This window comes from Gastrolobium bilobum, unplaced genomic scaffold (assembly GCF_033153095.1).
Source record: "Gastrolobium bilobum isolate Gb01-03AN ecotype WA unplaced genomic scaffold, APGP_CSIRO_Gbil_v1 utg2226, whole genome shotgun sequence".
Lineage (NCBI taxonomy): Eukaryota > Viridiplantae > Streptophyta > Magnoliopsida > Fabales > Fabaceae > Gastrolobium > Gastrolobium bilobum.
In genome coordinates this window covers 195,815-321,894 of record NW_026897396.1, presented here as the reverse complement: position 1 = coordinate 321,894, position 126,080 = coordinate 195,815, and the positions used below count along the sequence as shown (strand labels likewise).

At 37.7% G+C, this 126,080-nt stretch overlaps 4 protein-coding genes and 5 non-coding genes across 9 annotated transcripts; 3 read left to right on the top strand and 6 right to left on the bottom strand.

Annotated features, from left to right (window-relative positions):
• The first annotated feature begins 6,077 nt into the window (after positions 1-6,077).
• Positions 6,078-10,655, top strand: LOC133306564 (SUN domain-containing protein 1-like). Its single transcript, XM_061506893.1, has 2 exons — positions 6,078-7,390; positions 10,132-10,655. Exons 1-2 carry the CDS (start codon positions 6,302-6,304, stop codon positions 10,435-10,437), a joined length of 1,395 nt encoding a protein of 464 aa, XP_061362877.1. The 5' UTR covers positions 6,078-6,301; the 3' UTR covers positions 10,438-10,655.
• Positions 10,656-16,070: 5,415 nt separating this feature from the next.
• LOC133306558 (small ribosomal subunit protein uS7) lies at positions 16,071-18,942 on the bottom strand. Its single transcript, XM_061506888.1, has 5 exons — positions 18,819-18,942; positions 18,638-18,732; positions 17,900-18,171; positions 16,576-16,779; positions 16,071-16,452 (listed from the first exon to the last, which is right to left on the bottom strand). Exons 2-5 carry the CDS (start codon positions 18,728-18,730, stop codon positions 16,398-16,400), a joined length of 624 nt encoding a protein of 207 aa, XP_061362872.1. The 5' UTR covers positions 18,731-18,732; positions 18,819-18,942; the 3' UTR covers positions 16,071-16,397.
• On the bottom strand, positions 17,254-17,336 carry LOC133306567 (small nucleolar RNA Z102/R77). The gene has a single exon (XR_009750915.1). It is a non-coding gene; the product is annotated as a small nucleolar RNA Z102/R77 (small nucleolar RNA).
• On the bottom strand, positions 17,602-17,681 carry LOC133306568 (small nucleolar RNA Z102/R77). The gene has a single exon (XR_009750916.1). It is a non-coding gene; the product is annotated as a small nucleolar RNA Z102/R77 (small nucleolar RNA).
• Positions 18,943-28,064: 9,122 nt separating the features above from the next.
• Positions 28,065-28,171, bottom strand: LOC133306566 (small nucleolar RNA R71). Its single transcript, XR_009750914.1, has one exon. It is a non-coding gene; the product is annotated as a small nucleolar RNA R71 (small nucleolar RNA).
• A 13,326-nt stretch (positions 28,172-41,497) lies between these two features.
• On the bottom strand, positions 41,498-41,603 carry LOC133306571 (small nucleolar RNA R71). Its single transcript, XR_009750919.1, has one exon. It is a non-coding gene; the product is annotated as a small nucleolar RNA R71 (small nucleolar RNA).
• An 8,181-nt stretch (positions 41,604-49,784) lies between these two features.
• LOC133306563 (protein ALP1-like) lies at positions 49,785-50,983 on the top strand. Its single transcript, XM_061506892.1, has 3 exons — positions 49,785-50,111; positions 50,209-50,434; positions 50,532-50,983. The coding sequence occupies exons 1-3, from the start codon at positions 49,785-49,787 to the stop codon at positions 50,981-50,983; spliced, it is 1,005 nt and encodes a 334-aa protein (XP_061362876.1).
• Positions 50,984-62,571: 11,588 nt separating this feature from the next.
• Positions 62,572-105,714, bottom strand: LOC133306562 (uncharacterized). Its single transcript, XM_061506891.1, has 22 exons — positions 105,207-105,714; positions 104,851-104,912; positions 104,548-104,685; positions 104,143-104,415; positions 102,715-102,801; positions 94,126-94,227; positions 93,963-94,028; positions 89,884-89,991; positions 89,739-89,800; positions 87,643-87,687; positions 83,537-83,610; positions 82,282-82,349; positions 80,757-80,825; positions 80,556-80,647; positions 80,112-80,193; positions 79,941-80,019; positions 79,764-79,851; positions 79,514-79,667; positions 64,370-64,570; positions 64,082-64,147; positions 63,822-64,000; positions 62,572-62,725 (listed from the first exon to the last, which is right to left on the bottom strand). The coding sequence occupies exons 1-22, from the start codon at positions 105,712-105,714 to the stop codon at positions 62,572-62,574; spliced, it is 2,757 nt and encodes a 918-aa protein (XP_061362875.1).
• Positions 64,386-64,491, top strand: LOC133306572 (small nucleolar RNA R71). The gene has a single exon (XR_009750920.1). It is a non-coding gene; the product is annotated as a small nucleolar RNA R71 (small nucleolar RNA).
• Positions 105,715-126,080: the final 20,366 nt, after the last annotated feature.

Below are 126,080 nucleotides of genomic sequence, written 5' to 3'. Positions count from 1 at the left end.
GAGAGCCCTTTTGAATTCTTGAAAGGCGTTCTCACATTCTTCTGACCACCGAAAGGTAAAGGGGGAGAGATTTGTGTGCTGAGTTTGCCAGAAAACGGGTGAGAGCTACTAACCTTCCGGTCAGTTGTTGGACTTCTTTGATTGTTTGCGGGCTTCGCATTTCGATGACTGCCTTGCACTTGTCTGGGTTTACTTCTATGCCTCGCTCCGTAAGCATAAAGCCTAGGAACTTTCCCGCGGGAACCCCAAAAGTGCACTTGCTGGGGTTGAGGCGCATGTTAAACTTTCTCAGTCTCTCGAAGACACCTTGGAGGTCTGCTAAGTGCTGGTCTGGCGTTTTGGATTTGGCGATCATGTCATCAATGTAAACTTCTATGCAGTTGCCGATCAGATCTTTGAACACTTCATTCATCATCCTTTGATACGTGGCTCCCGCATTCTTTAATCCAAAGGGCATCATCGTATAACAATAGTTGGCGTTCTGGGTGATGAACGCCGTTTTGTCTTGATCTTCCTCCAGTAACGGGATTTGGTTATATCCTGAATATGCGTCCATGAAAGACAACATTTGGAAACCTGAGGCGTTGTCGACCAGCTGGTCAATGCTCGGGAAAGGGTATGCGTCCTTGGGGCAGACCTTGTTGAGATCAGTGTAGTCAACGCACATTCTCCACGCGCCATTGGGTTTCTTTACTAACACCGGATTGGATAACCAAGTTGTGTACTTGATTTCCCTGATGAACCCGGCGTCGTGGAGTCTCTTCATCTCTTCATCGATGACCTTCTGGCGATCAAGACCAAACTTTCTCTTTTTTTGTGAAACTGGTTTTGCTTTAGGATCCATCGACAAATGGTGGCAGCATATGTTCGGGTCAATACCTGGCATATCAGATGGTTTCCAGGCGAATAAATCTTTATTTTCTTTTAACAGCTGGATCAGCTTGACTTTGACCTCTGGGTCGATGGTCGCCCCGATTGTTGTCGTCTGATGATCTGTCTCACCCAAAACCACATGTTCCAATGCTCCATCTGGCGTGGGCCTGGCGTGCTCCACTCTAGGGTCGTCCCTAGCGTCAAAATCTACTAGGAAGCATTGGATGTGTTCTTTCCCCCTCACGCTAGGACTTCCTTCAGCTAGGGAGGCCGCCTTCTGCTGGGGTGCCACTTCTCCCTTGAAGGTAACCTTTGTCGTTGGCCTTAAAGAAATGTTGTAACAACTTCGGGCGACAATTTGATCTCCTCGCACAGTGGCAATGTTATTGTCTCTGGCTATGAACTTCATTCCCAGGTGGGGGTGCGAGACGCTCGCCTCAAAGGCGGCAAACATTCTTCTACCTAGGATGGCGTTGTAAGCGGATCGTGTGTCCAGCACTAGGAATTGGATGTCTGCAGACCGTGATGTTGGCAGCGTTCCAAGGGAGAAACGCAAGTTTATCACTCCCAAAGGCTTGGTGGTGGTAGCATTAAAACCTGAAAGTTCACCTGCGACAGGAGTTAAATCATTAATCGTGAATCCCAGCGCTTTGAAACAGGGCAAGAATAAAATATCGGCAGAGCTGCCGTGATCAACAAATACACGGTTAACGCCATAATTGGCGATTATTTCTTGGATGACAAGCGGGTCGTCATGTCCTGGGAGTACGTCGCCCAACTCGCTGCTATCCCTAACTATGTTGGGCCTGGCTGGACCAGAGTCGCCTTTTCCTTTGCTGATCACCTTTCCTGCAACCGCCGGGCATTGTTTTAAATGTTTCTTTCTGGCGTTGGATGTTTCGCCCCCGCCGCTCAAACCACCAGAGATCATGTTAATTACTCCATGTTTGATGGCAGCAGAGTCTTCTTCTTCTTCCACGCGCCTTCCTCCGCGGCTCGGGCTCGTCTGTGTTCTGGTTCTTTGAGGTGAGTCTTCTCTGTTGTCTCATCCCTGGCGGGACCGGGTGCTGGATTAATTGGTTCTCCTCCTTTCTGGCGACTTGCTTCGGTCGCGGTACCGCCCACCCGATCTGGAAGAGCGGGCGCTATCTGCTCCGCGCTTCTGCATACCGCCTTTGATGAGTTCCTCAATATCGTCCTTGAGGCGCCTGCATTCCTCCGTGTTGTGGCCATTACTGCGATGAAATTTGCAGTATGCTATGGCCTCTTTGCTTGGCTGCTGGGACCGTTGGCTACTTTGGGGATTCTCTTTGTAGTCGGTTTGTAAGACACTGTGTGACCGTCGCTCTGATGTGTCTCGCCCCGAAGGACGGGTGAAGCGGGTGGATGCTTGGTATCCTTTTCTACTTTCATCAGTGTGGTTTTTTCCCTTGTTGACCGCCTTTTCTTGATCGTGGGAGTCACCAGCTCGACTCCCTTTGTATTCTTCAATTCTCATAAATTCTTGCGCTTTTTTCTTGACTTCTTCTAAGTCAGTAATCTCGTGCCATGCGAGCTCGTAAGCAAATTCTCCTTATCGCAAGCCTGACAAGAGTATGTGTACCTGAACCTTCGGATCTAGGCCTTGCACTTGTAAGGCCTCTTTATCAAAACGGTCTAGGAAGGACCTGAGGGACTCACCAGAAAGCTATCGGACCTTCTCAAGGGCGTGCACGAATTTTGGCACGGGGCGATTAGTTGCAAAATGGGATTGGAACTTGCTTGCTAAATCGTCCCAGGACGCGATGCTGCCTGTTGGTAGGGTGATGTACCAAGTTAGAGCTCTCCCTCCCAACAATGTTGGGAAAGTTCTGCACATGAGTAGATCCGTTTCGCCATGGAGTGTCATTGCTGCTTCGAATTTTTGGATCCACTCAAAAGGATCCGTATCGCCAACATACGTGGCGATGTTAGAGGGACCCTTGAAACCGAGTGGTATGGGAGTTAGTCTCAAGCTGTCGGTCAAAGGCTTGTTACGCCCTGACGTGTGAGCAGGCGTTATTCTGATATGTTGATCTTGTTGTGGTCGAGGTATTTGCGGGGCTTCCACGGAGTATGAGAGGGCTGGGGCTTGGTGGAAAGCTTGTTGAGCGCCATATGGTTCTTGATTGGGATCCGGACAAGATGCCAGAGGTTGTGGAACGACTATGTTATGGGGCTGCGTGGCGTAACCATGGAAAGGGAAACCAGCTTGGTGAGGTAGTTGAAAAGGGATAGCCATGTTATGTGTGTATGGCCTAGGTGGGTATGGGGCGATCATGGGTACACGACGGTCGTTGTATACTGGCAGTGGTTGACTTTGGGTTGGTAGTGGGGGATGGGTGAGATGGGTAGTTCGTGGAACAGTTGCTGGAAATGGCATTCCAAAATGAACTCCGGGGGGCGGTGGTTGGTTTGAAACTACATTTTCCCCCTGCATCTCGTGCATGGGTACTTGATGATGCTGCAGGGGGACCCTAGCACCAGTCGTTTGCAACTGTGGACCAATGGATTGTAGTACAGGAGGTATGGCCTCTCCAGCGGCCTGCTCAGCTGGGGCTGAATGCATGGATGGCGGGGAGCTCGGTTGTACTGTCTGTACGTGTCCTTCTGGCGTCGTGGCCCTGGCATTTTCCATTCTTCTGGTCATGACCACCATGTTCAGTTGCAAAATGCGTTTGACATTTGTTTGGTAGCTAGAGGAAATGACCTGTCAGATGGGCCTTTGGGTAAGAGAATGGGAATAGAAGTTTATAATTTCTCACAGACGGCGCCAATGTACCGTTGGGATCTATAAGCCCACTATGTTCCCTTTAGGGATGAGTCACTGTATGGGAGATACCCTTAGCTTAGGTACAGACCAGGCTAAGAGGTATTATGCCAAGCAATAGCAAGACAATAAGTAAGTGCAGTAAGCAATAGGACTCAAAGTAAATAGGCAATATCACGATACATAAGATGCCTTTAAGTTGTGCCCATGGGGGCTATTTATAGGGAATATGGTGTGGTTGGTAAGGAGAGGTCAACCCTCCTTGGGATGTACTCCCATGATAGCAATGTTTGGCGTGTTTAGCGCTGCCTTTTGGGCAGCGCTGCGCCTTCTGCGTCTGGCGATGTCAGCACTGGGCAGAGGGTAGTTTTTCCCTTTATGGTGCCTGTGGCTGGCGCCTTTGGTGGTTAGCGTTCCGAGGTTGGGCATTTCAGTGTATCCCTTGGACATGCTGCAAGGTTGGAGGGCGCGAGACTCTACGTCAGCCCTTAGGGCTGACGTGGGTTGGGGGTGAGGATTGGGCCTGGCCAGCTGGGCTGTACCAGTGTTTGGGCCATCCGGAATACTAATCAACAACGTAATCAATTGACATGTGTTAAATCAACTATTAATAGTTTTCTACGGTATGTATGTAGCTTTTTAATTTAAGAAAAATATGAAAAACATATTAAAAGATAAAAATATTTAAATTAAAAAATAATCAATTACTTCGAATAATATTTAATATTATAAAATAAAAAATATTCAATTTATCAAATTTAAATTTAAAAGAATTAAAAATGGCATGTATTACATTAAAAAAAAAATTATGAAATATATATTTTAATTTAATGTTAATGATTTACCAAAAAAAAAATAAAAAAAATTTAATGTTAATGACATATCTAAACAGACAGCAGCACATCCGGACCTGAATAAGCCCGAGCCCAGTCCCCAAACAGTAGTGGATTCCAATTTCTCAACCACGCGCTGACTAGTCGCGTCGCTCAGCCCTTCCTGCCCACTTCAAATTTCTCCTCACTTCCTCTGCTCTTTTTGTTGATTTGATTTTTTTTTTTATCGTCGCAAAATAATTGGGATGAACAGACTTCGTGAATCTAATGCATTAAAAGAAGGGAAACAATTTTTTTAATGATTATTTCATATTAAATAAATAAAATTAAAAGTAGGATTCACAGAAGAGAAAAAAAATGAATTTTTTTTTTTTTTATGTGTGTAGAAAATTTATTTATCTTATAAAAAATGAGATAAATATAATGTTTAAAAGAAGGGAGATATTATATTTACAACCCAAATAATTCTTAAACATTGATTTCTGCCAATCAACAGTTGTCATTTATTGTGAATTAATAATTAATTAATAAATTTGATTTGTAAAAATTTTAACCATTGATTGACGAAAATCAACGGTTAAGATATGATTGTAAGAAGTTGTAAACGAAAATAGATTGGAAGTATAATCTTCCCCTAAAAGAATATCATATTATTTAAGAAACACAGATAATGTAATTTTTTTATTCATGTGTCATAAAATAGATGCACTAAATCTTCACTACAATTCATTAAAGATTTATTGTTGAAAAATAAATATTAAATCTTAATGCATCACATGTATAGGCAGTATTGCACATTCTGTGTATTTGCCCAATTATTTTGTAAAATGTAGATAAAAATATCATGTCATTTGCTTTAGATGATGTTTTTTTTTTGTTTGTTTAGGTATCACAAAATAATTGTGAGATGCTCTGAGTGCAAGTACTCAAGATTTAGAGGTTGTTTCTTTCAACTTTAAAAAAAAATAACTTTTATCACTTTTTTATTTTAAAAGTATTTTTTACAAAAGTTAAAGATATTTATGTTTTTATAAAAATATTTAGTTTTTGAAAAAAATATTTGGCTTTTCACTTCTGCTTTTCTTAGAAGTTAAAATTTTTAGCTTCTGAAAAAAGTAAGTTTTTGACTTTTTTTTATGACATTTTCTTTTTTTTAAAAGCAGACATCCAAACGAATAAAAAAACAAAAAGTGTTTTTTTTCTTAAAAAAACAATTTTTGAAGAAAAAAACTCATCTAAACGGACCCTTGTTCCATTTCCGAATCAAAATAAGAAACACAAATAAATAGGGGGAATAATATCTATCCTTTTAAAGGATATAAACTTATATCCTTTTAGATCATAATCCTTGATTTCCTTCCATCAACGATTATAATTTATTGGATTAAAATTATTAATTAATTAATAATAAATTTGGCCCATTAAGTTTGGCCCAATAAATTATAACCGTTGATGGACGGAAATCAACGGTTAGGATCTAAAATGATATAAACTTTAGATGCTAGGAATGATAGATGTTTTTCTCTATAAATAGCATATAGAAAGAAAAAGAAAAAGAAAAACTTAACAGTGTGTCCCTTCGGTTCAAATTCGTAGTCTTCATTCGTTTCTCTTCGGATCTCATAAAAAACACAAAACGTACAGAGTCTCTAAAATTTCTTCCCCTTCTTCTCACTCTCGTTTTCTTCATTCACAACCAACCACACATTAGGGTTTCCAACATTCCCATCACTTTCTTTTTCTTTTTTATTATTTTTTTATTTTTATTGTTTCGGTCTTTGAATTGAAGTGATTTTTGGCGATTCCGATGTCGGCTTCCACGGTGTCCATCACGGCGGCGAACCCGGGGGCGCGTCGGAGACCCGTGATCGCCACCGAGAAGAAGACCACCACCAACATCGAACTCCTCGCCAACGACGTCGCCGTTTCTCCAACCACTTCTGGCGCCGGCGACGGCAAGGTCCCCTCGTCCGTCAACGGCCGAGACTTGAGCCACCACTCGATCCACGGAGAAGCAGTTTCTAGGGATCTGGTGCCGGCGAAGAAGACTGCCGGCGGGAATTCGGCCGCATTGCCGCTGCGGCGAACACGGAAGACTCTCGCGAAGGCCGATAAGCCACGGTGGCTCACGGTTCTGAGCATATTCGCGAAGAATTTCGTGCTCCTGGTAGTACTGGTGGGTTTGATTCAGTTGGTTCGGCGGTTGGCGTTGAAATCCGGCGATGGCGCGGTTGGGAGTTATGTCGGGTATTCGGAATTCGAGGGGCGGATTGCTGATGTGGAGGGGTTGCTGAAGAAGACGGCGAAGATGATTCAGGTGCAAGTTGATGTGGTGGATAAGAAGATTGAGGGTGAGATTGGGGGTTTGAGGAAGGAAATGAATGAGAGAATTGATGAGAAAGGTGCATTTTTGGAGAGTGAGTTGAAGAAATTGGAGTCAAAGAGTGAGGGATTGGAGAGGTATTTGGGTGAGTTGAAGACAGAGGATTGGTTATCAAAGGAAGAGTTTGACAAGTTTGTTGAGGATTTGAGGAAGGCAAAGAAGGGAAGTGGTTATGAGGGTGGGGGTTTGGATGAGATAAGGGAATTTGCGAGGGAGGTGATTGAGAAGGAGATTGAGAAACATGCTGCTGATGGGCTTGGGATGGTGGACTATGCTCTTGCAAGTGGTGGAGCCGCGGTTGTGAGGCATTCACAGGCGTATGATGCTGGTAGGGGGAACTGGTTCTTGTTGTCTGCCAAAAATGGTGTCCACCACAATGCGGATAAGATGTTGAAACCAAGCTTTGGTGAGCCGGGGCAGTGTTTCCCCTTGAAGGATAGTAGAGGGTTTGTTCAGATTAGGTTGCGCACTGCCATCATTCCTGAGGCTGTCACCTTGGAACATGTAGCAAAGGTAATGTGTTGTACGCATGCCATGTAGTTAGTATATTCTTTAATGTGTTCTGGTATTTTTCCTGATTTCTGAAAATTTGGATTAGGGCAGTGTTCTGGTATTTTTCCTGATTTCTGAAAATTTGGATTAGGGCAGTTTGATTACACATATGCATGACGCATTTCCCATGTTGATACCCACTCTCTGATTGTGGCAAACTCAGTTCATGAATTTGCATAGTGTGCCATGAATTAAGTTTATGTTAAGATCCTATTATATCATCTAGGTGCGTCTAGTTTTTTGATAAGTTTTAGCCTTTGAATGACTTGTACAATTTTTTTCTTCTTGTACTTAGGTTACTAAATGTGATTAATTTTGATTAATGTAACTATTAGCAGTTGAGGATGTCCGTATGCTGGATTTTTAAACTATGCATGTGATATGAGAAACAATTAAAGGGCCATTTTGTTTCATAAGAGTATGAAGTTTTTTGCTTTTATCTTTCATTTGAAAGAGTTATGCATGTCAAAGGGGAGATTGTGGTATTTTTCTGCTTGTGTAATTTTTCCGTTAAAAGTGTGATGTAATGCTTGTTTGGTCTTCTTCTTGATATAGATTGTTGTATGTTAATGATATTGGGTATGTTATGTGGTAATCAGTGTGATGTAATGCTTGTTTGGTCTTCTTCTTGATATAGTTTGTTGTATGTTAGTGATATTGGGTATGTTATGTTGTTATCAGCCTCTGAGATCTTTCTTGATGCTGCAGTCTTATATATCTTTGCCTAAATGATTTTCATTTCTATATATCATTACTTTGTATGCATCCTGTTAATTTGTTGATTTAGTTGTTGTAGTCGAGTAGATTCAGATGTCCCAATTTAACCACATGGTTCCTATTTCATACATTGTGCTCTAAGTGTACACTGTAGGTGATATGCTATCTTGCATGTTTCTTTGATTGGATCTATCAAATAGCCACATCTTTTATACAATAAAAGTAAAGTGTTAGGGAACGACCTGTTCAGACATTTGAAAAGTAAGAAAATAGTGGAACTTCATAGTTTGAGCTGTGTTTATGATTGAAGAGAGCTAGGTGATCGACAAAAGGACCAATAAATTTTTTCATAAGATAAAAGATATAAATAATTTTTTTTTATTTTTATTTGTATACTGTAATTTTATGTTTTAGTTATTGCATTTGACATTATTTGAAAGCTTTTTTTTTTCACAGTTTAACAGATAAGCTTTCCTACATTAATTATATAAGGGGGCGTTTGGTAGAGGAGGAAATTTTTTGTTTTTGAGAATATGTTGGAAAAATGAATTTCGCAGGAATGTTACAAAAAAACTGTTTGGTAGGCCAAAATATTCACAGGAATATTGGCTCAAGTTTCCTGCTTCTATGTTTGGTTAATTGCCAATGATTCCTAGAAATGTGGGCTGATTTTACAAAACTAACCTTTTATAAATTTTTAAATTTTTTTTCTGATATGCCACAAAAGGGTCAAAACAGGAGAGGGTATTTTAGTCATAGAAATATTAAAGCAGGGTTATTTATGTTCTATAGATTACGTAAAATTTTCCTACTAAAGGAATTCAAGAATACCACTCACCTCGTGGTATTATTTTATGGGATTCTTATTCACAATTTTAATTCTCAGGAATCTAATTTTCCCAGGAAAATTTTAAGAATCCTTGTACCAAATATGGGTAACTAGGATTCGCAATGTGAGTTTCCTGGGAATCTAAAATTTATCTCTTTACCAAACTGCCCCCAAAGGTCTTACCAAATATTATCAACCTATAATGGTATAGTCATGATCTGACAACCTAATTAATTGTTACATGTCTGTTTTCTTGGTTATTTGAGTACTAAATCATGTTCTTCAGTAAATGAGACTCTTTTTCATTAACAATACAGACAAGAGATTAAAGCCCATTGCATCTATTCACAGACACTAGAAATAAAAATAATTTGAAGGACTGACTATAACATTTTCTAGGTATCTAAAAAGCACCAACTATAACACCCGTGTTGAAGCTCTTTGCTTCATTATTAGTTTTCTCTACTTTTTTTCAAGATATATGTATTGTTGATTTAACCATTTCATGATTTCCTTTATGCTTTGTAAATGGTTTTCTACTTTTCTTTATGCTTTTTGTAGATATATGATTGAACACCTTTTTTGTCTTGTCAGTTTGAGTTGTTGATATTTGAGAAAATGACAGTTATTTTTGTGTATGATGATTCTGATTTCTGATTTCCTGCACTTATTTGGCACAGTATCTTTAAGTTTGATTAATAGATGTTATTGTAGCATACCTTCTCATTGCTCAAGTGTTCTGATTGGATAAAAAGGAAATAGAATAGCACTGAAAACTTTAGAAACTTAACTGTTGTGTAAGTTATTAAATTTGGTTTGAAAATGCCCTTATGGATTTTGCAGTTTGCATTTTGCTGGTGTTCTGCTCCAATTTTCCTTATTTTTGCATTTTGCTACTGTGACCATTATATTCTTTGTTTGCTAAGAGGAGAGTATAGCATCTGTATTATTTACAATAAGTCATATGCATTGAATGACTTGTCTCTATTGGGAGAACCTCTGAGTTCCATTTGATATTTGTTTATGATGGAATATTCTATATGCCTTTTTTTTTTGTTATCTTGATGCCTCTGTTACGTAAGTGTTTTGCTGCATATTTTTTAATTCATTCTGTTGCAATTTCTTTTAATACTGATAATATTATTCTTTTTAACAGAGTGTTGCATATGATAGATCAAGCGCTCCCAAAGACTGCAGGGTCTCTGGTTGGCTGCAGGGCCGTAATACTGAATCTGTGATTGATACTGAAAGGATGTTTCTTCTAGCAGAATTTACATATGACCTTGAGAAAAGCAATGCTCAAACTTTCAATGTGTTGAATTCAGCAGGTTCTGGTGTTGTTGACACAGTAAGGCTAGATTTTACGTCAAACCATGGAAACCCTTCACACACTTGTATATATCGCTTGAGAGTTCATGGTCACGAGCCTGACTCTGTTTCTATGATGGCAATGGAGTCATAAATCATCTTTTGTTTGCTTGGAATTTTATCAAGGTCCGTGTAATTGTTCAGTATTGTTTGTTTAGATGTAGGATAGGAAGACATGGACTCCATTGTTACCAGTTGCAGTCACTAATGGTCCTTGTTAGAGTATTTAACTTCTTATTGCTGCTTCAAATGGATTTTGTATGTAGTGTATGATTTCTCAATTAGGCAGATGGTAGATTTTGGGTATGCTCAAGTGTTATTGTTACCTTTTCATTTTAATTCAATGATACGAGTAAAATCAACCATCGAAAACCTTCAACCCACCAGTTAGGTTCATCTTGATTGGATTTTGGCAGGCAGATATTAATTGAAAGTATTTTGCTTTAATTTTTTGTTAAAATTCTAACATAAACTTTTTCTTGTTACATTGTACACCGTAATTTATTCTTAGTTACCTACATATATGAAGTGTCGTTACTAGTAAGTAACTTATAAATAAAACCGTGTGCGGTGATGCCTTTTTGATTTGGCAAATATTTTAATCTTGAAAGATTGGTGGGCAAAAGCATCATTTAAGTGCATTGGATAAATTTTTTTAAACTAATATAATCAAACACACAGTAAATTGGTGTAAGATCAGTCCCGCATTGTTATCAAAAAAAAAAAAAAAAAGATCAGTCCCGCATTTGATTGATATTGTATTCAGTGCCACGTCACTACTTCCGCTGTTGATTGGTATGACACTAATGAACTTTTCAAGAATGTTATAAAAAAAGTGTTTAGTAGGTAAAAAAATTTCTGAAAATATTGAGTTAATTTTTTTGATGCTATGTTTGGTTGTATTAAATTTTTTCTTACAATGGAAATCCAAGAATATGGTGATATTTTCAAAAATATTTATATACAAAATAAAATTTCGAGAAAGTCAGATTCTCGAATTTTTTTTTTTTTTTTTTAAATCTTGTATCAGACGTGGATAAATAAAATTATCACCTTTAAATTTTTCGAGAATTCTAGAAAAATCCTTTTACCAACTGCCCCTACAGTTTTTCGGGTAAAACTCATCTTTTTGAGACAACAAAAGGGATGTGACAGTTTATCCATAAATAAATCTTATTGATACTTCACTAACTTTTTATCTGGTATTTCTATGTGTAAACATTAAATGACGTTATGCCATGACTTTGGTCAAACTTCACTAGGAGTTTTTCCAACTTAGTTGTACATTGGTCTTTGAATTTATAAGTCCCACATCTGATAGGCGATCAAACAACTCAGTCTTTATAAATTCTGACAACTCTGTCAGATTGCCGAGCAAGGTAGCGCTTGCTTGTGACCCAAGTGGGGGCATTAAGGTGTTGGAACAGTACTTGGTTTGGTGCATTTATATATGTAGCCTGTGTCTCTCCATCAAGTGAAGTATGGGGGGGTTGGGTCATACGTTGATCATGGCCCACAGCAACGTTGAGAGGGTATGCTGGACCAGCTGCCTTAGAAAAAGGGGCTTGGATCTCAACGGCGACGAAAATGTTGGGGCCTGAACAAGAATGTTCTAGTCCATGCTGACTTAACAGAGCAGCAGCATATGTGCCTACTTCAAGTGGGCGGTTGAGTCACCAATGATGGGTGACCAACAGTGGAGGATCCTGAAAACAGGAAGCCAGACGCCAACCAGCAAGCTCATAGTGTGGCGATTACTGCCAGCAGCAGGCTATTGCACTTCAAAGCACCAGTACTTGGACCATCACCTTTTTGTTTTTATTGACATTCACTTCAAAGCAACATGTTGCCTCTTGTATCCTCAGTAATTAACTCCTCACATCCCAAAGGAATTCTCTTATACCACTGAGTAGACCAACCCGAAGGATTTTCATTCGCAGAGCCACTTGATTTCCTTCCCTGTAAATAGAGTTACCAAAACGGGTCAACCCGACCCATTTAGCCCTAGCCCAAGTGGGTTAGGGCCAAAAAGCCCACAATGATCTAGATCCACATGGGTCAAAGCCCTATGGGTTAAGGCCAGCCTGCGGGCCTTCTAAATTTTTTATGTATTTTTTACACAACTAAAAAAGATCATATTTTTTTACAAAAAAATTACGTTGCAAACGACAAAAAATTTCGTCAAAAAAATATTTTTTCGTTGGAATACTTTTCATTGAAAGGTGACGGAATTTTCATCCGATGAAATTTTTTACACAAATAAATTTTTTGTCAAAATTTTCGACCAAATTTAGTTTCCGTCAAAAGTTTTGACGAAAATGATTTTTAAATATTTTCGATAAAAAAATTCCACCAAAAGTTTTGACGGAAAAAAGAATTCCGTCAAAAATTTTGACGAAATATTTTTCGTCCAAAATTTTTGATGAAAATGTGTCCCAATGAAAAATTCGACGGGAATATTATTTTCAAAAATTTTTAGGGAAATGTTTTTGTGAAACTTTCGACGAAATTTAGATTCCGTAAAGAATTTTGACGAAATATTTTTTTCGTCAAATTTTTTTATAGAAAAAATTTCCGTCGATTTTGACTTGAAAATTTTGAGAGAAATTTTTTTTATTAAAAAATTTGTCGAAAATATTTTCTGTCAAAAATTTTCGAGGAAAATGTGTTTTGTAGAAAATTTTAACGGAAATTTTTTTCGTCAAAAAGTATGACACAAATATTTTCCGTCAAATTTAGATTCTGTAAAGAATTTTGATGAATTTTTTTTCTGTCAAATTTTTTTACAGAAATATTTTTCGTCAGAACTTTGTACAAAAAAATTTCAATGCAAATGTGTTTCATTAAAAATTTAAACGGAAATATTTTTCGTCGAAAATTTTGACAAACATGTTTTTTTGTCAAAATTTAGATTTCGTAAAGATTTTTGACAATTTTTTTTTTCTGTCAACAATTTTTACAAAAATATTTTTCATCACAAATTTTTACGGAAATATTTTTCGTCGAAAATTTTCACTGGAAATGTGTTTCGTTTAAAATTTTGATGGAAATGTTACCCAAAAAATCTCAGTTGCTACAAAAAGCAAAGAAAAGAGTAATAACTAATAAGTGTTAACTTTATTTGGGATCTTTGGTTAGTTAACTTCATCAGTGAGTTAGCCTTTTATTTTTTTAACCATAGTTAATGTTCTGAGTTAGTTAGGTTAGTAAAAGTTATTTTACCTTTCCTTGTTGTTTTCATCTGTTGTATCATGTTTTTTGTACTCTTTGTATCATATTTCATGAAATGTAAGAATTCTTTTCTTCTCATTTTGTTTTGAATGTACCGTAAGAGAGAGAAAGGAAACACACCATTTTCTCTCTGTCTTTGACTTCACTGCATATTTAAGCCAATCTACAATGGCGAAAGCTTTAGGAACAACAATGACGAAATACATTTCGATGGAAGAATTGAAGGAACCAGTGTTATTAAAATCGAACCAACCCGGCCGAGTCAACCTGGGAATCGGTAAACCGATCATATAACCGGTCCGGTTCAAGCAACAGACCGGCTATGCATCAGAACCGGTGCGACCCGTTCCGACCCGACCGATTTTCATGAAAACCGGTGACCCGGTCCCAAAAAAAAATTCCATTTTTAAAAAAAATAAAAAAAATCATAATGGACATATTTAAATATATTTTCTGCTTATTGTCTTACATAAGTTATGTACCTATAACACTAATATTATCTCAATTATGAACTATGCAGAAAATTTTGATTTGATTTATAATTAGAGATGTCATTTTCTGAACCTAAAGTCCCGTATCACGATCATTATATTTTTGTTTGATCCTTTATTATATAATAATATGTAATTTATTAATTTTTATATTAAATATTTGAATTTTTATATTAAATATTTGAATTTTTTGTCATTTTTGCTTAGATATTTGAGTATGTTTATAATATTTTAATATAAATTATAAAATTGCATATAATTACCGGTTATGCGGTTGAACCAGGGACCCAATGACCCAGTACCTCGACCGGGTCAATGATCGGGCCAATTTTAATAACATTGGAAGAAACATAACAAGGGAGGAGATATATAGATCTCCATTCACGGCGAGATCTCCCTATTATTATTCCTCCATTGTTCTGTTTTTTCTTTTCTTTTTTTAAAAAAACTGTTATATTTTATTTTAGAATTATTTTAATATTATAAAAAAATTTATAATATCGAAATAGTCAACGTGTCCTAAAATATTAACCGCATATCCAAAATTGTCAATGTCCAACATGCATTTTTCTAAAAAAATGACATGTCGGTGCTTCCTTGTTGTCAACTAAATTGCACCTATTGGATTATACAAATTAATCTTTTAATATAAATTAATTTAAATTTCTTGGTATTAGTTAATTAAATATTTTTTTTAAAGCTAATATTGTTTTAACTTAATTATGGGCCAATCAGCTATGCGATGACCCAAATTTAGCAGCCAAGAACGAATGGACTAGGTTCGCTCGAATTACACCCTTTAACATCTATTTTGATAATATAAGTACCGATGACATGTGAGATCTATTATAACATATTAGAAAACAATTTCATTTTATCTCATTCCAACTTGAGCAATATAAAAAAAATAAAAAAAGTAAAGGACAGATGATGGTATGGTCTCTACTTGTGTCTTCAACAATAAAAGCATTTGTATAACTACAAGCAACATTCAAGAACTAAAAGCAAGAAATTAGAAATAAGATCGTATGCAGAAATTTAAATCTAAACGCTAACAATAAAAATAGTAGTTTTTTGAGTTTAGTATTTGTCATTTTAAATGACATAAGTTATGTCATTTTAAGAGAGAAACAGACACAGAAAAAATAAAAATCATGGGAGAGAGAAAGTAGATGATTTTTTTAATTTAAAATTTAAATAATTTTTTTTTTTGCGTCTGTCTCTCTCTTAAAAGGAGAGTGTTATGTCATTTAAAATGACAAATACTTTTCCTAGTTTTTTATGTGATAATTACTTTTATGTGTTTATGACTAAATCAAATGGTACTCATGGAAAGGAAGGAAACGCTTGTAATGTATAGCTATCAGAAAATCATCCACGATTCAAAATATAATCTCAAGAAAGACATCGTAACCGAAACTAAATTCAGCAATAATCGATTATCAACAAAAAAAGGTAGCAATGATCGATTCACATTTAGAGAATATACTCATAAAGCATAAACAAGGAATTAAGGCAAAGCTGAGAGCATTGTAACATTTGGAATATGATGGGGTGGAAATGAAGAGAACATAAACCAAATAAGGTGGAATTTTTAAAGTCTCAAAGAGCCCGTCGTACATTCTTACAGCTTCTTAAAGCCACGTAGCTATGCTTTAAAACGGATTTTCCCGAATCTTTATTAAAATTTTATTACTATCCTGTATCACCATTGAAATTACACCGTAGTTTTATATTTTCAATATTATTCTATAACTTTACAATTTTAAAATTACAATACAAGCAGTAATTGTAGGCCTTCCTACGAAATGTTACGTGATTGTCACCTCTTAACCTAATATTTTATAAAAAGTCAGTTAATCTTTAAAGCAAATAAAACATCTAATCGCTTAGTCTCAACAGCCCAGATACTACACACTTTCACAACAAAACCCATAATTTAGCCAATTCATTATGAATGCAATTTAGCATTATATTTTATAATATCTACAAGAAGAAAGGTATATGGAGATGCTGCTTTCCATTGAGTTGATGGGTCATCAAGAGAACACATTAGAGCACACATTTAACTTCAGTCTTCATGACTTGATCTAATAACATTACAAATTAAATCTGGGCATAAGTTAAATATTATGGGGCCATAAAATCATTCATAGTAAATTATGAAGAGGGCTAGTACATAACAGGTAAAATTGTGAACCCGCGAAGCGAACGGCTGAAAAGTAACTAAAGGCAGCAAAAGTAATATACTCAATGTTCGAAATAAACCACGGTCATTACAAAATCGAAACAAAACCTTCTGGTCACCAATGCTGCTGCTTCCACAAGCTTCTTAACGATTAGCCTTGGCAACTCTCTCAATTTCATCCTTTTTCTTTATAGCATAACTGAAATGGAGTAATATATTTTAGCATATCCCAAAAAACAAAAAACAAATCAAATAAAAAATAGAGAAGATCAAATACATCAGAAAATGCATACTCAAGGAATAGCATTGTAAAAGTATTTACCTGTTGGAGGAACCTTTTGCTGCATTAATAAGTTCATCAGCCAGGCATTCAGCAATTGTCTTAATATTTCTGAAAGCAGCTTCACGTGCACCTGTTGTTAAAAGATAGATGGCCTGATTAACACGACGAAGGGGTGAGATATCCACAGCCTGTCTCCTAACAACTCCAGCAGAACCAATTCTGGTTGCATCTTCACGAGGACCACTGCATAAATGAAAAATATACATACACACAATCAAATAGGTCACAGAGATAATATATTGAAACTAAAGTAAAGGAGTATTTGATTCACAACAGTACATATTGAGAACTACAAAAACATTATTCATGTTGCTACAGTTCTATGGTAACATATTAGTGCCCATTTCGAATCTCTAGGTATATGACATATACCAATGTTTACTTTTACAGTATCAGTGCCCACTATACAAATTTTTTGTATTTCAGATTTTATGAAATATGTCCAGCATACACAATTTGCCCAAGAAAAAACTAAAAGTTCAATTCAACTTTGCTTAGTCTACATGATAATTACCTGAGAAAATGAAAATCTAACATGACATATTTAAGCAACAACCACTATCGAGTATCGAAGAGTGATGGACCATTTTTTCCAAATTGGGTGATGTTGAATACATGAAAATAAACAAACAATACTTATATTTGAGTTATTAAGGAGAATGATCAGATAGAGCTAATACATAAATGCCATCATCCAGGCAATCAAACCAATAGGGAAACAACTAATCATCATGTCATTCTCCAACTCTGAATGTGATTGGTCTAAACCATAAAATTAAGGTACCTTTAAGATTAAACTTGGGTTTCCTCTACCCCAGGTAAGATCACCTCAAGCAATAAACAAATAAAACATTTGAAAAAAAAATTGCACAAATACAAGTTGACATGCTCTATAACACCAGCCTCCGCAACTGAGTTTCTCCTTCCAAAAAGAAAAAATATTTGATCAAACATATCTAATTAGGAATGACAAAACAAATATGCAGAGGGAGAGGGAGATAAGGAGAATGATCAGATAGAGCTAATACAAAATGCCATCATTTAGGCAATCAAACCAATAGGGAATAATAATCATCATTCCATTCTCCAAATCAAGCCACACAAGTAGCTCATAAAGTATTTTTAAATTGAAACATCATTTAAATCTACAACATCAAACACAGGTTTTTCCAACATGGACCTTTAAATTTCTGCATTGACAAGCTTGCTTAACTTTCTACTACACCAAACTATAAAAGGCATGGCCATCAACAGTTAAACCACGACATAAAAAGCTAATCCCAGCACCAGCACCAGCACATACCTGTTGATGACAGCATCTACAATAACCTGAATTGGGTTCAGGTCAGTCAGCAAATGAATAATTTCCATAGCATGCTTGATAATCCTAACAGCCATAAGCTTCTTGCCGTTGTTTCTACCATGCATCATGAGAGAATTGGTGAGCCTCTCAATAATGGGGCACTGTGCCTTCCTGAACCTCTTGGCCGAGAATCTACCAGCAGTGTGAGGAACAGATGTTGCATGCTTGGATGCCACCACTCCAATATAATCAGCCAGAGAAATATCATTAACCTAAAAACCCCAAAAAAATAAAAATAGAAATAGAAATTAAAAAAAAAAGCATTTGAGAGAAGAATACAACAAAAACATATATAAGACAATCAATTAAAAAACAATAATTTTCAAGGAAAAAAAAAGGAGCTTTTCAATTAAATAATATGTATAAAAAAGTACAATAATTAGATTTTTTTTTGGAATAGTGTAAAAAACCTAAAAAATCTTTCTCGCAAAATTAAAAAGGAAAAGAAAAGAAAATTACATCATAAAAGTTTAAACTAATAATTAACTACTGGATTTCATTTACCGTATAAAATTGCTATTTCGTATAGTCTAAATTTGATGAAGGCGTAGAATGGAACTGTTAACTATAAAACAAATAAAAACGAGGAATAATTACTGAAAATCGTTATGATTTTTCTGCACATCGAAATGCAGAGTGAATAGAAAGATAAAAGGAAGAATGGGAGAGATGAAGTACCTGAATGTCTTCGAAGCTCCATCGGTTGAAGAGCTTGATTTCGAGCTGTGTTGGATCTGGAACAATACCAGCTTCGTGGATGACGTCAGCCATGGCTGCATAATCAATTGAACAAGGAGAGTGTTAGCGAAGGCAAATGAGGATCCGAATGAAAGCAGAAAGAAGCAGAACGTAAACAAACCTGGTGTTGCTGCTGAGGCACACAAAATGCGATAAATGTCGGGGGATGGAAACGCAAATCAAAACCCTAGTTTTTGCTGTTTTAAGACTTCAAGCATTTAGGGTATTTATTTATAAATTGATCAAAACCCTATTAGAATATGTGATTGGGTCGGCCCAATACTCATCAGTTATTTTATCTGTTCTATTGTTATTATTATTTTAAGTTCTTCATTCGTGTTTGTCTTTTAAACAAATAAGTATTGTATCTCCTATTATTATTATTATTATGGAAAAAATATTTATCCTTTTAAATGACACAATTTATAGGTTTTTTTTACCCTTATGACCCTTAATTATTAATTAATTACCAATTTGACCTTCATTTGAAACTACTTCGAAAATTTAACCCCCCAAAAATATAACACCAATCTGCCCATATTTGACCGTTGACCACGAAGCCTACCCGGGTGCACCCCTCCCTACCCGGGTATTTCTTTAATTTTTCCTACCCGGGTAGGGAGGGGTGTACCCGGGTAGAGTTCTTGAATATGGAAAAATGTTTGAATTATTTATCCGGGTAAGGAGGGGTGTACCCAGGTAAACATCGACCAGAAACCCCAATATCAATGGGTTTCGGCCATTGTTGCTAGGTTTAGGTTTTGTGCCCCCAAATTTCTCTCCCTTGACCTCTCTATTCCGAAACATAACACATACATTTCATCTCATCATTTCAGAAAGCTTAATCTTGGTAGGACATTGGGATTACACCTCCACACTCCCATTTTTTGCTAAAAAATCCGAACCAACCTCCAAACCCAAAACCTATATCTAATTTGAAGGATGAGTTCAAGTCCAAACATGGTTCCCATAGTTATTTACTACAATGGAAGGCATTTTGAAGGTCCGAACGATGTCAGATTTGAAGGAAAAACAAAAATGATGAAAATCAAACTGGGCACTACATGCAATGAATTGAAGGAGAGAATTCTCCAAAAATTGGGGTTAGAAGGCATACAATCCATCCACCGCATGATTGTCAGGTTAGAGACTGTAGTGGATATGGATACAATATATTACATTGGTAACGATATCAATGATGATGAAGATGTGGAGTTCGTAACAGATGCGTTTGTTGGATGGAAAGTATTAAAATATATTGAGATATATGTTGAAGTTGATGTTGGTCAGTCTTCATCTTTACCGGTGCATACAACCACTACTGCACACTGTACTGGTCAAGAAGATACAGTTGTGCGATCTTCCGCACCTCCTCAGGTAGCATTGGATGAAGATGAAGAGGATGAGGATGAGGAGTATGTGGACAGTGAAGATGAGGGAGAATCTGAAAGTGCTATTCCACAAGGTGATTCATCAGACACTGACGTGGACGAAAATTTTGACGCTGACACGAGCGCGGTAAGTCTGGGTACCCCAGCCTTGTCACCACTTCATGTTGACCCAGTCAGTAATGGTAAGTTATTAATTTTGGACATTTGGTTTAGACAATTTATTATTTGTGGTGGTATTCATTCAGACACATGAGAGTTGATCTTTAGATGCAGGGACTGCGGTGGAGCCTTTCTGGAATGAAAGCCAACATTATTCTTTCATTAATTGGGCACACCCTAATGACGAGTTGGAGATGCTATATGGGGATGATGACTTGCACGGAGGTTGGAAGTTAGGAGATCCGTTATTTGTGCAACAAGAATTTGGCTCCAAACCTGAAATGCAACTCGCTGTTAAGATACATTGTATGAAGGGGCGCAGGACAACCATAGTCGAAAAAAGCGACGAGTCAAGATTTGTTATGAAGTGTAAAAACCATGCTGACGGTTGTCCCTGGTATATGAAGGCAATCAAGCCGAAGAAGGGAGCTAATTGGGTGGTCCGTAAATGGGGTGAAGATCACACATGCCTCAATCAGGGAATATATGGATACAACATAACGTACAGGAAGGCCTGGAAGGCAAAAATGAAGGCCATTGTTAAGTTGTATGGTGACTGGGAGAAGTCATACGGATTCTTGCCCAATTGGCTGACGTATATGACGCAGGTGAATGTGGGTTCTGTGTTCAAGCTTGATACAAATCAATGTTTTGATGAACGTCGGGTTTATACAGACAGGGCCGTATTTCACAGGGTTTTTTGGACATTTCACGAATGGCATTGAAGCATTCAAATACTGCAAGCCTATAATTCAAATTGACGGCACTCATCTGTATGGGAAGTACAGAGGAACTTTCTTGATTGCAACAACTCAAGATGGAGATGGATATCTGCTCCCTATTGCCTTTGTTGTTGTCCCTCAAGGTGAGAGGTTGGAGGATTGGTCCTGGTTTCTTAGCCTTTTACGCTTCCATGTCACCCATAGGCACAATATTTGTCTAATATCTAATCGTCATCGAAGCATCATAAGGGTGGTGAAAGATCACGCTGGGTGGCAGCCTCCATATGCTTATCATGTATTTTGTCTGCGTCACATCGGAAGCAACTTCAATACCCGCTTTAGGAATGTGGAATTGAAGAAAACGTTGATGAAATTAGGTACTGTACGGTTTAATTACATTTGGTTGTATTATTGTTTTTAAATCGTAATTAACCAATTGCATATGTTATGATTGATTTGCAGGGTACACATGTTCAAAAATAAACTTCGACAATAGATACAAGGAATTTATCGAGAACAATCCTAAAGTTGCTTTGTGGTTGGATGCGATTCCGAAAGAGCAATGGTGCAGATCGTATGATGAGGCAGGACGTAGGTTTGGTCATATGACAACCAACCTATCTGAGTGTGTGAATAAGGTGCTTCATAGAGCACGTAATCTGCCGATAACTGCATTAGTGAAGATGACATTCAGTAGACTCGTTGAGTATTTCGTCAAGAGACGTGAAGCGATTGAAAAAGATATATCTCAATGATGGATAATTTCAAAGAAGGTTGAGGTAGCTTTGCAAAAAAATGATGAATTGGTCGGCACGTATCGTGTGAGGATATATGATAGTGAGCTGTTATTGTTTGAGGTTGAGCAAGCCTACAATCAATTTACACACGAGGTTGGTGACACTATGAGAGTGGACTTAATCAACCGTACATGTCAGTGTGGTAGGTATACATCAAGGAGGTATCCGTGCAGCCATGTATTAGCAGTTTGCAAGGCAGCCAAGTTAAACCATTATGATTTTGTGGATCAAATTTTCAAAATCCCAACCATTGCTAAAGTATATGCTGCACACTGGTACCCTATTGGCAATGAATTGTTGATTCCACATGTTATCGGGCCTACTGTAATTCCGGATGCAAGGTTGGTACGTGCAAAAGGAAGACCAAAGTCATCAAGGCTTCAGAATGAGATGGATTGGGTTGAGTCTCAACCCTCGAGCAGTCAGAGCAGATGTAAGCATTGCAAGCAAGTTGGACATAACATTTGAACATGTCCTTTGAGGCTAAGACAAGCATGATTATGTTTCCATGTTGTAATTTGTTTTGTAATGACATACGGTTTACGTATTGTCTTTTCGTATTGACTTGTATTATTGTGTATTGTTTATGGTACCATAAACCCTATCTTGTATTATTTATGTATTGTGTTGCATAACATACAATGTGTGGCAACCGTTATGTTAAGCACATTATTGTTTCGTATTATGATTATGTCTGAATGCATACCATACCCATTTACCCCGTCCCCGAGTCAGTCAAGGTCATGGTATTAGCTAACAATCCAAAAAATACACAAAAACTAGGTGGACCAGCTGCTGTTGCTGCAAAACCAACTAGTCTACCCGGGTAACACGTACTGGTATACCCGGGTATGAGCTACCTGGGTAAACCAGTACGTGTTACCCGGGTAGACCAGTTGGTTTTGTAGCAACAGCAGCTGATCCACCCAGTTTTCTCATAGTTTTTTGATTGATTTCGAAGGACAACAAATAATATGACTTGGGGGTGGATTTAGTTCGTGAATATGGGATGCCGGCGGCACGATGTGCGCTATACTTATTCCAAATTTGCGAAAAATCAAAATGAACATACAAGGCATTTCAAAGACACAATTGAACATTCAAACCATTTCAAAATAAGAATTTGCGTAAATAGACAAAATGGGATTCATTCAAACCATTGACATCGGGTAACAAGTACATCCACCAAAATAAGTCATGAAATACATCCAAATTGGGACCCGTAAACCCAATACACCCTGTTAGTTTCCCAAAATACAACCACTACTGGTATAAACCTTATCATATGAAACCCTATCTACTGGAATCCGATTGCGTGTCCTCCCCATTCTCATCATCCTCCTGCGCATCATCATCGTCCTCAGCATCAGCCTCCTCATCACCCTTCCTGTAGGCAGCCTCTAAGTGTGTAACCTTTGTGTCCAAGCTCTCAACCCTAGTGTCAATCTGGTTCCGCCACTTGCTTGTGCTCTGTCTATATCCTCTAAAATCAGTAGACAATGAGTCAAGGCCTACTGTCAGGCTATACATGGATGCCATGACATGATCAAGTGTCCATCCACCCTCAGGAGCTGTCCATCCACCTTCAAGAGATGGAGGGTCTGGTGGTCGGTGACTGCGGGTGGGATGTGTCCGTCCGTCATCAACAGGAGTAGTGCCATCATCATCATCATCGTCATCAAGGCCTGCGTCATAAGTCATGAAAATGCACATATTATAATTAAGAACTGAAAAATGACAACCAACAATAATGCATAAACCCTAAACGCAAAACACATCACCTGTAGGTGCATCCTCCATCTCTGCCAAGGAAGCACAGACACTTGTAAAAACAGGAAGAGTCGTGTTCGACACGCTCCGACACGGCGACACGCTCCGACACGGTGTCGGACACACGGTCAACTTTTTTCGACACGTTGACCATTCTGACACGCGAATTTGACCGTGTCGGACACGGTCAAATCGCACTTTTGTAATTTGTTTAAAATTTTTTTTAAATTTTTTTTAAATTTTTTTTAAAAAAAAAATCAAAATATATTAATAAAGCTTCCACCTGATCATATCAATTTTATTATTTTGTCTTTTTTCTCCTTAAGTAGATAAGATATCATCTCAGTAGCATTCAGTGTTGTCAATTCATATTATGCTCTTATTGTATCTCCTTCTCTTTGATCTCTCTCTAATATGATTTGATCTCTCTATCTGATATTATATCTCTCTCTCATCTCAGTTCTTATTTTTTATTAAAGCTTCCATCTTTATAATGTGTTGATGGGTATTATTAATTTAGTTTTATTTTTTTGTTATATTATTAAATCTTAAATGAAATATACACTATATAAATTAAAAATATTATTTAATATTAAAACGTGTCCCAACGTGTCGAAATTCATAATTTTTTAGGATTGACGTGTCAGAGTGTCGTGTCACGTGTCGGTGCTACATAGATCTCTGCATCGTGGTGGACTGGGATCTCAGGTGGTTCTGGTGCCTTCTTCTAGTACTAGGGACCAGCTCTGCTCTGCTGGATCCCACACTGCTTCAGCAGCCTCTTACCAAATACAACATTCCACCCTGTGGCCTTCTTCAAGGTCTCTGATGCCATAGGCACACCAAATCTATGCAGAATCTTCTGCACCAGAAATGCAAAAGGCAATTCAGCCTTATTTGACTTGGCAGCCTTCCACATCAGCATGCAAATATAATGCCTCCAGTTCACCTGCTGACGGTGAAGGAGGGCCCACAGGATGACAAAGTCTCCTTCCAGCACCTTCGAATGATTATGCGGGCGCTGGAAAATAATATGTGTCACCATATAATGGAGAATGTGAGCAGACACCGACAAGTTGCTCACAGGATAATGAGAAAAATGTCCGGCCTCGGCGTCTGCCCTCCTAGTCTCTGTAACAATAGCCTCCCTGTCATAATCACCAAAGATATGATGGCTATCTCCATCATATAGGGCTGCTCATGTGACACCATCAAAATCGAACCCCAGAAGCTCCGTCCATATGGGAGCAGTCATGATGATATCAATCCCGCAGACACGGGAAGTCAGCTCACCATGAGAGTAGCCAAGGTTCTGGTAGAAGGCTCTCACCATCACCTCCGAGTATGGGCACCGCATCTCCGCAAGCACAATTAAATGTGTCTCCTCAAGTAGCGGCACAATGTCAAAGCGCTCCATGGTGAAGAAGGTTGAATCCAGTGATTTCGACTCGCAGATCTTCCTGCTCATGAAATACTTCAGAAACGTCTTATGGGCAGCTATGTCATCATCAAACAAATAACCGAGCGTCAAGTTCGGAGCCTGACTCACACCAGCCTGCGGCTGAGAGGATGACGGCCCATCGTGTCGACGCTTGCTTCTTTGCTCAATTTCCCCCACCAGCAGCTTTGACACGCGTCTAGCACTCATTGCGTCACACAATTAAACTGAAAAAAAGCCGAATTCAGAAACATACAGGTTAGGGTATCATATACAAATTGATAAAATAATTCGGACAGAATCAAATGATATAAACGAAAATAAAAGGAATTCATAAAATTTCAAATGACCAAGTCATAAATTTCATCAAAATCAGAACATAATTGAAAAAACGAAAAAAATGAACCTTTGATCAATTGCAATCGGTAGAAGGCACAGAGGTTGCAAGGTCCGCGAAGTGATGATCAGAAACAAGACGAATTGGTGCAAGATTATGCCTGAAAATCGCTTAAGAAGACACACCTTCAGCAGCTCTACTCGGGTACCCCTTTGTGGGTTTCCAAATGGGGGCTGCTGGGGTATTTAAAAACCCTACTGTCGATGTTTACCCGGGTACACCCCTCCCTACCCGGGTAAATAATTCAAACATTTTCCCAGATTCAAGAACTCTACCCAGGTAGGCAAAAAAATTCAAAAAATACCCAGGTAGGCTTCGTGGTCAACGGTCAAACAGAGGTAAATTGGTGTTATGTTTTTTGGAGGGGGGTTAAATTTTCGAATTAGTTTCAAATGAAGGTCAAATTGGTAATTAATTAATAATTAAGGGTCATAAGGGTCAAAAAGCCCAATTTATATAATTTCACTCTCACAAAGAGGTGACCCACACCATGGTGGGTCATAAGGGTCATAATTACGCATTGTGCATTGATGAACCCTTAGTTCATCATGGTTTTTAGCAGGAATTAGGATCAAATTGTGTGATTAAATGATGAAAAACAAGGTTAATGTCCTAAGATGTCCTCAATTACAAGTTCAAGAGCTTTATTGGAAATTTGTATGATTCTTGTAGGAAAAACAAGCTTGAAAGACAACTGGAGAAGGAAGAAGATTCTGGAGCTCAAGAGGAGAAAAATTGCCTAAGTGTTGAGCGCTAAAACGTTCACACTGAGTGTTTTAGTGCCCTGCTACAGGAAAAGGCCAAAACTTGCTGGTGATGAGCGCTAAAACGCCTACACAGAGCGTTTTAGCGCGCTGCACTTAGAAAGATGGAAAATTGCTGGTCTTGGGCGCTAAAACGGCCTGCAATAAGCGTTTTAGCGCCCTAAAGTGGAAAAGGAATCTGGTCTTCACCGCTAAAACGTCCAAATCAAGAGTTTTAGCGTTGGAGTCAGTTAAAATCAGTTGAGCATTCACCAAGTTTGGACGCTAAAACGGTCATTCCTTAACGTTTTAGCGTTGGAATCAGTTAAAAGCAGTTGAGCATACGTAAAGCATGGACGCTAAAACGGTCACTTATGGACGTTTTAGCGCCCACATCTGTTTTCTGTTTTTAATTGTAACACTATATAAGGCAAAGCCTTGACATTTAGAAAGGAGATCTGGATCTGAGGGATCTGAACTCTCTCTCTCTTAAACTTTAGTCTGACTTCTCTCTAAATTCTCTTAGGTTTTAGTTTTTGTATTAGGATTTCCTTGTAATAGTTTGGAGATTGAAGACTTTCAACATGGAAATGAAGTTTGCTTCTTCTTCTCTTATCTATTCTTTAGTTATGTCTGAGTAGAGTCTTTGTAGTCTGAATGCAATAGAACTCCATGATAATATTATGTTGATTTGATTAATATGATGAAGTATTTTTCGTGTGTTGATTTGAGATTTTCTGATTTAATTATCTCTATCAAGGAAGTAATATAGAACATGGATGTTTATATGACTTCTATATTTGATAATCTTAACATCAGAATTCTAGTACTCAAGGGATTGATGCTAGAGTTCTGATGTAATCTTAAGACTTTAGTATTTCATGCATGTATTAAGAAAGAGATCACCAAGGGATTGGGGTTTCTGATTAATGTATCTATCAGGGTAGTAAGGGATTACATCTTGATGATAAGTAAAAGGTTGATTAACATCACATGGAAAGGAATTCATCATATGATCAGTTTTTTTACATAGGTTATTATGGAGGAAAGTTGTTTTCTGACTACTTGTTGTTTTATTAATTCCTAATCCACATTTACTTTGTGTCAAATTACTTACAATCAATTTTCTGGTGACAAATTATTCATGATTTTTACAAACTTTTATTTGATTCAAATTAGTTTTCTATGGTATATTGGTGTTTGAACACAATTCCTCGTGGGAACGATCTTTACTCATCATTTTATTACTTGTACGACTAGTGCACTTGCTAAACGTCCAACAAGTTTTTGGCGCCGTTGCCGGGGAATTTGTTTTTCAACACTAATTCATACCATAGAATTCTGAGATTGAATCCTTTTATTTTCAGTATTTTTAGTTTATGTTAAGTTTCTGGTCAATTTTGATTCTGGTATATGCGAGGTACACTTGATCCGAATTTGTTGTTGTATGATCCAGAATTAGAAAGGACATTGAGGAAGCAAAAAAGGGCAGCCAGGCAAAGGAGACAGTTGCAAGAAATTGGTGAATCCAGTACGGTTAATCAGGAAGAGATAATGGCAGAGAATCACAGGCCACCACCACCACAGAGGACACTGGGAGAGTACATGACTCCTGCAGTGATTCCTCCAATTGGGAGTGTTGTGCGCCCAACAGTGGAGCCCAACAACTTTGAATTGAAGCCTGCTTTGATTCATTTGGTGCAGAAGGATCAGTTTGCTGGAACCAGTGTAGAGGACCCTTACTTGCACATAGAGAACTTTCTATTGTTGAGTGATACTGTAAAGATAAATGGTGTCACAAGAGATGCAATTCTGTTGAGACTATTCACTCATTCACTGACGGATGATGCAAGGAGATGGCTGCAATCATTGCCACAAGGAAGTATAACAACTTGGGATGATCTGCAGACCAAGTTCTTGCAGAGGTTTTTCTCAGCATCCAAGAGGGCCAAGTTGAAGGATGAGATTACAAGCTTTAAGCAGAAAGAGTCAGAATCCATTTATGAGGCTTGGGAGAGATTCAAGACTTTGTTGAGGAAATGTCCACAACATGGAATTGAGGCATGGCAACAAGCAGCAATCTTCCTGCAAGGAATGACCACTAACACTAGAACCTTGGTGCATGCCACTGCTGGTGGATCATTGACTACCAAGACCCCTCAAGAAGCCTTGGATATCTTTGAGTCATTAGCATCTCAAGAATTTGATAATGCCCCAGTGGCTGACAGAAGGACAGGAGTCATCAGGTTGGATGGGTATGATGCTCTGTTGGCAAGGAATGACCAACTGATGCAGACACAGAGACAACAGCAGCAACAATTAGATACCCTTATCAAGCAACTCTCTTCACAAAAGGTAGCCTCTGTGGAAACCAAATGTGTATGTGCCATCTGTGGCAAAGGCCATGTGACAGAGGAGTGTGATTATGGGGGATCACCAGAACAAGCAGAGGTGAATGGAGTGTGGTATGATCAGAATAATCAAAGGAACTACAACAATCAGGGAAGGAATGTTTATGTGCCACCATGGAAGAACAAAAATCAACACCCAGGATTCAGCTATAGTTCCAACCATCAATTGAACCCACCATTACATCCTCCAACACCACATATAAAGGAGCAGTCAAGTGATCCTGCTGCATGGGAGAAAGCGTTTGCTCAGTTATCTAAGACAACTCAGGATTATATCCAGGGGTCTAATTCATTCAGGGAAGAGACAATTGCATTCATGCAGGAGACCAGAACTTCTTTCAGAAATTAGGAAGCATCAATCAGAAATTTGGAGACCCAGATTGGTCAATTATCAAGACAGATATCAGAGAGACCACAAGGGAAATTTCCAGGTGATACATTAGTGAATCCTAAGGAGCACTGTAAAGCAATTATGACAAGAAGTGGGTTGGTACTTCAACCAGTGAAAAAGAATGTGGAAAATAAAAAGAATGAAGAAGAGGTTGTGGTTGAAGATGTAGTCTCTGATGATGAAGTAGAAAAGATGAGAAATGAGAAAAGTGAGAAGGAAGTAGTTGTTAGAGATGTTATAGTTGGAATTGATAAAGAAGAGGAAGGGAAGAACAATAAGAATGAAGGAGAGGTAGAAGTTGGTAAAAATGCTTCCCCACAAAAGATGATGAAGTGGGAAAAGAAGAAGATGGCTGACAAGAAAGAACAGCCAGTTATTTTATCTCCCTATGCTAAAGTTCCCTACCCTCAAAGGTTGAAGCAAGAGATTCAGAAACAGCACTATGCAAGATTTCTGGATATCTTCAAAAATTTACAAATTAACATACCATTTTCTGAAGCACTGGAAAATATGCCTCACTATGCAAAGTTCATGAAGGATCTTCTTACTAAGAAGAGGAAATTAACTGATGGTGAGACAGTGGCCCTAACAGCAGAGTGTAGTGCCCTAATCCAGAAGAAGCTTCCAACAAAAATGAAAGATCCTGGAAGCTTCAGTATCTCTATTGCTATAGGAGATGTGGAGGTGCGAAAGGCATTGTGCGATTTGGGAGCCAGTATAAACTTGATGCTGTTGACAGTATGTAGAGCTTTGGGAATCAACACCTTGAAGGAGACCAATCTTATTCTGCATCTTGCAGATAGATCTATCAAGAGGCCTGAAGGTGTGGTTGAAGATGTCTTGGTCAAGGTAGACAAGTTTATTTTTCCAGTGGATTTTGTGATTCTTGACATAGAGGAAGAAGATACAGAAATTCCTCTATTGTTAGGAAGACCCTTTTTAGCAACTGCAAGATCTTTGATAGATGTTGAACAAGGAAAGTTGTTGCTAAGGGTGGATGAGGAAACAGTCACAATTGATGTATTTGAAACCATCAAGCACCCTGTTGATGTAGAAGATTGTTTTAGATTGGATGTAATACAGGAGGTTGTGGAAGAAGTGAATAAAGAAGAAGAATTCCCAGTTGAGGAAAAAAGATCAGAAGAAGAGACAGGTACAGAAGATTACCAAGAAGAGCCAGAAGTGGAAGAGCTTGAGAAGAAGATTGATGACATTCCAAAAGGAGCACCTAAGGTAGAACTTAAAGAATTACCTTCACATTTGAAGTATGTGTTCCTTGGGGATGATCAAACATATCCAGCAATCATTAATGCAATGTTGTCTGATGAGGAAGAAAGGAAGTTGATTAAGGTACTCAAGAAGAATAAAATGGCTATTGGATGGCAGTTTTCAGATCTTAAGGGTATTAATCCTTCCTTTTGCACCCACAAAATATTGATGGAGGAAGAGGTCAAACCAGTAAGGCAACCACAGAGGAGACTCAACCCCACTATGAAGGAAGTAGTGAGGAAGGAGGTGGTGAAGTTGCTTGATGCTGAGATGATTTACCCCATTTCAGACAGTGCTTGGGTGAGTCCTGTGCAGACCGTTCCCAAGAAAGGGGGGATGACTGTGGTGAAAAATGAGAATAATGAGTTGATTCCCACAAGGACAATCACTGGTTGGAGAATGTGCATCGACTACCGGAGGCGGAATAAGGCAACCAGGAAGGATCATTTTCCACTTCCTTTCTTGGATCAGATGCTAGAGAGGTTGGCAGGACATGCTTTCTATTGCTTCTTGGATGGTTATTCAGGGTACAATCAGATAGCTGTGGCACCAGAGGATCAGGAGAAGACTGCTTTTACATGTCCATATGGAATATTCGCATACCGGAGGATGCCTTTCGGCTTATGCAATGCTCCTGCCACCTTTCAAAGTTGCATGCTTTCCATTTTTTCTGATATGATAGAAGAATGCATAGAAATTTTTATGGATGATTTTTCTGTAATTGGTTCTGATTTTGATGTATGTCTAGGGAATTTAGATTCTGTTTTGAAAAGATGTCAAGACTGTAATTTGGTTTTGAACTGGGAGAAGTGTCACTTTATGGTGACAGAAGGTATAGTTCTTGGACACAAGGTGTCTAGGAATGGAATTGAAGTGGATAGGGCAAAAATTTCTGTGATAGAGAAACTTCCTCCACTTGTAAATGTTAAGAGTGTGAGGAGTTTTCTTGGTCATGCAGGATTTTATAGGCGGTTCATAAAAGATTTTTCAAAAATTGCCAAGCCCGTATGCAAGTTATTGGTCAAGGACCAAGAGTTCCTGTTTGATGATGAATGTCTGCATGCATTTTATGTTTTAAAAGAAAAGTTGACCACTGCACCTATCATGATGGCACCTGATTTTTCATTACCGTTTGAATTAATGTGTGATGCCAGTGACTATGTTGTAGGAGTGGTATTGGGCCAAAGAGTGAATAAATTGTTGCATGTCATTTACTATGCCAATAAGATCTTAAATGATGCACAAAAGAATTATGCTACTACAGAAAAAGAATTACTGGCTATTGTGTATGCATTTGACAAATTCAGGCCATATCTGTTAGGATCAAAAGTTATTGTTTACACTGACCATGCAGCTTTAAAGTATTTGTTATGCAAGCAGGATGCTAAACCCAGGTTGCTCCGCTGGATGTTACTGTTGCAAGAGTTTGAGGTAGAGATCAAGGACAAAAAGGGAGTTGAAAACTTGGTGGCTGATCACTTATCCAGGATTACAGAAAAAGAGCTTCAAGAAGGACCGGAAGTAGTGATCAGAGAAGAGTTTCCTGATGAACATGTTTTGGCAATATGTGCTGTAACATAGATGGTTGGGGATAAAGTCTTATCTATCAGTACCCCACCATGGTTTGCTAATTTTGCCAACTATAAAGCTGCTGGATTGATGCCTAAGGATTTAACATGGCAACAGAGGAAGAAATTTCTGCATGATGTTAAGAGATACATTTGGGATGAACCATATCTTTTCTATAGATGTTCAGATAGTGTGATCCGACGGTGTATTCCAGAGGAAGAACAGAAGGATGTGTTGTGGCATTGTCATGGTTCTGGATATGGTGGACATTTTGCAGGTGAGAGAACTGCAGCAAAAGTATTGTTGAGTCGTTTCTACTGGCCCACTTTATACAAGGATGCAAAGAAGTTTGTGGAGGCATGTGACAACTGTCAGAGAACTGGGAATATTTCTAGGCGACATGAAATGCCGTTGAACAATATTCAGGAAGTGGAGATCTTTGATGTTTGGGGTATGGATTTTATGGGACCTTTCCCTTCTTCCTACTCTAACAAGTACATATTGGTGGCAGTTGATTATGTGTCCAAATGGGTTGAGGCCATAGCTACACCAACCAATGATTCCAGGGTGGTGATTGCTTTTCTAAGAAAGAATATATTTTCAAGATTTGGAGTCCCTAGAGCTATTATTAGTGATGGGGGCACTCATTTTGATAATAGGATGGTGGAGTATGCCTTGGCTAAGTATGGAGTGAGGCACAAAATAAGCACTCCATACCACCCACAGACTTGTGGTCAGGTTAAGATTTCCAACAGGGAATTGAAGAGAATATTGGAGAAGACTGTTGGGAATGCTAGGACCCAGTGGTCCAAGAAACTTGATGACACCTTATGGGCGTATAGGACCGCTTTCAAAACTCCTATTGGGATGTCTCCATTTCAGTTGCTGTTTGGAAAAGCATGCCATTTGCCAGTTGGATTGGAGCACAAGGCATTGTGGGCTGTGAGATATCTGAATTTTGATTCCAAAGCAGCAGGACAGAAAAGATTATTACAGCTAGATGAATTGGATGAGTTCCGTTTGTCTGCTTATGAAAGTGCCAGTTTGTATAAGGAAAAGACAAAGCTATGGCATGATAGGAAGATCACACTTAGAGACTTCAAGGTGGGGGATCAAGTACTTCTGTTCAATTCCAGGTTGAAGCTGTTTCCAGGGAAGTTAAAGTCTAGATGGTCTGGACCGTTTGTGGTAAAAGACATGAAATCATATGGGGCTGTAGAAATCAGTTCTTTGGATTCGGACAGAAGTTTTACAGTCAATGGTCAACGATTGAAGTTATATGTTGGAAGTGCTGTGGATAGGCAACTACTGACAGTTGCTCTATTAGAGGTAAAATAGATCATACCCGTCAGGCTCGTGACGTTAAACAAGCGCTGAGTGGGAGGCAATCCACTGTACTAGGTATGTAATTCCATGTTCATACCATATCTATAAGATGAAGAAGTAAAAGGGAATTTTTTTTTTTGAAAAATCAAAGAGAAATTTTTGCTATGTGCTGGGTGCTAAAACGTTACCTCTGACCGTTTTAGCATCCCTAGAGTTCCATTATTATAAAACTCTCTGGTTGTGCACGCTAAGACGTTCACTATGACCGTTTTAGCGTTCACCAACAACACCAATACATGCACTCTGGCCAAACGCGCTAAAAGCTAACTATGACCGTTTTAGCGCTGTGCTGCATAAAGTGTGCATATTTCTCTGGACAAGGACGCTAAAGCGCTGCTCAGCCAACGTTTTAGCGCCCCGTCACTTATTCATAAACACGGTTTCCCTCTCACTTCTTTAATTCACAGTATTTCTGAGTTGTACGTCTCCATTGTTGAGTGTTACGTCTTCATTTTTCTTTTTCCCTGTATCTTGAGTTCTTGCTGCACTCTTTCATTGCACCTCATCCACTCTCATTTCAGGTACTCATCCACTTTTCTTTCTCTTTCAATTTGGATTGCCTTAGGGTTTATGGGTTTACTTTACAACCATGGGAGTTCCACTTTTGATTCATGAACATGTTATATTTCTATGATTAGATTGTCACTAAATGTTCATGTTTGAATCACGCCCGTCCAGTTTTTACACACGTTTAAGGCCAGGACGCTAAAACGCTCAGTGTGACCATTTTAGCGCCCAGGCCCTGTTTCATACAAAATTGAGGGTCTACATTATGGCATTGTGGGGTTGTAATTCATACATGTTTTGATCCAAATTCCTCACTACAAGAGTTCTAAATCTGGGAATTGTGGAATTGGATTCATGACATGTAATTGTTTGACATTTGGACTGATTTTCTCTTGTTGTGTAGGCACAATGTCTTCTCCTTCTTAACCAGCTCCCTCTACACAGGGGAAGAAGAGATATAAGAAGCGAGCCCGAGTGAATCAAGGAGGAGATATTGAGGCTGAGCCTACCCCACAGTTTGATGCTCACTTTTGGAAAAGTGAGGAACATGAGAAACGTTATACTGACAAGACTTCCAAGAGGCCATTTGTGAGAGAAAGAAAATTTGTTCTAGAAAAGGATGAATATCCTCAGTTTCAGTCTCAGCTGAAGACCAGGGATTGGGCAACCTTTGGAAGAATATTGGGTGATAGCAGTCCTAACATAGTAAGGGAATTCTTTGCTAATGCGTTTAACGGAGATCAAGGAGGCCAGAGGACCTTCACTAGCTGGGTGAGGGGAAAGAAAGTGAAGTATGATGCTCACACCATCCAAAAGCTGCTGAAGATAAGGTTCTGTGACTATATCAATAATGCCAGTTGTGAGTTCAGGAAGAACTGGCAGAATATTGAAATTTCACCAAGAAGGAGTGACCCAAACTTTGAAACCTGGACCAAGATGGGGGCAGCTGAGCCTATTTTGCAGACTATAGCTAAACCTGGTGAAACTTGGGAGTTAACCAAGGATAAGGTTGCTCCTAAGTTGATTTGGTTGCGGCATTTAAATGGTGAGGCTAGAGTCTGGTTTCACTTTGTAATCTCAAATGTCATGCCCTCTTCCAACCAGGAAGAGGTCATCCTAAAGAGAGCTGTCCTGATTCACACTATCATGACAAAGGCGAAGGTGGAACTTCCTATTCTTCTTCAGGACAACATTTATGATATGGCTAACTTTGACAGTGACTCTGCTGCTTTGGGTCACTGTTCCTTGATTCAGTTGCTTTGTCAGAAAGCTGGTGTAGATGTTACTGATAATGGGGCACCAACTAAATTGCACCCTACAATTGATGCCGCAATGATAACAAAGCAATTGAAGATAGGAGGAGGGGAGGTCACAGGATTGACTCCTGGTAGGAAATCTACAGCTCAGAGTGATGATGAATTAGAAGCGAGGCTACGGTCAGGGGAGCAATGGACGGTGAATACTGACTTCCGTATGAGACATTTGCGCAGGCGTCTCCAGTTTATGCAGTCCAGCCAGCACTCATTTTAGAAATATATGGTGACGATGATGAAATCTATATGTGAGGCTCAGGGCTTAGATGTTATTGATTACCAACCTGCTGTATACCCTCATTCTGATGAGGAGGAAGCCTTTGAGGCAATGGCCCGGACTCACTATGCTGATCATGTGGATGGAGCTGTGCCTGCTGATGGTGCTACATCTTCCCATGCTGCACCTACTTCAGAGAGACAGCCTGGTGTTGATGCTACTACCACAGAGACCACTGCTGCTGCTGCTGATACTGGTGCTATGGATGAGGACAGGGGTATTGATCCTGAGTACAACCCCTTGCCTACTGCTGATCCGGGCTCATATTTGGTGTTTAGTGATGATGAAGAGTCTACTGACTAGACTCCTCATTTTGTTTTTACACGTTTTCTGTTTTTATGGTTTTATTTTGGATACTTTTAGTTACCTGTGGTATTATTTTTAATTTTGTACACTTGTTAGTACATTGAGATTCTCTGTTTGAATGATGCACTTTTGAAATAGTACTGATGCTATTTGTTGATATGTGAATGTGTTTCAGAATGTGTCAACTGCTTTTTAGATTTAAATTAGTTGTTGGGGACATCAACGTTTAAATCTGGGAATGGGGTGTGAATGAATGACATGATTATGGTGGTATCACACAGTTGATGATGACACACAGTTGATGAGCCACAAACAGGGAAACATCTCAATCCTTTCTTTTAAATTCTTGTGAATGTAGTTTTAGGTAGTTTAGGTAGTGTTGTATATGTACAAAGGTTGGATTTAGAGTTGAGATGATGTGAATTTTATGAGGATAGGATGATCAAAGTTTTACATGATTGATCAAATTTTTATGATGCAATTTGAAATCCTTGCATGTGTGCTAAATGATATGTTTGCAATACTCATGCTATGTGAGGAGTAGAGAGATCAGTTTGATGTATATAGAGGAATTCAAGCATGCACTCTGAACTGTGAGACATTGAGCCTATACAGAAATTTTTTTGTTCAGAGAGCACTTCACTGTATGAGTAACTCTAGAACTTACCCTGTTTCTAACTTGAAATAGTTCATGGTTTGTAAAGTAGAGTTCATTGAGGCATTTTTCTTTTGAACCAAATTTTTCTATTGCATGGAAGCCTTAAGCCAAACTTTTTGTGATAAAACTAAGAGCCCTGCACTTATTCCAGATCCTAAATTTTCAGATTATGTGTTCAGATAAGGGGTAAGGAGGAAAGCTCTGTTGGAGAAAGGTGTTTCTGCAATGAACAAAAATATTAAGTGTTAAGTGTTGGAAATTTGGAGAAAAAGAAGAATGAAAAAGAAAAAAAGAAGTAAAGGCACAAAGTGCTTGGTTTGGAAAAGGAAAAGAAAAAGGAAATGAGGAAAAAGGGAAATCAAAACAACACAAAGTGTTGAAAGTTGGAAGAAAAGGAGGAAGGAAGTTCAAGAAAAAGAAAAGTTGTAGAAAAGTTGGTGAAAAGAGTAAATGAAAAGGAAGAAGAGAATGAGAAGGATTAAGGAGTACATAGATAAATTCAATAGTGATCCTCCTCTTATCTGAATCTGATTCATCTATCTAACCTTCTGCAACATCAAATCCTACCTTTAGCCAACTACGTGCCAAGCCATTTTTCCTTCTTCTATACAGAATCCTATTCCTAGTCAAGTCATACCACCAAAGCCTCTTTTGTTCTGCTTATGAATCACTGTCACTATGGAAAGTGAGAAGATGGGCAAGCTTATAGTAGTTTGAGTGCAGTGGAGATTGAGTGATGAGTACACCCTTAGACACTAGAGTGCAAGAGAGTTTATTCTCACAATTTTTGAGAAGTTCCAAGTGAGGGGGTGTTTTGTGTTGAAGGTCTCTGCATTTCATCTTACTGATCTGTTGAAAGTCATTGTGATGAGGTTAAGCAAGTCATAATAAAAGATAGATTGCTGGGTTGTTAGATTGTATCTTGGAAAGTTGATCTGTCATATTTCAATCCAACCTCATAAATTTCATGTGTAAAGAATCTCAAGTCTTTCTCTGTCTTTAAAGTTATTGCTGAGGACAGCAATATTCAAATCTGGGAATTGTGATGAACCCTTAGTTCATCATGGTTTTTAGCAGGAATTAGGATCAAATTGTGTGATTAAATGATGGAAAACAAGGTTAATGTCCTAAGATGTCCTCAATTACAAGTTCAAGAGCTTTATTGGAAATTTGTATGATTCTTGTAGGAAAAGCAAGCTTGAAAGACAACTGGAGAAGGAAGAAGATTCTGGAGCTCAAGAGGAGAAAAATTGCCTAAGTGTTGAGCGCTAAAACATTCACACTGAGCGTTTTAGCGCCCTGCTACAGGAAGAGACCAAAACTTGCTGGTGATGAGCACTAAAACGCCCACACAGAGCGTTTTAGCGCGCTGCACTTAGAAGATGGAAAATTGCTGGTCTTGGGCACTAAAACAGCCTGCAATAAGCGTTTTAGCGCCCTAAAGTGGAAAAGGATTCTGGTCTTCACCGCTAAAACGTCCAAATCAAGAGTTTTAGCGTTGGATTCAGTTAAAATCAGTTGAGCATTCACCAAGTTTGGACGCTAAAACGGTCATTCCTTAACGTTTTAGCGTTGGAATCAGTTAAAAGCAGTTGAGCATACGTAAAACATGGACGCTAAAACGGTCACTTATGGACGTTTTAGCGCCCACATCAGTTTTCTGTTTTTAATTGTAACACTATATAAGGCAAAGCCTTGACATTTAGAAAGGAGATCTGGATCTGAGGGATTTGAACTCTCTCTCTCTCTTAAACTTTAGTCTGACTTCTCTCTAAATTCTCTTAGGTTTTAGTTTTTGTATTAGGATTTCCTTATAATAGTTTGGAGATTGAAGACTTTCAACATGGAAATGAAGTTTGCTTCTTCTTCTCTTATCTATTCTTTAGTCATGTCTGAGTAGAGTCTTTGTAGTCTGAATGCAATAGAACTCCATGATAATATTATGTTGATTTGATTAATATGATGAAGTATTTTTCGTGTGTTGATTTGAGATTTTCTGATTTAATTATCTCTATCAAGGAAGTAATATAGAACATGGATGTTTATAGGACTTCTGTATTTGATAATCTCAACATCAGAATTCTAGTACTCAAGGGATTGATGCTAGAGTTCTGATGTAATCTTAAGACTTTAGTATTTCATGCATGTATTAAGAAAGAGATCACTAAGGGATTGGGGTTTCTGATTAATGTATCTATCAGGGTAGTAAGGGATTACATCTTGATGATAAGTAAAAGGTTGATTAACATCACATGGAAAGGAATTCATCATATGATCAGTTTTTTTACATAGGTTATTATGGAGGAAAGTTGTTTTCTGACTACTTGTTGTTTTATTAATTCCTAATCCACATTTACTTTGTGTCAAATTACTTACAATCAATTTTCTGGTGACAAATTATTCATGATTTTTACAAACTTTTATTTGATTCAAATTAGTTTTCTATGGTATATTGGTGTTTGAACACAATTCCTCGTGGGAACAATCTTTACTCATCATTTTATTACTTGTACGACTAGTGCACTTGCTAAACGTCCAACATGCATAAATCAAGGATATGCTATCAAGACTAATCATATGGATGTTGCTTACACTATGACTAACTAACTTAACTTTGTTTATTATATTTTCCTTCACTTATGCAACAATTTGAGTCATGGCCTTATTTCCTTTTCACATAGTTGATTAATTCAACATACAATGCATTTTAATGAGTACATATTACCTTTGTTGACTCCAAAAACTCTTTTAATGTAAATGTCTCCATAAGTAACATGGATGCCTTTCTTGGGAGTAAGATAAGAAAATTCGGACTTGTTTCATATGGCTTGAGTATCCTGACTGATGGAGGAACCAGCTACAACAGCTCCCTATTCCTCAAAAATACAAGAGGTTGCACAACAATACTAATTGGGATAAATTATTCTACCTATCAATTTTTTTATCTACCTTTAACTACTACTCTCCAACATTATTAGATCAGAATCTCAACTACTTTTATCATTTCTCTCTCTTATTGAGATTATGATATAATGGTGTTAGAAAGTGACAAGGAAAGGAAGACATAAAAAAAAATAGATAGAATAACATATCTCGTACTAATTAGAGCTCTAGTGACCTTTGAGGCACGCTTACTGATGTGCCTCTGGCAAGTGTGGTTTTCCAAGCTGGAAATTATAAGAATTGAGTAATTAAAGAGCAATTTAAATATATATTTGCTTATTACATTTATTCTTCTATGTTAATGATATTTCTCACCTATTGGTTGTGTTTTTACAGAAAAAATAAGTGAAAATTATAAAAAGCCTGTTAACGCAATTCCACACGGGTTCAGAGGAGTACAAATTCCAGAAGCATGGTGCGGACCGGCACCACACTGGCGCGAACTCGCGCCAGTTGACGAACTCTACACCGGAAGCCTGCAAGTGGCGCCACATTGGAGCCACCTAGCGCCAGAAGAAACAAGTCACAGTGGAGTAGCGCCTAATAGCACCAAAAGTGGCGCCAACTAGCGCCAAAATTTCCAAGCTAACTAGCGCCACTTCCAAGCCAAGTAGCGCCACATTCATGGAGAAATAAAATTGCACAGAGGCATGGCGCCCAGTGGCGCCAACTGGCGCCATTTTACGAGGAACGAGTCAGGCTTTTCAATTTGGACAGAGGCATGGCGCCGACTGGCGCCAAACTGACGCCGATTTGCGGGATAATTACACCGTGCTATGCGAGGGTAATTTTGGAAGAAAGAAGCGAGGCTTATAAATAGGATCCTCATTACAGAATTAAGGACAGACTTATTCTATTGAAGAGAGACAACAGTGGTACTCAGAGAGGATTCCGGAGATCGAATTCTTCTTCTTCTTTCTCTATTAATTTATCAGGTTTTATGAATATTGGATTTTTAGCCATGATAATGGTTGGCTAGTTTATGTTTATTGTAGTTAGGGTCACGAACCCTATGTGAACCCTTGTTACAACGGATTGATGTATGGTTTTTCGTTTATATAATTATCTTTATCTTTACCCTGTGCATAATTTCTATTTTCTTTGTTAGACTTGATCAATCTAATAGTTGATGATAGTTTGAGGGTTAGAACCCTAGATAGGAATATTGAGGTTTTCATCTTGAAAGGAGGTAAGATAACAATTATTATGCATGCTAGGAATAGATGTGTATTTAATTGCATATGCTTAAATTATTGCGTTCATTGCTTAATGCCATGAGGAACATTGCAAGGAATTGGGGTTCCAATTGGGATTAAAGGGTTAACCTTGCAAGGAATTGTGGGTTAACTATTAATATTTTTAGATAATAATTTATCTGAGTAATTATATAATTGAATATTGTAAATCAATCCAAAGTAAGAAGTGGGATCATATGATGAGTGTACTCTAGCTACAATGCTTTTCTCATATTTTCACAAATCAAATCTCTTTTTTATTGTTCTATTTCTTATAACAAAAAGCCAAAAACAAGTCTTTATTTTCAATTCTCACTTTTACACAAAATCGACAATATTTGTCACAAACTATTTGAACTCATCCATTCTTGAAAGGACGATTATTTGATATACGATCACAATTCCTGTGGAGACGAACTTTCTTATCATTATATTACTTGTGCGATCGGTATACTTGCCGGGAAGCATCAAGTTTTTGGCGCCATTGCTGGGGATTTGCGTTTCTTATATCAATTAATTTTGATTTTTAAGATTGGATTTTTATTTTATTTTATTTCTTTGTGATTCTTGAACAGTGCTACTAATCTCTTTTCTGAGTTGTATGCGAGGTAAAGAGCCAGATTTTCTACTTGATTTGGAAATTACAAAAATAGAAAAGAGGAACAGAAAACTCGCTCGGAAGAAGCTTGCATTCAACGAGTCAAGAATTATGTCTGAAGAAGCACACAAGATGGCAGCAAACGATGAAGCGGACAATCCACTCATGGATACCATTATGACTCCATCATTCAACAGGCCCAATGCGAGTATTGTTCAGCCAAATGTTGCCGACAATTGGGAGCTCAAGTCCTCTTATATTCAATTGGTGGAGAGAGCTCAGTTTGGAGGAGAGGAGAGTGAAGATCCTCACCGATTTATTGAAAGATTCTTGAGGATCTGTGACTCAACCAAACACCCTCAGGTGTCGAATGATGCAATCCGGTTGAGGTTGTTCCTTTTTGCTCTTAAGGGAAATGCTCTTAGTTGGTCGGAGAGGCAGCCTGCAGCAAGCATTTCTACATGGGATGATATGTCTCAGAAGTTCTTTGCTGAATTCTTCTCGATGGAGAGGTACAACCAGATGGTAAATGATATCACCAATTTCGCTCAGTTAGAGGGTGAAACTATGTGTGGAGCATGGAACAGATTCAAGGATCTAATGAGGAGGTGTCCTCAGTATAACTTAATTGTTGGTAATCAGGTTAGAATCTTCTTCAATGGTTGCAAGCCTGAGATTCATATGGTGTTGAATGGTGCAGCAGGTGGCACTATTAAAACTCTGAGAGCAAATAAGACTCTTGAATTGATTAAGAGGATGGCTGCCAATGAAAATGAAGTGCTATCATCCAAGCCTAAGAGAGGTATCCTTCAACTGGAAGGTAATGATGCGGTGTTGGCTGAAAACAATTTGTTATCTCAGCAGGTAGCAAACCTGACATCAAGGCTTGACAAGTTGCAACTTGATGGTGTTCAGACTAAAGCTGCTGCCGTTGTGTGTGAATATTGCCAGGACAATCATGAGTCTAATGAATGTCCTTTGATGCCTTCTGATTCACCTCAACAAATGCAGGTGAATGGCGTTTGGTATGATCAAAGACCTCCGCCACAAAATACTCCAAGAAATCAGAATTTTCCTTCTGGAAGTAGCAATTTTCAGAGGAGAGGTCAAGGAGGTGGTCTTGATTATAGTTCTAACAATTATCTGCAGCCTTCACCAATCCAAAACAAAGAACCTTATGATTTGGAGAGGTTAGTTGGACAAATGGCTCAACACTCCAATGCCTTCATGGAAGAGACTAGGGCCAGTACTAAAAACATGAGTGCTTCTATCAGGAATTTGGAGAATCAAATTGGCTAGCTGACTAAGCAGGTTGCTGATAGAACTCCAGGTACTTTCCCTAGTAACACAGTTACTAATCCCAAGGAGGATTGTATGGCTATCACAACTAGAAGTGGTAAAGTGGTAGCAGCTCCAGAAAAGCCAAACACAAATATGAAAGCTAATGAGAAGCTTAAAGCGGTTGAGGAGCCAGAAAAAGAGGTGGTGATTCCTTCTGATGTTGAGAAACCTGTTGAGAATGAAATTGAAGAAGAGCCATCTATCGTTGCTGAAAAGAAGAAATTTGAGTTGAATCCTGAATATGTGAGAGCTATGGCACCTTATCCTGAAAGATTCAAGAAGGATGCTCAGAAGCAACAGTATGGCAGATTTCTTGATATCTTCAAGAAGTTGAATATAAATATCCCTTTTGCTGAAGCCTTGGCTAGCATGCCAAATTATGCCAAGTTCATGAAAGATTTTTTGTCAAGGAAGCACAAGTTGCAAGAGTGCCAAACTGTAGCACTTACTGAGGAGTGCAGTGCCATTATTACAAGGAAATTTCCTCCTAAGCTTCGTGATCCTGGGAGTTTTAATATTCCTATTGAAATTGGGAACACTAAAATTGGCAGAGCATTATGCGATCTTGGGGCTAGCATTAATTTGATGCCCCTTTCTGTTTGTAAATCCTTGGGGATCACCGACTTAAAGCCTACTTTGGCATCTCTTCAACTTGCTGATAAGTCTTTAAGGAAGCCTAGTGGAATAATGGAAGATGTTCTTGTGAAGGTGGACAAGTTCATCTTTCCTGTTGATTTTGTGGTGTTGGACATGGAAGGGGGAACTGAGATGCCTCTTTTGCTGGGTAGACCTTTCTTAGCTCCATCTCGTGCAATGATTGATGTTGAAAATGGGAAGCTTGAGCTAAGAATGAATGATGAGACCGTTACTATTAACGTTTTTGATTCTATAAACATTCTTCTCACAAAGACGATTGTTTTAGTCTTGAAGTCTTAAAGGAAGAAAAAAATGTAGCGGTTGAGGTTATTGAAAAAGCAGATGATTACAAAGAAGATGGTACCTCAAAAGTGGAATTGAAGGAGCTTCCTCAAACTCTAGAAGATATCTTCTTGGGTAATAAGAAGGCGGTAATTGAAGCACTGAAGGAACAGGAGACTGGTTTGGAAGATAAAGATCCCCCTTCCCGTACCCACAAAATTCTCAATGAAGATGATGACAAACCTGGGAGGAAACCCCAAGGGAGGCGTCATCCTATACTGAAGAAGGTACTGAAAAAGGAGGTGATCAAACTTTTTGATACGAGTTGGAAGATGTTGCGAATCACCGGAGGTTGAAGGCCATCAAAAAGAGAAGTTTTGACAAGAGACACCGAGACTCTAACTCTCAGAAAAAACAATACTTCAAATAGTTCCTCACATGGATTCATGGTCTAAATCAAATCTGGGAATGGTGGTTTCATGTACCAAGGCACCCATTACCACCAGATCCTCCATTTGCTGAGTCATCCCATGCTGCTGAGGGGGATGACATGGAGGGTTGATTATATCTCCTTGCTGACGGAGATTTTGTATATTAGTTTATTTTTCTGTTTTGTATTTTTAGTTACTTTGTGTTGGTATATCTCTCTCTGATTATTTAATGTGCGCATTATAGTTTATCCTATATGCTATTGTTTGTTCCATTGTGCAGATTTTTCTTTCTTCTTGTGGTTTAATTATTGCTGAGGACAACAATTCTCTAAATCTGGGAATGGTAGGCTTGCATCTTAGAACTGCAATTCTTTTATCAGGGGAGATATTCTAACTCTTTTAATTTTTCTCTGTTATTTTTGTAGTTATTTTGTGTGCTATATAAAAATAAAATAAAATAAAGTGATCAATTTTTCAAGCAATTCTCAGGTTTAAATGTGCTTATCTAGTTAATGTGCTTGACTGAATTTTTGAAAATATGTGGTATGGTATTTTGGCATGACTTTGCATAGATATAATTGGATTATATGATTGCTCGTTTGTCTGAACTGATGTTGTGAAATTCTGATAATGTCGGAGGTCAATTTTCTTGAGTCTATATTGATACCATAGCTGTGAGGTTTGAGCTTAAACACTGAATTTTCTTTTTGAGAGACCTCACTATTGTAACACTCTAGAACTTGATCTGTTTCTCTGTTATGCATGCATTGGTTGATATGATAAAGGCATTTTGTTCTGGTTAGCTTATGGCCAAAATAGCCACCTATTTGATTTCTCCATTGTTAACCCCTTTGAGCCTGAGCCTTTTTTTTTTGTTCATAATTCCTGCTGATTGCTTAGCCATATTCTTATTGACTTACCTTGATTGAGATTGAATTATTGATGTGTTGAAAGTTAAAACAAAGAAATTGAGGTAAGCTCCACAGAGGTAAAGTAATTAAGGGATGTAAATTTCATCTGTACCCTTAAAAAAATATTTGAAAAAGAAAGAAAAAAATAAAAAGGGTGAATGTGCATAAAAGGTGGCTGAAAGGAATTAATTCCTGAAATTTGGTGGGAATGTTAGTGGAGCAAAACAATTGAGTTGAATGTGTGAAAGTGAAATAATATCAATTTTCAATCTCATTGTTGTTTGAGCTACTATCCATATATTCCTACCCCTCAAACCAGCCAAGTTACAACCTATGAAGTCCTTTTGATCAACTGGTGCATGTGTTTGATTCTTCATTTTTAAGAATTTTTTAGAATATGATCAAGCCTATGGTAGTGTTATAGCTATGATTGATTGAGTGCTCATGATACCCTTAAACACTGAGTGTTGTGTGGATATTATTTATCTGTGTGAGGGGTAATCAATGTAAACTTGTATCTTTAAGAAGCTGATGACATTGTTGGGAGTTTATGATTTTGGGTCAGGCATGCATAGCATCTTATGTCTAAGAGTGTCTATGGAATGTTATGTTGGAATAATTGAATATTACCTAGATTGAGTCTTGTACATTGCTGGGGACAGCAACGTTTAAATCTGGGAATGGTTTGATGTGCCTCTGGCAAGCGTGGTTTTCCAAGCTGGAAATTATAAGAGTTGAGTAATAAAAGAGCAATTTAAATATATATTTGCTTATTATATTGATTCTTCTATGTTAATGATATTTCTCACCTATTGGTTGTGTTTTTACAGGAAAAAGAAGTGAAAATTATAAAAAGCCTGTTAACGCAATTCTACACGGGTTCAGAGGAGTACAAATTCCAGAAGCATGGCACGGACTGGCACCACACTGGCGCGAGCCCACCAGTTTACGAACTCTACACCGGAGGCCTGCAAGTGGCGCCACATTGGAGCCACCTAGCGTCAGAAGAAACAAGTCACAGTGGAGTGGCGCCTACTAGCACCAAAAATGGCGCCAACTAGCGCCAAAATTTCCAAGCTAACTAGCGCCACTTCCAAGCCAAGTAGCGCCACATTCATGGAGAAATAAAATTGCACAGAGGCATGGGGCCCACCATTTTACGAGGAATGAATCCGGCTTTTCAATTTGGACAGAGGCATGGCGCCGACTGGCGCCAAACCGGCGCCAACTGGCGCCGGTTTGCGGGATAATTACACCGTGCTATTCGAGGGTAATTTTGGAAGAAAGAAGCGAGGCTTATAAATAGGATCCTCATTACAGAATTAAGGACAGACCTATTCTATTGAAGAGAGACGACGGTGGTACTCAGAGAGAATTCCAGAGATCGAATTCTTCTTCTTCTTTCTCTATTAATTTACCAAGTTTTATAAATATTGGATTTTTAGCCTTGATAATGGTTGGCTAGTTTATGTTTATTGTAGTTAGGGTCACGAACCCTATGTGAACCCTTGTTACAACAGATTGATTTATGGTTTTTCGTTTATATAATTATCTTTATCTTTACCCTGTGTGTAATTTCTATTTTCTTTGTTAGACTTGATCAATCTAATAGTTGATGATAGTTTGAGGATTAGAACCCTAGATAGGAATATTGGGGTTTTCATCTTGAAAGGGGGTAAGATAACAATTATTATGCATATCAGGAATAGATGTGTATTGAATTGCGGATGCTTAAATTATTACGTTCATTGCTTAATGCCATGAGGAACATTGCAAGGAATTGGGGTTCCAATTTGGATTAAAGCGTTAACCTTGCAAGGAATTGGGGGTTAACTAATAATATTTTTAGATAATAATTTATCTGAGTAATTATATAATTGAATATTGTAAATCAATTTAAAGTAAGAAGTGGGATCATATGGTGAGTGTACTCTAGCTACAATGCTTTTTTCATATTTTCACAAATCAAATCTCATTTTTATTGTTCTATTTCTTATAACAAAAAGCCAAAAACAAGTCTTTATTTTCAATTCTCACTTTTACACAAATCGACAATATTTGTCACAAACTATTTGAACTCATCCATTCTTGAAAGGACGATTATTTGACATACGATCACAATCCCTGTGGAAACGAACTTTCTTATCATTATATTAATTGTGCGATCGGTATACTTGCCGGGAAGCATCGCTTACGAAATATTTTAAGTACACAATTCTTCTTCTTCTTCTTCTTCTTTGGGTAAAAGTACCGTAGTCTTCTTGACTCCTTGTGTATTAGTTTTAGGCAATGAGTCCTTCAAAATCCACATTTTCCTTTCACTAACAAATGCATTCTTCCTTATGTCATATATATGCATATGCACTATGTGCATTCATTCCACAATGGAAACCTACTGAAAGGATTATTTAAGGAGCTTGAGGAAACAAATAAGTTTTTGTAGACTTTTTGTTGTGTATTGGACTCATATCCCCATCCGGTTTTGTCAAACAGACACCTTTGTTTTCAAAGCAAGATGTTGAAATTGTCCCTTTCCTTTAAACTTGGCAAAGGAGTATTTTAAATCTTAAATTTCTTTTTCTAGTACTTTAGACGTAATGCAAGAAGATTGTTTATGGATTTTACATACAATTCTTCAAATGTCGTTTGCAATTCATTATATGAAGGTGAAATGTCATCATATGAAGGTGCGATTTCAAGATTAAGAAATTCTACTTCATCTTCATCGTGATTGGCCATGAGACTAAATGAGCTTCCTCATAGTCTTTATTGTATGTGGAGTCCAATCATTATTTCCTACAGGTCTTTTCGTCTTCTCTTTGAATGTTCTTTTTTCATATTTTTCTTTTGATAGTTTGGATACTCTATCTAGATGTGTTTAGGCTTTCCGAAACTCATAGCAAGTGTGTACATTGCTTGATGGCTCACCAATGACAATTATTCTTTTGGAAGAAAAGAAGCTCTTCGTGGTTCCCTTTCTCCTTAAAAAATCTTCTAAATTTTCTATCAAGAAAATTTAAGCTATTTTCATCAAGCTCCATGGATTCGTCCTTAGTATATTCTTCATATCCATCATAGAAGAGGAGACATTGAAGGCTCGTTTGGTACGTAGATTATTTGTGCGTACCCGGGAAACCAACGTCTGGATCTTGGGATAGCATGTTTGGTACCACAAAAATAGGCATTTTCCCGGCCAAGAAGTTGTCCTGTAGTATGGGCTTTAGCTGTGATTTCATCTACGACAACCAAAACAAGTTGTCCATCTCAAAGACGTCTTTCATCGTTGCCCGGGGAAATGAAATCTGAAGCGCGAACAACATTACGTAAAGGCCCTTGAGGGATTGTACGATTTGTGAAGTGTTGGTACACAGTGGATTGGGCTTGCTTGTTGAGTGATATATGTGTGAAAAATGGCGCGAATGAGTTGTGGGTCTCTTATTTCTCCCTCCATTTTCTGAGGTCGCAATTGAGGAGAAGAACCTTGTGGCTTGCATGTGACTGACGAAATCGGTATTAATCTTGCTTTTGATGACATTTGCATGTGCATTTTGCATATTGTGGATGGTGGGTTTCGTTGAACTGAATTTTTGTAAGAAAATGTAATGAGGTTTGTGATGTACAGTGCTATCTTGCTGAGCATGTATCTGGTAGCTTCTTGGTTTATTGCGCTTTGATCCATTCTTTCTATTTCTTGGTAGGAGTGGTGGAAGGTGTTGAACAAAGAAGTTTTTTTGCAATCACCACAATCGACTGGCAAGTGAGATAAAAGGAGAATGAGGTAAAAAATGTCACTTCTTAAATTCGTAGAATGATTTTATCATCTGAGAATGAGTTATTTTCTGCATAGCCGAGTTGTGGTTGGAAAAAAAATTGCACTTATACTATGGTTTTGAGTTTTTTGATACTCCTCTGTTCATGTGAAGCTTACATGGTCTGGTAATATGGGGAAAATTTATACCACATGAAGTTTGGGCACTCATGTCGGCAAAGAAGTTGAATTCATTGACATGTTTTATTTATAGCCTCTTCGTAATCTATTTTGTTTGTTAATTCTGTTTTGGATTTTGCTTTCAATCAAGTATCTTTTTCATTAACAAAGAAAAACAGGGGTTATAAGACAGAATAAAGATTGGTAATCTTCATCGTGATATACACCATTCTTCAACTGAACAACATAAATTTTGCTTTAGGAGAGTGTTTTTGTATAATGCTGAAATTTTTTGAGCTAAAAAAATACTTTCAATACGTGTCCTTGTCCTCATGTATGTGTATGCATCACCTAGTTTTATTTTATGGGGGACATTACTTACATAAGAAGTACACTTAAATGGTCTAGCTAGTGGACTACATAGGTAAAATTTTGCTTATTGGTGTGAATACATATTCAGCAAATACTTGGTTAGTAATCAGAAAATATTTACCTAAAAGCAAATTTTTAATTACCATATAGTTGGTGTGAATAAACACTTGTTTGATGCGTCTAATCTGCCCATGGATTCAATGAGGTGCAGTACTTTTTTTTCTTTGGCAGAGGTAACATACGAATTTGAATCAGAGTTATTTTAAAACAATTTATTTTTTCGTATGACTATAAGTTGCACATGCTTGAACAACCTCGACCAGCATGTGAATTGTGTTCCATCCATTCAGCCATATCATGTATTTTTTAACATTACATGTAATTTTGGATATACTTACTATTTGGGATCCACGATTTTGAACAGAAATATGAAAAAAAAAACGGGTAATTGGTGGTTATGAGTTATGTCCTTTACGTGAAAACATTTTGGCTGAATGGGATAAGTTCATGTTTAGGGTGGTCATATGCGTAAGGGTTTAGGGAATGATATGAGCCAACCTTGAACGACCTCATCATTTGCACGGAACCAATTACATACATTTTTCCCTCTAATTCCCCTATTTTTCATTGTGTTGTTATTATTTTTATGCGTTCATCACTGTTCGATTAATGTTAATTACTTTAACCTTGTTGTGTTAGATTGAGACAATGAACAAAGCAATGGAGTTGAGTGTCATTATTGTTATCATTTGTCATTTGCAATCTTTGAATCACCTCACTGTGTTATTAGTGAGAATTTATGGTGTGTTATTAGCTTATATGGAAATAAGGAAAAGGTCAAGGAGGAGATTGAAGTGGGATTTTTGTAGTAGGGCTTCGACCAGGGAAATTAATCTGCATAGAATAATGTATATTACTGACACCGCTTGTATTGAGAATACAAGGATGGATAGGCGATGCTTTCATAATTTGTGTGATTTATTGAAAACTGTTGGGATGCTTCAACCGTCAAGGCACATGGGGATAGAAGAGCTGGTTGCAATGTTCCTTCACATATTGGCGCATGATGTTAAGAATCGGGTAATTAAAAGACAATTTATGAGGTCAGGGGAAACAATAAGTAGACAATTCAGCAAGGTGTTGCAGGCTGTGTTACGGTGTCACACTGTACTACTTAAACGCCCTGAACCCGTCCCTCAAAACTCAACTGACAACAAATGGAAGTGGTTCAAGGTATGAGTTATTATGGTGTTAAGGTGTTTTGCTGTTTACAATATGATACCCTCTTTTATATTCATGTCTTATAATTGTGGTTCTTTTTTTTTTAAAGAATTGTCTCGGAGCTTTGGATGGGACCCACATAAAGGTTAATCCGCTACAAGTTGATAAGCCAAGATACCGCACTAGGAAGGGTGAGATTGCAACAAACGTGTTGGGTGTTTGTTCGCAGGATTGTCAATTTATTTATGTCTTGGCCGGATGGGAGGGATCAGCAGCAAATTCAAAGGTTCTGAGAAATGCAATCTCTCGTCCAAATGGATTAAGGGTCCCAAAAGGTAAAACATAACACACATGGATATGACAGTACGGACATATCATTATGTACCTTCTATTGTCAACAGTGTTGATCACGTGTCGGTTATTTTGTCGTAGGTTACTATTATTTGGCTGATGTTGGTTATATGAATGGGGAAGGATTCCTTACACCTTATAGAGGGCAAAGATACCATCTTAATGAGTGGAAACACGGGGCACAGCCAACGACACCGCAAGAATTTTTTAACATGAAACACTCAGGTGCTAGGAATGTGATTGAAAGATGTTTTGGGTTGTTGAAGGGGCGTTGGGCCGTTATAAGGTCAAAGTCTTTTTACCCGGTCAAAACCCAATCTAGGATAATCAATGCATGTTGTTTGCTTCATAATCATATAAGGAACGAAATTCCTATTGACCCATTGGAGGATAATACTTTGGACACGGCAGTGACTGAAGACAACTTTGAAGGACATGAAATGATAATGCATGTTGAGTCCTCTAATGCGCGGACAAGGTGGAGGGATGAATTGGCTCAACAGATGTTTGACACGTGGAGGAATGGAACTTGATTGTCTTTATATGGTGTCTTTAAATAGACTATATTGTCACATGTTGCATGTATTTACATAGTTTGAATTCAGAACAATTATGTGCTTGTACTAAATTTTTATGATCATGCTCAGCTATGTAATCTTGACCATATTCGTACTATGTAATATTATATTTAACCCAAACTGTCTTCAACTATTCATGATTATTTATCCAAACCATTGCATTATTTTGTTAAATTGTTGTAGATGGCTGACAAGGATAGTCGATCGACGAAACGGATTAACCATACTTGGACAACAGAAGAACACAGGGTCTTTGTTGAATGTCTTGTTGAGTCTAGTTTAGGTTGGAAGGGTGACAACGGTTTCAAGACTGGTTTCCCTAATCACTTGGAGAAGTTGATGGCTGGGAAAATTCCTGGATGCACATTGAAGGGCACTCCCGACATTACTTCTAGGATCAAGCTCCTTAAAAAGCACTACAATGCAATTGCTGAAATGATGGATCCGAATGGGGGATCTGGTTTCGGATGGAATAATAGGGACAAAATGATTGATGTGGAGAAGGAAATTTTCATGGAAAGGGTGAAGGTAAAAAATACCATCTCATTTGACTTTGTCACCGGTTTAACTTTTTATGTGAATAGTGTATATTTACTTTTACCTGTCTCTCAATGTTCTCCTTTCAGACTCATCCGCAAGCAAATGGTCTTTACAAAAAAACCTTTCCCATACTACGTTGCTTTGGGACCAATTTTTGGAAAGGACATGGCTAATGGAGAGCATGCTGAGGGTCCAGAGGATGCAGTTGAACAAATGGAAAATGAAGCATATGGAGTTGGTGAAAGTGGGACTGCCATAAATGATATTTTTGATCTTTTTGAAGACAACCATACTAATGCGAATTGGGAACCTCCACTCCCTGACACATGTACCCAAGAAGCCACACAAACTTCTCCTGTGTCAATATATGTTGCAAAAAGAGGCAAGAAGAGAGGGAGGAGTGAGGATGCTTTGGCTAGTGATGTATCTTTTGCAATTAAGGATCTTGGTAAGGATTTGACGTGCGCTGTCGAACCCACGCAAATTACCGAGCTTCAGGTTTGTAGTGATAGGGCAACTCGGATCGTCTCCCAAAGAACCTGCTCACAATCAGAAACGCTCTTGTAAAATAAAATAGAAAAAGGAAGGGGGATTTTGTTGATTTGGAATTTAAATAAAACAGATTTGAAAAAGATTTGAAAAAGATTTAAAAGCAATCAACCTAAGGAATCAGGATTCATTAATTTATTTCTTCATTGGATTAAAAAGATATGATTATCAATTCGTGATTAACCCCAATCGAATTAGGAATCCTCAAATTCAATTGGAAACCCTCTCTAGACTATCGCCTAGCGTTTGGTTGAATACAGTATTTAAACTATGCAATCGCAGTAATTTAAACCTGTTTAACTTATGTTCATTGGGTTCGTCAATCTGACCATTAAATCTAATGATCAATTCTCCCTTCTAGAATGCAATCGCATTATTCAGTTTGAATATCTACAATCGCATGATATTCAACCTGAATTGAGAGAAAACGAAATTGATAAAAAAAAGTTAAAAACCAATCCTCTGAAATAAACTAACGAACCTTTAACCTTAGATTGATTAAAGGTGTTTAGCCTAGCATCGCGAGGTTAAACATCATTCAGAATAAAATAGCATAAAAGAAGAAGAAGAAGATGAAGAGAAAGAAAAGTGCAGAATTTCAATAACGAAAACTAGAACAATTGTTCAACTCAAAATCCGACTGCCAAAGGGTTTCCTAACATTCCCTTTAAATAACCCACATTCAGAACGGGTTAGGGTTTCACCACTTCGGCCTATACATAAAATAAAATCTGAATAAAATAAAATAAAATCTTAAAACATGACCTTGGGTCCTAAACACATTGGATTCTAATTGATTTACAAATCAAAATATCAAAATAAAATTCCAGCAAAAACACGTCATCTTGAGCTCTGATTTCGACCATGTTTTCATCCGAATTGGGCTTCAGTAGCTGAAATAGCGATTGTAGCCCTATCTGTTAACTGAAAAATGCAACAAGAACAAAGTCAATCGGACATCTGTAGAGTGAGATATAGTCAAAATATAGAAGTAGTGTAAAATTATGACGAAAATCAATTAAATCCAATCAAAATCTAGAATTGTGATTTGACCCAAAAGACCTTTATTTAATTCAAATAAATCATAAAAATATCAACCAAGAGTAATAAATAAGTGTAACAAAATATGTGTTATCAAATTCTCCCACACTTATCTTTTTGCACACCTGGGCAAAAACTAAAATTGAAAGCAAAGACTAAGATCAACCAATCATTTCTAACAACTATCAAGCATACAGAAAATATACAAAGATCACAAGTCTTCCACAGATAAATCAATCAGGACAGAAATTTTATAATCTCAAATCACAAGACCTGCTAATTTCAGCTGCACATACTAATTACAGAAAATAGTTTCTCAGAGGATGCTCTCAATATTTTTCTCTCAAGCGTGTCAGGTAACAAGAGTATCACTCAAATCTACTCAAGAAAATCATTCTACCATAGGCTTGCTCAAATTCTACTTCAAATATGAATGCAACTACTCAACGTATCTGGACAGTTTCTTGGGTTGAATGGGGTGCACATATGGCTGGCCATATGATGGCCATTAAGTCAGAATATTTGATTATGTTATGACATAATCTCATGAGGATGAAAAAGGAAGGTTGCTTAGAATTTTGAATTAAAAAAACTCCACCTTTTTCTTCCTTGATTGTGCGCTACTTTAAGGAAGATTTTTGGAGAAAAAATCTGAATTTATTTCCATTGATTGTGCGCCACTTTAAGGCAGATTTTTGGAGAAAAATCTGAATTTATAAAAGCTCTTTCTCTCATCCTCTTGAGCGCTAACTTTGGTGAGTTCTTCCTTAGGTTTTTTTCAGAAAAATACCTAGCCAATTCTACTCTATTCCATGTGCCACTTTGGTGATATTTTACGCTGAAAATATCACTCTTCTAAACACATTCACCTAGCCTTCTTCTTCACCTATTGAGTGCATAGCAAGCCTCTTCGTGGTGGTCAATTGGTGGCTTTCAAGAAAGTGTGCTTGCATCTTGACGTGGGTGGTGTGGATCAACGTTAGAGGGTTTGAACCCTTCAAACCTGACTCTGACCTCCTTGGTGGTTTTGAATCACAAACAAAGGTAACATCATGCTATCTTAAAGCAAGAGTCTTTATTGCATGTGTGTTTCCGCAAGAAAAATTTTTGTTTTTCCTTCTCACATGCTTCGGCCAGTAAGGCCATTTACTTTCAGGATCAAGATCCAAGAATCAACACAAGAAGCTACGTCCATGTTCCTATTAGATTACACTTTTAGGACTTATATATGATTGTAAGGGCATATGGTAGATTGCATTGCATGAACTCAAATTTTTTTCAAAGTAAATATGTTTTTCAAATTGCATAATCCATGACTTTTAAATACTTGAAAGAATTTGAAAAAATCTGTGGAAACGATCTTTGACATGTTTTATAACTTCAAAACGTATTTATCAAGTCAAGATCGTTCATAAAAAGTGTTTGAAATACATTTATGAAACAATATCTTTCATATCAAGTCAAGATTTCAATGAAGCTATCTTCCGGACAATTTTTCGTATCAAATATGATGGATTTGGATCTTGTGTTCTTCATAGAAGTTGTATATCTCTCTTTTATCTTTTCAATAAGTCTAAGATCACATCAATCCGACAAGAGTAGCTGAAGTTATACCCAAAATATGAAATAATATTCTTGTTATCGAATTTCTAACCTTCCAACAGGTTGGGAATCGATTCCCCTCTTAGGAAATCGATTACCACCATGTGGCGATTTTCTCTTTTTGGGAAGGTTAGGAATCGATTCCCTAAGTATGAGAGTCAATTCCCTCTGCGATAGAAAGCCTATAACGACTATAAACAACTAGTTTTGGGCTAAATCACTATATATACATTCCCCACAATCCTAAAATCAATTGATCACTATTCTTACACATCCTAATGATAGTTTGAGAGCTTATACACTATCATTTGTATATTATTTCATATCTTTCAAAGATCAAACATATTTGAACTCATATCTTGAAAATCCATATACCCATAGTGCATCAAGTTGTATATCAACACTTTGAGAGTGTATATTTATTTTCGAACACTTCCTTCTTGTATTCTTGAGTTGAAAGAGTTGTGAGATCCATTATGTCTGAGAGGTAGCAAAATACTTAAGTAAATGAGGAGAAAATTGTAATGTATAAAGTACCCGTAAACTTAGAGGTTGTAAGGTATCCAAGAAACCGAAGTCTTGAAAGATTATAAAGGTTTTTTGTAAGAACCCGCACCGTTAATTAAGGAATTTAATTAATTAATTACGAGATTAATGAGATAATTTTATAATTGACCCTAATAATTATGAGAAGGCATAAATAATTATAGTAAGTGGTTAATAACGTTGAAAGTCACTTTTTTGACAAAAAGTGCAGATATCGGTTCTGCCTCACGGTATAAATGCGTACCGATGAAGTATCCCGAAAATTATAATAAGTGTGGGAATATTCCTAGAATAATACATAAGACTAGTATGTCAAATTTCAAGTCGAAATAATGAGAACTGGTGTCAGAATTGATACCGGCTACGTAAAAGCGCATACCGGCAAAGTGCTGCGAAAAATAAAGTAAAAATATGACAAATCCTAGAAAAATGGCTAGGTTCAGAATCCCATGTTTGAGATTAAAATGATAAGCGTAGCTATTAATGCTACTATAGTGTGGTGAGAGTTAATGAGACTATATATACCTAATGGCACACCTTTCTAGGTCAGTTTTCAATTTTCAAAACTGATCCTACGTGCCTCCATCTTTTGATTTGGTGTTCCCTCACCTTTCCACCTCCATTTCACCAAAACACCATAGCTAGGTGTGAGCAAGCCTTGGGTGGGAGAAAGGTTATACATTGTTGAGTGTCAGCTCCTGAGTTGATGGGTTTGGGGTGCTGAGTTTGTGAGAGCCTTGTTCATGCCATTGGAGGCTCCAAGGAGCTACCTTGTGAAGTAAAAGACCAACATTGGTGCTCATTTCATGGTCATTGAAAGTCAGTGTTGTGGGGCTGTGTTGAGAGCCCCAAGAGCACTCATTTTTTGAGTTTGTGAAGCTTAAGGTGAGCCTTGATCACCCCTTTTGAAATTTCCATAGTTGAGTGATGCTCTCCGGCAAGTATACCGATCGCACAAGTAATATAGATAGTAAGTAAAGTATCGTCTCCACAGGGATTGGGTCGAATATCAATTAATATTCCTTTTAAGAATGGAAGAGTTCAAATGGGTTGTGACAAATATTGTCGATTTGTGAAATTGAGAACTGAAAGTAAAGACTTGTTTTTGTAATTTTGTTTATGAGAAATAAAATAATAAATTGAGAATTGATTTTTGTAAATGTGAGAAAAGCATTGTAGCTAGAGCGCACTCACCTTATGATCCCCAATTATTACTTTGGATTGATTTAAAAATACTTATTTATATAAATACTCAGATAATTATCATCTAGAATTAATTAGTTAAATTCCAATCCCTTGGAAATTTAACCCTTTAACCTCAATTGGAATCCTAATCCCTGAGCAACCCCTCATGAGAATTAAGCAATGAACACGATAATTCAAGCATCTGCAATTAAATATACATCTATTCCTAGCATGCATAATAATTGTTATCTTATCCCCTTTCAAGATGAAAACTCCAATATTCCTATCTAGGGTTCTAACCCTCAAACTATCCTCAACTATCAGATTGATCAATTCTAATAAAGAGAATATAAATACGCACAGGATAGAGATAAAGACAATTTATATAAACGAGTAAAAATAAACCAATCCTTCGTAACAAGGGTTCACATAGGGTTTGTGACCCTAACTACAATAAAGAGTAAACCAGCCAAGCATAATCGTGGCTAAAAATTCAATATTCAATAAAAACATAAACCTGATAAATTAAACGAAGAAGAAGAAAAGAAACTTGATCTTCAGATTCCTCTCGGAGCACCATTGTCGTCTCTCTCAGTAGAATAGGTCTGAATCCTTAATTCTGTAAAAAGCATCCTATTTATATGCCTTTTTTTCCTTCTTCCAAAAATACCCCCAGGACAACACAGAGTAATTTTCCCGCAACCCGGCGCCAGTGTGGCGCCACTTCGCGCCACGCTTCTGTCTAATTTTGCAAAAGTCACGAAAACTTGGCGCCACTAGGCGGCACTCCAATTTCTTCATAAAAAGTGGCAATACTTGGCTCCATTTTGGCGCCAAGTAGCGCCAAGCTACTGTTACCTTTTGTAATTAAAAAGTGGCGCTAGTAGGCTTGATAAGTGTGGCGCTAGTTGACGCCACTTGCAATTGTCCGGTGTGGAGTTCGTAAACTGGCGCGGGTTTGCGCCAGTGTGGTGCCGGTCCGCGCCATGCTTCTGGAACTTGTTATAACACCTCGTGATTCTAAAGATGAATTTGTATGTTATAATGAGAATTAAAGGGTAGGATTAGCGAAAATCCTGAAATTGGGGTCAAAATATGTACCAAGGGAAAAATGGTAATTTACCAAACACGTAACCCGAGACATGAAAAATTGAGTAGGAGATCTCAAATGATAAAAATAATGCCGAAAATGGATTCAGGACGAAAAATCGAGTGGATAGGCAAGTTTCGGAAATTTTGATGAATAGTAATTTTTCTGGTGTAAAAAATACTACGGTATAATTGTACCGATAAGCGTGAAATTTTTATCAGTATTTTTAGGAAACAAAAATATGTCATGAACCAGAAAAATAAGTAGATTATGAATTTATAGTTGGAATTGATGATTGGATTAAAGTTAAATCGCGTATGGGACCCGCGCAACCCAAATCCACTTAAGTTCCTTTTCTTCCCTCACAAACACACGGGCTCTCTCTCTCTCTCTCTCTCTTTTCCTTGTCTTCACGTTGCAGCCCCTCCCTCTCCACCATTGAAGAACCTTCATTCCTTCCTTCATAACTCCTCACTTCCTCCACCAAATCCATTGAAATTTGTGTTGAAATTCATTGGAAAACTCATTCTAAAGCCATTGGTGATACTCCCAAGCCTTGAAATCGCCTCTTTGTGGAGCATTTGGCCTAGGGAAGATCCGAAAAATTGGAGAAAAATGGTGTTTATGGAGGCAATGGACCTCTTGTTGCTTGGAAAATCCTTGGAGGAGAGTCTAGCGTTGATTGTGAGTATATTTACATAGTTTTTACGGTTGATTTCATAGATCAAAATATATGAACCCTATTCTTATAGTTATGGATTTGTGAGGATAGGAAGCTCAAATGGAAAAATTGCATTACTGATAGTGTCTTAGAATGACTTGTTTGAGCTAGGAATGCTATGAAAATTCTAGGTGAAAATGTTGAAGTTTAACTTAGAAAAATTGAGTGTCATGAAAGTGGAAAATGAGTTGTGTGAAACTAGAATGGTTAGTTGTTGTAGAAGGTGGTAATATGATTGTTTGAGGTGTATGATTGTTGAATTGGTAATTGAGATGAGGATGGTGGAGATATGAATCTAAGGAGATTGGTTATTAGGCTTAGTTGCGTTGAGTAACTATGATGTATGAATTGATGTATTGTTGTGAATTGTTGATTGATCATGGTGTTGATCAATGTAGGGTACCTCACACGGACGTGATTGTGGAAGATTGACTTGGAGCGTACGGGTTGGAACAAGACTTTCGGAGTTGAGGTAAACCTTTGGAACTTGGGTTTAGTCCCTTGTGTGCTCCACCACACCTAGTGGAAGGTTGTGGTTGGATTTTGTGTCTCTGAACATTGTGTGAATATGTATGTTCATGCATTATTGCTTGATTGTGTGACATGCTTGGAGCATGTTGTGTGTAACTTGTTTGATCTCTGGCCAGTAGATGTGTGTTGGTTTGGACTTCCGCTGGAGATATCCTTTGGGGATTCCAGTCGGGTTGTTGCCGTGGGGCCGACTCTGGGAGCGGTACCAGGATGATCCAAACATGGGACTTCCGCTGGATAGGGCTCATGAGGAGTTCCAGTTGAGTTTTGCCATGGGGTCGTCTCAACCATGGGAGAGGCACCAGGAAGATTCCGGGAGTTATATGATGGGGTCCTTGAACGGAATCCTTATGTGAATGTTCTTGGATTTGTCCCCAGTTGTTGGTGATATTGTATGCCATGCATTTCATACTATGTTATTTGTTGCACATTAAGTGAGCCATGGGGTGGAGTGATCCTCTAGTACCCTTAGTTTACTGAGATATATTTGTATATCTCACCCCGCGTTTGAGGCTATCATTTCAGGTTAGGTTGAGCCTGGAGGAGTGGAGCATGAGGTGCACATGGAGGGCATAACATGTTAAGGGATTGTATCAAATACACTAGCATAGATTTTAGTGTTTTGGATTTAGGTCATGAACTTGTGCATGTTAATAATGTCATGCTTTTGTATATTCATAACTATGTGTAAGTCTTTCGATAATGGATGTATAACTATGCTTTGATATATATGTATATTCTGTGTGAGCATGAGATTTTGTCCATAGCCACCTATGATGTATTGAAAGCATGTAAATGTAATGTGAGAGGCTTTAGGCCTAGTTTTTGGAATTGATTATAATTATAGTTAACAAAAGCATGCAATGGAACTTTGGTGATTGAAACATAGTGAATATCATACATGTAAATGGACTGTGATGGGTTGTAAGTGCTCCAAGGAATTTTTAGTCCTTGTGTGTGCCACCCATGTGATTTTATGCACCTTGAGGTATTAGGATTGTTGGCAAAATTGGGGATTTTTGTAAAAACAAAGGGAACTCTGGCAAATTTTCAGGAACTGTTGGAAATACAAACAGGGTGCTGCCCAATTTTCGTCTCCCATATTATGGAATTGGACCCCTTGACCTTCTTGGAAGTTAGAGATCTTTCTCTTAGATTTCCAATGAGACCAAGATTGTGTAAATTGGAGTTGTATAACTCAAGTTATGGGCAGAACACCATAGGAAGGTCAGATTTCATGTTTCAGGCATACAGCTCCAGTACCTTGACGTTGTTGGCTCCAATCTGGCGCTGTGGGCGCCGTTGCCACTGTCTTCTGGCGCTGTCAGCTCGGAAGTGGCGCTGTCAGCGCGGAGGTCCTGCAGTTTCAGCACCCATTTTCTTTGAAATGTCATAACTTGGGCTACGGTACTCCGAATTGAGCGCGGTTTGAACCCACGCGTAGCTAAAGAAGAAATCTATAACATAGTAAGAGATGAGAAGCATTTGAGAGGCAAGAAATTGTTGGAGTAAATAAAATGGTTAAGGCATGTAGTGTTAAAAGTGGAACATACGAGTCTTAACTTTGTTGGTTTATGGGAACCAATTAGCACCCTTTAAACGAAAGTTGTATGGTATTAGGCTATAGTATTAATAATTCCACAAGAAGTTTTGAGTTATGATCACAGTCATTTTAAAGGTATAATCGATATTAAAAAGGAAAAAGTTTTCCCGTAAATTCAAATAACTACTGTGATTGTAACTGCGCTTAATATCATAATTAATGTTAACAATACCGGTGTACAACGAGCTGTTACACTTGTACTCCTCTGAACTCGTGTGGAATTGTGTTAATAGGCTTTTTATAATTTTCACTTCTTTTTCCTGTAAAAACACAACAATAGGTGAGAAATATTATTGAAAAGAAAGAATCAATATAATTAGCAAATATGTATTTAAGTTCCTCTCTTATGACTCAATTCTTATCAATTTTAACATAGAAAAACCACACTTGCCAGAGGCACATCAAATCATTCCCAGATTTAAACGTTGCTGTCCCCAGCAATGTACAAGACTCAATCCAAGAAACAATCAATTATTCCAGCATAACATCACACAGACAATCAATAGATCACTATGCTAAGCAATGCTGAATCAATGCAAAGAACTCCTAACAATGCCTTCTATTCTCATGAAAATATCTGAATCTAGCTTGAACACCCCTCACCAAGATAAACATATAACGCTCAGCACTCAGGTATTTGGGGGAGTAACAGTCACTCAATCCATCACAGCAATAACACTACCATACGCTTGATCATATTCTCAAGTTCCTAAAGATGATGAACATTAACACATGCACGATTGATCAAAAGGACTTCTCAGGTTGTAACTTGGCCGGGTTAAAGGGAAGGAATATATGGATAGTAGCTCAAACAACAATGAGATTGAAAACTGATATTATTTCACTTTAACACATTCAACTCAATGGTTTTGCTCCACTAACATTCCCACAGAATTTCGGGAATTAATTCCTTTCAACCACCTTTTATGCACATTCACCCTTTTTCTTTTTATTGCTTTTTTTTTCTTTTTCTACCTTTGTTTTAAGGGAACATATGAAATTTTACCTCCCCTAATTACTTGACCTTTGTGGAGCTTACCTTAATTTCTTTGTTTTATTTTTCAACACATCAGTAATTCAATCTCAATTAAGGTAAGTCACATGGATATAGGCTAAGCCATCAATCAGGAATTCTGAACAACAAGGCTCAGGTTCAAAGGGGTTTAGCAATGGAAAAATTTTCATACAAGTGGATTATTTTGGCCAATAGCTAACAAGAACAAAATGCCTTTATCATATCAACCAATGCATGCATCTTAGAGAAACAGAGCAAGTTCTAGAATGCTATCACAGTGAGATATCTCAAAATAAAATAAGTGTTTAAGCACAAAACCTCACCAGCTATGATGTCAAGCTAGACTTCCAAAAGAAACATCAGGCATCATTAATCATTCAAGAACAAAATTCAGACAAACGAGCAATCATGAAATCTACTCATGCCCATACAATAACATGCCAGAAGTTCATACAAAACATGTTTTCTAAGATGAATCAGTCACGTTAACTAGGGAAAGCATATCTAAACTTGAGACTTGCTCAGAAACATTTTCAAATTTTTATTTTTTTATATAGCACACAAAATAACTATAAAAATAACTAAGAAAATTAAAAGAGTTAGAGTATCTCCCCTGATAGAAGAATCGCAGCTCTAAGGTGCAAGCCTACCATTCCCAGATTTAGAGAATTGTTGTCCTCAGCAATAATTAAACCACAAGATGAAAGAAAAACCTGCACAATAGAACAAACAGTGGCATATAGGATAAACTATAATGCGCACATTAAAGCATCAGAGAAAGATATACCAACACAAAATAACTAAAATTACGAAACAGAAAAATAAACTAATATACAAAATCTCCGTCAGCAAGGAGATATCAATCATCCATGTCATCCCCCTCAGCAGCGTGGGATGACTCAACAAATGGAAGGTCCGGTGGTACTGGATGCTTTGGTGTATGAGACCACCATTCTCAGATTTGTTCCAAACCATGGAGCCAAGTTAAGAACTCTTTGAAGCATTGATTTTTTCGAGAGATAGAGTCTGGGTGTCTCTTGTCAAACTTTAGCGCCCGGTGATCCGCACACATCTTCCAACTCGTATCAAAGAGTTTCACCACTTCATTTCTCATTGCCTTCTACTTTGTAGGATTACGCCTCCTTTGAGACCTCTTCACCTCTTTGACATCATCTTTCAGAGTTTGAGGAAGCGCCTTCAGTTCCACTTTTGAGGTATCATCTTCTTTGTAATCCTCTGCTTTTTCAAGAACCTCAACCGCTACATTTTTCTTCCTTTACGACTTCAAGACTAAAACAATCGTCTTTGTGAGAAGACTGTTTTAGAGAATCAAAGACGTGAATTGTAACGGTTTAATCCTTCATTCTTAGCTCGAGCTTCCCGTTTTCAACATCAATCAATGCTCGAGATGTAGATAAGAAAGGTCTACCCAACAAAAGAGGCATCTCAGCTCCCCCTTCCATGTCCAACACCACAAAATCAGCAGGAAAGATGAACTTATCCACCTTCACAAGAACATCTTCCACTATTCCACTAGGCTTCCTTATAGACTTATCAGCAAGTTGAAGAGATGCCAAAGTAGGCTTCAACTCGGTGATCCCCAAGGATTTACAAATAGAAAGGGGCATCAAATTAATGCTAGCCCCAAGATCACATAATGCCCTGCCAATTTTGGTGTTGCCAATTTCAATTTGAATATTGAAGCTCCCTGGATCACTAAGCTTGGGTGGAAACTTCTTATGTATTATGGCACTACACTCCTCAGTGAGTGTTACTGTTTGACACTCTTGCAGCTTATGCTTTCTTGATAACAAGTCCTTCATGAACTTAACATAAGTGCGCGTGCAAGCCAGAGCTTCAGCAAAGGGAATGTTGACATGCAATTTCTTGAATATATCAAGAAATCTGTCATAATGTTGCTTCTGAGCATCCTTCTTGAATATTTCAGGATAGGGTGCCATGGCTCTCACATATTCAGGACTCAGCTCAAACTTCTTCTTTTCAACTGGCTTCTCCACTTCAGCAGATTTTTCAATTTCTTTTTCTGGCTCCTTAACCTCCTTCAGCTTCTCATTAGCTTCCATATTTATGCTCAGATTTTCTGGAGCTGCCACTACTTTGCCACTTCTAGTTGTGACAAACATACAATCCTCCTTGGGATTTGTAACTGTGTTAATAGGGAAAGTTCCTGGAGTTCTATCAGCAACTTTCTTAGCCAGCTGGCCAATTTGATTCTCCAAATTCCTTATAGAAGCACTCATGTTTTTAGTTTTGGCCCTAGTCTCCTCTATGAAAGCATTTGTGTTCTTGGTATTGGCTCTAGTCTCCTCCATGAAAGTATTAGAGTGTTGAGCCATTTGTCCAACTAACCTCTCCAAATCAGAAGGCTCCTTAGCTTGGACTGGTGGAGGCCGTAAGTAGTTGTTTGAATTGTAATCAAGACCCGTGCCTTGGATTTTCCGTTGATAATTATTACCTCCAGAAGCAAAATTCTGACCTCTTTGAACATTTTGTTGTTGGGGTCTTTGATTATACCAGATGCCATTCACCTGTGCTTGTTGAGGTGAATCAGAAGGCATCAAAGGACATTCATTAGACTCATGATTGTCCTGGAAATATTCACACACAACAGCAGCAGCTTTTGTCTGAACACCAGCAAGCTGCATCTTATCAAGTCTTGAGGTCAGGTTTGCCACCTGCTGAGATAGCAAACTGTTTTCAGCCAACACTGCATCATTACCTTCCAGTTGAAGGATACCTCTCTTAGGCTTGGATGACAGCACTTCATTTTCATTGGCAGCCATCCTCTCAATCAACTCAAGAGTCTTATTCGCTCTCAGAGTTTTTATAGTGCCACCCGGTGCACCATTCAACACCATCCGAGCCTCAGGCTTGCAACCATTGAAAAAGATTCTCACCTGATTGCCAGTAGTCAGGTTATATTGAAGACACCTCCTCATTAAATCCTTGAATCTGTTCCATGCTCCACACATAGTTTCACCTTGTAGCTGGGTGAAATTGGTGATATCATTCACCATCTGGTTGTACCTCTCCATCGAGAATAACTCAGCAAAGAACTTCTGAGACACATCATCCCATGTAGAAATACTTGCTGCAGGCTGCCTCTCCAACCAACTAAGAGCCTTTCCCTTAAGAGCAAAAGGGAACAGCCTCAACCGGATTGCATCATTCGACACCTGAGGGTGTTTGGTTGAGTCGCAGATCCTCAAGAATCTGTCAACGAATCGATGAGGATCCTCACTCTCCTCTCCTCCAAACTGGGCTCTCTCCACCAAATTGATATGAGAGGACTTGAGCTCCCAGTTGTTGGCAACATTTGGCTGAACAATGCTCGCATTGGGTCTGTTGAATAATAGAGTCAGAATGGTGTCTATGAGTGGATTGTCCTCTTCATTGTTTGCTGCCATCTTGTGTGCTTCTTCAAACATAATTCCTTGCTCGTTGAATGCAAGCTTCTTCCGAGCAAGTTTTCTGTATCTCTTTTCAGTCTTTGTAATCTCCAAATCAAGTGGAAATTCTGGCTTTTTACCTCGCATACAACTCAGAAAAGAGATTAGTAGCACTGTTCAAATATCAAAAAAAATAAAATAAAAATCAAATCCAATCTTAAAAATCAAAATTAATTAATATAAGAAACGCTAATCCCCGGCAACGGCACCAAAAACTTGATGCTCTCCGGCAAGTATACCGATCGCACAAGTAATATAGATAGTAAGTATGTTAGTATATGGATGCCCCAGAGACAATCTTTTGATTAGATTAGGACATAAGAGGACCTTTGTATTATCGCAAATGAATAAAAGCATACTTTATCCTGTTTCATATTTTGTCTTGATATTACTGTTAATATTATATGAGTAACTAGATAAACCCCTTGGAATAAAATAGGTATCTCTTGAGTATCTGTGATGAGATCACGATCATGAGGATTCAAGGATACTGGATGTTTATTCCTAATTTTATGTTCCTAGTCTAGAGACACTGAGAATGGGGATCAGTGATCTCGGGTAAGACTAGCACAACTTATCTACTTGTATTCGGATGCAAGGTAAAGACCTCATGAGCTACAGATATGGAGATGTCTTAGCTAAAGTCGTGGGTGGACCTATAAGGGCATAGCTCGCACTGAACAGACCCACAAAGAGACTCTATGAGGAAATCTCACAGAGAGTATCATTAGAGTAGTCTCTTTATATTTGGGTATGTCTTTCCTTAGACCATAAGTTATTGCATAGACTGTGTTCTAGAAAGCATGCTTTGACTGGATACCTCGTCTGCCTGAAACATGGAGACTCATAGGTATACTGTTGGGCTTGTCTTGAAAGAGCACAGGGCCAGGGTGATAAGCTGAAGGAATTCGTCAAATCTCTGTGAGAGATTAGGTTATCTGTAAACCGGAGAAATTGGGATGATATTTACAGTGACTCGGGAATCTATGCATAGTAAAAGAGACAATGAAATGATCTGTCTTTAGAGTCAGTAAATTGAAGATTCCCTATTTCGAATAAAGCTTACCCGAAACCGCAAGGGTTGATACGTTTCCTTACCCTAGGTTTTATGGGAAGGTAACCGAGACGAAAGGAAATACATACGGCAACCAAATATGTATAATATGATGATTATGTCATTAACCTAACTAGCTCTGGGGCAACAAAGCATTGCTAGTGCTCTGTGTTGTCATTAGATGAGTTGTGGGCTTATTGGGCCCAAGCCCATTTATGTCAGTGGCTATGTTGGGCCTAATGGGTCACACACTAACACCTTATTGTCATGACAATATAGCATTAAAGGTATTGGGCCTAATAATGGTTGTTAGCCCAAGAAGAAGTTTGGAAGCCCACCAAAAGGGAAAAAAGGGCGCATGGTTAGTTAATGGGCTTGGATGGTTCAAGACATTACTAATTAATTTAATTAGTTAAATTAATTATCAAATGTTTAAATTTTAAATTTTGAATTTGAAATTTGAAATTCGAATTTTGAATTTTGAATTTGAAATTCGAATTTTGAATTTTGAATTTGAAATTTGAAATTTGAAATTTTAAATTTTGAATTTGAATTTTGAATTTGAAATTTGAATTTGAATTTGGAATTTGAATTTGAATTTAAAATTTAAATATTTGAACGTTTGAATTCAAATGTTTGAATTCGAATTTGAATTGGCTATGAAAAGTTGTTTCATAACAAAAGGATAAGATAAGATCTTGTTGGAACAAACCCCAAATATCAAGAGGAGATCTTTGAGAATCTTCTAGTGAGGATATGGGGCACTGATTTTGGCATCTGATGATGGTCATAGGATCAACTAAATGAGCTTCGGTCAGATTTGGTTTGTTGAGAGAATAAGTGAGACAGTTGGTTCAAGTTTGAATGCATCTGCTCAACGTATCTGGACTGTTATGAGGCCAAGTGGGGCGCACCATATGGCTGGCCATATGATGGTTGTTGAGTCAGATTCTTGTTGAGATATTCACTTGATATCATGAGGATGTGAGAGGAGGTTGTTGACAAGATTTGAATTTTGCAACAACTCTCCTCATCCCCCCTAGTGTGCGCTACATAGGGCTTTATTTAAGTGAAGAAAATCTGATTTTAATGATGATTATTCTCTCATCTCCTTGTGGGTTCCTTTTGTTAGGTTTTTCTTAAGAGAGTTTTAAAATAACCTAGCCTTTTCAAAGTAAAACCATGCGCCAGTTTTGTGTCTGTTCTTGCTGAATATTCACTCTTCTAAACACCTTGACCTAGCCTCCTCCTTCACACATTGGGCGCATAGCTTACCTCCATTGGTGTTTTCGTTGGTGGCCTTGAAGAAGAGTTCTTCCGTCTTGACAAAGGGTGGTGTGGATCAACATTAGAGGGCTTGCATCTTCAAGCCTCATCTTGATCGTCCTCAAGTTTTGGAAAGCAAACAAGGTAACATCCATGCCCTAAAGCATGTTTCTTGATATGGTATGTGTTATTCCGCTCGAAAAATTTTGTTTTTCCCTCTCACATGCCTCGACCTTCAAGGTCAGTTTCTTTCAAGTAGTATCAGAGCCCAGTTGCTTTACCATCGGCGGGTGATGGTACCTTGTTTGTAAAAACTTGTCTTTACGGTCAAAATTCTTTAAAGAATTAAAACTTGAATCATAGCATATGGATTTCGAAATACTATGCTTTAAATCGTTAAAGTTTTTATTTTATGAACATGTTAATGTGATTGCTATGTTCATATGTCTGTATGTGATCATAGTTTTGTTTCTTTTCTTTGTGAAAGTTTTAAAAGAAAAACTTTTTTGAAAGGGATAAAATCGGCCGTGAGGGGTACTATGAGTACCTTGATTGTTTTCTTAATTTTCGCTGTGAATTGTTCCATGAGAAAGACATGAAATTTTGTTAAAAAATTTAATCATATATGTGATATGTGATTCGCCCATACCATGTGTGGTGTCTGCATGTGTGGTTTAATTTTGTGTTCTTTGAGAAAGAGTCATCAAAATTTAAATTATATTAATTGTTATATAATTCGGCCATTAAGAAAATTTGAATCATGATTCTTGTGTTGATATTTTAAATGTTAAAATGATCTGACGTATGGATGAACATGTTATATAATATGTGATATTATGTGCTTGCAAGTTATTTGTATTTTCAGGTACAAATTGGAAGGGGATGGCCATGGTGCCCGAGTTTAAATTTCAAATTTTATATTTTAAATTAAAGGTGTAATTTTGTTCGATTTGAATTAAAATGTAATTTTGAATTTTAAATTTTGTATTTGTCCCTCCAAAGATGTTTTGGAGTTTCTTCAATTATATGTAATTAGAGAAATAGGCTAGTGGCGTTTAGACGACAAGGAGCCATTGCTTGAGAAGCGGAAGGACGAATGCACGAGCACCATGACCGTCTCAAATAAAACTGTTTTATTAGCATGTATGCTTTTATGTTTTAAACGACTAGTATGCATGAATTGGACAAAGCGCGCTTGTATGTATTATTATGCACGTCCAATCACGACTAGTGTAATCCGATAGATGTTTGACATAGGATACGACTAGCATGATAATAATATAAATGCGTTTGATGAGACCTAATAAACCCCTAAATAAAAGGAACCCTTAAAAGGAATAAATTATTAAGCATATGATTACCTCCCACCACCAATATTACCCGAACCTCCTCTACATAGTGGTGCTCCACAACTCAGTTGGGACCCACTGTTTCGTTGAGTAAGAGTAGTATTAGAAGTGTTAGACACTTAGGGTGCTGGTTAATGCTTAACTAAGGCATAAGTTGCAGGCTCAGCCGGGCTTATGTGCTTAGGGTAATAATGCTAGGTTGGATGCATGAGATGCACCACTAAGTGACAAAGAGTTGTCAACCTAATGTTAAGAGAGGGTATGAGATACTGTTGATGAGGATCAACCCATTATTTAAATTAATCTTGCGGTCTCAGACGGGGGTTAAAATAGATAATCGCACTCTTAATCTCACTAAGGTAAAATCTAAAAGTAGATTAACCCTAAGTCAAATGGTAAGGGTCATTGACTTAGATAAAATAGTGGGAGGGGCAAATTATTTAAAGTCTTTAATGATTTGTTTATACAACATGTCTAAATATATTAATTAAATCATCTTTACATCTTTTTCAGTTTTAGTATGACTAATCCACTGTCACTGCGCTCAATACTCGATACGAACAAACTGACCGGTTCAAACTTTATGGACTGGTATCGGACCATGAGAATTGTTCTTAGGGCCGAAAAGATTGCTTATGTCCTAGATGCTGCATTACCCGTAGCTCCTAAGGAAGGGGAAGATGGGTTCGCGGAATTTGATTTCGAGGCCCACAAACAGCACATGGATGACAATGTGTTGGCTGTCTGCATCATGTTGGCATCCATGTCGCCTGAACTGCAAAGGCAGCATGAGCATATGGATGCTCCCTCTATTGTCTTACATCTCAAGGAGTTGTATGACATTAAAGGCAGGCATGAGAGGTATGAGGCCTCTAGAGAATTGTTCTCATGCAGGATGTCTGAGAACATGTCTGTGAGCAGTCATGTTCTTAAGATGATCGGGCTCATTGAGAAGCTAGGAAATCTAGGCTTCGTGATGGATGCCGAGCTAAATAATGACTTAGTCCTGACCTCGCTTCCACCTTCCTTCAGTCAGTTCATTATGAATTACAACATGCATGGGATGCTTGTGAGCTTGCCTGAATTGTTAAGCATGTTAACAACTGCTGAAGTGTCTATCAAAAAGGATAGGACACATGCTCTTCTGATTGGTGGGACTAACAAGGCCAAGGGTAAAGGCAAGGAGCCTGCGAAAGGCGACTCCCTTAAACCCAAATGAAAACCCATGAAGAAGAAAGGCAAAAGGAAGGGTAAGAATGCATCTAAGGACAAAAGTGATGCTGAGTGCTTCCATTGTGGCAAGAAAGGCCATTGGAAGAGGAACTGTCCAGACTACCTGAAGAGTGTGAAGGACAAGAAGCATGGTGATGCTTCTGCCTCAGGTATTTTCATGATTGAGATAAATTATTCTTGTGCTAATCCGACCTCATGGGTATTGGATACCGGTTGTGGTTCTCATCTCTGCAATATGTTGCAGGTGCTTAGGAGCCCAAGGAGATTGGAGAGAAACGAGGTGGACCTCCGCGTTGGCAATGGAGCAAGGGTTGCTGCTCATTCTATTGGAGATGCCGACCTTATTTTGCCTACGAGCCTTTTATTGCATTTGAATAATTGTCTTTATGTTCCAAACATTTCTAGAAACATAATTTCTATTTCTTGTTTAGAACAAGATGGTTTTACTTTTAGTATTAAGAATGGTACATTTTCTATCATTTTGAATGATATTGTTTATGGTACTGCTTCTTTAACAAATGGATTGTATGTTCTGGAAATGGGAACTGAAGTGCTCAATATAGTTGTGAAACGACCTAGGATAGATAATCAATCTTATCTTTGGCATTGTAGACTAGGGCACATAAACGAAACAAGATTGTCTAGGATGCATGCAAATGGATACCTAGATTCCATGGATTTGGAATCCTATGGACAATGTGAATCTTGTCTAGCTGGGAAAATGACTTGTCACAAGCCCAAAGGGCTTGAGAGTCATAGGGCTAGTGAGTTATTAGAACTCATTCACACTGATGTTTGTGGGCCAATGTCTATAGAGGCTAGAGGAGGATACTCTTATTTCATCACCTTTACTTATGACAAATCAAGATTTGGGTACGTGTACCTAATGAGATATAAATCCGAAGCCTTTGAAAAGTTCAAGGAGTTTAGGAATGATATAGAGAAACAACGTGGCAAGATGATTAAGACATTACGATCAGATCGTGGTGGTGAATATCTGAGCCATGAGTTTCAAGATTATCTGAGAGAAAATGGAATTCTCTCGCAGTTTACTGCACCTTACACACCACAACAAAATGGTGTCTCCGAAAGGAGAAACAGGACCTTGTTAGACATGGTCAGGTCTATGATGAGTAAGACTCAACTTCCAAAATCGTTTTGGAGATATGCCTTAGACACAGCGGCATACCTTCTAAATAGGGTACCGTCAAAATCTGTTCAGACCACACCATATGAGATATGGAATGGTAAGAGACCCAACCTGAGTTACCTCAGGGTATGGGGATCGCCAGCTTATGTCAAAGCGTTGGCATCAGACAAGCTTAGTGCTAAGAGTACTAAATGTCTATTTGTGGGGTATCCCAAAGGTACTAAGGGATACTACTTTTACTCCATGGATGAACACAAGGTGTTTGTGTCAAAGAATGCTGAGTTCCTTGAGAAGGATTTGATCTCTCAAGGAGCCAGTAGGAGAAAGATTGATCTTGAAGAAGTTCAAGAACCACATGAACAAATTGAGGAACCCGAGTCTGCTCCGCAGGCGACGTTCTCCAATGGAGAAGTAAACACACAACTCCGTGGGTCAACGAGGGTCATCCATCCACCTGAGAAGTATGGGTTTGTGATTGAGAATCAGCAAACCGTCGAGGATGATGAACCAAGTAACTACGAAGAGGCAGTGAAGGATGTTGACTCTTCTAGGTGGCTTGAAGCCATGGAATCTGAAATGAATTCGATGTATCAAAACAAGGTATGGACCTTGGTTCCTAAACCGCAAGGAATAGTTCCTATCGGTAACAAATGAGTCTTTAAAAGAAAGACTGATGCAGATGGCAACGTTCAGACCTACAAAGCTAGGTTGGTTGCGAAAGGGTATCGTCAAAGACAAGGAGTTGACTATGATGAGACTTTCTCACCGGTTGCCATGATCAAATCTATTAGGATCATGCTTGCGATAGCGGCATATCACGACTATGAAATTTGGCAAATGGATGTCAAGACCGCCTTCTTGAATGAGTTCTTGAAGGAGGAAGTGTACATGACACAACCTGAAGGTTTTGAAATCAAAGATCAGGAGCATATGGTATGCAAATTACAAAGGTCGATATATGGGCTAAAGCAAGCATCAAGGAGTTGGAATATTCGTTTTGATGAAGTCGTTAAGAGTAACGGTTTTATCAAGAACGAGGATGAACGTTGTGTTTACAAGAAGGTTAGTAGGAGTAATGTCGTCTTCCTAGTACTTTATGTAGATGACATATTGTTGATAGGAAATGACATCCCCACATTACAAATAACGAAAGAGTGGCTTTCAAAAAGCTTCACCATGAAGGATTTGGGAGAAGCAGCCGTTATACTTGGTATAAAGATCTAAAGAGATAGATCCAAGAGGCTGCTGGGTTTATCTCAATCCACGTATGTTGACAAGAGGCTAAAGAGGTTTAGCATGGAAAGGTCGAAAAGGGGTTTTCTTCCCGTCAGTCATGGGGTACATCTTTCAAAGGCTATGTGTCGTAAGTCATAGCCTGAGAAAGATCGCATGAGTGGAATTCCATACGCTTCGGCTATTGGATCCATCATGTATGCGCTTGAATATAAAATAATATGTTGTGTATTGATCTAATTTAGAGGGTTACAATATATAGAGACTCTAATGGGCTTAAGTGAAAGGCCCAGACCTAATACAAACCTAATACAATCAGAATTAATTACAGACTAATCATAATAATTACAGACTAATCATATCTAATCATATTTAATATATTCTAACACTCCCCCTCAAGCTGGTGCGTATATATTGTGAGCACCAAGCTTGTTACAAATATATTGAACCCGAGGACCTCTAAGAGCTTTAGTGAAGACATCCGCTAGTTGATCAGAGGAGTTGACGAAAGCAGTCTTGATTTCTCCTGACTGAATCTTTTCTCGAATGAAGTGACAATCAATTTCTATATGTTTGGTCCTCTCATGAAAGACGGGATTAGAGGATATATGTAGCGCAGCTTGATTATCACAGATGAGTGTCATGAGTTGTTTCTGTTCACAAAGATGAAGCTCCTGAATCAACTGCTTTAACCAGACTAAGTCACAGGTAGCATTTGCCATTGCACGATACTCAGCTTCTGCACTAGATCGAACAACAACAGGTTGTTTCTTGCTCTTCCACGAAATTAAGTTTCCTCCAAAGAAGACACAATAGCCAGAAATAGAGCGCCTGTCCGAGGGTGATCCTGTCCAATCGGCATCTGAATAACCACAAATTTCTGTATTTCCCTAATCTGAATACAACAAACATTTTCCTGGTGCTCCTTTGATGTATCGGAGGATCCTCACAGCAGCATCCCAATGTGAATCACAAGGGGAATCAAGAAACTGACTAGCCGTACTAACAGCGAAAGAAATATCTGGCCTAATCACAGTAAGATAGTTGAGCTTCCCAATTAGCCTCCGATAACGTCCAGGATCAGATAACGGTTCCCCCTGTCCGGGCAATAACTTGACATTAGGATCCATAGGTGTATCAACTGGTTTACTCCCCAACATACCAGTTTCTTCTAGGATATCCAAGGCATATTTCCTTTGACAGATAGAAATATCCTGTCTGGATTGCGCCACCTCAATACCCAAGAAGTAACGCAGCTTCCCAAGGTCCTTTGTTTGAAATGTACTAAACAAAGAAGCTCGCATTCTCCTCCCCTTTCTGGATCTGTGATTGTTTCTCTGTGGGTCTGACTTTAGACGCGTGATTCTCCTTGATTGGATATCGTTTGCCTTCGTTTACGGCTTTTATATTTTATCTTTATATGGCAGCAGCATCTCCTGATCTCTCGGAGGTTAATTCTTCTTCTATTGTTGCAAATATAGCTCAGTCAGACAATGCATCATTTGGTTCAGGTTCGGACTATGCTGCACTCCAAACCCCTCTCAGGAAGGCTTCTCCTCAGTCTCAGCCTTATACTGGTAATCCCGTTGCTTGTGTTTCTCATTCTACATCACTTGGCACTTGGATATTTGACTCCGGTGCTACCGATCATCTCTGTGGTAATAAGGAACTCTTTACATCTCTTACTTATTCTGATCATTTACCGTCTTTTACCCTTGCGGATGGAACCAAAGCCCCAGTTCGTGGGATTGGACAAGCTCGTTCGACCTCTACCTTGGCCCTGACATCTGTCTATTACATTCCTGGCATCCCTTATAACTTAATTTCTATTAGTAAGTTGATCCACTCCCTCACTTGCACCATTACTTTCTCTAACCATTCTGTTTCTGTGCAGGATCCGGGTACGAGAAAAATGATTGGAGTGGGTCGTGAGTCACGGGGGCTTTATTATCTGGATGTGTCTCGTCCTTCAGTAGCATGCTCTCTCACAGAATCTCCACAACTTATCCACAGTCGCCTTGGTCATCCAAGTCTTTCAAAGTTGCAGAAAATGGTTCCTCTTTTGTCCGGTCTTCAGTCTTTAGATTGTGTGTCATGTCAACAAGGGAAGCATACACGCTCCTCTTTTGCCAGTCGAGTCAATAAACGAGTTGATGCCCCTTTCTCTCTTGTTCATTCAGATATCTGGAGTCCAAGTCGTACCTTGTCTGTCTTAGGTTTTCGGTATTTCGTTACCTTTATTGATGATTTTTCCCGTTGCACTTGGACCTATTTAATGAAAAATCGTTCTTAGTTATTTTCCATTTATAAAAAGTTTTCTACTGAGATCTATACTCAATTTGGTGTTTCTATTCGTATTCTACGTAGTGATAATGCTAAGGAATATGTTTCTATTGATTTTTCTAATTTCTTGGCCACACAAGGTACTTTACATCAAACTACTTGTCCTCACACTCCACAACGAATTGAGGTGGCGCAATCCAGACAGGGCATTTCTATCTGTCAAAGGAAATATGCCTTGGATATCCTAGAAGAAACTGGTATGTTGGGGAGTAAACCAGTTGATACACCTATGGATCCTAATATCAAGTTATTGCCCAGACAGGGGGAGCCGTTATCTGATCCTGGACGTTATCGGAGGCTAATTGGGAAGCTCAACTATCTTACTGTGACTAGGCCAGATATTTCTTTCGTTGTTAGTACGGCTAGTCAGTTTCTTGATTCCCCTTGTGATTCACATTGGGATGCTGCTGTGAGGATCCTCCGATACATCAAAGGAGCACCAGGAAAAGGTTTGTTGTATTCAGATCAGGGAAATACAGAAATTTGTGGTTATTCAGATGCTGATTGGGCAGGATCACCCTCGGACTGGCGCTCTACTTCTAGCTATTGTGTCTTCTTTGGAGGAAACTTAATTTCGTGGAAGAGCAAGAAACAACCTGTTGTTGCTCGATCTAGTGCAAAAGCTGAGTATCGTGCAATGGCAAATGCAACCTGTGACTTAGTCTGGTTAAAGCAGTTGATTCAGGAGCTTCATCTTTGTGAACAGAAACAACCCATGACACTCATCTGTGATAATCAAGCTGCGCTACATATATCCTCTAATCCTGTCTTTCATGAGAGGACCAAACATATAGAGATTGATTGTCACTTCATTCGAGAAAAGATTCAGTCAGGAGAAATCAAGACTGCTTTCGTCAACTCCTCTGATCAACTAGCAGATGTCTTCACTAAAGCTCTTAGAGGTCCTCAGGTTCATTATATTTGTAACAAGCTTGGTGCTCACAATATATACGCACCAGCTTGAGGGGGAGTGTTAGAATATATTAAATATGATTAGATATGATTAGTCTGTAATTAATTCTGATTGTATTAGGTTTGTATTAGGTCTGGGCCTTTCACTTAAGCCCATTAGAGTCTCCATATATTGTAACCCTCTAAATTAGATCAATACACAACATATTATTTTATATTCAAGTTGGTATCAGAGCAACTTGGTACATGGTATCAGAGCTTCTATGTTGACGACATCATTTTCACCGGAAGTGATCAAGACGGAATTCGTCAGATAAAACAGCATTTGTTTAGTACATGGTATCAGAGCCTCGCCGCCCCCACTTTCTCTTGTGGCGTTTCTTAGAACAGGTAGGCTGGGCCTGTTGCATTGTCCACTCTTCAAGCCCAATGGGCTTTCTCATGAAGGGGCGTGTTGAGATATATAGTCCCACATTGGTTGTAAGTGCAACTAATGTGGCCTTTATAAGGCCTTGGGCACTCCCACCCTTTGAGCTAGCTTTTGGGGTGGTGTATCCCAAGGTTCTTTACATATGCCATGATATGTACGAGAGCAGATGTCTCATATGCTTTGAGCATTACGAGCAGGTACCAGTCGGACCCTGGAGAGGGTCACTTGACAGCAGTCAAGACCATCCTTAAATACTTAAGAAGAACTAAGGATGCGTTTCTGGTCTATGGTGGGGTTGATGAGCTAATAGTGAAAGGGTTCACAGATGCCAGCTTTCAGAGTAACAAAGATGACTGCAAGTCACAATCAGGGTTCGTATTCACCTTAAATGGTGGGGCAGTATCTTGGAAGAGTTCCAAGCAGGAGAAAACAGCAGATTCAACGACAGAAGCTGAATACATAGCTGCTTCAGAAGCGGCTAAGGAGGCCGTGTGGATCAAGAAGTTCATATCTGAACTAAGGGTGGTTCCAAGCGTGGATGAGCCCATACAATTGCTTTGCGACAACACTGGAGCCATTGCGCAGTCAAAGGAACCTAGGTCTCATCAAAGATCTAAGCACGTGCTCCGCAGATATCACCTGATTAGAGAAATCATTGATAGGATGGATGTAAAGATGGATTATATTCCCACAGATGATAACCTAGCTGATTCTCTTACAAAGGCTGTTTCTCAGAGAAAACATGATAGTCATTATGAGGCTTTGGGTATACGACTTAGGTCTGATTGGCTCTAGGCCAAGTGGGAGCTTGTTAGTATATGGATGTCCTAGAGACAATCTTTTGATTAGATTAGGACATAAGTGGACCTTTGTATTGTCGCAAATAAATAAAAGCATTCTTTATCCTGTTTCATATTTTGTCTTGATATTACTGTTAATATTATATATGAGTAACTGGATAAACCCCTTGGAATAAAATAGGTTTCTCTTGAGTATCTGTGATGAGATCACGATCATGAGGATTCAAGGATACTGGATGTTTTTTCCTAATTTTATGTTCCTAGTCTAGAGACACTGAGAATGGGGATCAGTGATCTCGGGTAAGACTAGCACGACTTATCTACTTGTATTCGGATGCAAGGTAAAGACCTCATGAGCTACAGATATGGAGATGTCTTAGCTAAAGTCGTGGGTGGAGCTATAAGGGCATAGCTCGCACTGAACAGACCCACAAATAGACTCTATGAGGAAATCTCACAGAGAGTATCATTAGAGTAGTCTCTTTATATTTGGCTATGTCTTTCCTTAGACCAGAAGTTAAATAAAATAGACTCTATGAGGATATGGGGCGCTGATTTTGGCATCTGATGATGGTCATAGGATCAACCAAATGAGCTCCAGTCAGATTTGGTTTGTTGAGAGAATAAGTGAGACAGTTGATTCAAGTTTGAATGCATCTGCTCAACGTATCTGGACTGTTATGAGGCCAAGTGGGGCGCACCATATGGCTGGCCATATGATGGTTGTTGAGTCAGATTCTTGTTGAGATATTCACTTGATATTATGAGGATGTGAGAGGAGGTTGTTGACAAGATTTGAATTTTGCAACAACTCTACTCATCCCCCCTAGTGTGCGCTACATAGGGCTTTATTTAAGTGAAGAAAATCTGATTTTAATTAGCTTATTCTCTCATCTCCTTGTGGGTTCCTTTTGTCAGGTTTTTCTTAAGAGAGTTTTGAAATAACCTAGCCTTTTTCAAAGTAAAACCATGCGCCACTTTTGTGTCTATTCTTGCTGAATATTCACTCTTCTAAACACCTTGACCTAGCCTCCTCCTTCACACATTGGGCGCATAGCTTGCCTCCATTGGTGTTTTCGTTGGTGGCCTTGAAGAAGAGTTCTTCCGTCTTGACAAAGGATGGTGTGGATCAAAATTAGAGGGCTTGCATCTTCAAGCCTCATCTTGATCATCCTCAAGTTTTGGAAAGCAAACAAGGTAACATCCATGCCCTAAAGCATGTTTCTTGATATGGTATGTGTTATTCCGCTCGAAAAATTTTGTTTTTCCCTCTCACATGCCTCGACCTTCAAGGTCAGTTTCTTTCATTTGAACCCTCCGTTCGCCCTCCATTTGGCTTCTCCGTTCGTCCTCTGCGTCTCAGTTCGTGTTCTTCTGCAAGGTTGGTTCTTGCTTCTACTCTGCTCTGTTCGTTCTTGTTTCTGGATTGTGTTCGTTTTTTTGTTGTTGTTGTTCTTGAATGAGAATATTTATTTCCTTCGTTCTTGCTTCTGCCCTGTTTGGCTTCTGGATTCTTGAAGTAGACCCCCTTGGCTTGGATGCTCGAAATGAAGAAGAGGAGAACTTGAATGATTTGGAAATTTCCGAATTTATTGATGAATTTATTAGTGGAGGAGTGGAGGAGGGGAGGAATAACATGATATTGACTTTGATTCCGATGACTTAGGTTAGAGATGTTGGATCTCTTTTATAATTTTATTTCCTTTATATGGACTTAAATTTGTGATGACTTATGTACTAATGTGTTTTGGATTTATATATGTTGGATACTTAGTTTTTTTTGGTATGAAGTAAACTCTTATGTTTTATTTACGATTTTACAATTCTGTTCATCCCTACCGTTTCTACGTAGTCTCTATGTTTTAACAACAATGGTTGCAGGGCTGTGAACTTAGGGATTGGAGGTTTATAAGTTCTAAGGAAATTGAAGCAAAACTAGACTTCAAATCAGTTTTTAATAATGTCCTGCAAGAATAGGTCTTGTGAGGTCTGAAACTGAGTAAAATAGATCAGATATTGAAAAGAGTGATATAGGCTTCCCTACTAGGATTCTTAGGCATCACACATTCACACCCAAAAGATTCATCACTCTTCTTGGTGGCAGTTCTCTGACAATAGGTCTTTCTTTGAAGAGATGCATATATTACTTAAAGTAGACTAGCAGTCAGCACTTGAGCACTGCAGAAACTAAATTCAACAAGTAATAGAAGTTGTGCGCAGGTGAGAAAATGATAGAAAGTGAGGGAAAAGAGCCAGACAAAATCCGAGAGAATTTTGGGATCTGAAATCTGTTAATTGCAAAGTTACTTTACACTGGTTAGGTCTAGTACATTTATAGAATCTAAAACTAACTACTCATAGCAGAATCTGACTCAGCATCATAACAGAATCTGACTAGGCTAACTAACTAAGCTAACGGTAATGAAATTAACAGCTAACAGAAACAGCAACAGAGTATAAATCATGAGTCTGTGTCTGTGAGAGAGAGGGAGAGAGAAAGAGAAGGTAAGTCAGCTAAGAAACACAATACTACAAGAATAAGCCGCCAAGAAACATAATACTAAAAGAAAGAGGCATTCATCATGGTAGTTCCTTCTTCAAAACAAGTTAACAGATTCTTTATTTATCAAAAAAAATCCATTGTCTTCACATATCAAAAAATAGTGTTAAAATAATATAGCAAAAACTACATGAATTGAACATCATATAATACTAGATCTGCAATTACATTTACTTTTGAGTAATTATATGGGAGTAAAAACTGAGGCAAAATCTATTAGATAACTAAAGTAAATTGTTAACAAATAGAATCAGCACAGTACCGGTCTTATAGTTGGTGGGGAGAGAATGTGTAACAAAGGAGAAATTAAATCTTCAACAAAGGAATTAGCTGATAAGTGCCTAGCAATATGCGGTGGGATTTTGTAACGCCAAGTATTCAAAATGTCCATCTTTTCTATCATCATTGTCCGATACCTGGAGATTTTCATGAGATAGCATTAGGAAATTTTGTTTTGTAAGAAAAATATAACATTTCAAAATTTATGCTAAGTCCTACTAGCACAAATATACCTTTGATATGACTTTGGCCATTCAATATTCGGCTTCTGAACTTGAGCTACTATATGATGTACAGTAATTGCTATGGAGGGGAAATAAACTGAAGAAAGGAAAGACAGAACCAAGAGTAAGACTTTTTTATTTTTATTTTTTTGCAACAGTATTAAAGTAGATAAGTTATCTTCCTACCACGAAGAGGCATTTTCTGTGTACGCATTATATATTGATGCATTAGATCGTAAACTCCAAGACTATCGAAGCACTTGGCCTTCAAACAGATTTTGAAACAAAATTCTCAATGATTCAAAGGAATCAGTAAAATGAATCTCAGTAAATCTGTAGTGCGTGATAAATGCTTACAGTTTTATGCATCAGTGGGTCATGATAATTGAGCTGCAAAATATTTTCATGAATTCCATCCAGAATCGAGTCACAATCACCACTGCACATTAATTAGCCAATTTTAATATGGACATACATATATTTGAAAATGTTAGAAATAAAATCATTCATGTGCTTTCATCCAACATCTTAAGTTTTTGAGATAATTGGTTCATGATATTGCATCTTAGCCTCTATAACCAAGTAGTATCCACATTTTTTAAATAAAAATTTAAATTTCAGCACAAGGTAAGGTGGGCCTGCATTGTCAACACTTCAAGTCTAAAGGGCTCTCGTGTGAGAAGACATGTTTGATATAAAAAATATTCATGTGCTTACAGCTTACAGCTTAAGTTTTTGGAATAACTGGTTCATGACAGAAGATAAGACCAAGAAATGAGTGAAACAGTAATATATGCCTACCGATTCGATATAAGGGAGTACAAGGAGTCAAATTCAAAGGACTTGCTTCCATGAGATTTTCTTTCCATCTTCGTTCTTTTCCTTTGGAAAAGCTAGGCAAAGAATAATATTCAATGCAAAAATAAAAATAAATATAAAGCAATACTCTTAGACAATCAGTAGTCAAGAAATAGACAAACCCAACAGGGTAGTGCACGTTACTTCTTTCCAGATGTCTAGAAGATTCTTTGACATGTCCTTCTGGCCAACTACTTGAGAGGCAATATCAAACTGAGCACCAGTAAAGCATGCGAATATTAATCCAGCGTCTAATAAATGAAAGAAATGCTCTTCATACAAACTAAGTGTACTCCAAATTTTGAAGTGAAGGGCCATAAAGCCACAAAATTCACACATAAATAATCTTCACTGATTAAACCTCACAATATAAAAGAAAATCACAGCTAAAAATATCTTCTTGATAACAATTATAAAGCCAAGACAGGTTTTATATATATATTCCCCCTCCTTTAAGACTTGAGAATGTCAAAGATTTAACCCCTTTTCAGCCTATTGATTCTGTGCTTCTGCCTGGCCTCTTTAGAGCATCGGACTCTGCCAAGTCCTTTGCTGCCTATATCCCTGATTCGCACGTCAACATTAGACATAAGCTTGCTTTGAGCAGGGATAATTATAAACTTCCTACTGATGGGCATTGTTGGGCTCAGAGTTGTGGGCGACTATGTTATGGTATACAGTCGTCCTAACCTTCATCCCAAACACTTATTTAAACAATTGAATGGCAGAGCTCTTGGGCCTATTCCTATGTTAGCTAAATACGAGTTTAATGCATATTTAATTGATTTGACTACTGATATGATAGTTGTGTTTTCAATCTGGAGGATCTAAAACCTTATAGAGGTTATTTCAATCTCACTTGTTATCACCAACTATTTCTGCAAGTCCCAGGTCTTCTCAGGTTCCCAAATGTCTTCTGCTCCTCTTTTTCACCACTACTTTGTGAAATGGAGGGGCAGGACCGCAGGACTGCTTTGGATGCTGCATCAGACCCAGAGGATGATTTTCATTTGTTGGATTCTGCCTCATTGGATTTTTGTTAGTCATTTGACTTTCCAAAGAAGAGATGTAGATTGAATATATAGTTTTAGGATTTCAATTTAGAGTTTACTTTTTAAATTAGGGTTTTTAATGTGGGATTAATTGTTATTTAAGGATTTTATTCTATTTTGAATTATCTTATTCCAGCTTAGAGTAGGAATACCTTATTAAGGTGTTTGGCTATGATGGGTCTATAAATAGACCATTGATGTAAACATTTGAGATGTTTTTGATGATTATATGAAATTAGTATTTTCTTTATTCAGAAAGTACCTAAAACTTGAGTCAGAAGAGCACTCCACCGTAGAGTACTCTAGGTTTGTTTATCAGAGGAGTACCCTACCATGAGGAGCACTCTTGATTACCCGTGCAACTTCATATTGTGTTGGGATTGGTCTTCTGAGTACAAGGGAACTATACTTGTACTTACCATAAATTGAACACATTACACACACACACACACACACACTCTTTAGTTGGGAGCCTAGCAGTGATAAGTTAGAGCTCCCCTTTGTGATCTCTCTTATCTCTTTCTCTCACAGGATAAGATTGACAACACAATCAACCTGTATGAATTCATAAGTCATAAAATGTTCTTCTGAATTGATGGTTCACATTAAAATCTTACCACATTGAGGGTTTCTTTCTTCTTGGAGAGAAATTGGAGAGTGTTCAAGCATGAGCGTATATCACATTCTGTGATGAGGGAAAAAGTCAAAGAGGACAAGAGAAGAATCAAATGATTGAAAAGACAGATATGGAGAATATATCACTGAGTAAAAAAAATTCAAATTGCACATGGTGTCACAACATCTAGACACACTGATAAATCGAATACTAGATTTAGCATGAATCAAGCATTTACCATGTCACAAACAGTATCATCAAAGTAGATAAAGATTAATCCAAGATTTTTAATACGAAGGAAGTGGTAGAGGAAGTAGAGGCGGATCCTGAACCTGTTGTCAGAATGGCTGAGAAGTTGATTGAAATGGTGGCCCACTACTAGGTTGAGACAGGGCACATTAAAAGGAATTGTTGTAAGCTGCAAGGTAAGACTGCAGAGACTTTTGGACAGTGGTCGGGTTCAGAAATTTGCATAAACTGGTAAGCAATAGTTTTTAGTTACTACCTAGACCCAACTCAGGGGAGGAGGTTAGGCAGGTTGCTATGATGGCACGAGTTTATTCACTAATCCAAACTTCAAACCATAAAGGGTTTGAGGTCTTCCAATTCTATCTTCTTAGGTCTGACAAACCCACTACTTGTCATGCCTTACTTCACACAGCCAGGTGCTACAGATTATATGATAAGCAATACAGGTATACTTTCTTCACTGCATTTCTCATATTATTTTCCAAGGGAAAAATGACCCTAAAATTCAGCTCACGGAAAAGTTTTCCATTTTAGTGATTATTGTGACCAGAGGGATTATATTTATATCAATAATTACATAGGATTAAGCCCTAGTTACATGATGCGGGACTGATAGCACAAAACCTGTGTATATAGGTTCTAACATGAATTAAAAAGAAAAAGGCATATTCAGTTGTCAATTATGTTTGTATTTGGGATTAAATTGTGTTATTTGATTAGAAGTATCAGAAGAATAAATTAAACAGGTTTTGTTATAAGCTTAGCTGGTTTAGGTAGTACATAATTTCGATAATAACAATATGAATGCACGTACATATATGCATATATAGGTATATGCATGTGGAGTGACAAAACTCTCGACACTTTTTTTTTCTCCCTGAACTTCAAGCCAAACACAAGTGCATGCATAAATGCATGGCTAACACCATAGTAATATTAATTAAATTTTAATATTTGCACAACTTACAAAGTTCTTAAGTAAGAAAGAAAAAGATCAGAAAAATTACCTGTATATTCTGCTAGAGCAGTGAGTGCAATGGCACTGGCTTTCATACCCTCCTTGTTACATATATATTTCAGCCTACAAAGTTCATTTAAGTTTATGAAGGAACTCACGAAACTTAATGGACAGAGATAGCACTGCTAAACAATAATTAAGGGATCAAATATGCAGTCTAGCAAGTATGGGTAGCTAATTTGGTATGTTTTCTCAAGTTGTGACTCCCTTTGTTCTGAGCTATTATGAAAATTTTCCAATCTGAAAATGCAAGTAGCTACGGGCTGTATTGAAGACATGTTGGTTTCTTTTTTGCAACTGATTTCTGTTGGAAAAATAATAATATTAGGTTCACTTTGTTAATGCTTTGATTTTGGTATGATTCACAGAAATAAGGCTAGGTTCTTGTGGAATATCCACTTGACCTACAGTCACCAGCATGCTTTTTAAGACTAGTTTGAATAATAGAGACATAGTAGCTTATGATTTGGGTATTATACAGAAATATAATATTGTATCAAGTAATTAGGACACCACTATGGGTTGACTACAGTCCTTATAATTATGAGATGCCGTGTGCTTCGTAATTTTCCCGGATTGCTTTCCAAAAAAGCTAAGTATGCGCAACACTAACAGTAATTAGGTGCAGACCATCTTTATCTTTGAAACATGTTCTTGAGGCCTTCTTCAAATTAGTTACTGTGCTTGACAAACAAGATCAAGATTTTATGCGATTGAATTCCAGAGCCACCTAGATCTAAAAGGCCAACCTTCTCCACCGGGACTGACTTCCCATGTTTCAATACCTTCAGTGTCACTCCAATTTAGATCACAAAAGGGGACCATTATAAGGAATTTCAGTTTTATTCAATGATAATTGTCAGATCAATTGTTTGAATGCCAAGGGAAAGGCTTTTGGGTTGGTATTCGTAACAATTTGCAAAGATAACGATGCACCTGGATGACTGATTTGGATTGGGCTTTTCAATAAATATTCCATAGTTTAGGGCTTTTCAATAATTGTTAATTATTTCCTTTTCTGTTATTTTTAGATTATGTTTGAGTGCGCGTTGATTGTGCGTTATCTCCTTTGATTGAGCATGATTATAGTTATTTACTTTTTGGTTATTTTATTTTGCCTATTTAAGGCTTGGAGAACTCTATTATTATTAGGTTGTTTTTGGTTAAATAAAATTAAAAAAAGATAAAAGTGTTTTTTCGCAATTCTTGTTTCGTTTTGTCTTTCTGTTTAGCCAATTGGTTACTGCTTCGGCATTATTTGGTATCAGAACTTTGGTTCTCACATAAATGGCTAAACAGAACAATGGTGGACGACGGGGTCGAGGCGACTGCGGCAGAAGGCATGGTAACACCCTTAACGACGACGGCAAACAACCACACATCGACGCGCGAGACGCCACAATTGTAGCAATGGTCGCTACAGTGGCAGAACAAGGTAGACGAAATCAGGAGCTCGAACAACTGTTTGCCCAAACACAATTGGACGAGTCTAGAGTGCTGCATAGTCTGCAGGGGGGAGAGAGAGAGAGACTGAACCAGATGAAGTAGTATCTGATTGAGCTATATTCGCAGCATGAGAGGGTCGCAAGTTAGAATACTTCATGTAACAACGCTCCTCATACTTCGTGTGAACAAGAGATGATTCTGCCATTATGAATGCAATAAAAACTTGCAGAACAAAACAAATAGAATCAAACGATAACCAAAAAAGAGACCCACGAAGAACCAAGAACAGATCTGGAAGGAGGAGACAAAACAGATCAGTTCTTTCCTAGAACGACCAAAAAAGACACTGGAATAGTTTTTTTTTTGCGATTAACAGTGTTTTGCAGTAACATGAACAGTATTTCCGGCATATGAATAGTAACTCCGATGGCATGAACAGTAACTCCGATGAATAGTAACTTTGGTGTGAACAGTAACTCTGACAGTTGCAGAAACAAGCCGGAAGGACGCACGACGTAGAGGAAGGAGAGAACACCTAAGCAATAGACTTAGGGTTTTAGCGGAAGCGAAAGTTCCCAGAACAAAGAGCTCTAATACCAACTTGAGATTGAATAAGTGCATATTGCAACTGTATAAGAGTTTTTTATTTAAAGAGACTAAATGACCTAATGGGCTAAACCCACAAGATGTTGGACTATTCTATTATATACATTTAACTACTTCAACATACTATTCTAACACTGTCTTCTTAAAGATATTAACTACTTGATGTATATGGTTAATGCAAACATAAGCAGTTAATTCAAAAGGTGTGTAGCTAAATTTGTTTATTAAATTTTTTTTTTTAAAAAGTAACAAAATCAAATGATATATTTAATTATAAATATAATGTTATTAATGTGAAATCAAGTTTTCTTTATTAAGGTCAAATGTTGTTAAATTTAAAGTGATATCTATACCATAAATGTAATTCCTATTGAAGTATGGAGAGGCCGTAGCAATAAGTTGACAAACAAATCTTAATCTTTTCAATAAGATTCTCTAAACAAATAAGATGCCTAATGTATTGCGGAAAAGTATGTTTGTGCCTATTTACAAAAGCAAGGGAAATATCTAGAATTGTTGTATCTATAGAAGCATTAAGCATATGAGTCATACTATAAAGTTGTGGGGGAGTTATTGAATACTGCTTAAGGAGTGAGAATAAGGTCTCTATAAATCAAATTATGGTTTATGCTAAGAAAATGTATCATGGAAGCCATTTTTTTGATACGACAATTAATGAAAAAATATTGAGAAAAGAACTTACATATGGTGTTTATAGATCTTGAAAAGGCATATGATAAGAAAGGTTCTACGGTGGGTTCTTGAGAAGAAAAAAGTAAAGTATCTAGAAGAAATCAAAGATACGTATGATGGTGCTACTACTTGTGTGAGAGCTTGAATGGAACATGAAGTTATTTTCCTATCACGATAGGTGTAGTCCTTATCTCTTTGCCTTAGTTATGGATCAACTAACAAATTATATTCAAGAGCTTCCATGGTGTATGCTTTTTGCAAATGATATTTTGCTCGTTGATAAGACTAAGACTGTTGTTAATAGAAAATTAGAATTGTGGAAAAGCAAATTGGTTAAAACAAAATTCTATAGAACAACAATAAGGCATGTAATGTTATATGGAGCTGAATGTTGGTCAGCATGAGCATAAAATAGGAGTAGTGAAAATGAGAATGTTAAGATGGATGTATGGTCATACGAGAATGGACAAGATAAGAAAAGAAAATATTCAACGAAAGGTAGGAGTAGCATCGATGGTTAAAAAGATGAGAGAATATATATTGAGGTGGTTTAGTCACATAATACGAAGATCCCTAGACGTTTTCATAAGAACAAAAGTTTTTTACGAAGAACTTAACACATAGAGGAAGAGATAGACCGAAACTTATTTGGGGAAAGACATTAAAACAAGATTTAATGGAGTGAGATATATATTGGGGGGCAATGTGTCTTAAGTAGGATTGGAGGAAAGCTAGCATTGTGGAAGGTTAGATCTATTTTTCTTCCGATATTCCAAATAATCCTTTTTTAGTCCTTTTTTCTTTTATCTCCCTTTATTTCTTTCTTTTTTCTTTTTTTTTCTTTCCTTCTTCTCTTTTATTTCTTTTTTTTTCTTTCAATCTTTCATCTCTTATTTATTTTAAGTATTTTTTCTTTATTTTCATCTCTGTATTTCTTTATATATTTATTTATTTATTTATTTTACTTTTTCTCTCTTATGTATCTTTATTTTCATTTTATTTTTTCCTTTTAATTTTTTATTGCTATTTTAATGGATAGTGTTAATTAGAAAATAAATAAATAGACACTAATAATTATAACTAAACCTAAAACCGCCAATGAGGGTTGACACATCTTCTGCCCACGGTAATTGTGGTTTGGGTAGGATTTTTAGGTTTCCCTCTTTAATAGGTGATATATAATCTTATTGTAAACCCTCCCTCAATAAGGCTAGTAATTAAGTCACTCTTTAGTGGTCTTCCGTAGCCGTGCAAAAAGACATACCTTCCCCAAATCTAAACTTGTAATTAAAAATAAAAATAAAAAATGAAACCATTTTAGATGTCTGACCATTTCGAGCTAATCATTACCTGTTAACCACACGACAAACTGTTGGTTGAACAAATATATGAACCCTGTCAAGAAACAAAGTTTGTTGTCAAGAAATCATATTATATACAAAATGAGATTTACAAAAAAACAGAGGAACAGATGCAAACACGAAAGGCAGGATCACTAGCTTGAGATGGAATTAATATTACAGGATAGGGGATCAAAGTTTTAACAACAAAAGAAATCTCTCATATCTGGAACTCAGTATAATACCCGGAAAATCCATCAATCAATATTAAAAGTGAAAAATTATCTCAATTTACACATAACAGCACAATAATGGGCCAAAAAAAAAAAAACATAACCAGCATCGTCTAGCTCTTTCCTAAACAATATACTATCCATCCATATAACAAGATATTCAAGGGCGGAAGGCACCCTTAAGCCAGTAAATTGTCTAGCATCTTGTGTCAAGGGGAAAAAAAAAGCGCACATCCAAGTGACGTAAGAAACTAAAATTGGAGCGAAAAAGGGAAAAAACTATGTAAAGTGTGAATTGGAAAACCAAGATTGAGTTTTTATGTCATGATAAAATTGTTGAAAAATGGAAAACAACTTAGACTTGTATAAAGGCAGAATCTATAGTTAAAGGGATGATAGAGTCAAGAGAACATATCAGACGGCTAATGGATAGCAAATTATATTGGAAACCAAAAAGCTCAGATTCAAGATCTTCGAAGGTGCTGGAAGACTCTACCACAATAGTAAGTAATAGACAAATCATATTCCTAAGGTAATCCCTCAAAGTGGCATTTCCACTTGTTCATTCTAGTTATTGGATCACCAATTTATGTCAATTAGAGCCTTAATGTGTGCCAAATGTTCTTCAACACTTAACAATCTTTTTTGATGTAACAAAGCTTAGAATGAACTTGACTCACTTTTGCTTTGGTCGTTGAGCTGAAGTAATTGTGAAATTTATCCAAGGCAAGGTGTGACCACCTTACGCCAAGGATTTTGATAATAATTTCTTCTGACATAGTTGACTGCAACCAGGTAAAGAGCATCTTATCAACTCGCTCCCACTCTGCAAAAGCTGGATTTACAATTTCAGAGCTTTGATCTTCTTCTGAGAGGAATTTTAGGGTTCACCAAGAAACGCTCGAGTTGGTGAGCAATGATTGGTGGTCGATTATTTGCTTACATAGCAAAAAATTCTTGCTTGTAAGCATGACTGAGAGTTGAGTATTGAACAGAGATTAACATTTTGGGTCATGGGAAGAAAATGAAGTAGAATCACTGTAATTGGCTGAAGCTGCAGCCATTTTTGCGCAGTGGTATGGCAAATCAGGGCCCTAGAAGGGCTCTAATACCACCAAAGAGAAGATATTTCAAACAAAAGAGAAAGAGGAAGGTGTGACATTTCTGAAAGATTGTATTTCTGATTACAACAGTTATCAGTTCTAAAGGGAGAACTGAAATATAGAGTGTACAGAAATTAAGCTTAACATAGAAGCTTTTAGAACTACATGATCTAAATTCATTTACAACGAGAGATAGCATAACAAAGTCTTAGCACTCTATACAGAACCTAACAAACTCTGAACAACTCAGCAAAAGAAAGATGCTAACAATACTAACACGTTACAAGCCTTACGGTATCACTTTCTCTTACTCTATTACCTAATAATGGGAAGAATAAGGTTGGTGATTTGACTGTTCAGATTTTATAAATTTATTGCAGTTGTTGGATCACGCATCAATAGAACCAAACCAAAATATAGTTGTTCATGAACAATGATAGGGCAACGTTACTGGTGGAATGGTGGAGATTGGCCAGAAGAGGTTGCTGGAGATTATGAAAAAACTAGAACATGTGAGACTTGATGTCAAGCTATGAGGGCTTGAGATACGCGGAAAAGTTCTCCTTCAATGTTTTCTCAAATAGTGTGATAAGGCTTTAGTTGTTAAGGTTTTCATCACACAAAGTTTTTACAATGTTTCAGAAATAATCATGACAAATATGATTCATATAGAGAAAAACAATGTTAATAGCAAAATAAATTTAGCATCAGAAAAAATAATTAAAGTTTCAGAAATAAAACATTAATATCATACATAATTAGAAACTTACTTGGCTACTTGACGTAATGGTCTTAAGGCAGGTGCATATAGGTCATTACATATACAAATCACCTACATAGATAATCAATATCATCATCACTGCAAATGATTTGTCTAGTTGACAATGTATGACAATATGATTATACAAAACTTACGGGTCTTAACAGTGACGCTGTTTTCTGCCCCTTCTTTGATGACTTCCTTCCCAACTGTCCCTTGTCCAAACTTTGCTTCCCTGCATCAGGCTTCTTTTCCGCAGAAATCTACATGATTTAGATTGAATTGAGCCTCTTAGGGGGTGTTTGGTATGGGTATTGTGCAAAAAATCTCAGCAAATAATTTCCCCAGGTATTTTCCTTTTCAACTACACAAAGGCAAATAATTATCCCACTGATCCTTTGGTATATTTTTTTGCCTAGGGTCTTAAATTCTGAATATAATATGTTGAGTCAAATAATTATCCCATCAATATTTTATCATCAACCAAACATAGCATCAGTAAAATAAACCCAACTTTCCCGACAAAATTTTGGCCAACCAAACACTTTTTCGTAACTTACCCGGGATAAAAAAATTCTTACCAAATCCTCAACCATCTTTTTTTCCAGGTAAAAAAATATATATCTCGTACCAAACACCCCTTTAAAGTGCATCAACCAAAGGCACCAGAAACTCTCAAAAGTCCTGGAATGTTGTAATTGTTGCATTCTATTGCAGCAACAGTGATTCAATAAAGTCCTGTGTTTTATGATTTTATCTTCTTGTTATCTATCACATTAATTACTTTAAATTTGGGTTCATCTGCCACGGACCCCAACTAGTTTGGGATTAAGGTCATGTTGATAATGATGACTGATGTATCATGATCTTGTCTATCACACTAACACGAGAAAAATAGCAAAACAACAAGAACAGCTGAACAAAATCAATAATAATATTATGTTGAAATAGCAGAAGTTACATATTGTTGAGTCATTCAAAAGGATTTGTTCCTTCCTTCAGCTCCCTGCTGAACCAAACTTCTAAAATACATGCATAATCCCCCATTTTCCTCCTTACCTATATATGCCTATGTTTTTAGAGCAAGAAGCCAATGTTGTAATTCTTAAGGATGATTCTTTGAAGCAAGTACTTTGACTTTAAAGCTACGAATTAGAGTGAAAACTGACCTCACTTTTTTGGATCAGTAAGTGATAGCTGTCAGGTTCGCAGAATGGCCGATGGAACCAACTGAATCCACTCTCGTGACATGATCGAAGTTCGATCCGGGGAAAGAGATGAGACGGTCTACCCGTCTTTACACATACGAGGAATCACTCACTGACAGACAAGTAATAACTGTAAAGCATCAATTCAACCCAAAAGCTTAAGCTATTAAGTGAAAGCCTATCAATGATTTATATACTTCTCTAACACGCCCCCTCACACGAGAGCCCACTGGACTTGAAGGGTGGATAATGCATAGGCTCACCTACCTGTGCTAAGAAACTCCACAAGACTTAACTAATTATTAATTAAATGGAGGGCGGTGAAGATCGAACCCGTGACACCGAGGCTCTGATTCCATATAAAGTGTCAATTCAACCCAAAAGCTTAAATTGTTAAGTGAAAGCCCATCAATAATTTATATACTTCTCTAACAATAACAATTTCCCTTCCTTTTTCCCTCACTACTGCCAGCCGGATAATCTGGCACATACTATGTAACTAACTCTCATTTGATAATCCACATTGCCCTTTCTATTTTTCCTAGTGTATACCCACTTTACAATAGTTGTAAGTATCCTCTTTATAACTGATTAAGCTAGGGGAAAGTTAAAAGCATAAATCTTAATCTCTATAAAAGAGAATAGAACCAGAAAACTGCGTTCCGTTACATACGGATCTTATCAAGCCTATCATATGTCTGGTAAGATAACTTATGTTTTTGCATTTACTTGAAATTGCAAAATTCTGTGTCAAATGTGATCACACAAGGCTTATATTTATACTAATGGAGTACATGGGTTTGGGCCCTATTCACATCAAGTGGGAAAAATAACTAAAACATATACATATTCTACTATTCTAACACTCCCTCAAGTTGTTGCATGTATACCGTATGCGTCAAGCTTACTATAGATATAGACATATAGTCCACCCGGGGACCTCTACAAGCTTTGGAGAAAATATCTTCAAGTTCATCATCTGAATTGACAAATGTTGTCTAAATACCAACTTCAAATTGAGAAACTGAGTCAAATGGGATCACATAAGGCTTATATTTATAATAATAAAGTACATTGATTGACGGCTTCTTGAGGCTACAACATATTCAACTCATTCAAAAGCTTGGTCATGGTGCTTGCTCTAAACACCTAGTCCACATAGGCAAACCTCTATGGATTGTCTTGCGGAAAATATAACCATTCATAATTGCATAACCAAAAGAGCTAAGATATTAATCCATGATCCATACATATAGCAGCACCAACAAACCAAGAATAGCATAGCTTAATGAAAAGGGTTTGAATTAAACCGACACAAAAGACAAACCTGGTTCTAAATTATTTGAAAATGGGTAAAAAAGTGAAGGCATTGAAACTAAATAGTGAAAAATCAACAAGATGGAGGATACTCCTACACTACTTGCTTTCGAACATAGGTTGCTTCTCACACTGATTTGGTTGTGGTGAGAGCATTAGGTGGTCCTCAAGAGAAAGATTATGCATTTGAATTTGATGATGAGAATGATAGGCGCAACCTCCTTCATCATTATTGAACCTGAAAAACTCTAGAGGAAGCTAGGTGTTGAAAGGCAAAAGAGTAAAAGGAGAAGGGTATTGGGATACTTGGTTTCATGAATAGATGGCAAATCCCCAATGAATAAATGGTCTAGAGTTCAATCCTTTTTAACCGCATTGTTCTAATAAAATTTTGAAGATCAGTACAAGGTATGTGAGATTGTTGTGCATTGTCCACGCTTCAAGTCCAAAGAACTCTTGCATGAGAGGGTGTGTTAGATATAATATAAATCATATAATAAAATCATCCATGCGTCTTTGCTAGTTGGTTCTTTACAACTACAATTAAGAAGACCTACTTAGACCATAGATGTTAAATGCGCCGCTATTGCGCACAATCGTGCTACTGTTGTGCATTGCGGAGACCATCCACTCCAACCTATATGGCTTCCAAATTCCATTTTTGCCTTTCATATAATAACCCAAAAGTCTTTCTTTTAAGGGTTAAATTGTCTTTTAACCCTTATTTGTAATCTGACTCTACACTCTCTGGGAACAGCAGCGGCCAACCCTTCCATTTCAAACAAACAGCGATCAGGCAACCAACGACTGACTTCCATCGAAGGCTCTCTCAGTTTTAGGTTCGCTCCATTTTCTTTTCTTTCTTTTTTTTAACTGCTCTATTCTTTTTCTGCTTTGTTTTTTCTTACTGATATGTCATGCAAGTATCTAAAGTTATATGGATTTTTTTTTTCACAAAACACTGCGTATGCTGACATAGTAAGAGTGAAAACAGCTTCAGGACATCTTAAAAAGTTGAAGCAAAAAGCAAGAATAGACTCTATTGAACACGTGGCTACGTGACATTTTAACAACAGCTTCATGATACATTTTAGAAAGCTGAAGCGAACATATTTTATATTTTTAATTTTGGTAAGAATAGACTCTATTGAACATGTGGCTTTGTGACATTTTAAGAACAGCAGCTTCATGACACATTTCACCAAGCTGAAACAAATGTATTTTATATTTTTAATTTATGTAAGAATAGACTCTATTGAACATTGCTTTGTGACATTTTCACAATAACAGCTTCATGAATTTCAACTCTTTTTAAAAAAAGAAAAAAAAAAAAAAAACATAAACAGCCTTTAAATTTTATGAAGATGTTTTTAATTCTTTTTTGTTCTGTCTTTGATATCTAAGGCTTCCTTTTGATTGTTTTTTTATGATGGTGTTCTTAGAAAGCTGAAGCAAACGTATTTTATCTTTTTTTCAGCATATATATATAAGTTCTATTGATCTATTCTGTTATTTTTCGCAATTGCAACCCGCTATAGCGTTTTTTAGGGTTGGCTCCGACAGAGCGCAATCTGCATTTGATAACTTTGACTTAGACAAATCACTTTAAGAGTGTAATTTCTTTATTATAAGAATGTTTTTATAAATTGTTAGAAATTTGAGGATGTTATAAAAAGATAGACCAACCATAACATCTAGGTATGACTAACCATCTTTAAAAGAACCTCCACAGCACCCTTGCCATCACCAAGGGCTCCATCAATTTCATCCACCACCTGAAAAGAAAAGGCAATAGACAACCATTTTTACCACATGCAATAAGATGCAAAGTGAAAATACTAAAAATAAATAATAACCATAATAATAATATACCAGACACTTTGGTTTTGAATCAGACAAGACAGAGTTCATCTGAACCACATCAAGAATTTTGGCTTCAATTGTTGATGTAGAACGATCATTACTGGCATTAACCTACAAAATTTAAAATTCTTATTTATATATCTTGAAATTATAAATTTAGTTAGGAGGGAGGAAAAGAGAACAAGGGCAATAAATAACCTGAAATTGATATTTGTATAAAGTAATACAAAAGATAAAGCACAAATCCCAATTTTCACTACTACTACACTCTTAATCCCAGTTAAATAAGGAAATAAACCAAGAGATATAACGAAAGAGGCAACCACTTCTAACAGATCATCTAAGATATCCTTAAACATTATTATACAACAATGATATTATGAGATATTTTCTACATACTCTAACACTTCCCCTCAAGTTAATAAGATTTAAGTTTGTTACAATTAAACTCACTAATAGAAAATAAACACATAAAATGTAGTTGCAAGCAATAGCATCTACAACTAGAGACAGAGTCAAACTATATACAGAAAAAAATAGGGATGGTGTGAGCCATAACCAACATACATCACAACTAGACAGATTCATCCATGAGAAAGAAGTCAGCACCATATTGATCATCAATGGGAGAAGTCACAATTCTTCGTGCAAAAGGACAATATGACAAACACCTTCCAACTTTCTCCCTCTCAATTCTAGGCTAACATTGGAAAAGAGTCATACAATAGCCAAAACAATGACAAACCAAACATAAACGCTACAAAGAATGCCAAGAAACAAACCAAACACATAAAACCTAATGGAGAGAGAGAGAGCATATCAAAATCAGATCACCAAATACAAAACCACAGCCCAGGGGAGCCAAACAGACACGGGAAGGTGGAAAACAAAGATAGTGGGGGCTGGGCCTGAGCGGACATATTGAAGCAAGGGAAACAAAGATGGAGGTGGAAGGAATAGGGGCAGCAATTGCACAAGAGTGGCTAGGCACATGTCATGACCAATTGCACAAGGTGAGGCAAATCTGGAAAGAGGAGACGAGTCAAACAAAAGCTATGGCAGCAAAAAAATGTTGCTGGATGGACCCTCACTTGCCAATAGAAGCTGACGAACACCGGAAGCTTGAGACGGCATGTAGAGGCTTTGATGGAGGTGCGAATTCAAAAAGCAGCTGACCTAGACACTCAGGGCAGATAGCGATGGTAATGATGTGAAAGTCACACTTTCATGAAAGAAGACGTGCCAACAAGTGTAGTGAAGAGATAGAGGGTACAATAAGAGCGACGGCTTATTCAAAGGAAGAAAATAATCATGGAAATAAAGTAAAGCTCTATGTTTTAGGGAATTCGGTAGCAGAATAATGATGGGACAAGTTACAGAGGATGGAATCAATTTGTGGTATCATGTTGAACTTTTAAGGATTTATTCAGGGAAGGAGGAAAAGAAAGAATAAACTAATGAATAATATCAAATTGATATTTGTTTGATTTAATACAAAAGACAAATCACTAACCCCTATTTATTCTAATACTAGACTGTTACAATATAATTTTGCTGAAGTGTGAACCAACAGAAGATCAGTAGAAAGGAAATAGGAAAGATTGCTTTTTATTAATCCTCGAAAGAGGATGTACAAGAGACTTGGTCTTTACAAGAGAAAAGGTCCCTTCTCAATGAGAAAAATCTCATTTCTACTAACAATCAATCCCCCTTAACACCACCAATACAGTTCTATTTATACAACTTTCAACTAACTAACTGCCTACCCTAAGGTTTCTTTGGTATTCTTGTGGGAAAATACCCTCCAATGACCTCCTTCAGACAAATCACTTGTAACAATATCCCCTCCTTGGGAAACAACCTTGTCCCCCAAGTTAAGATCCAGAAATTGTTGTTGAATGATAGAGACCTCTTCCCAAGAAGCTTCTACAATAGGTCACTGCTGCCAATGTATGAGCACCTGAACAATAGGAAGATCTTGCTGATTAAGAGTCTTGGTTTCCCAAAACAACAACAGCATGATACAGAGTTGGTTCAACATGAAATTCTTTTGGCAAATGAGGCTCCACTACATGGTCACCCACAACCTTTTTAAGTTGTGATGCATGAAAGACTGGGTGAATCCTAAATTGAGAAGGAAGTTGCACTTGAATTTTGTTCTTTTGTAGGTGGGGGTATCTATAGGGTCTCACGTTTACAAGGTAAGTTCCCTTCATTCGATTGACCTCCTTTAGACAAATCACCCTTAACATAGTGTTACACTACGAAGATCGAGTAGGAATAAAAAGCATTCTTCAAGACTATCTGGTTTTGTTGCTTGAGTTCTTTTAAGTAGTTTAACTCTGTATTCAATAGGTATTGCATGTAATTAGTCATTTGGAGGAAACGGTTGATGCACACGTGTATAGGTGCATGTATTCATTGGGAGAAGGGTTAGTTAGTGGGTTAGCTATCTTACACATGGTTAGCCAGGTGTCAAGTTAGTTAGTTACTGTTTGTATATAATCTTTGTAACAGGATTCAGAAAGGCATTCGAATAATATACACAATACAATTTCTCTGTTCTTCTTTTGGGTTCTTTCTTCTTAGGTTCTCAAAAACCTAACATTGATGCTTTCATCTTCTCGTTCGGATTCAATGACGCGAGTTCAAGAACTTTCTGAGGAGTTGCACTCCTTTCAGCAACGGGTGGACACAAATTTTGATGAGTTTCGTCTTCAGGCAACTCGACAAGCGACGGAAACCAGAAATCAAATCTCCATGTTGGTAAATCAAATGCAACAGTTACAAGAAACGCTTATTGCTAATCAAACGCATAGGCATGAATCTTCCAGTACCAATTCTTCTTCTGCGTCTCATAACTCGCATAAATCTGACACTATGGATCATCGTTCGCTTCTTAAAGGTGTTCGTATGGAGATACCAACGTTCAATGGTACTGATCCTAATAATTGGATTTTCAAGGCAGAGCTTTTCTTTACTCTTCAAATGATTCCAGAGGAAACGAAGGTGTCCTTAGCTGGGTTAAAGATGGATGGTATGGCAGCTTCTTGGTTTCAGTGGACATTCAATACGGGTAAGGCTCGTGTTTGGTGTGATTTCACTTCTGCACTACGCCAACGATTTGGTATGTCTGGATTCACTAATCTAAAGGGGGCTTTGTCTAAATTGACTCAATCTTCTTCACTTCGTTCTTATATTCAACAGTTTGAGGCACTGGTCAATCAGATACCTGATTTAGATGATGATTTGTTGATGAATTTTTTCATTTCTGGTCTTCAATCTGAGCTCAGGAGTGCCGTACAATTGAGGGAACCGGTGTCACTGCATCAAGCCATTCAATTGGCAATGGCTTATGATGATCACTTTGGTGATTTAAAGCTTTCATTTCAAGCTGCTCCCAGAAAAAAAATTCCCAAACCAGTTCAGGTTACTGAGGTTAATTCCTCTAGTTCCAGCACTTCCACGACTCATTCTTCTCCTCCCCCACCAGTGGCCAATTCGCAAAGATTAGCTTTACCAGCTTCTAATCAGATGAAAAGGGTCTTAGATGCTGACTTGCATAAGAGGAGAGAATTGGGACTCTGCTACACTTGTGATGAAAAGTGGTCTTCCAAACATCTTTGTAAAAATAAAATGATGCTGCTAGTGGGAGAAGAAGATGAGGTCCAAGAGGATTTGGAAGAGGAGCAGATCGTGTGGCAAGTTGATCATTCCATGGGAGAATCCAAAGATGCTTCAGTACATACCTTGAGTGACATAAATCATTATCGTGCCTTGGTTTTCACTTCTGCCTTAGGAGGTATGAGCTTTTCTGTTTTAGTTGACTCTGGCAGTACGCACAACTTTATTCAGAAGCAATTAGCTATTAAGCTTTCTTTACCTATGACACATTCCCATCGGAATCGTGTATTTTTGGGTAATGGTGAGGTCATGTATTCAGAAAGGAAGTGTTTCAAAGTTCCATTGTTGATTCAAGGCACATTGTTTGTCTGTGACCTATGGGTTTTAGATTTATCTGAGATTGATATTATCTTGGGCATGCCTTGGCTTGAACGTTTAGGCAAGGTCACTCATGATTATGTGAGGAAATCTATGGAATTTGTGTGGGAAGGTAATTCAATTTCCTTACACGGCCATCATGAGGAATCAGTTCCTGCTAACCTGAATGTCCTTCTCACCACTAAATGGGTTGTCTGTAATTCTTTGCATGTGGAAAATGATTCCAAATTGCAACTCACAGAATCTCCTGAATTGACAGAATTGAAACCTACAATCCATCCACTCATTTGGTCCATTCTGCTCAAATTTCAGAAAGTTTTTTCTGTTCCTAGTGGTTTACCTCCATTTCGAGGATTGGATCATTCCATCTATTTGGAAGCTGGTACCAAACCAATTAATGTAAGACCTTATCAATATAGTCATAGCCAAAAGTATGAAATTGAGAGACAAGTCTCAGAATTATTGGCAGCTGGGTTTATTCAACATTCTAATAGCCCATTCTCTTCTCTAGTACTGCTAGTGAGGAAGCATGACAAGACTTGGAGACTTTGCATAGATTATAGGGCTCTTAATGCAGTTACAATTAAGGATAGGTTCCCTATTCCTACCATTGATGAGCTCTTGGATGAGCTAGGTGGCTCCACCATCTTCACAAAGTTGGATCTCAGGGTTGGATATCACCAAATCCGTTTACTTCCTTCTGATTCTTACAAAACTGCCTTTAGAACCCATGAGGGTCATTATGAATTTTTAGTCATGCCCTTTGGCTTGACAAATGCCCCTGCAACTTTCCAGGCTGTAATGAATCACTTGTTCAAGCCTTATTTGAGGAGATTTATTTTAGCCTTCTTTGATGACATCTTGGTGTTTAGCAAAAGTATTGAAGACCATGTTAGGCACTTGGAATTAACTCTCAGCTCCTTACAGCAATTTGAATTTTTTGTCAAGCTTAGCAAATGTGCATTTGGTCAAAAATCTATTGAATACTTGGGCATGTGGTGGATGATAAGGGTGTGTGTGCTGACCCCAAGAAGATTTCAGCCATGCTTCAATGGCCTATTCCAAGAAACATTAAACAGTTGAGGGGTTTCCTAGGCCTTACTGGTTATTACAGGCGTTTTGTTAAAGGTTATGCTTCCATAGCCCTGCCTTTAACCAATTTATTGAAAGGATCAGCTATTTTTTCTTGGACCGCATCAGCTGAGGCTGCCTTCATGGAACTGAAGCATGCTATGTCTCACACTCCTGTTTTGAGGTTACCTAATTTTGAGGAACCTTTTGTTTTAGATACTGATGCTTCAAACAATGGAGTTGGGGCTGTTTTGTTACAAGGTGAACATCCCATTTCTTACTTCAGTCAAAAGTTAGGTCCTAGACTAGCTACTGCTTCTACTTACATCAGGGAGCTTTATGCAATCACAACAGCTGTTAAACGTTGGCGCCAATATTTGTTGGGTGCCAAGTTCATAATCAGAACTGATCATAGAAGCATCAAGGAGCTTCTGACTCAAACCATCCATACAGCTGAGCAACAAAAGTATTTGTGTAAATTGATGGGCTACTCTTTTCACATTGAGTATAAACCTGGTCATGCCAACATAGTGGATGATGCATTGTCTCGAGTTTTTGATGAGAATGGTGCATTATGTGTCTCCTTTTCTGAACCCGAGTTTTGACCTTTTGGCTGAGATTAAAAATCAGAATCTGGTTGATCCTCACTTGGTGCAGATTCATCAGCAATTACAGAACCATCCCAACAGTAACCCAGACATGCTTATTCGTGAAGGGGTGATCTTATATAAAGGTAAATACCTTATCAGTCCTTCTTCCTTGATTCCTGTATTAATTACAGAAGCTCATTCATCTTCGATTGGAGGTCATGCTGGTGTATTAAGGACCTTTTTGAGATTGTCAGCTACCTTTCATTGGTCAACTATGAAGAAGGATGTGAAACAATTTGTCCAGAATTGTCACATATGCCAACAAGTTAAGTATGAAACTTCTAGGGTGGCTGGTTCGTTGCAACCACTACCCATTCCAGAAAGGATCTTTGAGGAGCTCTCAATGGATTTCATCTGTGGATTACCTCTTTCGAAAGGTTTCACTACTGTGTTAGTAGTGGTTGACAGATTGTCTAAATTTGCATATTTTGGTCCTTTACCAAATTCATATACTGCATTCACAGTTGCCAATTTGTTTTGTGAATTGGTGGTGAGAGTCCATGGGTTTCCTCGTTCCATTTTAACAGACAGAAACCGAATTTTTCTAAGCAAGTTTTGGTGCCATCTTTTCAAACTTAGTGGTACTACTTTATGTGCTACATCATTATACCATCCCCAATCTGATGGTCAAACAGAAGTGACCAACAGATATCTTGAACAGTACTTACGCTCCTTCTGTTTTGAACAACCGAAATCTTGGTGCAGTTTTTTATGTTGGGCACAATTTCACTATAATTCAGCCATACATTCAGCTATTGGCATGTCACCTTATCAAGCAGTATTTGGGAAGCCTCCCATCATGATACCATTTTATCCACGAGGTTTGATTAAAGTGGAGGCCATTGACACTATGCTGTAGCAAAGGAATGAAATTTTATCTCAACTTAAGGTTCAGTTGCAACGTGCTCAGAATCGAATGAAAATTCAATTTGATAAACATCACAAGGAGCTTTCCTTTAATGCCGGAGATAAAGTTTGGGTTCGATTGCAACCATATAAACAAGTTACAGTAGAAAGGAGAGCACATTACAAGTTGGCAAAGAGATTTTTTGGTCCCTTTGAAGTTCTTCGAAGGTTAGGTGCTACTGCTTATGAGTTACAGCTACCTCCAGGGAGCCAAATCCATCCAGTGTTTCATGTGTCACAATTGAAACCTTGTCGAGGTTCTGTTCCTTTGGTTCCTAATCCACTGCCACCTTCAGCTGTTGATAACAGACCTGTGCAGGTCCCTGTAGCAGTCTTGGGGACTCGTCCTTCTTCTTGCCATGGCAAACCAATTCGTGAATTTTTGGTTCAATGGTCCGATACAGTACCTGAGGATGCGTCCTGGGAGAAAGAGCAAGACTTGCAGCATTGCTACCCATCTCTCAACCTTGAGGACAAGGTTATTGTCGAAGGAGAGGGTAATGTTACACTACGAAGATCGAGTAGGGAGAAGAAGCATTCTTCAAGACTATCTGGATTTGTTGCTTGAGTTCTTTTAAGTAGTTTAACTCTGTATTCAATAGGTATTGCATGTAATTAGTCATTTGGAGGAAACGGTTGATGCACACGTGTATAGGTGCATGTATTCATTGGGAGAAGGGTTAGTTAGTGGGTTAGCTATCTTACACGTGGTTAGCCATGTGTCAAGTTAGTTAGTTACTGTTTGTATATAATCTTTGTAACAGGATTAAGAAAGGCATTCGAATAATATACACAATACAATTTCTTTGTTCTTCTTTTGGGTCATTTCTTCTTAGGTTCTCAGAAACCTAACACATAGACACCTGATCCTAATCAAATAAGGACATAAATCATGAAGTATAACAATATATGAACAGCCTTCCTAAGAGATTATGTAAGATACTCTAAATATTCTTAAGATACAACAATGATATTGAGATATTTTCTACATATTCAAAAGGGAATTATTAACACAAACAGCAACTAAATTGAAGCGACAAGATTAATCGGAACCAATATGATAAAATGGTACTTGACAAATATACTAATATAGTTCAACCACATCAAGTAGTTCCCCTTGGCCATATGCAATAACAAAGACATACAAGAAAAAAAAATCCTTTCTATCAAATAATTACATCAATACATACTTTACAGTAAGTGAAATTAGTTTTACATAATTCATAAAATCACCAACAAATTTAGCCAACCAAATGATACAAAATGCATAAAACACCACGAAGAATATTACTTTTTGTTGAGATATATAGTCCCACATTGGTTGTATGTGCAACTAATGTGGCCTTTATAAGGCCTTGGGCACTCTCACCCTTTGAGCTAGCTTTTGGGGTGGTGTATCCCAAGGTTCTTTACATGGTATCAGAGCCTCGTCGCCCCCCACTTTCTCTTGTGGCGTTTCTTAGCACAGGTAGGCTGGGCCTGTTGCATTGTCCACTCTTCAAGCCCAATGGGCTCTTGTGTGAGGGGGCGTGTTGAGATATATAGTCCCACATTGGTTGTATGTGCAACTAATGTGGAGTTTATAAGGCCTTGAACACTCCCACCCTTTGAGCTAGCTTTTGGGGTGGTGTATCCCAAGGTTCTTTACATGGTATCAGAGCCTCGCCGCCCCCCACTTTCTCTTGTGGCGCCTCTTAGCACAGGTAGGTTGGGCCTGTTGCATTGTCCACTCTTCAAGCCCAATGGGCTCTTGTATGAGAGGGCGTGTTGAGATATATAGTCACACATTGGTTGTATGTGCAACTAATGTGGCCTTTATAAGGCCTTGGGCACTCTCACCCTTTGAGCTAGCTTTTGAGGTGGTGTATCCCAAGGTTCTTTACACTTTTATTATCTGAATAAATAAATAAAAAAGATAATACAGCTTGAAGAGTTATGATTCTGCATGTAAAATAGTATAGGAAAATACCTCCACCACATGATATCCACAATGCCTAGCTGCTACATGGGCAAGTGTTGTCTTTCCAAGCCCTGGTGGTCCACAGAGAAGAAGGATCTGTAATCATTATAAAGATTCAGTCACCAATGGGATTCAATACTTATTATTAGACAACAGGGTTGATGAAACATTTATATAAATCAAATGGCTGAATCACACGCCATGTATGGACAAATCGATGACAAAAGTGTTAACTGCACGATCAGAAGGATAAGACTACTAATAATAATTTGTTGTGTTACTAAAAATGTTTTAAATATTAACGATATCAACATAAAATTAGAAAGTCCTGGAAGAGCTCAAATTGCCTCAAAAATTAAAAAGATTTTTTTTTATAATCTCATAAAAAAAAATGTAAGATGGGAATCTGGTCTACTTGGACCTGGAGCGCTTCACTATTAAAAAAATTCTAGAAGGAAAGAGAGGAAGCTGCAATAAGTGACAATTAATGCTCAATGTGTTAGAATGTGATTTGTAGGGAAAATAAGTATGTTTCTCCAAGAACTATTAAATGATCAGAAAGCACAATTAAAAAATGTTCAGGTGGAAGCTGAAGGAAAAAAGTTGTTTCTAATGTATCAAAAATCATCAACAGTTTTTTTATGTTTCAACCATAACATGTTTATGATAAGAACCGGATCAAATAACAGTAAAACAGAGACAAAAAACAGTGTTTTTGCCCAGAAAAGGATCTGGATTTTCTATATATTTGAACAAGAAAGGAAATTACATAATTTAAATACATTAACAGTAAAATACTCAAAGCAGAAAAGCTAAATTTTAGTACATTCGAGAGGTACTGACTCTCCCAATTCCAAGTCCAATATTTCCCAAGCTGCCTTTACACTACATATTTCCCCTCTTATACTTAGCCTAACCTCCTAGAATATTCTAAAGTTAGTTATGCCACCTCATTGGTAGAACATAACTCCCTACATGAGTATATTCCTATCAGTTTACCTTTGGAGAAAAAAGCATACCGTTTTGCAAAGTAATCTCTCAAAAATAAAATGAAGTAATACCTTCATTATTATGCACCCAACCATTGTATATGTGCTTGAATGTGTGTGTGTGGTGGTGTATGTGAGGCTCTGGCTGAGTACAAGTATAGTTAAAGTGTTGTATACACAAGCAGCCCATATACTAATCATAACCCAAAAACTAATACATGTTCTTACAACACTGCGGGCCCCAGCTGGAGAATAATGTAAAATTGCTTATTATGCCCAACTTCTCACAAATCTGACAAAACTGACACAAATCTACCAATTTTGTTACTATTGCATATTGCTTCCCAAAAAATGATAAGTGCATATATAGTACGTAAGAGTAACTATTTCACTCATTAACCAGACAATTCTCAAAATGAAAATGCAATCAGGCAATTCTTATACATACCTTCTCTTCTGGTGGACCAGTATTCCTTGACTTCATATTCCATGTATCCTGAACACTCTTTGAATTACCACTCTCATCCATACTTTTCGAATTTATATACCTCCCACTACTCCATTTGGGTCCTCTGTTTATCCTTGGAAACTTTGAATAAAAAGGCTTCTGATTTTGGGCAATAGAAGAATGTCGTTTCAAAGCAGAAAAAACATCATCTGATGTCCTTCGAATTTCAGATCCAAACACAACAGAATCCCATTGTTTCAACCACAAGAGTACCTGCTCTAGACGACAATCAATTCGATTAATGGCAATGAAAGCCAAGCCACGAAAGCCAAATAATAATGTCTTTCAACTATAGTAATTTTGATCAATGATTGCCGTAGCATTTTAGCTATGGCAAATATGTACCTCACGATTTGTCTGTTCATCACTAAGAAGCTCAGTAAATGATTTCGGAGCATATTTATCTACCCAAAGTTGCCCATTAACCAATCGTGTTTCGGGAACATCTACAACACTTTGGCATTCAGAACTAGCTTCCAAGGCCTTCAGCATCACAAGAAGAATAAGCATTAAGAAACAACACAAGTCATGTCTGATAACCAATTTTAGATGTTTCCAAGTAATAAACAACCATAATGCAAAAATGTTGAAATTTTAATTCAAGCTTTAGGCACTTGAAGTTCAAAATAGACAGTTTTAAGTCCAAACCTTAGCCAAAGCCTCTTGCTCCAATTTTTCAAATAGAATACTAATCGGTTCTAAACTAAGATCTGCAAGCAAATAAAAATCCAAGTCATCCAACATCTTGACATTTTAAAATGTAGTATACTAATCGGTATTAACTATTAAATGAAGAAGCTTATCAAAATTAACTGAAACATAACATCAACGTCATTTTATACTAAATTAGTCAGAATCAGCAATGATGAACTCATATAAAAGCAAGAACAGTTTAAGATAAATAATATATATAATAATAAGAAATAAGAAATAAATAAAACAATCATATTTCTAGGCTAAATGAAGTTGGAATGCTAATTAGCTTGGGGCATGTGAAATGTTACCAGCAGAATATCCTTTACAATCGAGCTTCCTTACACGCTCCTCTCCTTGGAACCGATTCAGCTTGACATAAACCCTATCACCACTGGGCGCGGTGACCGGCATACACTCCCCGTCAATCTTCGACGCGTACCTTGACAACATCGTTTCCTTCACAGACCTCACTTCTTCCACCGGAGGAGGAGGAGGAGGCGAGTAACGTAGCCAGTCCTCATCAGCGGCGGAGGAATCCTCAACCCTAACCCTAAACCTTTTCTCCTCATCGGGAGAATCCAAATCCGAATCCGAACTCGAACGCGAACGCTTGAGACCGTTGGTTTCGGGTTCCAAAGGAAACGCGAGATCTGGAGGTTGTTCGGGTTGGGGTTCAGTTTGATCGACGTCTGGGTGGTAATCGTCTTGGTCTTGATCTAGATCTTGGTGTTCATCTTGTTCGTGGAGATGAGAATCTGATTCCAGTAATTCAAGCTCTTCGGGGAGGGGGATGTCCATGTCTATGTCCAAGTCCATATCCACTGCAGGTGTATGATGGTACGGTGTTACAGCGATTTCAAATATGTGTGGCGAGGTGAGGCTTTACAGCTGGAAATAGCGGTAACTGGATTGCTTTTGGCGGGAAATTAATCAAATGATAAAAGATTTATTTTTGGTAAATAATTACGAGATTTTTTTTAACATCAAACAAAATTATAATAACAATAATATATTTAGCAACATAATTTCCAAAAAAAAAATAAAAAATAAGTGTTCAGATTTGTACCTATAACCTACAAAGCACGGACTCGTGTTTTTTGAGAAAAAATGTGTGTCGGACACGAACACGTTCGGACACGTGGTCAACTTTTTGGGACACGTTGACTTTAGGAACACGCATATTTGACCGTATCCGACACGTAGTCAACATATTTGGACACGTTTTGGGACACGTTTTGCATTTTTTTTGTAAAAAATAAATAAAATTACAATTAAAAAAAATAAAAAATATTTAATAAAAATAAAAAATGAACCCTATCCTCTGATAATCATCTCGCGCTGGAGAGTGAGTGGAGGCTGCTGGTCGCCTGGTCCTTCTCTTCTTTTGTCGTCGGTCGTCGCCGGTCGTCGTCTCCGGTCGTTGGTCGTCGGTCGTCGTCTCCATCCAGTCGTTGGTCGTCGTCTCCAGTAAGTCTCCATTTCTAGGATGTGAAATTGGTTTATGAGTTGTTGCTTTCAAATGTTTTGTACCTTTTCTTTTTTCTTTTTTTTCTTTTTGGTAAATGTTGTTTAGTGTTAATTTATTGCATAACACACAACAAATTCGTGTGGAGAATGGAACTAGTTGTTCTGTAATTATTAATCTGATGTTATATTTTGGGACAAGAAATATGTACTCGAAGCATAGAAAATATTTTGGGACAAATTCGTAGTCTCCATGTACTCGAAGCAATATGTACTCTATTATTGCTGCTACTGTAAGCTGTTACTGCATTCGGTCAAATTCTTATGCATCATATCTGAAAGGATTTAAGCATTACTGTGTTGTGTGAGTCTCTCTCTCTCCTTTATATCATCCTTATCCCTGAGATTTTGTATTGATTGCTTTGGTGGGTTTATTTATTTTTCTCTGCAACAAAATGGGTTATTTCCCTATTGGTTTCTGATTTGTTCTGTTGTTCTCACCGCCAAGCTTACTCTTCCTTTTCCAACACGGTTTATATATATATTTTATATATCTCTCTTCTCTTTTTTTTCTTTTTTAAATTTTCTATATCATCTTGGGATTTGTCTTGAAGCTCTCAATTTTTCTTGTGTTCACATGTGTATTTTGCTTCTGTGAAGCTTTTCCATATTGCTCTCAATTTTTCTATTTTTCTACACTTTAGACTCTTGGGATGTTCTATTTTTTTTTAATATTTATGTTATGAAATTTAAATATTTGATTGGTTATATGACTTATTATGTACTCTTATATGTATTAAATATAAATTATATTATATATATTAAATATTTTATTTAATATCAAAATGTGTCCCAACGTGTTAGAATTTAGCAATTTTTAGAATTAACGTGTCGGCATGTCGTGTCGTGTTGTGTCTCGTGTCCGTGTCCGTGCATCATTGCCTATAACACACCTCTAAGGATTATTAGAAGCCCAGATGACTAAAGAAAAAAACAACCCCTCACAAGATGTAACCCAATAACATATATAATTCGTAAGAAATTTGTAAATCCAAGTAGTCCCCACTTTGATGAATGTTGAAATAACACAGATATGTTTCGAGCCGAGTCTTAACTTGATAATATACCGTGAGGTATCACGGAATTAGGTATAGACTATAGACTATGAGCACCCTCACCAATGGGCTAACCAGAATACAATTCAATAAAACTGTTATACAAAGACGGTAGGATGATTCCACAAGCAGGATATGCCGCATACCATAAACCAGGGACATTTACTGGGAGTCTAGTGGATTTGAGTCCCGACGCTTCCCTCTAGTAGAACAATTTATTTTTTTCTTTTTTTTTCTCAAACAATTCTGCTATCTCAGCGGAACTGATTGAGTTTGAAATCCCCTTCCAAAGAGTTTCGCCCCTCCCTTGGGGAACTTTTTTTTTTTAAGCAAGTTCCACCTGCCTCCCCTTGGCAACTTTGACGGTGTGCCATGTAGCACAATCTCAATCATCCAAGTCTCTTTCTCTACTTTATAAATAACCCCTCATCCAAAAAAAAATATTTAGCCGGAGGAGGGATATTAAAATTATAACAGCCTATTGTACACCAGTACTATTAACATTGATTATGATATTAAGCGCATTTACAATCACAACAATTCATTTATAAAAATGTGAGTAATTTTTTTTCTTTTTATTACGCGAGCATTTAAAATAATAATAAGGCGTAATAAATAAAATATGTAACCGTAACTGAAAACTAATTGCGGAATAATAATATAACATGCCTAGATATCATATAACACTTCTCTCCAGTCACTAAGGGGGCGTTTGGTTGAGGAGAAATTTTTTGAATACTAGGAAAATGTAATTGATAGGGAAATGGTTGAAAAGTGAGTTTGGTAGGAAAATGTAAAAAAAGTTGTTTGGTTGGAAAAAAAATTACCGGACAAATTAGGTAAGATTTATAAAGTCTATGTTTGGTTTGAGGTAAAATTTTAATAGGGAAATGAGGTAAGATTACCAAATTAACCCCTTTTTAATTTTTGAATGTTTACATCTTTCTTCCAAATTCACTCTCCTCCAAATTATAAGAAGGTATTTTTTTCATGCTTTTATTTCCCATTTCTCCATTTAGCCATACATCTCTCAATACCATCTCCAAAGTGGCATTTTGGCATAGTGCATTATATCACTTTTTCCAAACAATTCTAAAAGTCTATGCAAGTTGGTTTGCTACCAATATTCTTAAAAAACTTGAAGCAAACATGGATCACACAAAATCCTAATATGTAGTGCCTAGGCATCCTCTAAGAAAACTTGAACCAAACACCTCCTAAGGGGTTCCCATAAACCCATTTAGCCAAAATCTCACTTTTACGTTTTCTACCTATCCGAACGTGGTTCACTATACTGGACTTTGCAGAAAATTCGCATGTCGCGAACCTCTCATCTTTTAGTATGTTATTCTAAACTTAATTATCTTTCTAACAAAATATTACACGAGTCATGAAGTTCTCGTTTGCTTCGGTTATCACCGTTTGAAGTTGGACAAGTAAATCTGCCAGCCAACCTCAAATAGGGCTCCAAACAGCCTGCACTCTCTCAACGATTCTGGAAATTCCAATCAACCAATTTCTCTCAAATTTTTATACAGTAAACTAGACACCTTAAGCTTCAATTTGACATATTATGCACCTAATTTGACCAAGAAACGAAGCGGGAATAATTTTTCCAAAAACTTCCAGTGACAGCCCCAAGTGCGGGGGAGTTTTGAGCAGTCTGTGTTCACTGGCTTCTACAGGGCAGCATGCTATCCTATGGTTCTCAAATTTTGACACAAGGTAGTTGACATCTCAAACTTCAAAATGGTGTATGGCATGTCCCTATTGGACTTTTGTGGTGGGAGATATGTTCTCCCAAAGTTCACTGAAAATCTGTCAATTTATAGAAATTTTGCCAGAGTCTCCTTCGTTTTTCCAACATATCCCACTTTTAAAAGTGTGTTATCTATCCTCAAATGGTACCTAATAAACATGGGTGGCACTAAGTACCAGCAATGCCTTGGTGCTCTTACAACCCTTCCCAATTTATATCAAAAGCTTACTTTACACCTCATCGATTACATTATCAATTCTTAAACCATTTCAATCACATTAGTTCCTTTGCATGCATTCATTTGACATAAAACATAAATCATATCCTATAATAGGCCTATTGCCCTTTCATCATATACATGCTTCAATATTACACAAAGTCTCAATATTACAAATTACAATTTACATTCCTCCAATTAGACATAATACAAATAAATCTCCAAATGAAAACATGGTAAAACATAAGCTAAACTTAAACAAAATATGACATGAATATCAATGATAAAATGCATAATTCTAACTCCACGTGCAGTGTTTATGCCCTAAGTCTATTCGAGGCCATATGACCACAAAATGCAAAATACACCTTACGTCCATAAGCTCATCCTACGAGCCTTTTGCCCGCTGCTCCAACGCCACTGTCACTACTTGAAATAAAGTCCCCAGAACAGGTTGAGATATACGAATATATCTCAGTAACCCAGAAGTTCTAGAGATTACTCCGCTCAATGGCTCACGCATATGCATACCAATAATATACTACAACATTCAAAAACGGGATAAAGCTAGGGATTTAGTGAAATAGGGAAGCATAGGGAATAAAATACGATGAAGCTTGAATGGTCAATGCCAAAGCCACACAACATCCAGCCTATTGGCCTCGACATATAGCCTACAGGTTCCAATCCAAGGAAGTGTTCCCAGAACATCAACCAAGGCACCCTCCATCCATACACACCCGAGACTTCCTAGTGTGCTCCTCTACGGATGACACACCACGACCCCAGGACAACTGAAACTCCCTCATGGAGACCTATCCAGTAGAAGTCCGTAACGCCCGAAGGCAACAGTCTATTGGTAAGAAACACAGTACATCCTATGTACCACTATACATATAAATATGCATGATCATGTTATACTATACTATCAACATACACCTCCAATCACTACCTACAAGAGGCATGGTGGAGCACACACGGGGATTAAACCCCAGTACCAAGGGATTACCTGATTAATCTCCTTCTAGCTTGATAGCTCCAATTAAATACTTTCCCGAGCTTGGTACCACTAGAAATGCCTACACATAAGACATTTCCATTTCAATTTAAACCAACCAACAACATATACATGCTCATTAAATATCCATGCATATAATTATGACAACTTACCAAAATCCCTTTGGTCAAGGACCAAAGGCAACCCACCAAGCTCAAAGCTCCAAGTTCACTTCCGTGGGAGGCAACCTACAATGATCGCACAAGGATCATCAACACAAGGTGCAATCATCAAGATTACAAAGCACCAACATCCCACCTCCCCACATGCATAGGTTCGGCCATTTAGGCCTAATTTATCAAACAATTTTCTTAATTATTTTTCATAGTTCCCATGGTTTCTTAGTCTTACCCTAACACTAATTCAAGTCCTCAAATTAATTAAAACCATCCAAGCCCTAATTTTCTTAATTTTCCCTAATTGGTTCGAATGCACACTCTCACACACTCCAAGCATTTTTTCTTCAATTTCCAATGCATCAACTCAACACACAACTCATTTAAACACCATTTTTAATCACACAACATCCATTAAACATTTTTTGCATCATCACACCCAATATACCTGATATGCCTCTAGCATAGATATGAATTTAAGGCAAAAATGAGAAAGAATCTTGATCAATCATGAATAAAAGGGTTATAATTGCTATTAAATTGATAAATTCCAATCAGATATCTTGTCACTGATTTTCTTATATTTTTGTAGGAAAACAGACAAGAAAGAAGCCCAACTGAGTAGCTCAAGGAATCACAAGATCTGATCACCGCGCTACTAGCGCGGATCTGGCGCTGTTAGCGCCAGCAGTACGTTTTGACACAAATCCATCACGCTACTAGCGTGGCACTGACGCTATCAACGCCAGTAACTTTTGCCAACCGCGCTATCAGCGCGGGATTCACACTAGTAGCGCGGGAGGCACGTGATATTTTTTAAGCTTATCTCAGATTGTATCAGAGGAGATTGGACTCAAGATATATGATGAAGATTTGATCAAGATTTCTAGACAAGGGCACAAAGTCTATAAATAGAGACTCAGACCCCATAAGAAACCATCTTTGGCTAGAGAGAATTGTGAGAACAGAGAATTGAGAGAATTCTTGAAGACTCACGCTGCAGATCAGGATTCCGACGAAGTTGAAGATCGAATACTATTGATCCTTCATCTTCTTCTTCTTTTCTTTTGCTTTCATGAACATTTTTTATTATTTTAATTTGTTTACGTTAGACATGAATATGTCTGGCTAATTTCTTTTTGTAGTTGGGATCACGGACCCAATGTTAATCCTTTATATTTCTATATTGTTTTTATAAATTAATTAGTTTAGTTAGTTTTATTCTGCCTGTGTTAATTCTTCCACATCCTTGATAGAATTGATCGCTCTATTATAGGGTTTTGAGGGTTATAGCTCACAATAGATATATTGGGGTTTTAATCTGGACAAGGGTAGAATAACAATCCATGCATGACCTAGACATATGCTTACATAGATTGCAAACTTTTAATTCGTGAGGCACAAGTTAATTATGCCACAACTGAGAAATAAATGATAGCTGTAGTTTATGCATTAGATAAATTTAGACCTTATCAAGGATTCAAGACAAAGAACTGCAAGATGAACCTGAAATTGAGATCAAAGAATCCTTCCCTGGTGAACAAGTGATGGCAGTTCGCTTTGGACCATGGTTCGCGGAAATTGAGAATTACAAAGTTGTAGGATCACTTCCTGAAACCTCACATGGCAACAGAAAAAGAAGTTCTTGCATGATGCAAGGAGGAGGTACCACTGGGATAACCCATTCTTATATTTTCAATGTGCCGATGGGATTATTCGCAGGTGTGTAGCTGAATTCAAAATTCCAAAGATTCTTTGGCATTGCTATGCGTCACATTATGGAGGGCACTTTGGTGGGAACAGAACAGCACAGAAAGTCCTGCAAAGTGGATTCTACTGGCCCACAATATTCAAAGACTCAAAAGAGTTCGTAGAGAAGTGCGATAGATGTCAGAGGACGGGAAACATCTCCCAAAGAGACGAGATGCCACTGAATTGTATTCTGGAATTGGAAGTCTTCGATGTATGGGGAATTGACTTCATGTGACCGTTTCCTATGTCATATTCCAACCAATACATCCTGGTTGTTGTGGACTTGTTGCGGATCTAGCAAGTGTACTAGTCGTACAAGTAATAAAATGATGAGTAAAGATCGTTCCCACGAGGATTTGTGTCAAGCACTGACTAACCATATGTACTTGAGTTGAATCAAACAAAAGTTCATAGATTGCATAGATTTCTTGTCACCAGAAACTACACTGAATTGAATTAAAACTTGATAAATAAATAAAATGTAAATTATAATGTAAACAAGTAGTCAGATGTCATTTTCCCTCAAACATGAATTTATAGATGAACCAATTTCCATTATGAATTATCTACTATGTGATGTTGATCAACCTTTTTCTTATCATCTCAAGATGTAATCCCTTACTACCCTGATAGACACATTGATCAGAAACCTCAATCCCTTGGTGATTCCTTTCTTAATACATGCATTAATTACTAAGGTCTTAAGATCACATCAGAATCCTAGCATCAATCCCTTGACTACTAGAACACCGATGATGAAGTTGTCAAAAATAGAGAAACAATGTAAATATGTTTGTTCTACACTATTCCTCAACATGAAGAATTAATCAAGACAACTTCATACAATCATATAATAGATAAACAAAACATCTAATTAACCATTCATAAATTCAAACTTGAGTTCCATTGAATCAGACTACAAAGGACTCTACTCAGACATAATACAAATAATAACAAGAGAAGAAGAAGAAAGATCAAACTCCATTGTCATGATAGTTGAGTCTTCAATCTTCAAGTACAATTACATGAAAGTATACTAACTATTACAATACTAAGTCCTAAGAATTTGGAAAGTCAGAGAAAATGAGGAGTCAGATCAGATCTATGAAAGACCTGATCTGATCTCCCTTCTCCTAGTGTGATGGGAAAAGTCAGAATGAGATATGATAGAATTGGATTGTGTGTCAGAGTATGAAGGCCCCTTGTCCTTTTATAGTTTACAAATTACAACTGAAAACTGACTTGGGCGCTAAAACGTTCACTTATGGGCGTTTTAGCGTCCAACTTTGACGGATGCCCAACTGCTTTCAACTGTCTTGGGCGCTAAAATGTTCTATTTGGGCGTTTTAGCGCTCACGACCAGAACCTTTTTGCACATCCGAGCGCTAAAACGTTTGACTTGGCCGTTTTAGCGCTCCGCACCAGCACTTTTTGGCTTCATTTTGCAGCAGGGCGCTAAAACTCTTGACTTTGGGCGTTTTAGCGCCCAACACTTAGAATTTTCCCATTCTTCAGAATCTTCTTCCTTCTCTCTTTTGCTTCTTTGAGCTTCAATTCCCTACAAGAACAGTAAATTTTCAATACAACTTCCAGAACTTGTATTTAGGAATTTATAAGACATTGACCTCTTTTTCATCCATTTAATCACACAAATTTATACTAATTCATGCTCAAAAACCTGATGAACTAAGGGTTCATCAAGACTACATGTCGAAGTGGGTGGAAGCAGTGGCTCTACCTACGAATGATGCCAAGGTGGTTGTGTCCTTTCTGCGGAAGAACATCTTCACCCGATTCGGAGTTCCAAGAGCCATCATCAGTGATGGAGGAACCCACTTCTGCAACAAGCAATTCGAGAGTCTTCTCACGAAGTATGGAGTCACGCACAAAGTGGCTACACCATATCATCCTCAGACGAGCGGACAAGTGGAGATATCCAATAGAGAGCTGAAGCGGATCCTGGAGAAAACTGTGAAAAACTCTAGGAAAGACTGGGCAAGGAGGCTTGGCGATGCTGTCTGGGCATACAGAACAGCCTTCAAGACTCCCATAGGTATGTCACCATTCCAACTGGTGTAGGGTAATTTCTGTCATCTCCCTGTTGAACTAGAACATAACACTATCTGGGCAACTAAATTTTTGAACTTTGAACCAACTAAAGCTAATGAAAAAAGATTGTTGCAATTACATGTGTTGGATGAGTTCAGGTTAGCTGCTTATGAGAATGCCAGGATATACAAGGAGAAGAAAAAGAGGTGGCATGACAAGAAGATAGCTCCAAAGGAGTTTGAGCCGGGACAACAGGTATTATTGTACAATTCTCGACTGAGATTGTTTCTAGGTAAACTCAAATCCCGTTGGTCAGGTCCTTTTATGGTTAAAAAGGTATACCCTTATGGCACAGTAGAAATTTCACCTATAGACACTGATAATCCTTACAAAGTTAATGGTTGTAGGTTGAAGCTGTACTATGGAGGGCAGGTGAATAGGGACAAGGTTTCTGTCCCTTTGGCTTCACCTGAGCCTTAGACTGTTCATGTCAGGCTCATGACGTTAAACAAGCGCTAATTGGGAGGAAACCCAATAGTCATTTTTCAGTTTTATTCATTTTATTTTTATTAGGTTAGTTTTAAATTTTAAGTCAAATAAATGGTGAAAAACGAAGACAGAAGGAGGAAGCTTAAGTTTGATACCTGCGCTATCAGCGCCAACTTGGCACTAGTAGCGCCACAAAATGAAAAAGAGACAATAGGTCCGCGCTGGGAGCGCGAAACTGGCGCTATCAGCGCCAGAACCTTCACAATTTCCAATCCTCGCTAACAGCGCCATAAATTTAAAATTTAACAGTAAGTTCGCGCTTTCAGCGCCAGGATGGCGCTGACAGCGCGAAAAGTTCACGAAATAGTCACGCTAACAGCTCGAGATCTACGCTTCCAACGCCAGTGAGCCTAAAAGTTCCAGTAGCTCCGCGTTGTCATCGCCAATCTCAATTTCAGATTTTTAAAAATAGAACCCTAATTTCCCCCTTCACTTACCTTTCTCTCTCTCTCTCTCTCTCTCTCTCTCTCTCTCTCTCTCTCTCTATCACCCTGACCCGTCGCGCCCCCTTCTTCCCTACACCACCAAAGCACCATAACCATCGTGCCTCAAAACCTTTCTCTCTGTTTCTCTCTCTCGTTCTACCGGTCACCACTTCAAACCACCGAGCCTCCATCGTTCCAAGCCATCAAGCCATCTCCTGTAACATCCCGTTGTACACCGGTATTGTTAACATTAATTATGATATTAAGCGCAGTTACAATCACAACAATTCATTTATAAAAATGCGAGTAAACTTTTTCCGTTTATTACGCGCGCATTTAAAACAATAAAAAGCGTAATAATTAAAAGCTGTGACCGTAACTGTAAAATCTTTGCGAAATACTTATTTAGACTACTTTTATAACTTATTTTACTTACCACAAGTCACTAAGGAGTTCACATAAACCCACTTAGCTAATTTGTCACTTTTACGTTTTCTACCTATCAGAACATGGTTTGGTCATTAATTTTCTGCGGATAAACCGCATTCTACAAACCTCCCATATTTTGATATGTTATTCTACACTAAATTACCTTTCTAGGAAGCTATCACACGAGTTATTTAGAGCTCGTTTTCCCCAGATGTCGCCGTTTGAAGTTGGACAAGCAAAACTGCCAACCAACCCCAAAATAGCTCCAAACATCCCTCACTCAACGAATTACTGCAGAAAATTCACTCAACCAATTGCACTCAAATTTCTATACAACAAACTAGACACCTCAATCTTGAATTTGGCGTATGGCACGTCCCAATCAAATCTTGGTGGAGGGAGATATGCTCTCCCGAAGTTCGCCTAAATTATGTTAATTTCTAGAAAATTCGCCAGAGTTTCCTTTGGTTTCACAACAATCCCCAAATTTGCAAAGTGATCTAAGACCTCAAATTGTACCTAATAATCATAGGGTGGCACACACAAGGACCAGCAATGCCTTGGGGCTCTTACAACCCTTCACAATTTATATCAAATTACTCAATTCATACCATATTGCTTACTTTATTACACTTAACACATTTCAATCACCAATGTCCATTTGCATGCATTTTCTAATCATACACATGATCATAATCCTATAATAGGCCTATTGCCCTTTCATCATATTACATGCTTCATATTACATCAAGTATTCATGTACAAATACAACTTCCAAATGAAATACTACACTTTACAACTCCAAATCTTTAATTACAACATGATGGATAAACCTCAAAATGACATATACAACTAGACTTAGGCAAAATGACATGAACAAATATGACACTGAACCTCATCCTAAATACATATGCAATGTTCATGCCCTAAGTCTAGCCTAGGCCCAATGGCCACCAAAATACAAAATGTATAATACTCCATCTAGTCATCCTGCGGGCTTCTTGCCCGCCACTCTGGCACCACTGCTACCTCCTGAAATAAAGCCCCCAAGACGGGGTGAGATATACGAATATATCTCAGTAACCTAGAGGTTCCGGAGTATACTCCGCCCAATGGTTCACTTCGATGCATATAAATAACATAAAATAACATCTTGAAAACGGGATAAAACAAGAGATTTAGAGAAACCGGGGAACATAGGGATACAAAATACGACGAAGCTGGAATGGTCAGTGCCAATACCACGCAACGTCCTGCCTAATGGCTCCGCATATAAGCCTACGGGTCTCAACCAAGGCGTGTTCCTAGAACATCCAACCGAGGCACCCTCCATCCATATACACCCGAGACTTCCTAGTGTGCTCCTATCCGGATCACACACCACGACCCTAGGTCAACTGGAACTCCCTCTCGGAGACCTATCCAGTGGAAGCCTGTAACGCCCGAAGGAAAACTGTCTACTGGCCAGAGACTCGGTACATCCTATGTACCAACATACATACTAAATACATGATCATGTTATTCTACATTAGTTACATACACTTCCTACCATCATCCTCAACGGGCATGGTGCAACACACAAGGGGATCAAGCCCTAGTACCAAGAGGTTACCTGTATAATCCTCTCCAATTAGCTCCAAGGCAATATATTCCCCGAGCTCGTTACACAACAGAAATGCCTACACAGAGGACATTCCCAATTACTTACAATGCATACCAACACATGCAAGTTATCAACTCTTCAAGCATGGTTTCAAATTCTTACCTCAATCCCACTTGGTCCGGGACCAAGGGTAACCCACCGAGCTCACGGTTCGGGGTTCAAATCTACGTACGACAGCCTACAACAACCATGTACGAATCATCAATACACGACAAATCTATCAAAATACGAAAACGTCAAAAAACCTCACCCATACAAGGTAGGTTCGGCCTACATAGTGTTATTTTATATTTTATTTTTCTAAATTTTCTTTCTCATTTTCTTAGGCATCCTTAGGTTACCAAAAGACCATATCAAGTGCCACTTTTCATTTTACATCATTCAAACGTCGTTTTGCCTAATATTTTGCTCTAGTTTCCATTACACCTCTCAACACCATCAATTATTTTCTAATGGTTCTCCAACCTTCCAATCACCTCATAACTCATTTAATTACCATTTAACACATAATACATCATCCAAACCATTTCAACAACATCAATTTTCTTATTTTCCTTTAATGGCCGAATTCAACAATGGTGTACTCCAAGGGACTTTCAATCAATTTTAACTATGCCACACCTCATATAATCCTATTATATAATCATACAACCATACAACAATCCAATTACACAATCCTAACACAATTCCAAAGCACAAAGTCATGACATCCTCAAAATTTTCTAAGTTAAAAATCATATTTTTCACCAATAATTTTTATTGCATTTATGGCTCATACACATCATTCTAAGACATATTCATGTACAAACATTTTCCATTTGAGCTCTCTAACAACACAATTCAACAAAACTCCCTTTAGGGTTCATGAATTAAATCCAAAGATTAAACCATTGAAATGATGAAGAAACTTACTCAAAAGCTTAGCACAAGGCTCCTCCTAGACATCGTAAACCATTTGAGCTCCAAACAACTCCATGAACACCAAAAATCCCAAGAAATTCGTGACTGATTTTTGCCTATTTCTCACAAATGAGAGGGTTTCAAGGCTAATGGATACCACCAATGTGTTTGGAAGGTGATTTCCAACAAATTTCAAGACAAGAATCAATGGATTCAGTTAAGTATTGGTGAAGTTAGGAGAAGATGAAAATTGAAAGAAAATGGGGTTCTTTGGGGGAGGGGGCTGCGGGTTGCTCACAAGGGAGGGGAGGGAGAGATGATGGATAGTGAGGGGGCATAGTTGGCTAAGTGATTTTTAAGTGAGGTGGGCCCCACCGTCACCTCACGCGATTTCAAACTCATTTGAATTTTCCCTCCGATTCCACTAATCGTCCTTAAATTCACAACTTATTTAGAAACTCTAATTTTTAATATTAACCATTTTCCTTTAATTACCCTTGATCAGATGAATCCGGAGTTTTCCGGTCGTTCGGAGAAAATGTTGTTTTAAGCTGTTGCGTACGCCGTGGGCACGCTTCCCCAAACTTACTTATTCCCATCAAATTTCATCAGAAATCATATTCTCTAGTTCTATAAACCATTTATAACTTGTATTCAAAACCTAGAGCTCAAAACTCAATCGGCACGCTTTACGGTGCAACTGTACCGCGATATTTTTACCCGGTAAAACACTATTCACTGAATTTTTTGAAACTTGCCTAACCGCTCAATTTTTCGTTATGAATCCATTTCCAGGGTTATTTTTATCATCTGAGATCTTCTACTCAAATTTTATCTTCCTAGGGTTGCGTGTTGGCTAATTACCGTTTTACCCTTCTTTTGTATTTTGACCTAATTTTCAGGATTTTCACTAATCCTTCCCTTTAATCAATGTTTAATATTTTAATATATAATTTAGAATTGCGAGGTGTTATATCTCCTATCTTTCCTCCTCTCCTACTCGAAAACCCCCAGCCATTCAAGCCGATCACCGCCTCCCCTTTCACCATTCAACCACCGCTTACAGCCACCATCTTCCTCCTTAGCAAACAAACACCTCCTCCACTTTCCAACACCACAGCAACCAACCCAACCGGTCACCACACTCTGACAACCATAATTTTTTTCTTCATTCTTCCTCTCTCAACCAAGCACACCCCTTTCCACCGTTGAAACCTCAAACTTTTCTCACCACCATAACCGTTCACCAACAGCCACAAACACCACACCCTCAACAACCATTATCCCATACAGCCACCACACTAACGTGTTCACTATAGTTGAGTGACAGTTAGGGTTAATTTTTTTTTTTGGGGGCTTTCACCACATTCACTGCAAATTAGGGCTTTCAAATTGCAATTGTTACCATGGCTGGCGAAAATGTAGACTCCCAAACTTAGTTCTCATTGATGAGTAAGCATAGAATTAAGTTAGAAAAAATTCTTTGCATGCTATGTGTTTGACAAGTGGGATGTGATTAGAAGACTCAGAATTTTGGATATGCTTGTTGTCTGATGACTGTATTGAAATGTTGTGTGAAAATCAGAGTTAGTATTTTCCTTGATTGTTTGGTTCTACACTTTTAAACATGCATGCCAAGTGTTTGATACTTTGTCTCACTAGCAAAAATATGATTTGAGTTGGCTAATTGATAGCGACTCGGCAAGTGCACCGATCGTGAAAGTAATAAAGTGTACCGGAGTACGAGATCGTTCCCACGAGGATCAGAATTTTCAAGCACTAGTTCGCTAATCGCATCTTAGTTAGACAATCAAAGGTTTGGTTTGAGAGAATTTAGATGAAGAGAGTTGTGGTTCAAAGAACTTAAAATTAAAAACAAGTAAAGGCTTGCAATATGAAAACTCAGAATTAAAAGAATGAATGATGATGATGTTTGATTGAAATTTAAACAAGCGTAGTTAAGGTTTCGACTTCCCCCAATATCCTCAATATGTTATGAATTAAATAGCCAAGAATCTGTTTCTTAATATATTGCCAATCAATTCTATCTGAGTTAATTACGGCTCAATTCTTTGTTACCATAAATCTATGTGATCTTGAAAGAACTCTAGTTCTCCGATCATTCCCCAAGAAAAACATGCATTAAGATCAAGAATTACAAGATTGCATAATTACCTTATATCTATTCCTATTCCTATTCCTAGATCACAAGGATTATGATAAATTATCAAGTCAAGGTTCATGCACCAACATTCCTATTGTCATACAATTCCCCAAAATCATTCTATAAGGAACAAACTCATAGAAAGCATTAAAAACATATAATTTATTCAATTATAAAAAGAACAGGATTCAGAGACAATTTAATTCATAAACATAAAGATTCAATTGGGTTCCATCTACCCTTAACTACATAAAAGACTAGCCTAGCATACTGAATTGAAAAACAATAATAAAGAAAAGAGAACCCCAAGCCTCCATTGGTGTGATGTTGACTTGGTTCCTCAGCGTTCCAGCGCTCCGCAACAGGATTCCTCCTTCAGTCTTGGTGTCTAGATGAGTTTCTGAATTGGTGTTTTGGTTCTGACCCCAAGCTCTTTATTTATAGCCATTGGAGGTTGTATCCTTCATTGTATCTTCCCATGAATCCATATCAGATTTGTAATTGATTCCTCAATTGTTTCCTTTTTTGCAATTAATATCTTGTGGATTGGTTGAGAGATTTGAGTTTTGAATCTTGTTATAATCTTCCTTCAATCTTCTCAGGAATCAGCTTTGATATGTTTCTGCTTTAGTTCCATATCCTACTTGGACAAATCTTCATTAAATCTTGGTGAATCTTTGTTGTCTGGTCCGTGTTTGGGCGCTCAAGCGCGCTACAAGGCGCTTGAGCGTGCCAATCTACTGCAATTTGATGTTGCTGTCTGTCTTGGTGCGCTCGAGCGTTCTACTAGGCGCTCGAGCGTGCTCCTCGAGAGTGAAATCTTGTTATATTGGGCGCTTGAGCGGGCTAATGGGCGCTTGAGCGCCCTAACTTGTCCAGTTTGGTTGTTCTTCCTGCCTTAGCGCGCTTGAGCGTCCGTTTCTGCGATTGAGCGTGCTCTTCTGGCCTTGACTTGTATCATTTTGGCTTTCCTTGGTCCATATTGAGCTGCTACTTCTTTGTCATGATTTATTTTGCACTTTTAGCACCAATTCTTGTGGTTTTACCTTCAAAATGCAAATATTATCAAAACGTCAGCTCAATTTCCTATCTTATGACTTAAATATCTTAAAACCTTGAATTCCATGCAATCTATGATATATTTCTCATATAATTTAGCCTAAAAACATGGTAAACCAAAGGTTTATCACTAATTCATGCTTTCATGGTTGTTATGGATTGATTGAGTTATATACTGGTATAATCCTGAATCTTCTTGGAAGCATCTCGTACATGTAGTTATTAGCCACCTTCCAATTATTTACCTTACCTTGGAACTTATGCATAATAGAATATATTGGTAGAGACAATATTGTGATGGAAATAATTGTGATTGTGTATTAGCTGCTTGCATGCATTGGTTTGGTCGGATTATATGCATGGCTATCATGATTTTTGTTGGACATTCTGAATATCTAATGGCATGACATCTCCTTGTTGCCACTTCCTTATTTGAAGACACATTGCATAAAGATGGTCTATGGTCCGGCAACATATGGACAGAAAACCCAATATGGAGAACCATAGAGAGAAGGAAATGGGAAACTTTAATATCTTTTCCTCAGCCTAGCTCCGGCAACATATTAAATGAGTTTTGTGCCAATGCGGACAAGGAAACAGTGGCAGAGACCAGAAAGAGCTGGGTGAGGGGACACGAAGTCCTATTGATGCAACTGCCATAGAGAGATTCCTTCAAACCAGTTATGATCCAACAAAAAGATGCTAACTCCAGCAAACCTTCAACAAGATGCAGCCTTCTGAAGGAAAAGGGCTATATAGGGAAGATATGCCTGACATAGCTGAGAGAGTCAACACTGCTATTACACACCCACATTCTGCATGGAAAACCAAGAGTGGACAACCCGAGGTGCCATAAAAATTGGAGAGGCTGGAGCTGAATGGAGAGGCAATTGTCTGGCACACCTTCATTAATTCTACTATCATTGTGTCCACCAACCTGAGTGACGTAAATGTTGAGAGGGCAGTGCTTCTATATACCCTCATGGTTGAGGAGAACCTAAACATAGCAGCTATCCTGTCTGATAGGATAGTCTATATTATCATTCATGGGAGGGAGGATGCCCGCCTAGCACATAGCTCATTGATTACACAACTATGCTTGCAGGCTGGAGTGGAGATCCCTGACGAGGAACTCCTAGATGTTAAGGTTCCAGCCTCCTTGACCCATAAGAATGTTACTGCTCTGGGGAATAAGTCCACGAGACATGCACTGTGGAGAGCCTCACATGGACCTGATGGAGCTCCACCTGCACCACCACCTCTAGAGCCTGAGCCAGCACCAGCACCAGCTGCCGACCCCTATGAAGATTCTCCTATCATCCGGACCCTGGATCGACGGACACAGAGATTGATGGTCCAAAATGATTACATAATGAGGAAGATGGAGAAGATATGCTTGGACAGAGGGATTGACACCGCCAGCTTCCAGCCCCAGTTTTCACCACCTTCCTCACCTCCAGAGCAGGATGAGCCTCTTATTGCAGCAACTGATGATGCTGACGAGACTATGGAGGATTCTTAGCTATTTTGCATTCCATGTCACACACTTCACCATTATTTTGACTTAGTATTTTTCTTTATTTTGCTGTTTTGAGATATTTTGTTTCGGTTATGTCTCTTTATACATTTCACTGCTATGATTATTTTGATTGACGTTAACAAGTGTGTGCTTGTGTTCCATCTGCGCAGAAGTAGTTCTATTCAACTAGTTTAGTTTATTGCTGAGGACAACAACATTCTAAATATGAGAATTGGGCGCATACCATATGCGATACCTGCTAACTGCAGAATTGCACAACAGAGACGTCTAACAGAATTTTTTTTTTCTGTTAAAAAGAGGAGACACTTTAACCTTTCTTTTTATTAATTTCTTCTGTTTTTAATTCAAGTTTTTTTCAATTTTTTTTAAAAAACAAAAAAACAAAAATAATGAATTCGTGTACAAGCATTCCTAGATTTTGCAAAAACTTACTCAGCAATTAAATAGATTGAATCATAAGAAGCATATATGATATATGTGGAGAATTAAATTTTTAGATAATCTGATAGTGATGATTGCTCGTTTGTATAACTGCATTGGTAAATAATTTTTTAGATAATGCTTGATGTGAAATTTTGAAAATGGATTCTAGCTTGAATTTATATCTGTGAGGATTGAGCCTAAACAATAATATTTCTTTTAGAGAGGCCTCACTATAGTAGTCTTCTAGAACTTGAACTGTTTCTCTAGCTTGCATGCATGATTGACATGATAAAGGTACGTTTATTCTTGTTAACTTAGAGCCAAATAGCATACCAAGAATAATTTTTCCATTATTAAGCCCTTTTGAGCCTTAGACCAACTTATTCAAAAACCTGATGAAAGTTACTTAACCTGTTCCCATTGACACACCTTGAAAGAGATTGAAATGTTGATCAAAAGAAAAATCAAGGTACGTCACAAAATGAAAAGTTAAGTCAGTTGAAAAAGGAAAAAAAAGAATGGTCTGTAAAAATGCAGCTCGAAAGAGAAAAGAAAGAAAACATCTGCAAACAAGGAAAGAAAAGAAAAAGGTAGTAGAAAGGGAATAAGAATCCCGAATTGACAAAAAGTGGCAGAAATAAAGATTGAGAAGAAAGCATAGTCAAAACAACAATATTTCAGTCTCTCAAATTAATCAGCCTCTGTCCAAAAGATTCTTACCCCTAAACTAGGCCAAGATATAACCTTTCAAGACCTTTTGATCAGTTTATGCATGTCAAATGAGTTCGTCAATCTTAGGAACTTGAGAATATGATCAAGCCTATGGAATTACTACTACACTGATGAAATAAGTGTTGAAACCATCAAACACTATAGTGATTGTAACAACCCGTTGTACACCGGTATTTTTAACATTAATTATGATATTAAGCGCAGTTACAATCACAATAATTTATTTATAAAAATGCGAGTAAACTTTTTTTGTTTTATTACGCGAGTATTTAAACAATAATAAAGCGTAATAAATAAAATTTGTGACCGTAACTGTAAAATCTTCGCGGAATAATTATTTAAACTAATTTTATATCATATATTACTTCTCTCAAGTCACTAAGGGGTTCCCATAAACCCACTTAGCTAAAATCTCACTTTTATGTTTTCTACCTATCCGAACATGGTTCGGTCTTTGAATTTTTGCGGAAAAACCGCATTCTACAACCCTCTAATCTTTTAGTATATTATTCTAGACTTAATTAAATTTCTAGGAAGCTATCACACGAGTCATAAAGTTATCGTTTACTTCGGATATCGTCGTTTGAAGTTGAACAAGCAAATCTGCCAGCTAACCTCAAACCGGCTCCAAACAACCTTCACTCAATCAATTACTCTGGAAAATTCACTCAACCAATTGCTCTTAAATTTTTATATAGTAAACTAGACACCTCAAGATTCAATTTGACATATGATACACCTAATTTGACCAAGAAACAAAGAGGTAATAAATTTCCCAAACTCGCACCAGAACAGCCACAAGTGCAGTGGCCATATGAGTAGTCCGTTCTCTCTGCCTTCTACAGGCCGACGTGCAACCCAGAAAATTCACAACTTTTAAAAGAAGATAGAGGACATCTCAAGCTTTAAAACGGTGTATGGAACGTCCATATCGGACCTCTGTGAAGGGAGATATGCTCTCCCAAAAATTCACCTAAATTCTGCCAATTTCTAGAAATTTCACTAAAGTTTCCTTTATTTTTCCAATAAATCCCATATTTGCAAATGTGTTCTCTAACCTCAATTTGTACCTAATAATCATTGGGTGGCACACAAGATCCAGCAATGTCTTGGTGCTCTTACAACTCTTCATAGTTTATATCCAATTTAATCAATATGCATAATTCATGCTTACTTTCTCAAGTTAATCAATTTCAATCACAATATTCATTTGCATGCTTCTTGCAACATAAAACATAAATCAATCCTAGAATAGGCCTATTGCCCTTTCATCATATATATATACTTCAATATTACATCAAGTCTTCATATACAATTTACAACTCCTCCAAATGACATATTACAAATTACAACCCATAATCTTTCAAATAAAACATAATAATTAACCACTAAACTTAGCTAAAAGAGACATGAACAAAATGACAATATGAATGGTCCTATCTAAACATAGTGTTCATGTCCTAAGTCTAGCCTAGGCCCAATGGCCACCAAAATGCAAAATAAGCAAAATCCTCATGCTCAACCTACGGGCTTCTTGCTCGCCGCCCCGACACCACTGCTACCACCTGAAATAAAGTCCCAAAAGTGGGGTGAGATATACGGATATATTTCAGTAACCCAGAGGTTCTGGAGAATACTCCACCCCATGGCTCACTTCGATGCATATAAACAATATAACATAACATCTGAAAATAGGATAAAACAATGGATTTAGTGAAGTAGGGAAGCATATGAAAACAAAATATGACGGAGCTAGAATGATCAATGCC

Bases quoted from the DNA above. Each gene is read 5' to 3' on its own strand.
- LOC133306564 (XM_061506893.1), top strand. From the start codon at position 6,302: ATGTCGGCTTCCACGGTGTCCATCACGGCGGCGAACCCGGGGGCGCGT. The intron at 7,391-10,131 runs GTAATGTGTTGT...TCTTTTTAACAG, and splicing joins CCTTGGAACATGTAGCAAAG to AGTGTTGCATATGATAGATC.
- LOC133306558 (XM_061506888.1), bottom strand. From the start codon at position 18,730: ATGGCTGACGTCATCCACGAAGCTGGTATTGTTCCAGATCCAACACAG. The intron at 18,172-18,637 runs GTACTTCATCTC...TGGGGTTTTTAG, and splicing joins GGAGCTTCGAAGACATTCAG to GTTAATGATATTTCTCTGGC. The intron at 16,453-16,575 runs GTAAATACTTTT...ACTCCATTTCAG, and splicing joins GCAAAAGGTTCCTCCAACAG to TTATGCTATAAAGAAAAAGG.
- LOC133306563 (XM_061506892.1), top strand. From the start codon at position 49,785: ATGTATATTACTGACACCGCTTGTATTGAGAATACAAGGATGGATAGG. The intron at 50,112-50,208 runs GTATGAGTTATT...TTTTTTTTAAAG, and splicing joins ACAAATGGAAGTGGTTCAAG to AATTGTCTCGGAGCTTTGGA. The intron at 50,435-50,531 runs GTAAAACATAAC...ATTTTGTCGTAG, and splicing joins TGGATTAAGGGTCCCAAAAG to GTTACTATTATTTGGCTGAT.
- LOC133306562 (XM_061506891.1), bottom strand. From the start codon at position 105,714: ATGGACTTGGACATAGACATGGACATCCCCCTCCCCGAAGAGCTTGAA. The intron at 102,802-104,142 runs GTATGTATAAGA...TAATGATTACAG, and splicing joins CTGGTCCACCAGAAGAGAAG to ATCCTTCTTCTCTGTGGACC. The intron at 89,801-89,883 runs GTAAGTTTTGTA...TTATCTATGTAG, and splicing joins CAGCGTCACTGTTAAGACCC to GTGATTTGTATATGTAATGA.